Source organism: Phoxinus phoxinus (assembly GCF_949152265.1).
Source record: "Phoxinus phoxinus genome assembly, chromosome: 8".
Taxonomy (NCBI): domain Eukaryota; kingdom Metazoa; phylum Chordata; class Actinopteri; order Cypriniformes; family Leuciscidae; genus Phoxinus; species Phoxinus phoxinus.
This window is the reverse complement of record NC_136883.1, coordinates 13850808-13994986: the sequence shown is the minus strand read 5'-3', so window position 1 is coordinate 13994986 and position 144179 is coordinate 13850808. Positions and strand designations below refer to the sequence as shown.

Here is a 144179-nt window from a genome sequence, read left to right as displayed (position 1 = left end):
AATCATCATAAGGAGTCTATGAGCATGTATAAAAAGTTCAAAATCGAGAACTGTTTTACCAGAAATATTTTCAGCGGGTCAATTATAGCCTGTCTTGCTACTATAACATCGCAAGAAGTCAATCTGGATATATGGAAGTTAAAGTTCAAGAACTCTTAAGTCAGAAATATGTTCATCTGTTCAAAAAGGGACCTCTGTAGTACCGATTTAACATCAAATTGATCGCAAGTTTATATCGCTTAAAACCTTTTGAGGACCCTTTGACCAGAAATAAGTTCAATAGGTCAGATATGAACTTCTATACGGCTTATGGAGCATCAGGAGGAGTCTATATAGAAAGTTCAAGATTGAGGACTCTTTGGCCAGAAATATATTCCTTGGGTCAATTATGGACTTCTTTATGGGTGACATAACCTTAAAAGGAGTCAACGAGTATGTATAGAAAGTTCAAGTTCAAGATCTCTTTGGCCAATAATATTTTCAGTAGGTCGATTCTGGTATGGAAAGTTCAAGTTCATGGACTCTTGGACCAGAAATATATTCCTTGGGTCAAATATGGACTTCTTTATGGCTGACATAACCTCAAAAGGAGTCAACGAGTATGTATAGAAAGTTCAAGTTCATAGACTCTTATGCCAGAAATATGTTCAGTCGTTCAAAAAGGGGCCTCTGTATTACTGATTTAACATCAGAATAAGTCTATGAGTTTATATCGCTTAAAACCTTTTGAGGACCCATTGACCACAAATAAGTTCAATAGGTCAGATTTGGACTTTTAAAGGGCTTATGAAGCATCAGAAGGAGTCTATAAGTAAAAAGTTCAAGATCGAGGACTCTTTGGCCAGTAATATTTTCAGTAGGTCGATTCTGGTATGGAAAGTTCAAGTTCATGGACTCTTGGACAAGAAATATGTTCAATAGTGAAATATGGACAATTGTCTGGCTGATGTACTACTACCTGAAAGAGTCTATAATCATTAATAGAGAGTTCAAGATCAATCATGCTTCAGTCAGAAATATGTTCAATAAGTCAAATCTGAAATACTGCATGGCTGAAGAAACATCAGATTCTAGAGTCTATGAGTGTGTTTTGATTGTTCAAGATCGAGGACTCTTTTGCTAGAAAAATGTTCAGTAGATAATTTATGGGCTGCTGTGTGGCTGATGAATCATCATAAGGAGTCTATGAGCATGTATAAAAAGTTCAAAATCGAGGACTGTTTTACCAGAAATTTTTTCAGCGGGTAAATTATAGCCTGCCTGGCTACTATAACATCGCAAGAAGTCAATCTGTATATATGGAAGTTAAAGTTCAAGAACTCTTAAGTCAGAAATATGTTCATCTGTTCAAAAAGGGACCTCTGTATTACCGATTTAACATCAGAATGATCGCAAGCTTATATCGCTTAAAACCTTTTGAGGACCCTTTGATCAGAAATAAGTTCAATATGGACTTCTATACGGCTTATGGAGCATCAGGAGGAGTCTATATAGAAAAATCAAGATTGAGGACTCTTTGGCCAGAAATATATTCCTTGGGTCAATTATGGACTTCTTTATGGCTAACATAACCTCAAAAGGAGTCAACAAGTATGTATAGAAAGTTCAAGAACTCTTAGGCCAGAAATATGTTCAGTAGTTAGAAAAGGGGCCTCTTTATTACTGATTTCACATCAGAATAAGTCTATGAGTTTATATCGCTTAAAACCTTTTGAGGACCCATTGACCAGAAATAAGTTCAATAGGTCAGATTTGGAATTTTAAAGGGCTTATGAAGCATCAGAAGGAGTCTATAAGTAGAAAGTTCAAGATCGAGGACTCTTTGGCCAGTAATATTTTCAGTAGGTCGATTCTGGTATGGAAAGGTCAAGTTCATGGACTCTTGGACCAGAAATATGTTCAATAATGAAATATGGACAATTGTCTGGCTGATGTACTACTACCTGAAAGAGTCTATAATCATTAATAGAGAGTTCAAGATCAATCACGCTTCAGTCAGAAATATGTTTAATATGTCAAATCTGAAATATTGCATGGCAATGTCAATGAGTATGTATAGAAAGTTCAAAATCGAGGACTGTTTTACCAGAAATATTTTCAGTTATGGACTCCTCTCTGGCTAATATAACATCGCAAGAAGTCAATCAGTATATATTATAGTAAGTTAAAGTTCAAGAACTCTTAGGTCAGAAATATGTTCATCAGTTCAAAAAGGGGCCTCTGTATAACCGATTTAACATCAGAATTAGTCTATAAGTTTATTTCGCTTCAAACCTTTAGAGGACCCTTTGACCAGAAATATGTTCAATAGGTCAGATATGGACTTCTATATGGCTTATGGAACATCAGGAGGAGTCTATATATAAAGTTCAAGATTGAGGACTCTTTGGCCAGAAATATATCCCTTGGGTCAAATATGGACTTCTTTATGGCTGACATTACCTCACAAGGAGTCAACGAGAATGTATAGAAAGTTCAAGTTCAAGAACTATTAGGCCAGAAATATGTTCATCAGTTCAAAAAGGGGCCTCTGTATAACCGATTTAACATCAGAATGAGTCTATGGGCCCTATCTTGCACCCAGCGCAATTGACTTTGAACACCGACGCATGTATCATTCCTATTTTGCACCCGTGCACAGCGGACTTTTCCCTCCACAGACGCACGTCGGTAAATTAGTGAATGAACTTGCGCTCGCGGGGGCGGTTCAGCGCAAAGAGGAGGCGTGTTCCGGCGCAAAACTGTCCTGGTGCTATTTTCCAGTTTTAGAAAGCAATTGCGCCACTGATCAGGATAAAAACAGTCTAAAGACAGTGGCGCGTTGCGCGTTAGTGATGTGGTATTTTAAGGGCGCGTGCTTGGCCATAATGTAGTGTGTTAACGCGCATCCACTTTGATTCTCTAATAATTATAAACAGACGCAGCAGTTTTAATTTTTGCAAATCATACATTATTACAAGGAAAAATATTAACACACGAGGGAGGTTGTGTCCGTGAAGATGTGAAAAAGATCTATCTAGATAAAAAAAAAAAAAATCTAGATTAGGCTACACATTTACCCAAATTATACGCCTGTTTAACCGAAGCTAATTTGGGTGGGTTTCTCCCATCATCCCCAATGTCACTTCTCTGTGTTTTACGGCCCTGACGAGAACATCGGTCTCTTTGGCTGTGAACCGCTCCTGGCGTGCGCCGGCAAATCCGCCGTTAATAGCAATCCGCCGTGGAACAAGCGCGTCTGCTCTTAAAGGGAATGTGAGAGGACGCTCTGATTGGTTTATTTCACGTTACGCCCAAACCACACCTATGAATAATGAAGCTACTTCAGACCAACCCCTTTTAGATTTGCGTCGGGCGCAAGAGTCGTTTATCCGCCGGGAAAATAGCAACAGCGCCGGGATCCGCCCACAAAGTTACTTGCGCTTTGCACTTTGACACTTGCGTTTCAGATCGTTAAAATAGGGCCCTATAAGTTTATCTCGCTTAAAACCTTTTGAGGACCCTTTGACCAGAAATAAGTTCAATATGGACTTCTATACGGCTTATGGAGCATCAGGAGGAGTCTATATAGAAAGTTCAAGATTGAGGACTCTTTGGCCAGAAATATATTCCTAGGGTCAAATATGGACGTCTTTATGGCTGACGTAACCTCAAAAGGAGTCAACGAGTATGTATAGAAAGTTCAAGTTCAAGAACTCTTAGGCCAGAAATATGTTCAGTAGTTTAAAAAGGGGCCTCTGTATTACTGATTAAACATCAGAATAAGTCTATGAGTTTATATCGCTTAAAACCTTTTGAGGACCCATTGACCAGATGTACTACTACCTGAAAAAGTCTATAATCATTAATAGAGAGTTCAAGATCAATCACGCTTCTATAAGTTCAATAGGTCAGATTTGGACTTTTAAAGTGCTTATGAAGCATCAGAAGGAGTCTATAAGTAGAAAGTTCAAGATCGAGGACTCTTTGGCCAGTAATATTTTCAGTAGGTCGATTCTGGTATGGAAAGTTCAAGTTCATGGACTCTTGGACCAGAAATATGTTCAATAGTTAAATATGGACAATTGTCTGGCTGATGTACTACTACCTGAAAGAGTCGATAATCATTAATAGAGAGTTTAAGATCAATCACGATTCAGTCAGAAATATGTTCAATAAGTCAAATCTGAAATACTGCATGGCTGAAGAAACATCAGAATCTAGAGTCTATGAGTGTGTTTTGATTGTTCAAGATCAAGGACTCTTTTGCCAGAAAAATGTTCAGTAGGTAATTTATGGGCTGCTGTGTGGCTGATGAATCATCATAAGGAGTCTATGAGCATGTATAAAAAGTTCAAAATCGAGAACTGTTTTACCAGAAATATTTTCAGCAGGTCAATTATAGCCTGTCTTGCTACTATAACATCGCAAGAAGTCAATCTGGATATATGGAAGTTAAAGTTCAAGAACTCTTAAGTCAGAAATATGTTCATCTGTTCAAAAAGGGACCTCTGTAGTACCGATTTAACATCAAATTGATCGCAAGTTTATATCGCTTAAAACCTTTTGAGGACCCTTTGACCAGAAATAAGTTCAATAGGACAGATATGAACTTCTATACGGCTTATGGAGCATCAGGAGGAGTCTATATAGAAAGTTCAAGATTGAGGACTCTTTGGCCAGAAATATATTCCTTGGGTCAATTATGGACTTCTTTATGGGTGACATAACCTTAAAAGGAGTCAACGAGTATGTATAGAAAGTTCAAGTTCAAGATCTCTTTGGCCAACAATATTTTCAGTAGGTCGATTCTGGTATGGAAAGTTCAAGTTCATGGACTCTTGGACCAGAAATATATTCCTTGGGTCAAATGGACTTCTTTATGGCTGACATAACCTCAAAAGGAGTCAACGAGTATGTATAGAAAGTTCAAGTTCATTGACTCTTATGCCAGAAATATGTTCAGTAGTTCAAAAAGGGGCCTCTGTATTACTGATTTAACATCAGAATAAGTCTATGTTTATATCGCTTAAAACCTTTTGAGGACCCATTGACCACAAATAAGTTCAATAGGTCAGATTTGGACTTTTAAAGGGCTTATGAAGCATCAAAAGGAGTCTATAAGTAGAAAGTTCAAGATCGAGGACTCTTTGGCCTAAATATTTTCAGTAGGTCGATTCTGGTATGGAAAGTTCAAGTTCATGGACTCTTGGACCAGAAATATGTTCAATAGTGAAATATGGACAATTGTCTGGCTGATGTACTACTACCTGAAAGAGTCTATAATCATTAATAGAGAGTTCAAGATCAATCACGCTTCAGTCAGAAATATGTTCAATAAGTCAAATCTGAAATACTGCATGGCTGAAGAAACATCAGATTCTAGAGTCTATGAGTGTGTTTTGATTGTTCAAGATCGAGGACTCTTTTGCTAGAAAAATGTTCAGTAGATAATTTATGGGCTGCTGTGTGGCTGATGAATCATCATAAGGAGTCTATGAGCATGTATAAAAAGTTCAAAATCGAGGACTGTTTTACCAGAAATTTTTTCAGCGGGTAAATTATAGCTTGTCTGGCTACTATAACATCGCAAGAAGTCAATCTGTATATATGGAAGTTAAAGTTCAAGAACTCTTAAGTCAGAAATATGTTCATCTGTTCAAAAAGGGACCTCTGTATTACCGATTTAACATCAGAATGATCGCAAGCTTATATCAGTTAAAACCTTTTGAGGACCCTTTGATCAGAAATAAGTTCAATATGGACTTCTATACGGCTTATGGAGCATCAGGAGGAGTCTATATAGAAAAATCAAGATTGAGGACTCTTTGGCCAGAAATATATTCCTTGGGTCAATTATGGACTTCTTTATGGCTAACAAAACCTCAAAAGGAGTCAACGAGTATGTATAGAAAGTTCAAGAACTCTTAGGCCAGAAATATGTTCAGTAGTTAGAAAAGGGGCCTCTGTATTACTGATTTAACATCAGAATAAGTCTATGAGTTTATATCGCTTAAAACCTTTTGAGGACCCATTGACCAGAAATAAGTTCAATAGGTCAGATTTGGACTTTTAAAGGGCTTATGAAGCATCAGAAGGAGTCTATAAGTAGAAAGTTCAAGATCGAGGACTCTTTGGCCAGTAATATTTTCAGTAGGTCGATTCTGGTATGGAAAGTTCAAGTTCATGGACTCTTGGACCAGAAATATGTTCAATAGTGAAATATGGACAATTGTCTGGCTGATGTACTACTACCTGAAAAAGTCTATAATCATTAATAGAGAGTTCAAGATCAATCACGCTTCAGTCAGAAATATGTTCAATATGTCAAATCTGAAATACTGCATTGCACTGTCAATGAGTATGTATAGAAAGTTCAAGTTCATAGACTCTTAGGCCAGAAATTCAAAGTGTCTTGAAATATGTTCAAAATATAACATTTGAACTACTGTATGGCTGAAGATACATCGGAAGCAGTCAACGAGCATGTACAGAAAGTTCAAGATCATGGTCTCTTTGACCAGAATATGTTCAGTTGGTCAAATATGGACTTTTGTATGGCTAATGTATTATCAAGAGGAGTCCATATGCATTGAAAGTTAATGTTCAAAGACTCTTTGGACAAAAATATGTTGAGTAGTTCAGATATGGACTATGGACTTCTAAATGGCTTATGAAGCATCAGAAGGAGTCAGAACTCTTTTTCCAGTAATTAGTAGGTCAAAAATTTGTCAACTTTCTGCCTGATTTAATATTGAGAGAAGTCAGTTAGTAAGTTAATATTCAAGGTTTGTGGCCAGAAATATGTTCAGTTGGTAAAACATTTATGGCTGATATAACATCCGAACGAGTCAACAAGAATATTTAGAAAGTTCAAGTTCGAATACTCTTTGGCCAGAAATATGTTGAGTAGGTAAAAAATGGACCTCTGTATGCTTGATTTAACATCAGAAGTAGTCTGTGAGTGTATATATTTTAAAACCTTTTGAGGACCCATTGACCAGAAATATGTCAGATAAGGAATTCGAAATGGCTTATGAACCATCAGAAGGAGTCTATGAGTGTGTTTAGAAAGTTCAAGATCGAGAAATCTTTTTCCAGTAATATGTTCAGTAGTTGAAATATGGACTTCTCTGTGGCTGATTTAACATCAGAAGGAGTCTAAAAGTTTATAATAGTAAAAACATTTTGAGGACTGTTTGGCCAAAATAGTGTTCAATAGGTCAAATATGGACTGTATTTGAGTATATTTGAGTAAGTTAATATTCATGGTCTCTCGGCAGAAACATGTTTAGTAGGTCAAAAATTGAGTTTTGTATGGGTAATGTAACATCAGTAGGATTCTATAGCCTATGTCCTTCTGAGGTTTAAAACCAGGGTCCTCTGTCCAAAGAACTCTTTGGACAGAAATATGTTCAGTAGGTCAAAGAGGGACCTCTGTATACCTGCTATGACACATATAACTATACAACAACAACTAACTTATTCATTTTTGCATTGACGGGAAATTGCATTAGCTTCTGCGTTACAAATAACATACCTCATGTGCAAGGAAAAGATAACACGATCTAATAATGATGCGTTCAATAATAATGTATTGTTATATCTAACTATATAATTTAGATCTTTTATGCAATGGAATGTTACTCCAAAAATGGTATCTCTTCAATGCACAATCGGAACGAGTTAGTTACTGTATGTATGCAATGCACTCATAGCTTATATGTTAATCTCTTTAATGGACATGGGAATGTTTTTTGTCAATGCACAAAGTTAGATTGTTTGTGCAATGCAATTCAACAACATATGTTGTCTCTTTAATGCACATGGGAATGAGTTAGTTCTGGTATGCAATGAGTGGATTGTATTTTATTTTTCAATGCACAAAGTTAGATCGTTTGTGCAATGCAACAACAGATGTTAATTTCTTTAATTCAAGTGCATAGCTTATATTTTTCAATGCACAATTTTAGATCGTTTATTGCAACGCAAAGACACATATGTCATCTCCTTAATGCACATGGGAATGAGTTAGTTCTGGTATGCAATGAAACAAGTGCATAGCTTATATGTTATTTTTCAATGCGCAAAGTTAGATCGTTTGTACAATTGCAATGCAACAAACATATGTTATCCTTTAATGCACATGGGAATGAGTTAGTTCTGGTATGCAATGCAATGCAATGCAATGCAATGCAATGCAAGTGCATAGCTTATATTTTTCAATGCACAATTTTAGATCGTTCATTGCAATGCAAAAACACATATGTCATCTCTTTAATGCACATGGGAATGAGTTAGTTCTGGTATGCAATGCATTGCAATGCAAGTGCATAGCTTATATTTTTCAATGCACAATTTTAGATTGTTTATTGCAATGCAAAAACACATATGTCATCTCTTTAATGCACATAGGAATTAGTTAGTTCTGGTATGCAATTACAATATGTTATTTTTCAATGCACAAAGTTTGATTGTTTGTGCAATTGAAATGCAACAAACATATGTCATCTCTTTAATGCACACGGGAATGAGTTAGTTCTGGTATGCAATGCAATGCAATGCAATAAAATGCAATGCAATGCAATGCAATGCAATGCAATGCAATGCAATGCAATGCAATAAAATGCAATGCAATGCAATGCAATAAAATGCAATGCAATAAAATGCAATGCAATGCAATGCAATGCAATGCAATAAAATGCAATGCAATGCAATGCAATGCAATGCAATGCAATGCAATAAAATGCAATGCAATGCAATGCAATAAAATGCAATGCAATAAAATGCAATGCAATGCAATAAAATGCAATGCAATGCAATGCAATGCAATGCAATAAAATGCAATGCAATGCAATAAAATGCAATGCAATGCAATGAAATGCAAGTGCATAACTTATATTTTTCAATTCACAATTTTAGATCGTTTATTGCAATGCAAAAACACATATGTCATCTCTTTAATGCACATGGGAATGAGTTAGTTCTGGTATGCAATGCTATGCAATGCAATAAAATGCAATGCAATGCAATGCAATGCAATGCAATGCAATGCAATGCAATGCAATGAAATGCAAGTGCATAACTTATATTTTTCAATTCACAATTTTAGATCGTTTATTGCAATGCAAAAACACATATGTCATCTCTTTAATGCACATGGGAATGAGTTAGTTCTGGTATGCAATGCTATGCAATGCTATGCAATGCTATGCAATGCTATGCAATGCAATGCTATGCTATGCAATGCTATGCAATGCTATGCAATGCTATGCAATGCTATGCAATTCTATGCAATGCTATGCAATGCTATGCAATGCTATGCAATGCTATGCAATGCAATGCTATGCAATGCTATGCAATGCTATGCAATGCTATGCAATGCTATGCAATGCAATGCAATGCAATGCAATGCAATGCAATGCAATGCTATGCAATAAAATGCAATGCAATGCAATGCAATAAAATGCAATGCAATGCAATGCAATGCAATGCAATAAAATGCAATGCAATGCAAGTGCATAACTTATATTTTTCAATTCACAATTTTAGATCGTTTATTGCAATGCAAAAACACATATGTCATCTCTTTAATGCACATGGGAATGAGTTAGTTCTGGTATGCAATGCTATGCAATGCTATGCAATGCTATGCAATGCTATGCAATGCTATGCAATGCTATGCAATGCTATGCAATGCTATGCAATGCAATAAAATGCAATGCAATGCAATGCAATGCAATGCAATAAAATGTAATGCAATGCAATAAAATGCAATGCAATGCAATGCAATGCAATGCAATGCAATAAAATGCAATGCAATGCAATGCAATGCAATGCAATGCAATGCAATAAAATGCAATGCAATGCAAGTGCATAACTTATATTTTTCAATTCACAATTTTAGATCGTTTATTGCAATGCAAAAACACATATGTCATCTCTTTAATGCACATGGGAATGAGTTAGTTCTGGTATGCAATGCATTGCAATGCAAGTCCATAGCTTATATTTTTCAATGCACAATTTTAGATCGTTTATTGCAATGCAAAAACACATATGTCATCTCTTTAATGCACATGGGAATGAGTTAGTTCTGGTATGCAATGCTATGCAATGCTATGCTATGCAATGCTATGCAATGCTATGCAATGCTATGCAATGCTATGCAATGCTATGCAATGCTATGCAATGCTATGCAATGCTATGCAATGCTATGCAATGCTATGCAATGCTATGCAATGCTATGCAATGCTATGCAATGCAATGCAATGCAATGCAATGCAATGCAATGCAATGCTATGCAATAAAATGCAATGCAATGCAATAAAATGCAATGCAATGCAATGCAATGCAATGCAATGCAATGCAATGCAATAAAATGCAATGCAATGCAATGCAATAAAATGCAATGCAATGCAATGCAATGCAATGCAATAAAATGCAATGCAATGCAATGCAATGAAATACAAGTGCATAACTTATATTTTTCAATTCACAATTTTAGATCGTTTATTGCAATGCAAAAACACATATGTCATCTCTTTAATGCACATGGGAATGAGTTAGTTCTGGTATGCAATGCTATGCAATGCTATGCAATGCTATGCAATGCTATGCAATGCTATGCAATGCTATGCAATGCTATGCAATGCTATGCAATAATATGCAATGCAATAATATGCAATGCAATGCAATGCAATAAAATGCAATGCAATGCAAGTGCATAGCTTATATTTTTCAATGCACAATTTTAGATCGTTCATTGCAATGCAAAAACACATATGTCATCTCTTTAATGCACATGGGAATGAGTTAGTTCTGGTATGCAATGCATTGCAATGCAAGTCCATAGCTTATATTTTTCAATGCACAATTTTAGATCGTTTATTGCAATGCAAAAACACATATGTCATCTATTTAATGCACATGGGAATGAGTTAGTTCTGGTATGCAATGCAATGCAATAAAATGCAATGCAATGCAATGCAATGCAAGTGCATAGCTTATATTTTTCAATGCACAATTTTAGATCGTTTATTGCAATGCAAAAACACATATGTCATCTCTTTAATGCACATAGGAATTAGTTAGTTCTGGTATGCAATTACAATATGTTATTTTTCAATGCACAAAGTTTGATTGTTTGTGCAATTGAAATGCAACAAACATATGTCATCTCTTTAATGCACACGGGAATGAGTTAGTTCTGGTATGCAATGCAATGCAATGCAATGCAATGCAATGCAATGCAATGCAATAAAATGCAATGCAATGCAATGCAATGCAATAAAATGCAATGCAATGCAATGCAATGCAATAAAATGCAATGCAATGCAATGCAATGCAATGCAATGCAATGCAATGAAATGCAAGTGCATAACTTATATTTTTCAATTCACAATTTTAGATCGTTTATTGCAATGCAAAAACACATATGTCATCTCTTTAATGCACATGGGAATGAGTTAGTTCTGGTATGCAATGCTATGCAATGCAATAAAATGCAATGCTATGCAATGCAATAAAATGCAATGCAATGCAATAAAATGCAATGCAATGCAATAAAATGCAATGCAATGCAATGCAATGCAATAAAATGCAATGCAATGCAATGCAATGCAATAAAATGCAATGCAATGCAATGCAATGCAATGCAATGCAATGCAATGAAATGCAAGTGCATAGCTTATATTTTTCAATGCACAATTTTAGATCGTTTATTGCAATGCAAAAACACATATGTCATCTCTTTAATGCACATAGGAATTAGTTAGTTCTGGTATGCAATTACAATATGTTATTTTTCAATGCACAAAGTTTGATTGTTTGTGCAATTGAAATGCAACAAACATATGTCATCTCTTTAATGCACACGGGAATGAGTTAGTTCTGGTATGCAATGCAATGCAATGCAATAAAATGCAATGCAATAAAATGCAATGCAATGCAATGCAATGCAATAAAATGCAATGCAATGCAATGCAATGCAATAAAATGCAATGCAATGCAATAAAATGCAATGCAATGCAATGCAATGCAATGCAATGCAATAAAATGCAATGCAATGCAATGCAATAAAATGCAAGTGCATAACTTATATTTTTCAATTCACAATTTTAGATCGTTTATTGCAATGCAAAAACACATATGTCATCTCTTTAATGCACAAGGGAATGAGTTAGTTCTGGTATGCAATGCTATGCAATGCTATGCAACGCTATGCAATGCTATGCAATGCTATGCAATGCTATGCAATGCTATGCAATGCTATGCAATGCTATGCAATGCTATGCAATGCTATGCAATGCTATGCAATGCTATGCAATGCTATGCAATGCAATGCAATGCTATGCAATGCAATGCAATGCAATGCAATGCAATGCAATGCTATGCAATAAAATGCAATGCAATGCAATGCAATGCAATGCAATGCAATAAAATGCAATAAAATGCAATGCAATGCAATGCAATGCAAATGCAATGCAATGCAATGCAATGCAATGCAATAAAATGCAATGCAATGCAATGCAATAAAATGCAATGCAATGCAAGTGCATAACTTATATTTTTCAATTCACAATTTTAGATCGTTTATTGCAATGCAAAAACACATATGTCATCTCTTTAATGCACATGGGAATGAGTTAGTTCTGGTATGCAATGCTATGCAATGCTATGCAATGCTATGCAATGCTATGCAATGCAATGCAATGCTATGCAATGCTATGCAATGCTATGCAATGCTATGCTATGCAATGCAATGCAATGCTATGCAATGCAATGCAATGCAATGCAATGCAATAAAATGCAATGCAATGCAATGCAATGCAATGCAAGTGCATAGCTTATATTTTTCAATGCACAATATTAGATCGTTTATTGCAATGCAAAAACACAAATGTAATCTCTTTAATGCACATGGGAATGAGTTAGTTCTGGTATGCAATGCAATGCAATAAAATGCAATGCAATGCAATACAATGCAAGTGCATAGCATATTTTTCAATGCACAATTTTAGATCATTTATTGCAATGCAAAACCACATATGTCATCTCTTTAATGCACATGGGAATGAGTTAGTTCTGGTATGCAATGAAACAAGTGCATAGTTAATATGATATCTTTCAATACACAAAATTAGATCGTTTGTGCAATTGCAATGCAACAAACATATATTATCCTTTAATGTACATGGGAATGAGTTAGTTCTCCTATGCAATGCAACAACATATGTTATCTCTTTAATGCACATGGGGTTGAGTTAGTTCTGGTATGCAATGCAATGCAAGTGCATAGCTTATATTTTTAAATGCACAATTTTAGATCGTTTATTGCAATGCAAATGCAACAAACATATGTTATCCTTTAATGCACATGGGAACGAGTTAGTTCTGGTATGCAATGCAATGCAATGCAATGCAATAAAATGCAATAAAATGCAATGCAAGTGCATAGCTTATATTTTTCAATGCACAATTTTAGATCGTTTATTGCAATGCAAAAACACATATGTCATCTCTTTAATGCACATAGGAATTAGTTAGTTCTGGTATGCAATGCAATGCAATAAAATGCAATGCAATGCAATAATATGCAATGCAATGCAATGCAATGCAATACAATGCAAGTGCATAGCATATTTTTCAATGCATAATTTTAGATCATTTATTGCAATGCAAAAACACATATGTCATCTCTTTAATGCACATGGGAATGAGTTATTTCTGGTATGCAATGAAACAAGTGCATAGTTAATATGATATCTTTCAATACACAAAATTAGATCGTTTGTGCAATTGCAATGCAACAAACATATGTTATCTCTTTAATGCACATGGGAATGAGTTAGTTCTCCTATGCAATGAAACAAGTGCATAGCTTATATGTTATTTTTCAATGCACAAAGTTAGATCGTTTGTGCAATTGCAATTGCAATGCAACAAACATATGTTATCCTTTAATGCACATGGGAACGTGTTAGTTCTGGTATGCAATGCAACAACATATGTTATCTCTTTAATGCACATGGGAATGAGTTAGTTCTGGTATGCAATGAAACAAGTGCATAGCTTTATATGTTATTTTTCAATGCACAAAGTTAGATCGTTTGTGCAATTGAAATGCAACAAACATATGTTATCCTTTAATGCACATGGGAACGAGTTAGATCTGTGCAATGCAACAAAATATGTTATCTCTTTAATGCACATGGGAATGAGTTAGTTCTGGTATGCAATGCAATGCAATGCTATGCAAAACAATGCAATGCAATGCAATGCAATGCAATCCAATGCTATGCTATGCAATGCTATGCAATGCAATGCAATGCTATGCAATGCAATGCAATGCAATGCAATAAAATGCAATGATATGCAATGCAATGCAAGTGCATAGCTTACATTTTTCAATGCACAATTTTAGATCGTTTATTGCAATGCAAAAACACATGTCATCTCTTTAATGCACATGGGAATGAGTTAGTTCTGATGCAATGCAATGCAATGCAATGCAATAAAATGCAATGCAAGTGCATAGCTTATATTTTTCAATGCACAATTTTAGATTGTTTATTGCAATGCAAAAACACAAATGTCATCTCTTTAATGCACATGGGAATGAGTTAGTTCTGGCATGCAATGCAATGCAATGCAATGCAATGCAATGCAATGCAATGCAATGCAATACAATGCAAGTGCATAGCATATTTTTCAATGCACAATTTTAGATCATTTATTGCAATGCAAAACCACATATGTCATCTCTTTAATGCACATGGGAATGAGTTAGTTCTGGTATGCAATGAAACAAGTGCATAGTTAATATGATATCTTTCAATACACAAAATTAGATCGTTTGTGCAATTGCAATGCAACAAACATATGTTATCCATTAATGTACATGGGAATGAGTTAGTTCTCCTATGCAATGCAACAACATATGTTATCTCTTTAATGCACATGGGATTGAGTTAGTTCTGGTATGCAATGCAATGCAAGTGCATAGCTTATATTTTTAAATGCACAATTTTAGATCGTTTATTGCAATGCAAATGCAACAAACATGTTATCCTTTAATGCACATGGGAACGAGTTAGTTCTGGTATGCAATGCAATGCAATGCAATGCAATAAAATGCAATGCAATGCAATGCAATGCAATGCAATGCAATGCAAGTGCATAGCTTATATTTTTCAATGCACAATTTTAGATCGTTTATTGCAATGCAAAAACACGTCATCTCTTTAATGCACATGGGAATGAGTTAGTTCTGGTATGCAATGCAATGCAATAAAATGCAATGCAATGCAAGTCCACAGCTTATATTTTTCAATGCACAATTTTAGATCGTTAATTGCAATGCAAATACACATATGTCATCTCTTGAATGCACATGGGAATGAGTTAGTTCTGTTATGCAATGAAACAAGTGCATAACATATGTTATTTTTCAATGCACAAAGTTAGATCGTTTGTGCAATTGCAATGCAACAAACATATGTTATCCTTTAATGCACATGTGAATGAGTTAGTTCTGGTATGTAATGCAAAAAATGGATAGCTTGTATGTAATTTTTTAATGCACAAAGTTAGATCGTTTGTGCAATGCAATGCAACAACACATGTTATCTATTTAATGAACATGGGAATGAGTTAGTTCTTGTATGCAATGCAATGCAACAAGTTTATAGCGTATAAGTAATTTTTCAAGGCACAACGTTAGATCGTCTGTGAAATGCAATGCAACAGCGTACAGTTTATCTCCTCAGAGCACAACGCAATGAGTATGTTATCTCTTTAATGCACATGGGAATGAGTTAGTTTGGTATGCAAGGCAATGCAACAAGTGCAAAGCTTATACGTCAGCCATACAGATGTCCATATTTGACCCAAGGAAAATCTTTCTTGCCAAAGAGTCCTCGATAGACTCCTTTTAATGTTAAATCAGCCATGCAGAAGTCCATATTTGACCTACTGGACATATTGCTGGAAAAAGCCTCCTCAATCTTGAACCTTCTCTACATACTCATAGACTACTACTACTTATTTCTGGTCAAAGTTTCTACAAAAATTCTTAAACTAAATAAACGAATAGACTCTTTCTGATGTTAAATCAGCTTTACAGAGCTTCCTTTATGAACTGCTGAAAATTTTGTTGACCAAAGTGTCTTTGAACTTTCTCCACAATATAACTTTCTATACATGTTGACTCCTTTTGATGTTCAATCTTGAACATTAGCCATACAATAGTCCATATTTGACCTACTGAACATATTTCTGACCAGAGACCTTGAACATTAACTTACTATGAATACTTCTCGTACTATAAAGACTTCTCGTGATGTTTTACCAGCCAGACAGTAGTCCATATTTGATCGATTGAACATATGTTTGGCCAAAGACTCCTCAAAATGTTTTTTACTATTGTCCATATTTGACATTCTGAATTTTTTTCTGGCCAAATGTACTCGATCTTGGACTATCTATACATACTCATAGACTCCTTCTGATGCTTCATAAGCCATTTAGATGTCAATATCTGAACTATTGAACTTATTTCTGCTCAAAGGGTTCTCAAAAGTTTATAAACTATATAAAGTTATAGACTCATTCTGATGATAAATCATCAGGTCCCCTTTTTGACCTAATGAACATCTGGCCAAAGAGTTCTTGAACATTATCTTGCTATACATACAGATTGACTTCTTGTTATGTTATATTAACCAGCCAGTAGTCCATATTTGACCCAAGGAAAATATTTCTGGTAAAACAGTCCTCAATCTTGGACTTTCTATACATATTCATAGACTCCTTCTGATGCTTCATAAGCCATATAGATGTCAATATCTGACCTATCGAATTTATTTCTGGTCAAAGGGTCCTCAAGAGGTTTTAAACTAAATAAACTTATAGACTCCTTCTGATGATAAATCAGCTATACAGTGGTCCCTTTTTGACATAATGAACATATTTCTGGCCAAAGAGTTCTTGAACATTATCTTACTATACATACAGATTGACTTTTTGCGATGTTATATTAACCATCCAGTAGTCCATTTTTGACCTACTCAACTTATTTCTGGCCCTAGAGTACTCAATTATTGAAATTTGTATACATTCTTGCAGACTCCTTTTGATGTTACATCCGCCATACAAAAGTAATTTTTTGACCAACTTAACATATTTCTTGCCAGAGTCCTTGAACATTATCTCACTATACATACAGACTGACTTCTCGTAATGTTATATCAGGCAGAGAGTAGTCCCAAATTTGACCGATTGAAACATTTTTAGTCCAAAGAATTTTCTTTACTATTATAAACTTATCAACTCCTTCTAATGTTACATTTTTAACATTAACTTTCTATACTTATAGACTCCTTTTGACCTGCTGAACACATTTCTGGCCAAAGATTAACTTACCATAAATTCAGATCAGCCAGACGCCAGTCAAAATTTTAACTACTAAAAATATTTCTGGCCAAGGAGTACTCGAAACTTTAACTTTCTACACATACTTGTTGACTCCTGATGTAAAGCCATACTGAAGTTCATATTTGACCCAACGAACATTTTTCTGGCCAATGAATCCTCGATCTCAAACTTTCTATACAAGACCCCTTTTGATGCTTTATAAGCCATATAGATGTTCTTATTGAAGTCCATATCTGACTGATTAAACATATTTCTGGTCAAAGGGTCCTCAAATGCTTTTAAATTATATACGCTTTGAGACTCCTTCTGATGATAAATCAGGCAGACAGAATTCCATATTTGACCTACTGCAGATTTGACCTAATTTGATATTACTGAGATTTTTATTGTGTTTACAGGGGCAATGCACATTAATAAACATAAATGTAAATGTGCAGAATTACCCTAAAAGGCTATTTTACATCTGTAGACCCTTGACAGAATGTTAAGAAAAAGTCCCCCTAAAAACAGAGACAAAACATCACACATATACACATCATATGACCATATATACATATACACATAAATACACACATATATACGCATATACATATATCAGCCTGAAAAATTTAATATTTGGCCTACTTAAATTTTTTCTGGCCAAAGAATACTCGAAACTTGAAATTTCTATACATACTCATTGACTTCTTCTTATGTTATATCAGCCATACAGAAGTCCACTGTTGGCCCAAAGAACATATTTCTGGCCAGAGTTCTCAATCTTGAACTTTCTCAATCTGAACTTTCATAGACTCTTTCTGATTCGTCATAAGCCATATAGGTGTCCATATCTGGCGAATTGAAAATGTTTTTGGCAAAAAGGGTCCTCACAAGTTAGCTAACTGAATACTGATAGACTTATTCTGATGATAAATCACTTAAATCACTATGTGACCCTCTGAATGTATTTTTAGCCAAAGAACCATAGAACATTAACTTCATATACATATTGATTCAAGAGTCAAAATTTGACCTCTGTATGGCTGATTTATTATCAGAAGGAGTCTATGATTTTACATAGTTTAAAAACGTTTAAGGAACCTTTGACCAGAAATAATAATAGGCCATTTATGGACATATATATGGCTTATGAAAAATCAGAAGGAGACTATGAGTATGTATAGAAAGTTCAAGATTGAGGACACTTTGGCCAGAAAAATGTTCCTTGGGTCGATTATGGACTTCTGTATAGCTGACCTAACATCAGATGGAGTCACAGAGTATGTATAAAAAAGGTCAAGTTTCGAGTACTCTTTGGCAAGAAACATTTTCAGTAGGTCAAATATGAATATGTAGTAAGTTAATGTTCAAAAAATCTTAGGCCAGAAATATGTCCAGTAGTTCAAAAAGGGGCCTCTGTCTGGCTGATTTAACATCAGAAGGAGTCTATGAGTTTAAATAGTTTAAAACCATTTGAGGACCCATTGACCAGAAATGACTCTTTGGCCAGTAATATTGTCAGTAGGTCGATTCTGGTATGGAAAGGACAAGTTCATGGACTCTTGGACCAGAAATATGTTCAATAGTGAAATATGGACAATTGTCTGGCTGATGTACTACTAACTGAAAGAGTCTATAATCATTAATAGAGAGTTCAAGATCAATCACGCTTCAGTCAGAAATATGTTCAATATGTCAAATCTGAAATACTGCATAGCAATGTCAATGAGTATGTATAGAAAGTTCAAAATCGAGGACTGTTTTACCAGAAATATTTTCAGTTATGGACTCCTGTCTGGCTAATATAACATCGCAAGAAGTCAATCTGTATATATTATAGTAAGTTAAAGTTCAAGAACTATTAGGTCTGAAATATGTTCATCAGTTCAAAAAGGGGCCTCTGTATAACCGATTTAACCTCAGAATGAGTCTATAAGTTTATCTCGCTTAAAACCTTTTGAGGAACCTTTGACCAGAAATAAATTCAATAGGTCAGATATGGACTTCTATATGCCTTATGGAGCATCAGGAGGAGTCTATATATAAAGTTCAAGATTGAGGACTCTTTGGCCAGAAATATATTCCTTGGGTCAAATATGGACTTCTTTATGGCTGACATAACCTTAAAAGGAGTCAACGAGTATGTATAGAAAGTTCAAGTTCAAGATCTCTTGGCCAATAATATTTTCAGTAGGTCGATTCTGGTATGGAAAGTTCAAGTTCATGGACTCTTGGACCAGAAATATATTCCTTGGGTCAAATATGGACTTCTTTATTAACCTCAAAAGGAGTCAACGAGTATGTATAGAAAGTTCAAGTTCATAGACTCTTATGCCAGAAATATGTTCAGTAGTTCAAAAAGGGGCCTCTGTATTACTGATTTAACATCAGAATAAGTCTATGAGTTTATATCGCTTAAAACCTTTTGAGGACCCATTGACCACAAATAAGTTCAATAGGTCAGATTGGGACTTTTAAAGGGCTTATGAAGCATCAGAAGGAGTCTATAAGTAGAAATTTCAAGATCGAGGACTCTTTGGCCTAAATATTTTCAGTAGGTCGATTCTGGTATGGAAAGTTCAAGTACATGGACTCTTGGACCAGAAATATGTTCAATAGTGAAATATGGACAATTGTCTGGCTGATGTACTACTACCTGAAAGAGTCTATAATCATTAATAGAGAGTTGAAGATCAATCACGCTTCAGTCAGAAATATGTTCAATAAGTGAAATCTGAAATACTGCATGGCTGAAGAAACATCAGATTCTAGAGTCTATGAGTGTGTTTTGATTGTTCAAGATCGAGGACTTTTTTGCTAGAAAAATGTTCAGTAGATAATTTATGGGCTGCTGTGTGGCTGATGAATCATCATAAGGAGTCTATGAGCATGTATAAAAAGTTCAAAATCGAGGACTGTTTTACCAGAAATTTTTTCAGCGGGTAAATTATAGCCTGTCTGGCTACTATAACATCGCAAGAAGTCAATCTGTATATATGGAAGTTAAAGTTCAAGAACTCTTAAGTCAGAAATATGTTCATCTGTTCAAAAAGGGACCTCTGTATTACCGATTTAACATCAGAATGATCGCAAGCTTATATCGCTTAAAACCTTTTGAGGACGCTTTGATCAGATGTACTACTACCTGAAAAAGTCTATAATCATTAATAGAGAGTTCAAGATCAATCACGCTTCTATAAGTTCAATAGGTCAGATTTGGACTTTTAAAGTGCTTATGAAGCATCAGAAGGAGTCTATAAGTAGAAAGTTCAAGATCGAGGACTCTTTGGCCAGTAATATTTTCAGTAGGTCGATTCTGGTATGGAAAGTTCAAGTTCATGGACTCTTGGACCAGAAATATGTTCAATAGTTAAATATGGACAATTGTCTGGCTGATGTACTACTACCTGAAAGAGTCGATAATCATTAATAGAGAGTTTAAGATCAATCACGCTTCAGTCAGAAATATGTACAAATAAGTCAAATCTGAAATACTGCATGGCTGAAGAAACATCAGAATCTAGAGTCTATGAGTGTGTTTTGATTTTTCAAGATCGAGGACTCTTTTGCCAGAAAATTTTTCAGTAGGTAATTTATGGGCTGCTGTGTGGCTGATGAATCATCATAAGGAGTCTATGAGCATGTATAAAAAGTTCAAAATCGAGAACTGTTTTACCAGAAATATTTTCAGCGGGTCAATTATAGCCTGTCTTGCTACTATAACATCGCAAGAAGTCAATCTGGATATATGGAAGTTAAAGTTCAAGAACTCTTAAGTCAGAAATATGTTCATCTGTTCAAAAAGGGACCTCTGTAGTACCGATTTAACATCAAATTGATCGCAAGTTTATATCGCTTAAAACCTTTTGAGGACCCTTTGACCAGAAATAAGTTCAATAGGTCAGATATGAACTTCTATACGGCTTATGGAGCATCAGGAGGAGTTTATATAGAAAGTTCAAGATTGAGGACTCTTTGGCCAGAAATATATTCCTTGGGTCAATTATGGACTTCTTTATGGGTGACATAACCTTAAAAGGAGTCAACGAGTATGTATAGAAAGTTCAAGTTCAAGATCTCTTTGGCCAATAATATTTTCAGTAGGTCGATTCTGGTATGGAAAGTTCAAGCTCAATGGACTCTTGGACCAGAAATATATTCCTTGGGTCAAATATGGACTTCTTTATGGCTGACATAACCTCAAAAGGAGTCAACGAGTATGTATAGAAAGTTCAAGTTCATAGACTCTTATGCCAGAAATATGTTCAGTCGTTCAAAAAGGGGCCTCTGTATTACTGATTTAACATCAGAATAAGTCTATGAGTTTATATCGCTTAAAACCTTTTGAGGACCCATTGACCACAAATAAGTTCAATAGGTCAGATTTGGACTTTTAAAGGGCTTATGAAGCATCAAAAGGAGTCTATAAGTAAAAAGTTCAAGATCGAGGACTCTTTGGCCAGTAATATTTTCAGTAGGTCGATTCTGGTATGGAAAGTTCAAGTTCATGGACTCTTGGACCAGAAATATGTTCAATAATGAAATATGGACAATTGTCTGGCTGATGTACTACTACCTGAAAGAGTCTATAATCATTAATAGAGAGTTCAAGATCAATCACGCTTCAGTCAGAAATATGTTCAATATGTCAAATCTGAAATATTGCATGGCAATGTCAATGAGTATGTATAGAAAGTTCAAAATCGAGGACTGTTTTAGCAGAAATATTGTCAGTTATGGACTCCTCTCTGGCTAATATAACATCGCAAGAAGTCAATCAGTATATATTATAGTAAGTTAAAGTTCAAGAACTCTTAGGTCAGAAATATGTTCATCAGTTCAAAAAGGGGCCTCTGTATAACCGATTTAACATCAGAATTAGTCTATAAGTTTATTTCGCTTCAAACCTTTAGAGGACCCTTTGACCAGAAATATGTTCAATAGGTCAGATATGGACTTCTATATGGCTTATGGAACATCAGGAGGAGTCTATATATAAAGTTCAAGATTGAGGACTCTTTGGCCAGAAATATATCCCTTGGGTCAAATATGGACTTCTTTATGGCTGACATTACCTCACAAGGAGTCAACGAGAATGTATAGAAAGTTCAAGTTCAAGAACTATTAGGCCAGAAATATGTTCATCAGTTCAAAAAGGGGCCTCTGTATAACTGATTTAACATCAGAATGAGTCTATAAGTTTATCTCGCTTAAAACCTTTTGAGGACCCATTGACCAGAAATAAGTTCAATAGGTCAGATTTGGACTTTTAAAGGGATTATGAAGCATCAGAAGGAGTCTATAAGTAGAAAGTTCAAGATCAAGGACTCTTTGGCCAGTAATATTTTCAGTAGGTCGATTCTGGTATGGAAAGTTAAAGTTCATGGACTCTTGGACCAGAAATATGTTCAATAGTGAAATATGGACAATTGTCTGGCTGATGTACTACTACCTGAAAGAGTCTATAATCATTAATAGAGAGTTCAAGATCAATCTTGTCTTTATTTCTTCTTTATTCTTTATTCTTATTTCTTCTTATTTCAGTCAGAAATATGTTCAGTATGTCAAATCTGAAATACTGCATGGCAATGTCAATGAGTATGTATAGAAAGTTCAAAATCGAGGACTGTTTTACCAGAAATATTTTCAGTTATGGACTCCTGTCTGGCTAATATAACATCGCAAGAAGTCAATCTGTATATATTATAGTAAGTTAAAGTTCAAGAACTCTTAGGTCAGAAATATGTTCATCAGTTCAAAAAGGGGCCTCTGTATAACCGATTTAACATCAGAATGAGTCTATAAGTTTATCTCGCTTAAAACCTTTTGAGGACCCTTTGACCAGAAATAAGTTCAATAGGTCAGATATGAACTTCTATACGGCTTATGGAGCATCAGGAGGAGTCTATATAGAAAGTTCAAGATTGAGGACTCTTTGGCCAGAAATATATTCCTTGGGTCAATTTTGGACTTCTTTATTGCTGACATAACCTTAAAAGGAGTCAACGAGTATGTATAGAAAGTTCAAGTTCAAGATCTCTTTGGCCAGTAATATTTTCAGTAGGTCGATTCTGGTATGGAAAGTTAAAGTTCATGGACTCTTGGACCAGAAATATGTTCAATAGTGAAATGTGGACAATTGTCTGGCTGATGTACTACTACCTGAAAGAGTCTATAATCATTAATAGAGAGTTCAAGATCAATCACGCTTCAGTCAGAAATATATTCAGTATGTCAAATCTGAAATACTGCATGGCAATGTCAATGAGGATGTATAGAAAGTTCAAAATCAAGGACTGTTTTACCAGAAATATTTTCAGTTATGGACTCCTGTCTGGCTAATATAACATCGCAAGAAGTCAATCTGTATATATTATAGTAAGTTAAAGTTCATAAACTCTTAGGCCAGAAATATGTTCAGTAGTTCAAAAAGGGGCCTCTGTAGTACTGATTTAACATCAGAATAAGTCTATGAGTTTATATCGCTTAAAACCTTTTGAGGACCCATTGACCAGAAATAAGTTCAATAGGTCAGATTTGGACTTTTATAGGGCTTATGAAGCATCAGAAGGAGTCTATAAGTAGAAAGTTCAAGATCAAGGACTCCTTTGGCCAGTAATATTTTCAGAAGGTCGATTCTGGTATGGAAAGTACAAGTTCATGGACTCTTGGACCAGAAATATGTTCAATAGTGAAATATGGACAATTGTCTGGCTAATGTACTACTACCTGAAAAAGTCTATAATCATTAATAGAGAGTTCAAGATCAATCACGCTTCAGTCAGAAATATGTTCAATAAGTCAAATCTGAAATACTGCATGGCTGAAGAAACATCAGATTCTAGATTCTATGAGTGTGTTTTGATTGTTCAAGATCGAGGACTCTTTTGCCAGAAAAATGTTCAGTAGGTAATTTATGGGCTGCTGTGTGGCTGATGAATCATCATAAGGAGTCTATGAGCATGTATAAAAAGTTCAAAATCGAGGACTGTTTTACCAGAAATATTTTCAGCGGGTCAATTATCGCCTGTCTGGCTACTATAACATCGCAAGAAGTCAATCTGTATATATGGAAGTTAAAGTTCAAGAACTCTTAAGTCAGAAATATGTTCATCTGTTCAAAAAGGGACCTCTGTAGTACCAATTTAACATCAGAATGATCGCAAGTTTATATCGCTTAAAACCTTTTGAGGACCCTTTGACCAGAAATAAGTTCAATATGGACTTCTATACGGCTTATGGAGCATCAGGAGGAGTCTATATAGAAAGTTCAAGATTGAGGACTCTTTGGCCAGAAATATATTCCTTGGGTCAATTATGGACTTCTTTATGGCTGACATAACCTTAAAAGGAGTCAACGAGTATGTATAGAAAGTTCAAGTTCAAGATCTCTTTGGCCAGTAATATTTTCAGGGGGTCGATTCTGGTATGGAAAGTTAAAGTTAATGGACTCTTGGACCAGAAATATGTTCAATAGTGAAATATTGACAATTGTCTGGCTGATGTACTACTACCTGAAAGAGTCTATAATCATTAATAGAGAGTTCAAGATCAATCACGCTTCAGTCAGAAATATGTTCAGTATGTCAAATCTGAAATACTGCATGGCAATGTCAATGAGTATGTATAGAAAGTTCAAAATCGACGACTGTTTTACCAGAAATATTTTCAGTTATGGACTCCTGTCTGGCTAATATAACATCGCAAGAAGTCAATCTGTATATATTATAGTAAGTTAAAGTTCAAGAACTCTTAGGTCAGAAATATGTTCATCAGTCCAAAAAGGGGCCTCTGTATAACCGATTTAACATCAGAATGAGTCTATAAGTTTATCTCGCTTAAAACCTTTTGAGGACCCTTTGACCAGAAATAAGTTCAATAGGTCAGATATGAACTTCTATACGGCTTATGGAACATCAGGAGTCTATATATAAAGTTCAAGATTGAGGAATCTTTGGCCAGAAATATATTCCTTGGGTCAAATATGGACTTCTTTATGGCTGACATAACCTCAAAAGGAGTCAACGAGTATGTATAGAAAGTTCAAGTTAATAAACTCTTAGGCCAGAAATATGTTCAGTAGTTCAAAAAGGGGCCTCTGTATTACTGATTTAACATCAGAATAAGTCTATGAGTTTATATCGCTTAAAACCTTTTGAGGACCCATTGACCAGAAATAAGTTCAATAGGTCAGATTTGGACTTTTAAAGGGCTTATGAAGCATCAGAAGGAGTCTATAAGTAGAAAGTTCAAGATCAAGGACTCTTTGGCCAGTAATATTTTCAGAAGGTCGATTCTGGTATGGAAAGTACAAGTTCATGGACTCTTGGACCAGAAATATGTTCAATAGTGAAATATGGACAATTGTCTGGCTGATGTACTACTACCTGAAAAAGTCTATAATCATTAATAGAGAGTTCAAGATCAATGACGCTTCAGTCAGAAATATGTTCAATAAGTCAAATCTGAAATACTGCATGGCTGAAGAAACATCAGATTCTAGAGTCTATGAGTGTGTTTTGATTGTTCAAGATCGAGGACTCTTTTGCCAGAAAAAATTTCAGTAGGTAATTTATGGGCTGCTGTGTGGCTGATGAATCATCATAAGGAGTCTATGAGCATGTATAAAAAGTTCAAAATCGAGGACTGTTTTACCAGAAATTTTTTCAGCGGGTAAATTATAGCCTGTCTGGCTACTATAACATCGCAAGAAGTCAATCTGTATATATGGAAGTTAAAGTTCAAGAACTCTTAAGTCAGAAATATGTTAATCTGTTCAAAAAGGGACCTCTGTAGTACCAATTTAACATCAGAATGATCGCAAGTTTATATCGCTTAAAACCTTTTGAGGACCCTTTGACCAGAAATAAGTTCAATATGGACTTCTATACGGCTTATGGAGCATCAGGAGGAGTCTATATAGAAAGTTCAATATTGAGGACTCTTTGGCCTGAAATATATTCCTAGGGTCAAATATGGACATCTTTATGGCTGACGTAACCTCAAAAGGAGTCAACGAGTATGTATAGAAAGTTCAAGTTCAAGAACTCTTAGGCCAGAAATATGTTCAGTAGTTTAAAAAGGGGCCTCTGTATTACTGATTAAACATCAGAATAAGTCTATGAGTTTATATCGCTTAAAACCTTTTGAGGACCCATTGACCAGATGTACTACTACCTGAAAAAGTCTATAATCATTAATAGAGAGTTCAAGATCAATCACGCTTCTTTAAGTTCAATAGGTCAGATTTGGACTTTTAAAGTGCTTATGAAGCATCAGAAGGAGTCTATAAGTAGAAAGTTCAAGATCGAGGACTCTTTGGCCAGTAATATTTTCAGTAGGTCGATTCTGGTATGGAAAGTTCAAGTTCATGGACTCTTGGACCAGAAATATGTTCAATAGTTAAATATGGACAATTGTCTGGCTGATGTACTACTACCTGAAAGAGTCGATAATCATTAATAGAGAGTTTAAGATCAATCACGATTCAGTCAGAAATATGTTCAATAAGTCAAATCTGAAATACTGCATGGCTGAAGAAACATCAGAATCTAGAGTCTATGAGTGTGTTTTGATTGTTCAAGATCAAGGACTCTTTTGCCAGAAAAATGTTCAGTAGGTAATTTATGGGCTGCTGTGTGGCTGATGAATCATCATAAGGAGTCTATGAGCATGTATAAAAAGTTCAAAATCGAGAACTGTTTTACCAGAAATATTTTCAGCAGGTCAATTATAGCCTGTCTTGCTACTATAACATCGCAAGAAGTCAATCTGGATATATGGAAGTTAAAGTTCAAGAACTCTTAAGTCAGAAATATGTTCATCTGTTCAAAAAGGGACCTCTGTAGTACCGATTTAACATCAAATTGATCGCAAGTTTATATCGCTTAAAACCTTTTGAGGACCCTTTGACCAGAAATAAGTTCAATAGGTCAGATATGAACTTCTATACGGCTTATGGAGCATCAGGAGGAGTCTATATAGAAAGTTCAAGATTGAGGACTCTTTGGCCAGAAATATATTCCTTGGGTCAATTATGGACTTCTTTATGGGTGACATAACCTTAAAAGGAGTCAACGAGTATGTATAGAAAGTTCAAGTTCAAGATCTCTTTGGCCAATAATATTTTCAATAGGTCGATTCTGGTATGGAAAGTTCAAGTTCATGGACTCTTGGACCAGAAATATATTCCTTGGGTCAAATATGAAGAGTTTCGTTGCAAAATGAGATATATCCATTTTGAGAAATGTTGGTTATTTGACATTATTATTTAAGACATCAACAGTCAAGTTCATTCACAATTTTTTGTACATTAAACTATTACTTGAGCTCAGTGAAGGCCAGGGACACAATATTCTTCAAATCCAGGATATTTTTTATTTAATTTTATGTCCATAAATAAGTCAAAAACCATGCCAAAATGCAACCTATTTATCTTAACATTGTCAAACATCTTAAATTGGTTAAAAAAACAATACATCATAAATATATGGAATAGTATATACAAAGATTGATTAATAATAATAAGATTCTGAGTTAGTTTTGGCCAGAACATAGGCTACACAACATATTTTTTTTTTTTTTTTTTTTTTTGCAAAACGCTATATATCCACCTTAGGCTATATTCTACTACTGTAATGCCATTAAGAAAAGCTAGTGAATCAATGTTTTGTGTGTGCGTGCGCGCGTGCGTGCGTGTGTGTGTCGCACGATGACCACAATTAATCTTTGGATGTTTTCCCTCCCCTGAATGCCTTGCCCGTTTGGTCTTCTCCCTTTGATGATTTTCTTTAAATTATGCCTTCCTCTTTCTCCCAACAGCAGCTGGAATGACCGGCTCCAATCGAAATCCATAACGTTAGCTTGACTCTGAAGCTTTGATTCTCTGACTGACAGGCAGCTGTTGATCAGTGACGTAGCCTACGTGACTGACAGCTCGCCTACAGTATAAACAATTAAATGGTAAACGTTTCTTAGTTAGCCTATTAAATCCTCTTTTTAAAAATATGTTTTTGTTTAGATATTATCGTTAAATCACTGAGCAAACTCGGAGCACTTCACCGGCGGTGACTCTCTCCTCGCGTGACAGCCTAAGGTCGCGCAGCAGCCTAACCGCCTATATCGCACTTTGTAAAGAAACTGGGCTGGCGGATATCGCGTTTTGTGAAAAAATAAATTTTGTAGTAGCCTTAAAATGTACATTTTTAAATCATATTAATGGCAGCAATTCACACATAGGTTAAGGTACATCTGAACAGTGATTTCCAATAATAAATTCCAAATGTCAAAAAATGGTGTTTATCGCGTTTTGCAACCAAACTCTTCATATAGAAGTCCATATCTGACCAATGGAACCTTGAACTTTCTATACATTCTCATAGACTCCTTGTGATGTTACATCAGCCATACAAATGTCAATTTTTGACCTATTGAACATATTTCTGGCCAGAGTCCATGAACATTAACTCACAATACATACAGACTGACTTCTCGTTATGTTATATCAGGAAGACAGTAGTCCATATCTGACCTTTTGAACTAATTTCTGGTCAAAGGGTCTTCAAATGGATTTTAACTATATACATTTAGAGACTCCTTCTGATGTTAAATCAGCCATAAAGAGGTCCCCTTTGACCTGCTCAACTTAAATATGGCTCTCGATCTTGAAATTTCAATACTTTCTCTTAGACTCCTTGTGATGTTACATCAGCTATACAGAAGTCCATATTTGACCCATGGAAAATATTTTTGGCCAAATAATAGTCAATTTGAACATTCTAGACATACTCAAAGACTCTTTTTGATGCTTTCATAAGCCATATAGATGTTCTTAGAGAAGTCCATATCTTGACCAATTGAACGTATTTCTGGCCAAAGGGTCCTCAAATGGTTTTTAACTATATATACACTTATAAACTCCTTCTGATGTTAAATCAGACTTACAGAGGTTCCTTTTTGAAATACTGAACATGTTTTTGGCCAAAGCTTCTTTAAAGATTAACTTATACATTCAGATTGATTTCTTCTGATGTCAGGAAGCCATCATTCGAAATATGAATTACTAAACATATTTCTGACCAAAGAGTTCTCGAAACGAACTTTCTATACATACTCAAAGACTCCTTCTGATGTTACGTCAGCCAAAAAAAGATGTCCATATTTGACCCAAGGAACATATTTTTGGCCAAATAATAGTCAATCTTGAGCTTTCCATACATACTCAAAGACTCCTTCTGATGTTACGTCAGCCAAAAAAGAAGTCCATATTTGACCCAAGGAACATATTTTTGGCTAAATAATAGTCAACCTTGAACATTCTATACATACTCAAAGACTCCTTCTGATGTTACGTCAGCCAAAAAAGAAGTCCATATTTGACCCAAGCATCATATTTTTGGCCAAATAATAGTCAATCTTGAGCTTTCTATACATACTCAAAGACTCTTTCTGATGCTTTCATAAGCCATATAGATGTTCTTAGAGAAGTCCATATCTGACCAATTGATCTAATTTCTGATCAAGATTAAGATATTTCTGACCAAAGAGTTCTCGAAACGAACTTTCTATACAATGACTCCTTCTGATGTTACGTCAGCCAAAAAAGAAGTCCATATTTGACCCAAGGAACATATTTTTGGCCAAATAATAGTCAATCTTGAGCTTTTTATACATACTCAAAGACTCTTTCTGATGCTTTCATAAGCCATATAGATGTTCTTAGAGAAGTCCATATCTGACCAATTGAACTAATTTCTGGTCAAGATTAAGATTAAGATATTTCTGACCAAAGAGTTCTCAAAACGCACTTTCTATACAATGACTCCTTCTGATGTTACGTCAGCCAAAAAAGAAGTCCATATTTGACCCAAGCAACATATTTTTGGCCAGATGATAGTCAATCTTGAGCTTTCTATACATACTCAAAGACTCTTTCTGATGCTTTCATAAGCCATATAGATGTTCTTAGAGAAGTCCAAATCTGACCAATTGAACTAATTTCTGGTCAAGATTAAGATTAAGATATTTCTGACCAAAGAGTTCTCGAAACGAACTTTCTATACAATGACTCCTTATGATGTTTTGTCAGCCAAAAAAGAAGTCCATATTTGACCCAAGGAACATATTTTTGGCCAAATAATAGTCAATCTTGAACTTTCTATACATACTCAAAGACTACTTCTGATGTTACCGTCAGCCAAAAAAGAAGTCCATATTTAACCTAACGAACATATTTTTGGCCAGATAATAGTCAATCTTGAGCTTTCTATACATACTCAAAGACTCCTTCTGATTTTACGTCAGCCAAAAAAGATGTCCATATTTGACCCAAGAACATATTTTTGGCCAAATAATAGTCAATCTTGAGCTTTCTATACATACTCAAAGACTCTTTCTGATGCTTTCATAAGCCATATAGATTTCCATGTAGAAGTCAATTTCTGACCAATTGAACTAATTTCTGGTCAAAGGGTTTTCAAATGGATTTAAACTATATACATTTATAGACTATAAATCTAAATCGATGTCTATATAGAAGTCCATATCTGACCAATGGAACCTTGAACTTTCTATACATTCTCATAGACTCCTTGTGATGTTACATCAGCCATACAAATGTAAATTTTTGACCTATTGAACATATTTCTGGCCAGAGTCCATGAACATTAACTCACAATACATACAGACTGACTTCTCGTTATGTTATATCAGGAAGACAGTAGTCCATATCTGACCTTTTGAACTAATTTCTGGTCAAAGGGTCTTCAAATGGATTTTAACTATATACATTTAGAGACTCCTTCTGATGTTAAATCAGCCATAAAGAGGTCCCTTTTGACCTACTCAACTTAAACCAGATTGAGTGATATGTTGTGTAGATTCTATATCAGTGCTTTATAGTATTCAAAATATGAAATCTAATAGAGAAGATTTAATGCTAGAAATACAACAAAGTTTATTCAGATTACGGAGATTACAAATAGATGTGAGATTCTGCTGGGTACCTGCTCATATAGGTATAAAAGGGAATGAGGGAGCAGACAAAATTGCAAAAAGATCAACAAGGACAAACAATATCTTCTCCGGTTACTTAACTGTAACCTTGTTCCCTGAGAAAGCGGAACGAGATGCTGCGCTGCTTAGCGCATTGGGAACGTCTTTAATCGTGACCTGCTGTGAATATAGTGTGTAAACACGTCGATGAAATCGACCGGAAGTAATATAGCCTCGGTCGGTGACGTCAACGGCGCGCACCCGCGACGCGAGGCTATAATTAGATGAGCCGCAGGTGCATCGTCAGGATATTTTGTCTGAAGAGCAGTCCTGGGACATCATCAGCACGGCAAAGTAGCGCAGCATCTCGTTCCGCTTTCTCAGGGAACAAGGTTACAGTTAAGTAACCGGAGAAGTTCCCTTTCGAAAGCTACAATCGATGCTGCGCTGCTTAGCGCATTGGGAACGAGAATACCCACGCCGCCGTGCTTGAAGGTGTCTGGACTCCCTACGGCTGTGTAGGTGTGCTCACAAGAAACGTAGGAAAGCCCTAGACATTAGCTTGCGATGTCGACTCAAGGACGTGAGAGCCCGGAGTGGTATGAACATCCAAACTATAAAATCTTATGAATGTGTGCGGAGAGGACCAGCCTGCCGCATCACAAACAAACTGCAAGGGGGCACCTCTTGCCAAGGCAGCAGAGGAGGCGACCCCTCTGGTGGAGTGAGCCCTTAGACCCGTTGGCGAAGCTTGGCCGCGCGCCTCATAGGCAAGAGCAATAGCATCCCTGACCCAATGTGACATGGTCTGTTTAGTGGCGGCAGCACCTCTGTTGCTGCCCCCATAACAAACGAATAGTTGCTCTGACTTACGCCACTGGCTAGTGCGGTGGACGTAGGCCTGAAGGGCACGGACTGGACACAGTCTGTGAGATCTCTCCCGCTCCAGCGTTGTGAACGGTGGAAGGCAGAAGGCCTCTAGAGTGACCGGATGTACAGCCGAGAATGGTACCTTAGGCAGGTAATCAGGATGAGGATGCAAAATCACTTTCACCATTCCTGGGGCAAAGTCTAAGCAGGGTGGCGATATTGACAGAGCCTGCATGTGCCCGATTCTTTTTAGAGAGGTTATAGCCATAAGAAAAAAACATCTTTATGGTCAGAAGTTTATCAGACGCTGACTCTAGAGGTTAAAAAGGGGGTCTCAACCAGACCCTCTAGGACTATTGCTAAGTCCCACGAAGGGATCTTTGGTTCTTACGGGAGGCCTCAGTCATCTGGCCCCAATATTGAAGCGAGCGAGCAGAGGATGTCTCCCGAGTGGCACCCCGTCAACCAAGGCGTGGCAAGCCAAAGAGCGACCACATAAACCTTGAGAGTGGCGGGGCATGTACCTGTTGATAATTTTTCCTGCAGGAAATCCAGAACTGAAGCAATCTGGCAGTTGACCGGATCTGCATTATGTACAACACACCACCTTTCAAAGACACCCCATTTGTTGGCATAACTCTTTCTAGTGGAGGGAGTCCTAACACTTAGAATGGTCCCAATAACGGCAGGCGAAAGCCCAGTGTCCCTCAGTTGGTACCCATCAGGGGCCAAACATGAAGATTCCACAGGTTGGGCCTGGGATGGAATATCGTACCCTCCGCCTGAGAAGATCCCTCCTCTCCAGAATCGCCCATGGCGAGCCGTTGAGGAGAGAAATATCTCCAAGAACCATACTCTGTTCGGCCAACGCAGCGCTATCAGTAAGAGGCAAGACCCTTGCTGGCGAACTCTGGCTAGAACTCCTGGGAGCAGAGCCACTGGAGGAAACGCATACAGGCGCATTTTGGGCCATGTGTGCGCAATCGCATCCAGACCCAGGGGGCTGGGTGACTCAGAGAGAAGAGGAGACATTGCGCTGTCCGCTGGGCGGCGAAGAGGTCCACCTCCGCTTCATAAAATCTGATCCAGATCTGTTTTACTACATCTGGGTGGAATTTCCACTCCCCCATTGGTAATTTCTGTCCGGACAGTAAATTTGCTCCCACATTCAGATGCCCTGGAAATGTACACTGCCCTGAGTGACAGGAACTTTTCCTGGGCCCAGAGAAAATCTGCCTCACTATTCTGTACAGATTGCGTGAGTGTAGACCTCCCTGGTGATTTTAAGTAAGAGGCTGCTGCTCTAGCACTAGGACATGACAGCCTAGGACATGACAGCCTCTCAACTGAGGGAGAAAGTATTTCAGGGCCAGAAATACATATTTCATCAACTTGAGGCAATTGATTTGCTAGTCAAGATGATGCCTCCCCAAACCCTTGGGCTGGACGATCACTTAAGACCGCTACCCAGCCCGACAGGCAGGCGTCTGTCGTTAGCATTATGCGACGAGAAGACGCACCAAGAGTGGGACCCAAGGTGAGGAACCGGGGTCTGAACCACGTAGAAAGGGAACGAAGCTACAGCGCGTAACCCTTACCATAAACATGGATTTTAGAAAGTACACGAAGCGTTCAGCGCGTGACTTACCATAACATGGATTTTTAGAAAGGACACAAAGCACCCAATGCGTGCTCTTGCCTCTATTTGCCCTTGGGGAATTTGAGCCACAAATGAAGTGGTCTCATGTGCAAAAGGCCCAGAGGGATCCCTGTGGACGCAGCTGCCATGAGACCTATCCTGACCTAGCCAGATGTTGCTTTAGGGTGTTAAAAAATGGTCTTGACAAGCGGGGGACAGTTGTGCCCCCGATGGTGACAGAGTCCCATTTAAACCCCAAGCACGTTGGAGAGTGAACGCTCTTCTTAGCGTTGCAACTCAACCCCATAGAGAGAAGCGTGGATCGGTATTGATGTCGAAAGCGCAAGCTCCTGAGACTGTGCCAGTATCAGTCAATCGTCTATGTAACATGGCTAGGTCGAATGGAAGAACCCGATATTGGTAGGCTTCGCCCCCAAAAGCAAACCTCGGGAACTTCCTGTGTTGTGGCAATATTTCTATGTGAAAATATGCGTCTTTAAGATCGACCGTGAAGATCCAATCATGATGTTGAATTTGCAACACGATCTACTTGATAGTTAGCATCTTGAACTTGAGCGTTCTGACGGAACGGTTCAAGCCTCAAAGATCTAAAAACAGACGCAGTCCCCCATTTCTTTCTTGTGACAGCAGATGCGCCTACTTCTGTTTTATGGTAGTGGGAACACACCGTTAAAACGAGGAGGGCAACATATTCCTTTTACTGTCTTTAGGACACAAAAAGAGATACTCGGCAGTAGCTTTCACACTGCCAAAGTCTCTTAAAGGGTACCAAATTTAATACTTCGAATTGGGGGAATGTTAAATGTTCTGTGTCCTGGGCGATAACAGGAAACAACAGAACCTTCAACATTTCGCTGGACACCGCTACCCCCTGAATCACCAAAGGTGGCAGGGATGTAACAGTGGTTTCGTGAGGGTGTCAGGTAGGAGCTGATTGATGTATTTTACATGCCCTATCCCGGAGGGGCACACCCCCACAGACCTGGGACAAAAAACTCAGGATTTCTGTCTCTGGTATATTATGAGGCTGCTGAGCGCGACAAACCGGTCCCCAGTCATTACGAGGGGGAACGCAACTCGCCACACTCTGCTTTTGAGCCCTCTTTTTTTAAATCAGATCAGCCTGGTACGTCTGCAACACTGCCATAGTGTGCAGAGCAGCACCAGTCTGACCCCCACCAGCGTGGATGACATTATACACGGCTTGGTGGGGAGTGCTGACTCCTTAAATGACGATGAGCCACAGAGAAGAGATAGCCAGCGAGCGTCTCTTCGGACTGGCGCATCATCGTATGCACATGCCCCCATGATAGTCTAATAAATTGACGTCAAGGGCACAAAGAATAAGGTTTTCCCCATGCACAAGTTAACGTCATGGAGATCCTCAAGGAGGACAGTCTAGCTGTAATCTGGCCACTGCACGAGTCACCAACTCGAGTAACCTCTCACACGCTTTATCATAACGAGAGAAGTGCTCGGAGTCGGTACTCTCAAAGTCCATCATAATATATATATTTTTTAGATGGCTTTTACAATATTTAATCCCTCAGAATTAAATGTGGCCAAAGAACAGCCAGACAATAAATTATTACAAGCATTTGATATATTGCATTGAATATCTGATTTCTCATCATCATTCAATTCATCAGCAATAAATACAGCCAAATATCAATCAGACACGGTCTGGATGACAGGCTGTATTTAAATCTTTCATAAGATCAGCCTGGTATGCCTGTAGTGTACCAGCCTGACCCGCTGAAAATGCATGTGATAATACGATCCCAGGGGAGAGAAAGCTCGCGCGCGTCTCTCCAATCTGAGACAGCATCATATAATCGCGTGCCTTTGCACCTGCGATAGTCGAATTGGTCGACGTCGAGGGCACAAAGACACGTCATGTATAAATATATATATTATATTTACATCTTTATTTATAATCTTTGAGTGTCTTTTTGTTGTGATCAGTGTAGTCTGGCCACTGCACGAACGATCGCCCCGAGCAGTTCTCCTTTTATTATCACGGGAGGAACGCTCGTAGGCGGCAAACTCACGAGATTAAATGTCCTCTGCCCGAGCCGAAGAAGCGCCGAGGCACGCTTCGGTAGTCAGGCAAAAGGACATCGCGATCTGGAGAGAGAGCGAGCGAAAAGGACGCACCCGTCTCTCGCTTCTCAGCCAGATCGACACGCGAGCCCCACAATCGCATTGTGGGTGCCACCCCTTTGAAATAAGCAAAGCGAACGCGAAGCACTTTAACTGTGAACATTCCACTGTGCTCGAATTCACCATGCTCAAACGCAAGGGCAGCATGCTCTTTTCCAAACAAACAAAGCAGTAAGCTTGTGTATCCAGTTCTGACATAGGACGAGAACATGGAGGGACACAGCGCTTACTCCGTCGACACATTTCTCTTTCTCCTTTTTAGATCGTAGAGAGATGAGAAAGAGAAAATCTGCACACTGTCAGTGATAAACTAAATAACTCCTAACAAAGATCTGTAGTAGATAGAGAGGAGATAAATGCTTGCACACCAAACACAGAGAGATCTCTGAAGACAAAAGACCTGACGATGCACCTGCGGCTCATCTAATTATAGCCTCGCGTCGCGGGTGCGCGCCGTTGACGTCACCGACCGAGGCTATATTACTTCCGGTCGATTTCATCGACGTGTTTACACACTATATTCACAGCAGGTCACGATTAAAGACGTTCCCAATGCGCTAAGCAGCGCAGCATCGATTGTAGCTTTCGAAAGGGAACATAAGTATACCCTTTGGAAAAGGGGAGGTTAAGGCAATAATTAAAAAAGAAATGACGAAGAAATGGCAGGGTAGGTGGGATGTGGATAAAAGTGGAAGAAATTATTACAGATTGCAAAAATCTGTTAATGCACAGGGTGTAATTAGAAATAATAGAAGAGAAGAGTGCGTTTTAACCAGGCTGAGGTTTGATCACACAGGGTTAAATAAAACAATGTTTTTAATAGGCAAAAGTCAAACAGAGGACTGTTATGACTGTGGGTCCAAAGAAGATGTTGAACATGTACTACTACACTGTAAGAAATATAGGGAGGAGAGAAGGAGTCTAAAATTAAAAATGAGACAGGCAGGAAGAGAATGGAATATTGATGGTTTGATAGGAACAATAGGAGATGGGGTTAATGATACTCAGGAAGCAGTGGTACAATATCTTCAAAATATAAGGTTATATAGTAGGATTTAGTTTTTTTTTTTTTTTTTTTTTTTTGATATAGTCACAATATAGCTCATGTTACATACTCCTGTACAGTAGGTGGCGGTATGCACCTTATAGTCATGGTTGCAATCTGCCATTAATCGAAAAGAAGAAGAAGAAGAAGAAGACAAGCTCATAATCCGGTTGAATGGAGGAAGAGCAACTGTTGTCCCGCGTCATTCATACCTGTTCAATATTTCCAATATTTCCAGGTTAGTTTTACATCTTTTATGTGTCTGAAAATGGTTATCAGCTTATATGAGTCCCCGGTGATGTGTGTTTGATTTGCTAAAGGTATATTAAGTGTGTAAATAGTCGAGTCTAATGATAACTGTGTGAAGTTGAGGCGGCCGACGCCCGCACTAATGTTTATTTTATTTATTCCTAACGGCTCGGGGATATTTCTGAGTTTATTACTGTGTGTGTGTAAAGTAACTGAGTGTGTAAGAGTGTGCATTATGGGTAATAAATAACGCTAATGTACAGAGTAAAAGCAGTTTACAGATGTAGCTTTGGGTGAAACGCACGTGGTAGTATTAAACGCACGTGGTAATATTAGACTATAACACAGTTCAGTTCATAGGAATTAAGTGAAAAAGTTATGAGGCAAATAAGTTTACTATTGAAGTTTGTACTCATATAATGTAAATATAATTCAACTTATCTGCAAATGGGATTTATTCTGTTGTATAAAGTAAACACACTTACAAAATTTATAATGAATACAGAAATACTCGTTTAATGAGAGGTAACAGAGAATATGGTTTAGAGAGAAAATGTGTTTAATGGTTTCAGATAAAACTGATAAGTTAATATTGAGGAAATATGTGAGATACATTTATGTGGAAATGTACTTTTGAAGAATATGTGACTTCATGTTATCCAATTGTGTATATAACCTGTTTCAATACAGAGCAACCAAAGATAACAGTAATAATTCATGATTGCAGATATAAAGTTGAAATGAAGTTGGATTAATAAAGATAATCCGGTTGAATGGAGGAAGAGCAACTGTTGTCCCGCGTCATTCATACCTGTTCAATATTTCCAATATTTCCAGAGCACTCCGACCAGGATCATCAATATATATCTGCTAACGGACCCCTAGCCGGGACCCGTTACAGTTTCACGGTAGAAATGACAAAACGGGAGGGGGGCGGGAGATGGGTGTGAAATACGGGAGAGTCCCGGTGAAAACGGGAGTGTTGACAGGTATGCTTTAGCCCACTAATTCCATTAGAGTATTGCTCTATATCAGGATCGATTGCTCCTGTCTGCCTCGCTGTGACTGCTGCTGCTGCTGTGAGTTTGTTTGCTGCGTCTAAGCCTCGTATTAGCTTCGTGTTTCTTTCTGTTTTGAACCATCATTTATTATAAATTCTAGTTGTTTATACTACTAAATACAGCTTACTCAACATCTCAGATTAACCTGACATTGCTAGCTTCCGTTATTGTCAGCACAACACGCTAACTCGCTAGCCTTTTAACGCACCACCCGTGCGCTCAGTTATTTATTTTTCTCTCGCGCGCCTGAGTTCATAAAAGCCCAGGTGAGTAAGAATCAGTCAACAAACACGGTGAGTAGGGTTGCCAACCGTTCCGTATAATACGGAATCGTCCCGTATTTGACACATAAAAGTCTTGTTCCGTATTGAACCGATACGGAACGCACTTTGTTCCGTATTTTTGAGAATCAATTCAGTGCAAATCCGTGACAGACACACACATAGCTTCTAATATATGTCAGACTATGAACGAAGACATTTGTAGGCTATGATAAGAAAAAAAACAGACGGTGCGTGCGGTAGATACTAATTTCTCCCCGTTTGTCTATGATCAGTGTCGCGTTTTTAACATCTTGGAACATCATCAGAGAATGCCCTTTTAATTGGTCGTTTCAGTCATTGTGAGTCATGTATCGTAGCAACGATGATGACAAGTGACAACAGCGGGAAATGTAAAAATGACTAACGTTACTTCCAAGCAGCCGGCGAAAAAGAGCACAAAAATATAGAATTGAATGGGAAATAGCTGCACAATGTGCTTAGTCTGGAGGTTTATTTGTTTCTGTGAGATTTTCCTTGTGCATATATATAATATTTGCTTCTCTTGAACCCTTCAACCTGCATCATTTCAACTTAATTGTGTTTAACAGCAGAATTTGTGGTGAAAAACTACATTAGCCATTTTCCTTGTGCATATATACAGGTGTTGTATTGCTTGAATGCATTATTTAAGTGCAATATTTCCTTTCCAGTGCAAAACAATAATACATAAAAAAACAGGTAATATATATAAAATATATATTTTATATTTTCTTTATTAACGTTAGCTGTTTTTTTTATGTAGGCCTACTATTGTTTTGCACTGGAAAGAAAGTTAACTAAAATGGAAGTATAATTATATAATATAGAGATATTTGCTCTACACATCCTTAAAATGTTGTAAAATTATATGTCACATGTCACCAACCCCCCCCCCGTTCCTTATTTCAATTTCAGAAAGTTGGCAACCCTAACGGTGAGTAATGTCTTCTCCTGTTATTGTCACCTGCACTTCATGTCACATGTTTACCATAGCCTTCTCTGTCGGCAATATAGGATTTATATGTGATAAATGCAAGGAGACAGTCAGGCTGACGGAGAAGATTTCAGAACTAGAGACACGCATCCAAACTTTAATCGAGAATAGTTAGAAGAGTGCTAGAGCTTTAGATACTATTTTGGATGCGCCTAGCCTAGTTAATTCTTTACATGAGTCGGTTCCGGCTGAAGTAGAGCCCGTGCAGCAGGGCAGATGGGTGACAGTGAGAGATCGCTCTAGTCGCGGATCAAAAAACCACTTTTCCGTTCCGATAACAAATCGATTTGCCCCGCTCAGTGAAACACCCACTGATAATTATTCTGATTGTGCCCTAGTTATTGGCGATTCTATTACACGGAACGTGAAAATAGAGACACCAGCCACCATAGTCACATGTTTGCCGGGAGCCAGAGCGCCTGACATCAAAGCAAATTTGAAAGTGCTGGCTAATGCTAAACGTAAATTCTCTAAGATTATTATTCACGTCGGCACTAATGATGTTTGACTCCGCCAGTCGGAGATCACCAAAATTAATATTAAAGAGGTGTGTGAACTTGCAAGTACGATGTCAAGCACTGTAATTTGCTCTGGCCCCCTTCCTGTTCGCCGGAGTGATGAGATAGTTAGTAGATTGTGTTCACTCAATGGCTGGCTGTCTGGGTGGTGTCCACGAAATAATATAGAATTCATAGACAATTGGAAAAGTTTTTGGGGCAAACCTGACCTGTTGAAAAGAGATGGTATTCATCCCTCCTGGGATGGTGCTGCTCTTCTCTCTAGTAATTTGGCTCATAGTCTTAGAGATAAAACATGACAATCTGGGCCTCAGGTCAGGAAGCAGACAGACTGGCTTAACCGACCGTCTGCTAGCGGCCTCACATCACCAACGTCAGATAAATCCCATCACATAGAGCCTCTTTCACCTAGATATCATCATATAGAGACTGTGTCTGTTCCCCGAACTTGGAAATCCAAAATACGTTCAAACCCATCTAAGGTTAAAAATTTAATTGATCTTCAACAAATAAAAAACAGATATAATACAAATGAGCAAATGATAAAGCTTGGGTTGCTGAATATTCAATCTCTTACTTCAAAAGCGCTAATAGTTAATGATATGATTACAGATTATAACCTAGATGTACTGTGTTTAAAAGAAACCTGGCTAAAACCAAACGATTACATTGCTTTAAATGAGTCAACCCCACAAGATTATGGTTATAAACATGAACCTCGTCTGAAACGCAAAGGAGGAGGTGTTGCTGTAATTTATAGTAATATTTTCAAAACCACTAAGAAATCTAGTTGTAAATATAATTCTTTTGAAGTGTTGGTGCTTAATGTAAAAATATATAGTGTAAACGATAAATCACGTTTGAAAATTCTGCTGGCTACTGTATACAGGCCACCAGGGCACCATACAGACTTTATAAAAGAATTTGCGGACTTTCTATCAGAATTAATATTGGCTGCAGATAAATTACTAATTGTTGGTGACTTTAATATACACATAGATAATGAAAAAGATGCATTGGGATTGGCATTTAAAGACATTATAAACTCAATAGCTTAGAAGAACTTGATATTGCAACAGAAACTTTTAACTCTCTCTTTTCCAGCACTTTAGACACAGTTGCTCCGCTGCGCTTAAAGAAGATTAAAGAACATAGTCCAACGCCGTGGCACAACGAGCACACTCAGGCCCTTAAGAGAGCAGCCAGAAAAATGGAGCGCAACTGGAAGAAAACAAAACTAGAGGTGTTTCGGATTTCATGGAAGGAGAGCTCGATTCCTTACAGAGAGGCTTTAAAAGCTGCTAGATCTGCTTATTTTTCAACCCTATTAGAAGAAAATAAACATAATCCTAGGTATTTATTTGAAACAGTGGCTAAACTAACGAAAAAGAAAGCTTCAAGCCCAGAAGTTTCCAAGCAACACAGCAGTAATGACTTATTGAACTTCTTCACTTATAAGATCGATAATATCAGGGACAAAATTATAACTATGCAACCGTCTAATACAGTATCGCATCAGGAAGTGCATTGTAGTCTCCCTGAGGGAAAATTTGATTCATTCATTGCTATAGGAGAGGAAGAATTTTGCAAACTCGTCAAATCATCTAAATCGACAACGTGTATGTTAGACCCTATACCGACTAAGCTGCTGAAAGAGATGCTTCCAGATGTCATAGATCCTCTTCTTAATATCATTAATTCATCTTTGTCTCTAGGATACGTACCAAAAACCTTTAAGCTAGCTATGATTAAACCGCTTGTTAAAAAACAGCAACTTGATCCTACAAAACTAGTCAATTACAGGCCGATCTCTAATCTGCCATTTCTGTCAAAGATATTAGAAAAAGCAGTATCCTCACAACTGTGTTCCTTTCTTGAAAGAAATGATATCTGCGAGGATTTTCAGTCCGGATTTAGACCGTATCATAGTACCGAGACGGCTCTCGTTAGAGTCACAAATGATTTGCTCTTATCATCCGATCGTGGTTGTATCTCTCTATTAGTATTACTTGATCTTAGTGCTGCATTTGACACCATTGACCAAAACATCCTTTTAAATAGACTCGAACATTATGTTGGCATTAGTGGAATTGCACTAGCATGGTTTATATCATACTTATCTGACCGTTATCAGTTTGTAGCAGTAAATGAAGAGATGTCTTATCAATCACAAGTTCAGTATGGCGTACCACAAGGCTCAGTACTAGGACCGCTGCTGTTCACTCTGTATATGCTACCATTAGGAGATATCATCAGGAAACATGGAATTAGTTTTCACTGTTATGCTGACGATACTCAGCTGTATATTTCTTCAAAACCTAACGAAACCTACCAATTCACAAAATTAACGGAATGCATAGCTGATATAAAAAATTGGATGACTAGTAATTTCCTACTACTAAATTCAGAAAAAACAGAGATTCTAATTATTGGACAAAAAACTTCCACACGTAATAACCTAGAGTACTGTCTAACACTTGATGGCTGCTCTGTTAAGTCTTCGTCGTCGGTTAGGAACCTGGGTGTGCTCTTTGATACCAATCTTTCATTTGAAAGTCATGTGTCTAGTAAAACCGCTTTCTTCCATCTTAAAAATATATCTAAATTACGTCATATGCTCTCAATGAATAATGCAGAACAATTAGTTCATGCGTTTATGACCTCAAGGCTAGATTATTGTAATGCTCTACTGGGTGGTTGCCCTTCACGCTTAATAAACAAACTACAGCTAGTTCAAAACGCAGCAGCTCGAGTTCTTACTAGAACCAGGAAGTATGACCATATTAGCCCCGTTCTGTCAACACTGCATCGGCTGCCTATTAAACATCGTATAAATTTAAAAATATTGCTGATCACTTATGTTACGTGTTACTGTTTTTAATTTTCTATACAGGTCACGTGAGCTCCCGCCGGCTGTGATTATGGGCGGGCCAACTGCCTTAAAGACGCCCAGTCTGGAGACCGTGGCTCTCTCTCACTTCCCATCCGCTCCTGGTGGCAGACGGAGCACTCTAGCTCCGCTGCGTGCTGGGCCTTTGTTTTCCGTTTGGAATTTGTTAGAGCTTGATTTAATGTTGGTTCCACAAGCACGATCCCGATATGGGATTTATGTTTGTTACTTTTAGTTTATTACATTTATTTAGAGCTGGTGGTAACTGGTGATGGGTTTGTGCATATTATTTAGTAGAGATTAGTGAAGAGCAGGAGAAAGAGGACCCGGAAGACTCACACAAACTCTGTCTTTTGTTTTGAACGGGAGGCAGGCAAGTTTCATCTGCTTTGAAGAATAGTGTGGGTCAGGGTTTTCTTTTGTTTATGTTTTGCTTATTTTTGCCACCATGCTCTGCCTACGTCAAGACGTATTACTTGATTAAAATAATTTATTAACACTGTCACCGAATCTCTGTGGTCTTTTATATGTTATGTTGATCCATAATTCATTTGATGGGTTCGTAACAACTTACAAAGCACTAAATGGTTTAGCTCCGCAGTACTTGAGCGGGCTCTTAACGCATTATAGTCCTTCACGTCTACTGCGATCTCAAAATTCCGGCCAGTTAATAATACCTAGAATATCAAAATCGACTGCTGGCGGTAGATCCTTTTCCTATTTAGCACCAAAATTTTGGAACAGTCTTCCTAACATTGTCCGGGAAGCAGACACACTCTGTCAGTTCAAATCTAGACTAAAAACACATCTCTTCGGCCTAGCATACACAACACATTATAGACTTCTATATTTCAATGTTAGGCTGCATGGTTTAGAACAGCCGGGACCGGGAACACTTCCCGTAAATCCTGATGTACTTGGTACATCATAAGAAGGATGGCGTCTACGCTAATATTAGTCTCTCTGTCTATCCCGAGGTTTACCGCTGTCCACCGGAACCAGGCCGTATCCAGATCTGATGAAGGACCAGCGCCAGGACACGACGACGCCGCTGACCTGAAGTGTCAACCAGTCTCTCCTCCTCTCCACTCCGACTTCAACAAACAGGAACTGGACAAATACTCTGATTCATTCTGAACTTCTGACCTGTAATGCTCCTGAATCACAATCATAATCATACACTGTTCGCTCGTTGGCCAGAGGAGAACTGGCCCCCGACTGAGCCTGGGTTCTCCCAAGGTTTTTTTCTCCCTTCTGTCAACTGATGGAGTTTTGGTTCCTTGCCACTGTTGCCTTACCTTCTGGCTTGCTTAGTTGGGGACATTTAATATTCAACAATATTATAGATCTGCCTTAAAGGTGGACGATGATGAAATTGTTTTTTGTGTTATTTTCATGTTATCACTGTGAAGCTGCTTTGATACAATCTGTATTGTAAAAAGCGCTATATAAATAAAGGTGACTTGACTTGACTATACCAGGGGTCTCCAACTTTTTTTTATTTGAGCTACTTTTTGAAAATGACTTTGCATATTATGCTGTAAATACATATAATTATAGTTGATTTTAGTTGATCATAGCTAGAGATGAAATGGCATGAACATTTTATTTCATGATTATAGTGACAAAATTGATCACGGTTTTCACAGAATCCTTTTCAAAAAGTACTACTACACAATTAAATAAATTCAACAAGTTTTATGTCGAAAACTATAGCAAATAATGCCGGGCGTACACCAAAGGATTTTCACAGTCCCAGACTAAAGACCGGCAGTCTTTAGGAATCTTACTGGAGTCTCGGCGCGCTCCCGTCGTCTCGATCGTTAAATGTGGGGATAATCTGCAGTCGGCGACCCGATTTATGCCAGTCTTTCTCTAGTCTTTCATATCAAACATGTTTGATATTATCGCAAGTCCTAGCGTAGTCATAGTGACGTAAAACAATCAACAACCAATAAATTCGTTCTCCAGAAAACCGGAAACAGGAAGCCATCAGTCACAACAAAGAAACATGGTGACGGACGTGGAAACGCAACGAGCGTCAAGTAGGCGAAAATGGACAGTAGACAAAGAGGAGCGCCTTGCAGGGGCGGAGGCAGATGATGTAAACATTCGGGGCTTAGCCCAAACCTAGGGGGGTCCGGGGGTCTACTCCCCCGGGGAGATTTTTTTACCATTTACGTCAGCTAAATGCACTATTTTTCAGGCTGTTTGAGATAATAGACTGCTTAAAAAACTATACACTATCTGGGAAAATGATGATAGTTAGGCCTACTCAGTAAAAAAAAAAAAAAAACTGGACGCGCGAATGAGGTGAATTCGCGTCTACCGCGCCGTGCTAAACGCCTCATTCGCGTTTCGACTTAAACATTGAAATCACTCGCGCCAGACGCTCTATTCGCATTCGGTGTGAACGCAACATAGCCTACACTTGTCCGCAGTTCGTCCGACGCTGCTTCTGAATCTCTCTCCGGCCGGTGAGGTTTACTGTTAGTGTTCCATTATAAAAAACTTTGTTATGTCCATATTAACTTCAGCCGGTTAGCCAGTAAGCTCGCTACGACGTAGGTGAAAACACACAGTAGCCCGCCAGCCCCTGATGACAACGACGAAGAAGAAGATTTATATTCTTCGTTCGTTTTTATTGGCAGTTGGCAAACAAGCTGAGTGATGCGTGATGCATTACCGTCCGCCACCACGCACGGTAATAGAGCTTTTGTTTCATTTTTTGCCACTCCAGTCAGAAAGACTGAGAAGGAATGGAACAAAGTTGAAGTTATTTTAAAAAACCTAAAAGATTCGGGGCTTTTCAATTCAATTCAATTCAATTCAATTCAATTCAATTCAATTCAACTTTATTTCGCCATGTATACAGATACTAGGAATTTGGATTGGTCTTCTCCATGCAGGCAACACACAGTAAAACAGAAAGACAAAGAAAAACAAAGACAAAAACACAAAAACAGGACAGACAGCGACATTATGAGCAATAGGTTAATATGAGTGTAGAATCTAAATAGTGTTGTGTTAAAAATAAAAGATAAAGTGCAATGAATTCCAGATTTAAGAGTCATTCAGAAGGACTATTGCTTTGGGAAAAAAAACTGTTGCGGTGGCGTGATGTTTTGGCCAGAAAGGCCCTGTACCGTTTTCCAGAGGGGAGAAGATTAAACAGACTGTTGGCAGGATGAGAGGGGTCGGCCGCAATCTTCACAGCTCTGGTAATGGACCTGGAGCTGTACAGGACCATGATGGGGGGCAGGGGGCAGCCGATGATCCGCTCTGCTGCCCGGACAACTCTTTGTAGCCTGGCCTTTGCACGGGCTGACGCAGAGGCAAACCAGACCGTGATGGAGGATGTTAGCACACTCTCAATGACCGCTCTGTAAAATTGTACCATGATGGGGGGACTGAGCAGTAGTCCTTTCAGGCGGCGGAGGAAGAATAGGCGCTGCTGGCCTTTCTTCACTATTTGGGAGATGTTTTTGTCCCATTTGAGTGTGTTGGTGATGGTTGTGCCCAGGAACTTAAAGTGCTCTACCCCAGTCACGGATGAATTGTTAATGACCAGAGGAGGATGAATCGGGGGCTTTTTGCGGAAGTCCACTATCATCTCCACCGTTTTATTGACATTAAGCTCCAAGTTACTGACTGCACACCAGGACTCTAGGAGACCGACCTCTCTGCGGTAGGCTGACTCGTCGTTGTTGGAGATGAGGCCTATTATGGTGGTGTCGTCCGCATATTTGATGGTTTTGACAGAAGGATCTCCAGAGGTGCAGTCATTGGTGTACAATGAGAAGAGCAGGGGGGACAGCACACAACCCTGGGGGGCACCGATGTTGACTGTGAGAGATGTGGGCCCAGCCTGACATACTGAGTCCTGTTGGTGAGAAAGTCTGTAATCCATGAGCAGAGGAGAGGGTGAATGTTCAGATGGGACAGTTTGCTGTGGAGGAGGTCGGGGAGGATGGTGTTAAAGGCAGAGCTGTAATCCACAAACAGGAGTCTTGCGTATGTGTTCCGATTGTCCAGGTGTTGTAAAATAAAATGAAGTGCAATGTTGATTGCATCATCAACTGAGCGGTTGGGTCTATATGCAAATTGAAGGGGGTCCATGAGGTTGTCGGTGGATACTTTGAGATAAGAGAGGACCAAGCGTTCAAATACTTTCATGATTACAGAGGTGAGGGCGATCGGTCTGTAGTCATTCAAGCAGGAGATCTTGGGCTTTTTCGGCACCGGAATAATGATAGCAGATTTGAAGCAGGCAGGTACTCGGCATAGTTCTAATGACTGATTAAAAATGTCCGTAAACACTGGGGTCAGCTCGCTGGCACAGTGCTTGAGAGAAGCAGGTGACACCATGTCTGGTCCACACGCTTTCCTGATGTTCTGACCTTTGAGGAGCCTCCGAACCTCATGCTCCGTGATGACCAATGGAGCAGATGAGGTGGAGGCAGGGGTGGCATGGGGGATGGACTGGGGGGGCCCACGCGGTGCTTCGAACCTAGTGCAAAACACATTGAACTTGTCTGGTAGATTTGGGTCGGTGGAGGCTGGTGGGGGGGGCTTTTTATAGCCCGTGGCAGATTGTAGGCCCTTCCAGACAGCTCTGATGTTCTTATCCCCGACCTGTTGTTCAATCCTGGCCTTATACAACCTCTTAGCATGCTGGATGGCTTTGCTGAGTGCGTATTTGGCCCTGGTGTAGGCAGCCTTGTCTCTGCTCCTGTGGGCCACCTCCTTCTCTCTCCTCCGTAGCCTTACTTCCTTATTGAACCATGGCTTACTATTCCCATAAATGACAATATTTTGTGTGGGAATGCAAAGTTCCTCACAGAAGTAGATGTAGGACGAGCATGTGTCTACATACTCATCAAAGTTATTGCATACCAATTTAATAGTTTCCCAGTCTGTAATGTCAAAACAGGCTTGTAGTGTTTCAATTGCAGCGGGTGTCCATTTCTGTACAACCCTTTTGAACGTTTTTTGTCTTTTGAGTAGAGACCGGTATGTGGGGATGAGTTTAATCACAGCATGATCGCCATTGCCAAGTGGTGCGCGCGCACAAGCACGATATGCCTCTTTGATGGAAGAATAGCAATGATCAAGAGTCCGTTCACCCCTGGTGGCACAGCGCACCAACTGATGGTATTTCGGAAGTTCAGATCTCAGATCAGTGTGGTTGAAATCACCCATGACAAATACAGTGGAGTTAGGGAACTTATTCTCAATTTCCGTGATATGATCAGCTAAAAGCTGCTGCGCTGTGTCAGCGTGCGCCTGTGGCTGAACGTAGACACACGCAAGGATAATGGATGATATTTCCCTAGGCGAGTAGAAAGGTTTGCAGTGTATGGCCAGCAGTTCCAGATCGGGGGAACATAATTCAGCAATAACTGTTAAATCGCTGCACCACTCGTTACTCACATAAAAGCAGACACCTCCGCCTTTTGTTTTCCCGGTGGCTGTCGCATCACGGTCCGCTCTAAAGAGCTGATAGCCGGGCAGGTTCACCGCCGTATCAGGAATATTGGAGTGAAGCCAAGTTTCCGTAAAACAGAACGCAGCAATATGGGAATAGTCCTTGTCCGTCTCCAACCTGAGTTGGAGCTCATCCAGCTTGTTGCTGAGTGATCTCACGTTAGCCAGTACTAGTCCAGGTAAAGGTGCACGGAACCCTTTCCTCTCCAAGCGGCGTTGACAGCCAGCTCGATTACCCCTCGCTCTGCTGCGGGGAAGTAGCCTCCATGGACGAACTCTCGAGTGTTTGTATGGGCTACAATCCGTGGAGTTTCTGAGGATATCCGAATGAAGGCCCTGCAAAGCAGGGTGGTAACTAAGGGATGATGATGCGCTGATGTTTAGTAGTTCATCTCGGGTGTAGGTGATTTTCATAATGGCATCGCACGATAGACAAACACGGACATAAACACGGACAAACTTTTCCTCCTGCACGAGATCTCCACGGCCGCCACACAAGCGCCGCACTAATAACAAAACTAATGACAAAACATTCGGGGCTTAAGCCCAATTAGCCACCCCCCCGCTCCGCCCCTGGCGCCTTGTCGAGCTGTGGGCAGAGCAGCCGTGTCTTTTTAATGTAAACAGCCATTTATACCACGACAGAGTGGAAAAGGAAAAGAAGTGGACCGATATTGCCGAAGCCATTGACATGCCTGGTATGTGCTAACATGCTAACCCTACCACTCTATTGAATGCCATAACGTGCTAATGTTTTCTGGTATGTGCTAACTCTACCACTCTATTGAATGGCATTATGTGCTAATGTTTGATATTGACATTACTGTACAAGAGCACGACTGAATGAGAAAGAGAGGAAATCTAGCTTTGCACAAACGGGGAAAATGCATAAAATGCATATGCATAAAAATGCCTATTTTAATGGAGGAAAAAATTAGGACCCCCTAATAACTAGTGATACCCCCCAATAAGTGAGACCCCCCTTTGTTGAAATTACTTCAGTGAGGTAAAATGGTGGAATGGCTGATGTCAAAGTCCTTTGATATCTTTTTAAATCCTTTTCCACACTCATAAGCAGTGTGGGGGAAATATATGGGGGGTGTCCTAATTTATTCCTCCTCAAATTGCATTCTTTTAAAATTACATTTCACAGAGTCTTAAAAAGGCCTTATTTTTAAATAGTTTAGTTAAATAACTGGGTCCTTCAGTATTCAATTCAATTCAAGTTTATTTGTATAGCGCTTTTCACAATACATATTGTTTCAAAGCAGCTTTACAGAAAATGCATTTCAAAAATATACATACAAAAATACAGTTAGTTAATCATAAAATTTAGGGCATAACATATCGCCGGCGTTGGGTCGTCTCTTCACAGGCGTCGAGTCGTCTCATCACAGGCGTTGGGGCATCTGAAGTCTCCATGAGAGGCTGGATACATAACTGGAGCTGACAAACTTTATTTGAGTTATCTCGGGACGCCAACAAAAAAGGCAGATGGGAAATAATTAGCGTAGCTGCTGTTCATAATATGAATGCATTTGATCTGATTTAACTGTAGTATAAAAGGTATGAGATGCATCATGTGAATGCTTGGCTAAAGAGATGCGTCTTTAATCTAGTTTTAAACTGGGAGAGCGAGTCTGAACCTCGGACAATATCAGGAAGGCTATTCCAGAGTTTAGGAGCTAGATGTGAAAACGCCCTCCCTCCTTTAGTGGACTTAGTTATCCTAGGTACGACCAGAAGCCTCGAATTTAGCGATCTTAAAGAGCGCGATGGATTATATGGCGATAGAAGATCTCTTAAATACACAGGAGCTAAACCATTTAGGGCTTTATAGGTCAGTAACAATACTTTGTAATTGATACGGAACTTAATAGGTAACCAGTGTAGAGATGATAAAATTGGTGTTATATGATCATATTTTCTTGACCTAGTAAGAACTCTAGCAGCTGCATTTTGGACTAACTGTAGCTTGTTTACGGAGGATGCAGGACAACCAGCTAATAAAGCATTACAGTAATCTAGTCTCGAGGTCATGAATGCATGAACTAACTTTTCTGCATCAGAAACTGATAGCATATTACTATTAGTAGCTTAGCAATGTTTCTAAGGTGGAAAAAGGCTGTTCTTGTGACATTTGAAATATGATTTTCAAAAGACAAGTTGCGGTCTAGTATAACACCCAGGTCTTTTACTGTAGAGGATAAAGTAACAGGACGTCCATCTAGATTAAGGTTGTATTGTAAGAGGTTTTGTGGGCAGTTTTTTGGACCAATCAGTAATACCTCCGTTTTATCTGAATTTAATAGAAGAAAATTACACGTCATCCAATATTTTATATCTTTAACACACTCTGTCATTTTAGATAATTTAGTGTTATCATCTGGTCTTGATGAAATATATAATTGAGTGTCATCAGCATAACAGTGGAAACTTATTCCATGTTTTCTTATAATATTACCAAGTGGCAGCATATAAATTGAGAATAGCAGGGGGCCTAATACAGATCCCTGCGGCACTCCATAATTTACTGACGTTATCTTTGATTTTTCCCCATTTAAATGGACAAAATGGTAACGGTCTGATAGGTACGATCTAAACCAGCTTAATGCCTGGTATTGTTAAAGGGTTAGTTCACCCAAAAATGAAAATAATGTCATTAATGACTCACCCTCATGTCGTTCTAAGCCCGTAAGACCTCCGTTCATCTTCGGAACACAGTTTAAGATATTTTAGATTTAGTCCGAGAGATTTCTGTCCCTCCATTGAAGCTGTATATACAGTATACTGTCCATGTCCATAAAGGTAATATAAATATCATCAAAGTAGTCCATGTGACATCAGTGGGTTAGTTAGAAGTTTTTGAAGCATCGAAAATACTTTTTGGTCCAAAAATAACACAAAATAAGACTTTATTCAGCATTGTATTCTCTCCCGGGTCTGTTGTGAATCCTTCACAGTTACACTGCTGGCGTAAGACGCTGATGACGTGTTATCTGGTGCGCCCGAGCTTCATTTATAGACTGAGGGAAACGCACGCTGTAAAAGTGTCTCATCCGCGACATGCACATTTACGCACCATTAAAAAAATATCCACGCAAACAATGTAGAATAGCTTGAATATAGCGTGCGTCTTCCTCAGACTGTAAACGAAGCTCGGGCGCACCAGATAACACGTCATCAGCGTCTTACGTCAGCAGCGTCACTGCGGAGTCCTGAACGCAGATTGACAACAGACCCGAGAGAGAATACAATGCTGAATAAAGTCTTATTTTGTGTTATTTTTGGACCAAAAAGTATTTTCGATGCTTCAAAAACTTCTAACTAACCCACTGATGTCACATGGACTACTTTGATGATGTTTATATTACCTTTATGGACATGGACAGTATACTGTATATACAGCTTCAATGGAGGGACAGAAATCTCTCGGACTAAATCTAAAATATCTTAAACTGTGTTCCGAAGATGAACGGAGGTCTTACGGGCTTAGAACGACATGAGGGTGAGTCATTAATGACATTATTTTCATTTTTGGGTGAACTAACCCTTTAAACTTATTACATGTCCGTATGTTGAAAAATAGACAGGCTTTCATGGTGTCCTATTTTTTTTCACATGACTGTATAGTTGCCTTAATGCCTTTATATAATTTAATAATAATGATAATTTATTATTATAATTTTTTTATTTATTATTTAATGATGATAATCACATAATTTGGACAGTGACTCCCACCCCCTGTAGAACACCATCACTGCACTGAGCAGCTCCCTTTAGCGATAGACTCCTTTACCCCAAATGTGTGAAGGAGAGATATCGCAGGTCCTTCCTTCCTGCTGCAGTCAGACTGTTTCACACTATCACTGCTCCTTGCAGACCACACACACACACCAAGGACTCAGTTTAATATTGTTCATATATTGTTTATTTATTGTATATATTGTTTATATTATTATTATAATTATTTTTTCTTTTTTTAACTATCCACTGTGCTGCTGCAACACTGAGAATGTCCCCATTGTGGGGGAATGTAAGGTCTATCTTATCTTATATATCAACACTGTAGGCCTACCTTCAGAAATATTTTGGATCATACAACATAATGTGATACATGTTGATATCTTGCTCAACAGATTGACGACAATGACACAGACACGCAGGGGACAGTGGCTGATGACGAAGTGTCCTCTCCTGGGGAATTCTTTGGAGATTGCGCCTAGGGCATCTACACCAGGACCATCAAGGTCCTCAAGCCCACCATCATCTGCGCCCAGAGGCCGCTGGCAAATTAAACAAAAAGGCAAGACGTCCCAATGACAGTGACATTGAGCTTGAGAAGCTTGAAGTCCTGAGAGAAATGTCCAACACTGTGAAATTTGGTTTAAACCCGGCAAAGCAAGATAGAATAGAAGATGAGTCTGGCTTTGGACGACAAGTTGCAGTCGAGGTCAGTCACATCAAGGACCCAATTTTGAAAACAAGGGCCAAAAAGAGAATTATGACCATACTGTATGATGTCACAGGTCGAGGTGGGCCAAGCCAGACTGCACCCACCCCTAGACCAGGATCACCCTGAGGAGCGTGTCAAAGGAGGAGGCAGGAGACAGGAATAAAAAGAATGACAGGCTTTATTAAATATAAAAACAATTTGAAAATCCTAATCTAAAATTCCTCTTCCTTCCTCTTCCCAGGAATCCAAGGCAAGTGGGGGGGGGTCAGGCTCACTTCCTTCTGGCGCTGGTGCCAACTCGCAGTGGTAGGTACTGAACAGGTGGGTATCGCAGGTGAGTAAAGGAGTCGGGCTTACTTCCTTCTGGCGCTGGTGCCAACTCACAGTGGTAGGTACTGAACAGGTGGGTATCACAGGTGAGTGGGGGGTCAGACTTACTTCCTTCTGGCGCTGGTGCCAACTCACTGAACAGGTGAGTATCACAGGTGAGTATCGCAGGTGAGTAGGTGGATCAGGGCTCACAGGAGTTGTAAAGGGCGGGCACTTCGCACCATACAGGTGGGTTTCAGGGCTACAGCAGACTCAAGTAGCAAGCGGAGCGGGGCTTTGGCTGGCCCAGACAGAATCAACACTTCAATTAGAGGTGAATAGCTCTCACCTGGGTGGCAGGAGACAGAGTCAATAGCTGAACAGGGCTTTCACTGGGACAGACAGCATTCAAACTTCAAGCAGAGGTAAACAGTTCTCACGTGTGTTGCAGGGGACAAAGTCACAAGCTGAGCGACGTTCGCTGGAACAGACGGAATCAACACTTCAAAGTAGAGGTGAACAGCTCTCACATTGGTGGTAGGAGACAGAGTCATAAGCTGAGCAGGGCCTTCACTGGGGCAGACAGCACACAAACTTCAAGCAGAGGTAACCAGTTCTCACGTGTGTTGCAGGGGACACAGTCACAAGCTGAGCGACGTTCACTGGAACAGACGGAATCAACACTTCGAATAGAGGTGAACAGCTCTCACATTGGTGGTAGGAGACAGAGTCATAAGCTGAGCAGGGCCTTCACTGGGGCAGACAGCACACAAACTTCAAGCAGAGGTAAACAGTTCTCACGTGTGTGGCAGGGGACACAGTCACAAGCTGAGCGACGTTCACTGGAACAGACGGAATCAACACTTCGAATGGAGGTGAACAGCTCTCACAAGGGTGGCAGGAGACAGAGTCATAAGCTGAGCCGGGCTCTCACTGGGACAGGCAGCATAAACTTCAAACAGAGGTAAACAGTTCTCACGTGTAGTGTGCGCACGGGGGCTTTTCCTTCTGACATCCAACAGGTGACTGCAATCGATCTTGCTAGACTCTTATGATGGACGGTAGACCAGCATAACACATGGGGAGTGCACGGCGATAAAAGGTAAATCTTCCACACACACACGACAGTCCAATTCCAAACATGCAACGTGATGGGAAACGTCAATTTCAGCACTACAAATCCACTCTTCAAGTGCAAAGTAAGGCCAACACTCACCCAGAGGTCTCGATCTGAAGAGCCGATGATAGTCAGAGTTGGGACAGATGCGGTGAATAATTTCCTCACCACTACAAGCGGCTTCACTTCACTGGTTTCAATGGCCGAGGGGGAGGCTAGAGATCGACAAGGAATCAGTCTATTTCACTCAGTGCGATGTATACAACGTGATCCAAGCACTTCAAACCAGTATCCAATTTAGTGTAGAAAACATGCGTTTATGAGATTCAATTTGTCAATCACTCATCTCACTCTTTCCCAGTCCAGACGACGAATTCCACTCTTCAAAACTGCCCTCGGATCCCACAAGCAACACTCCGCTTCTTTCACGATGGTCCTTCAGCTGCAACACTCCACAAACATTTCCCAACAGGAGAGAACCACACCAGATCGCCGGGGGAAGACAAAGAAACAACCACACAACGCGGAGGGAGAACACACAGCCTTCTCTTCCTCTTGTGTTTTATCCTCTCCAAACACTGGCGCCACCTCAATCAGGCACTCAAAGTGAAGTCCCCGCACCTGTTGCCAATCTGCCATTTAGTTGTCATGACGACAGACACACACACAAGCCCGGGGACAGTGTTACACTAAAAGTGTCCCGGCGGGAACACTTCTCTGATGGGATTAGTTCCGGGGATTATTTGTCACCCCGTGACATACCCCCCTGCCAAACCGTTCTAGTCCCGAGAACGGTCTCCAGTCACCCAGTCTCCGTACCTGGCTGGAGGCTGACCCCGATTCTCTCGCTGAGAACGTCGTGGTGGGGAGATGGGTGCTTCAGGTCGTGGTTCTAGGCCTAGGCCCCTCGGGATCACTGCCCATCCTACCAGCGGGGGCATCCAAGGCGTCTCGGCCGGTGGGTCCTCTACCACTGGCTTTGGGTAATTCGGGCAAGGGCGGATCAGGTTACGGTGTAACACCCGTTCGGGGCCCGTCTTCCCTTCGGGCCGTAGGGCATATACAGGTTGGTCCGGATGGGGTTGTCGCTGAACGACATATGGCTGGGCCTCCCATCGGTTGCTCAATTTTCCCTTCCCTTGTCGACGATTATCCCGTAGCAGCACCCTCTCCCCGGGCAGTAGCGGGGCTTCTCGGGCCGTCCTATCATACAATCTCTTGTTCTTTACCGCCGCCTGATTAATCCGGCCAGCGACCTGTTCGTATGCGGACTGGAGGCGTCGGTGATGGTTCGCTACCCAGTCGGACAGACTACTTCCCTCTTCTCCCCCAGTGGTTCCCATAAGCATATCCATTGGGAGCCTCACATGTCGGCCGAACATCAGGTAGGTAGGGGCATAACCGGTGGTACTGTGTATGCTATTGTTGTACGCCTGCATCACGGCTGGGAGCCGATCAGCCCAGTGGCCCTGCTGCTCTTCCTCCAAGGTTCCCAACAAGCCCAGCAAGGTTTGATTGAATCGTTCACACCCCCCATTCCCTTGAGGATGATAAGGGGTCGTATGGGTCTTCTTACATCCATACAGTTGGCATAATTCATGAATCACCTTTGACTCGAAGTTGGCCCCTTGGTCCGAATGGAGGATTTCAGGGCATCCGAATGGCTGGATCACGTACTTCCAGAGGGCGTTAGCAGTGGTCAGGGCAGTTTGGTCCATAGTGGGGATGGCCCAAGCATGTTTGGTGAACAGATCGGTGACAACGAGAATATTCTGGATCTGGTCCACCGGCCGTCCCAGGGTGAGGAAGTCCATTGCCACCATATGCAGAGGTGCCCTGGCCTGAATCGGGACCAGCGGTGCCCGTTTCTCCCTCCTGGACTTGAACAAGGTGCAACGTGGGCATCTCTGAAGGTAAGTCCTGGTGGTACCCTCCATCCCAGGCCAGTAGAAATGTCGTCTCAACAACGCCAATGTCCTCTCCTGCCCTTGATGTCCCATCCTAGCATGGTACGCCTCCAGTAACGCCTGCCAACGACCTGCAGGGACCACGATCTGACAAACCTCCTCTCCTTGGCCGGGGTCCTGGAGCGTCCTACAGAGCACCCCATCCCTCAAGTAAAGCCTTTCCCTCTGTCCCAGCAGGCCTCGCACACTTCGGGTCTGAGTTCGACGTTCCGCCCCCTCGGGCCAGGTCTTCTGTTCCAACCATGTCCGTACCCGCAACACATCTCCATCTTCGCCCTGCCACAGTCTCCATCGTTGTGGGTCCCACCCCCAACACGGAGGGGGGTCCTCAGGCGTCTGCCCTGGGGCCTCTACAACTCCCACCATTAATCCCTCGTCGGACCCCAGTCCTGAGGCCGGTGTATGGCCTGCCGATCCTTCACCCGGTAACCTGGATAGCACGTCAGCGTTGGTGTGCTCTCTCCCTGGCCGGTACTGGATCTGATAGTCAAAGTTGGCCAGTTGCGCCACCCAGCGTTGCTCCACTGCCCCTAGTTTGGCCGTTTGTAGATGCACCAGCGGGTTATTGTCCGTGACAACTCGTACCTTGGCTCCCCACAAGTAATCTTTAAATTTTTCACCCAGCGCCCACTTCATGGCCAGTAGCTCGAGTTTAAAGGAGCTGTAGTTCGAGTCATTCTTCTCTGCGGGGTGTAAGCTCCGGCTTGCATAGGCGATGACTTTCTCCTCTCCTTGTTGTTTCTGCGCCAACACGGCTCCCAACCCCAGTTGACTAGCATCGGTGTACAGGATGAATGGTTGGGTAAAGTCGGCATAGGCCAGTATCGGGGCCTGCAAGAGTTCCTGCTTGAGCTGCTGGAAAGCGGCTTCGCAGGCGGGGTCCCATTGAATGGAAGGGGACCCTCGACCCCGTGCTCGACCCGTGCCTCCCAACAGCTGGTTAATGGGTTTGGCAATTTTGGAGAAGCCCTTAATGAATCGCCTATAGTAGCCCACGAAGCCCAGGAATGACCGAACTTGGCGCACTGTCTGGGGAGCTGTCCACTCTTGCACCGCCCTCACTTTTTCTGGGTCGACGGAGATCCCCGCCGCACTGACCACGTGCCCCAGAAACTTAACCTCCTTTCGGAAGAGCTGACACTTGTCCGGCTGTAACTTCAGCCCATAGCGCTCTAGGGAGCTGAAGACTTGCCCAAGATGTTCCAGATGGGACTTGAAATCGGGAGAGTAAGTGATGATGTCATCCAGATAGACGAGGGTGGTATCCATCACTTGGCTGCCCAAACAACGCTGCATCAGCCGCTGGAATGTGGCTGGAGCGTTGCAGAGGCCGAACGGCATACGGTCCCACTCATAGAGACCGAAAGGGGTGGTAAAGGCCGTCTTCTCCCGGTCACGCTCGTCCATTTGTACCTGCCAATAACCGCTGGCCAAATCGAGGGTGGAGTACCAGGCAGCTTGAGTGAGGCTCGTAAGCGAGTCTTCAACCCGCGGCAACGGGAAAGCATCCTTCTTGGTTACCTGGTTCAACCGGCGGTAATCTACACAAAACCTCCAGGAACCCGTCTTCTTACGGACCAACACTATTGGTGCGGCCCAAGGGCTGCTGCTCTCACGGATAATCCCTCTGTCAAGCATTCCTCGCAACAGGGTACGGACCTCCGTGTACAAGGTCGGGGGTACAGGTCGGTAGCGCTCTCGGCTCGGTGCAGCGTCCCCAGTGGGAATCTGGTGTTTTACCACATCCGTGCGGCCATAGTCCTCTTCGTGAGTAGAGAACAGGTGTTGCCATCCCCTCAAGAATTCTTGCAGTTGTCCCACTTGTTCTTCCTCCAGCCCGTCACCCCGTAAAGACTCTCCCTTCAAGTGAGCAGGCAATCCTCCTTCTATCTCCTCCACTCCTGGACCGGCCCGCGCTAAAGCCACTTCGACCACTGTAGGACTCACCCGCTTAAAGTTGACTTCGCCCTGCTCACGAACCTGCTGCGGTCTTACTGAGGTCACCCGGGCCAAACATTGGTGATGATACAGGTGGACAAGGAAGGGGTTCGTGTTCCTCACCCTTACTGAGACTCGGCCTCCCTGAACAGTTGCCAGTCCTCGAGCTATCTCCACCTTGGGACCCTCTTCGTGGGGCTCCACCATCACCCACTCTTGCGGATGGTAACGTCGAGGGGGCAGCCTGGCCCAGACTACAGCCTCACTTCGAGCTGGGATAGACAGGGCGTAGCGGCAGGCCACTCTTCCCGTGCTCTCCCGGTCATGCTGTTTTTCAGCCAGACATATCCGGCGGCAATCGGCCCTGATACGGTCCCACTCCTGTCCGGCCGGGGTTACAGCTGTTCGCGCCGGTCTACCTCGGAATAGCTCCTCCCAGCAATCCGAGATGACATTCATCCCAATCAGGGCACGATGGGACCCTAGACACGGGTCTCGGACAACTACCACCCCCTTCTGAGGCACTACAACTCCATGGATCTCCAAATCGGTCACAAGGTATCCTACGTATGGTATGTCCAGTCCATTTGCCCCACGCAGCGTCAACCAGGGAGCATCCACAGGCGATCTACCGTTGGTGCCAAACAGCTCATGGGCCAAACTCTCAGAGAATAAGGTCACTTGGGAGCCTGTATCCAAGAGACAATGTATCTCCTGACCATTAACTTGGGCCACCACCACTGGGCAGCGGCCTATCAAGCGACCCTGAGGGGATGTGGAAGAAGAGGGGTCTAATACGGGGGTCCCGACCACTTGACCCACAGTGGCCGGAGACTCTAAAAACCCCCTTGTGATGCCCGTCGGGCAGAGCATTGGCGAAAGTAATGCCCCGAATCTCCACAGCCATTACAAATGGGCCGCCCATGTTCGTCCCACTGGAATCGGGAGCCCGCTGGCCGGGGAGGACGGCGTTCGGAAGGGCGATTCCCGTCGGAGTAAGCCCGTTCCCGAGAGTGAAAAGGTGGCTGCAGGCGCTCCCGACGAAGCTCTTCCATGACAGACTTGGACAACTCGGACATTTGTTCCTGAACATCTCGCCCCAGTTCTTCCCGGAGGGCCTGCTTCCAGTCGGGTGCCGCAATGGCCAAGGGGGATTCGACGACATTGGTAGCCAAACAGCTGGGGGTTTCCACATGCTCCGCCTGGTCGCGCTCAAGAGCCAGGGCTTCTTGCCTCAGCTCTTCGAAAGTCATGTCTGGCCCTCTCCGAAGCTGCACCCGCAGGCTCTGTCGTACGGGACCCTCTCGCAGCCCCAACAGGAATTGATCTCGCAACAACACCTCTCCTTCCCCCAAGCCATGGTCCGGCCTTCCCGTGAGCCTGGAAAACTGCTCCCGCAGTTGCAAGGCGAATGCCCGAACGGATTGTCGGGGACCCTGGCGAGAATTGAAAAACTTCGTCCTCAGAGCAGCTACCGGAGTGGTATCTCCATACTGCCCCGTAAGAAACTCAAAGATAGCCTGGACCGTCGCACGGTTGGCTTCTGGTGCTGCCTGAACTTCTCTTCTCGCCTCCCCCTCCAGAGAGTTCAAAACGAACTGGACCTTCTGCAGAGCACTCAGACCTTGAAGCCCCGCCAGGTATTCCACCTGGGTCTTCCACAGGGACAGACTTACTTCGGACCCCGGGCCTCCGTACCTCGAGGCCCATGGGGCACCCATGAAAATCGGCATGACAGGTTGCCGATCCCCAGGCTCTTCCTCCTCCGCCATCTCAATCTCTGATCGCTCAACTCAAGGTGAATCCTGCCGACTACGCCAAAATATGTCACAGGTCGAGGTGGGCCAAGCCAGACTGCACCCACCCCTAGACCAGGATCACCCTGAGGAGCGTGTCAAAGGAGGAGGCAGGAGACCGGAATAAAAAGAATGACAGGCTTTATTAAATATAAAAACAATTTGAAAATCCTAATCTAAAATTCCTCTTCCTTCCTCTTCCCAGGAATCCAAGGCAAGTGGGGGGGGTCAGGCTCACTTCCTTCTGGCGCTGGTGCCAACTCGCAGTGGTAGGTACTGAACAGGTGGGTATCGCAGGTGAGTAAAGGAGTCGGGCTTACTTCCTTCTGGCGCTGGTGCCAACTCACAGTGGTAGGTACTGAACAGGTGGGTATCACAGGTGAGTGGGGGGTCAGACTTACTTCCTTCTGGCGCTGGTGCCAACTCACTGAACAGGTGAGTATCACAGGTGAGTATCGCAGGTGAGTAGGTGGATCAGGGCTCACAGGAGTTGTAAAGGGCGGGCACTTCGCACCATACAGGTGGGTTTCAGGGCTACAGCAGACTCAAGTAGCAAGCGGAGCGGGGCTTTGGCTGGCCCAGACAGAATCAACACTTCAATTAGAGGTGAATAGCTCTCACCTGGGTGGCAGGAGACAGAGTCAATAGCTGAACAGGGCTTTCACTGGGACAGACAGCATTCAAACTTCAAGCAGAGGTAAACAGTTCTCACGTGTGTTGCAGGGGACAAAGTCACAAGCTGAGCGACGTTCGCTGGAACAGACGGAATCAACACTTCAAAGTAGAGGTGAACAGCTCTCACATTGGTGGTAGGAGACAGAGTCATAAGCTGAGCAGGGCCTTCACTGGGGCAGACAGCACACAAACTTCAAGCAGAGGTAACCAGTTCTCACGTGTGTTGCAGGGGACACAGTCACAAGCTGAGCGACGTTCACTGGAACAGACGGAATCAACACTTCGAATAGAGGTGAACAGCTCTCACATTGGTGGTAGGAGACAGAGTCATAAGCTGAGCAGGGCCTTCACTGGGGCAGACAGCACACAAACTTCAAGCAGAGGTAAACAGTTCTCACGTGTGTGGCAGGGGACACAGTCACAAGCTGAGCGACGTTCACTGGAACAGACGGAATCAACACTTCGAATGGAGGTGAACAGCTCTCACAAGGGTGGCAGGAGACAGAGTCATAAGCTGAGCCGGGCTCTCACTGGGACAGGCAGCATAAACTTCAAACAGAGGTAAACAGTTCTCACGTGTGAGGCAGGGGACAAAGTCACAAGCTGAGCAGGGTTCTCACTGGGACAGACAGCATAAACTTCAAGCAGAGGAAAACAGTTCTCACGTGTAGTGTGCGCACGGGGGCTTTTCCTTCTGACATCCAACAGGTGACTGCAATCGATCTTGCTAGACTCTTATGATGGACGGTAGACCAGCATAACACATGGGGAGTGCACGGCGATAAAAGGTAAATCTTCCACACACACACGACAGTCCAATTCCAAACATGCAACGTGATGGGAAACGTCAATTTTAGCACTACAAATCCACTCTTCAAGTGCAAAGTAAGGCCAACACTCACCCAGAGGTCTCGATCTGAAGAGCCGATGATAGTCAGAGTTGGGACAGATGCGGTGAATAATTTCCTCACCACTACAAGCGGCTTCACTTCGCTGGTTTCAATGGCCGAGGGGGAGGCTAGAGATCGACAAGGAATCAGTCTATTTCACTCAGTGCGATGTATACAACGTGATCCAAGCACTTCAAACCAGTATCCAATTTAGTGTAGAAAACATGCGTTTATGAGATTCAATTTGTCAATCACTCATCTCACTCTTTCCCAGTCCAGACGACGAATTCCACTCTTCAAAACTGCCCTCGGATCCCACAAGCAACACTCCGCTTCTTTCACGATGGTCCTTCAGCTGCAACACTCCACAAACATTTCCCAACAGGAGAGAACCACACCAGATCGCCGGGGGAAGACAAAGAAACAACCACACAACGCGGAGGGAGAACACACAGCCTTCTCTTCCTCTTGTGTTTTATCCTCTCCAAACACTGGCGCCACCTCAATCAGGCACTCAAAGTGAAGTCCCCGCACCTGTTGCCAATCTGCCATTTAGTTGTCATGACGACAGACACACACACAAGCCCGGGGACAGTGTTACACTAAAAGTGTCCCGGCGGGAACACTTCTCTGATGGGATTAGTTCCGGGGATTATTTGTCACCCCGTGACATATGACACTCAAGAAGCAGATCAGGATTTGACAGGCAGGGCACAACAGTGGCCAAAATCTAATGATCAGTTTAACATTTGGTCACAGCAAACACCACCACAATACATACCCAGAGAGCTACAACATAATCAAATACAGCCTCACATTCAGCCTCAGACCTCACACCCAACATCTCAACATCACGCATACACTCTTCCCCACGGGCAACCAAGTTACGTGCAACTCCTTGAAGACAGTGAGGATAATTAAAATAGTTTGAGTGTCACATTGTTAGTATTGTTAACATTTAACATTGGGGCGGTAGGTCTATCATTTGGTAATTTGTTAGGTCCGTGAATTACAGTGTACTGAAACATGTTTAAATGTTGCTGCTGTTCAAGCACTTTCATATTGAAACGCATTGAGTTTCCAGTTTGTTTGTTTTTGTTTTTACTTTTTGCACTTTTCTCAGCTCTTGTGGCTGAATTAGCTGATATTTGCAGGTTAATATGCTTTTGTAAAAATATGAGGATGTCATATTGTTTTGATTTTAAGGGGTGTTTGCCTGTTAGCCCAAGCACTTTCATATTGAAACGCATTGAGTTTCCACTTCATTTTTTGTTTTTTATTTGCAATTTACCTCAACTCTTGTGGCTGAATTAGCTAGTATTTACAGCTAATGAATGACATTGTTTAGATTTTAAAGGGTGTTGCCTGTTAGCCCATTTTTGGCTACAATGTGGAAGTGTTTTTTGTACTTGGAATAAAAGAAGAGTACACACTGTTTTGAATGTATTTCTTTATTTATTCAATTGATTTAACCAGTACAGTAGTACAGTTTTCGCCAGTAAAACAGAAATGTTCCTTGTTTAAATTAAAATGCAGACTTGAACACGATTTACATTTATATATATATATCATACATACATGTGGTGTAAGGGAAAGTGCACACATTAAATGTGGTGCTCCTGCCATGGTACTTGGCCCTCCGGTGAGTTGAAGTACTTCTTCATCAGGTCCCTCAGGTCTTTAGCCCTTTGTGTAGGATTGCGTGCGTGGCCGGTTGGCAGATCATGGAATGCTCCCTGGCCTTCTTGTCTCCAGGATCCAGGGATCCATTCATGGTCATCAGTCTCCTGGTCTGTCAAGGTTGGTGGCACATACTCTGATCTGCGTTCTCGCAAGAAATTGTGGATCAAACATGAGGCTAGTGTTATTTTCACAACCTTGTCAGGATGTAGACAGATGGTTGTTCTGAAGACCCGAAGCCTGTTGGCGAGAATGCCAAAGGCATTCTCCACGACCCGTCTTGCTCTCGACAACCTGTAATTGTAGATTCTTTGGTCATGGTCTAGCTGTCGGTGGGGAAATGGCTTCTGCAGGTCCGTGCGAAGGGGGAATGCATCGTCAGCAACAAACATATATGGCACGACAGTGGTGGTGTTAGGCAGGGGTTCTGGTGGGGGAAAATTCAGGCGGCCTGTTTCCATTGCTCTGTGGAGGTCACTGTGGGCAAATAAACCACCATCTGACAGTCTGCCCTGGGCTCCTACATTTACATAAACAAATTTGTAATTGGCATCTACTACTGCCATTAAAACAACAGAGAAGTGGCCTTTATAGTTCCGGAATGTGCTGCCTGAGTGACCGGGGGGCTGAATGGAGATATGTTTTCCGTCAAGCGCACCCAGGCAATTTGGGTACTGCCACTTGTCCTTGAAGTCTGCGGCGACAGCTCTCCAGGCAGCCTCTGATGTTGGTGTCTACAATAAAATGGCAAACAAACACATCCAGATAGCAATAAGTGATCATGTTTGACTTTAACTTGCTATGGGCACAACATAATGTAAGATTACAGATAGACCCCTATTCTGTTAAAATGTTAGTTTTTCCACCTTGAGGTAATCCTCCTTCATAACTTCATACAGAGCCTCACACGTTGAGATGACGATCTGTGAAACCGTTGTGCTCCCCATGCGGTATTGGAATCCCAGGGATTTAAAGGTCTCACCTTGAATGGAAGCAGAAAGAAATAGAACTATCACCATCTAACTGTAACAGAACAGGTGGAAACTTGCACAATTACAATGGAATTTATGCACAGCTGCACTACTTCCTGAACTTTAGCCAGGTCCTTTGTTTCCTGTCAGCCCTTATTGGACAAACTGATTAATCCAGGTGTGCCTGACCAACAACAATAATCAGACACACCTGGATTAATCAGCTTGTCCAATAATGGCAGACAGGAAACAAAGGAGCTGGCTAAAGTTCAGAAAGTAGTGCAGCTGTGCATAAAGTCCATTGTGTGTGACAGATTGTACCCTTTAAAAACAGCTACGGTCAACTTTTTATGGAAAAGACGAGTATGTCTCTTGCAGATAAAGAATAGTAGTGTACAGTTACATTTAATTTAATAAATGGAACATACAAAAAAAATAGAAAGATCATTTTGGCATTTGAAAAAGTTTATGCATCCTAAGATGAGATGAATTATTTTTTTGTTTTTGTTTAATTCATGAAAAAGGTAACAGTAACTATGCATGTGTAATGGAGGTTAGCGTGTCCGCCTCTCACACCAGAGACACAAGTTCGAGACCCACTCGTGGGAGCTGTCTCAGGGAGCCGGCTGGATGTGATGGTGATTACACATTGTTTCCTGATATTGACTTTTTTCCTTACCAGAAAAAGGTTTTATATCTACTAGGGCTGGGCGATATGGGGCAAAAAATATAGTTCGATATATTTTGCTATATCTCGATATATATCTTGATATCTTTACAGGAAAAATAACCCCCCAAAAACTACTGCAAAAACAAGTTCATGTAGGAACAAGGTGCTTCTGCAATGTAAAAAAAAAAAAAATGTCCAGTATACTAAAATAATAATTTAACTGTAAAATAAAGGAATAAATAATACATATTGCACTATTTTTAATAAACCAAATATCATTACCAGATCAAATATCATTACTAATTTTGGCAAATAAATTTAAAAAATGCCATATATCCCCCCAAAACGGCACAACTGTAGAGTAAAACATTAATAAAAAAATCTGACTGTCTAAAAACAGACATGATTGTTAAAAAAAAAAATCACATTGTCTGGGGCCTCTGGAGAACTCAGACAACACGCGAGGAGGCGGAGGCGGGTGGGAGCGAGCACAGCAAAGAGAAGGCAAACAAGCAAAGTGAAAATTTCAGAATTTAATATAAACAATATCTCGATATATACGACATGTCAAAATCCACATCGTGTTTAAAAAATATATTGATATATTTTAAATATCGAGATATCGCCCACCCCTAATATCTACCAAGTAAATTTCTATAATTTCATCACCAGGCCAACATGAGTTGTTTGGGAGGATGGGGTACAACTAGGAAGGTGTTTCTACAACAGCAGTGATAATGTCCCTCATACAAACCTGTGGCCAAAAATCTCAGTGTCACTGAGAGTCGATCTTTTGCACTGATGGCCATTCGAAACTTTGTGTTTGCTTTCCAGATGAGTGGCTCCACTTTTTGTAATATATATTCGAAGTCCTCAGAGGTCATCCGGAGTAACTCTCTGAATCCACTTCTGTCTGTTATCTGGTTAAAAAAGGGTGGTTTTACCTGGGTGGTCAAGCTAGCACAAGGTATTCCGCATAGCATTAGCGATTTTAATAGTAGGCTATAGCAGTATTGACATAACTCACCTCCAGTTCCCTTTGAAGGACAGACAGACCTTGCGGTCCACGTCCATGCAGCCAAAGCCGTGCCCATATCCTCTGACGCTTTCTCTTCTTTTTTTCACTGCAAATGACTGCAATGGCAAAAGCCACAGTAGCTAACTGTAGCTTCTTCTCCTCCATTTTTGTTAAATCACTGCTGAGCATGATGGGAGGAATTTGGTGGGAATAAAGAGCTAAAATAATCTAGTTGTAGTCTTGTAAATAGTGTCACTACAAGATTCAGTGTTTGTAAAATCTTTAGTCTGAGACTGTGAGTCTGTGAAACCAAGTCTTTAGATGTGAGCTGATCATCTTATAAAGTCTTTTCTAAATCTTTTCAAAGTCTTTAGGTGTACGCCCGGCATAACAAATAAAATTAGCACCAATATGCACTTTTTGTTTACATAAACATTTAAATAATAACATTAAAAATGATGGCCATATTTTAAAGGAGTGTCTTGCAACATGTTATCTACTAACATGTACAAGTTCAAATAACGTTTTGACAAAAAAGGTTTTATAAAAAGATAAACCTCACATATTTTAGCCTTTAAATCATTTTTTATAAAAAGAATGGGTCAAACAAGATAAATTACTGACATTTACAATGCACATTAGCTTATCTTTTATTATTAATAGTAAAATTCGGTCCAATTTTCCTGGCGCCTGTCGTTGCTATGCAACCATGCCGGTGCTCTCCACAATGACAAAGAAGTTTTAGTAGCTAATGGATTTCCACCACTGAAAAACGCTTGCTGTAGCTCTGCTACAAAATTTATTTACGGAGAAGAGAAAAACACCCGTAGTGTTTGGGTGCACCCCCATCCTTCATGTTGACTGAGCTTTCAATGTTGTTACGGAAAGGGTGACGCTGATTGGTTGGTTCTTGTCACATGACCTGCGGTGCATTTGCGGCATTCTGGAAAGTTGAGACTTTTTCATCTCGCTGCGACACAATATGCACGGCACCTTCTCAGCAAGCAGGGGCGCCTGCACCTGCAGGGGGCACCAATTTGTCAATTCCCGACACAGTGAAAGGATAGATAATAGAAAACCACTTAGCGGCGCAGAGAATTTTTTTTTAACTGCTCGTGCCGCCCCCCATGTGTCATGAAATAATGCCGCCCTGGGCGGCTGCCCGGTTCGCCCGTGCCAAAAACCACTACTGACTAGAAGATAACTACACATAAGCTACCTAAATTAATCAACTAACCATTCAGAAATGTCATAGAATGTTGCATTCTACATGTTGTCACTTCGAGTCTTTCCATCATTGTCTGACTCCGTTTTGAACATAAAAGGCTAAAAGATTTTGAAATTTTACAGTGCATGTCCGTGTGAGGTAAAAGGACACGAGCTGTTATAGCCGGGAGCAGCAGCTTATTTACATTTAAAGGGACAGACACAAAAACGGTGCGTTTTTGCTCACCCTCAAAAAGTGACAATTTTAACATGCTATATAAAAATATTATATTGAGCTCAAACTTTACATACACATTCTGGGGACATCAAAGACTTATTTTACATCTTGTGAAAAGGGCATTATACCACCCCTTTAATTAACTACATGTACTTACTATTAGAGTTAGGGTTAGGATAAGGGTTTGGTTTAGAGTTTAATTATGCTATTACTATTATGCTATTATGTAACATAAATAACAAGGATACAGTAATATAAAGTGTTACCAAAAAGAAAATCCTACACACAATTTGATCTGAATAACATTTGATAATTTTATTTTATCAAGATAAAATATTTTTTTTTCCTTTCTTGCTAATTTGGAGCTGAAACGAGGGCAGCAGGGCCCTGACCAAGAGTCTGTCCAGCAACACTGCTTTCGAGTGGCTTAAAGCCGAGTTCTTCCACAGGGATCCCAAATGCCCGCAGCTTTGATTCAGAAGTCTTCAGCAAGTCATTATAGGCCTGTGGACAGAAACAGACAACTACACTTAAAACTACAGATATTTTTAAACTAGGTAGTTTGTCTTTGTCACAATCAACATCTAGTCAGATTTCAGTGATTAAACTTTAATTTCAATATCCATTCTCGTAGACAAATTAGGTTCCCGTCTTGTTATTCTAACATCTTTATTACAGTTTGAGACCAATTCACACACACACATTGATTGTGAGTTAATTGTGAATTTCCTGTCAACAGATCTGATAAAGCAGCAAATGGAAGTGTCAAAAAGTGTCAAACTGTTTCATTTTCTGTCACTGCATTGGACAGGAACATTTGAGGCACCATATTATGGGATTAATATCCTGCCATGATTCAAAACTGAAAATAAAGTTCTGAAAGGTTGAAACTAAGTGTTCAAAAACTCAAAATCTTAAAAAAAAAAGTTTTGCAAGATCGAAAAATAAGATTTACAAGCTTGCAAAATGTAAAAAAATAAGAATATCTCTGCAAACATTGTTGTTTTTGAGATTTCCTTCTTCAGAACTGCAAAACATTTTTTACGATGTTGCGCAATTTTTTTTCCAGAGTTTCAAATTTGTCAGTGTTCTCCCACTGTATAGTTTGTTTTCCAGATTTGAAACCTTGAAACCCGTGATCTGAAAACGGGTGTGCGAATAGGTAAAAAAAAGTTCTGAAACTCTGAAAACTGAGGTTCGAAAGGACGAAACTTATTACATTACATTAAATTTGCACTCCTTTGCAGACTATTTTTTCAGAGCTGAGTTTACAACACCCACTTTGCGGAGATACGCGCACACAGTTGCGAGCTTGCGACTCGCGTGATTGTTGGCAGAGTTGTCACACAGCTCTGCTCTGAAACTCAGACTGAGCGAAAATGAAGCTTCGCAACCTCGCAACTTAAAAAAAAAGCCTGGAGGGAGGGCCTTTCTGCTCTTGGCCAATGCTTTGCTGTCTGCTGACGTACAGTCCAATCACAAGTCGTATTTACTGGAAAGGTGGCTTCTGCACTGGTTCTTTGCATGCGTCCGGCAGATTGACCGTGACGATTGCTTCTGTAAAGAGTGCAAATCCTTCCTCTCATTACCATGATTTACCTTTTTCTAGGATGATTTATCATGATTTACCATGACTTACCATGTTCCAGTATGATTTACCATGATTCTAGTATGATTTACCATGTACTAGGATGGTTTACCATGATTTACCACGTTCTAGTACAATTTACCACAGTTAACCATACATTTAGCATGATTTACCATAGTTTACCATTATTTATCAAAGTTTACCATGATTTACCCTGTTCTAGGATGATGTATAATTATTTACTATGTTCTAGTATGTGATTCACCATGATTCACCATGGCACACTGAAGAAGGCACGCGCCGAAACGCGTTTGTGCAAATAAAAAGATAATTTATGCATAGTGCGGCCTCTCTCCTGTTCTTAATAATTTACCATGATTTACCATGAATCTAGCATGATTTACCATAGTTTACCATGATATACCAAGTTCTAGTATGATTCAGCATGTTACAAGTCTTGATTTTTACCAGTATTTTTTTGCACTAAAGCAAACCGGTTTCTCCATGTTAACTCCATTATGCATGCTTACACACATATTACACATATGTCATAATAACAAATATTTAGCTTTAAGCTAGAACAGGGTAAATCATGGTAAACTTTGATAAAGAATGGTAAACTATGGTAAATCATGCTAAATGTATGGTCAACTGTGGTAAATTGTGTCACATAGAGAAATGGGAATCCTGAAAATGAAAGTAAAAAAAAAAATCCATTTACGAGCAGCAGGATTATATTTGTAATCTTTTTATCAGCTTTCAGCATTGATAAAAAGATTACAAATATAATCCTGCTGCTCTTAAATGGATTTTTTTTTTTTACTTTCATTTTCAGGATTCCCATTTCTCAATGTGACACAATTGTCAATAGTAATACTCCAATAGATGAATTTTGACAAAATGTGATTGTAAATGTTAAAATAATGATTTTATAAAGTCTAAATATGAATTATATAACAATATTAGGGAGTAGTATGATGAAGAGACAGCAGGGGGCAGTAGAAGACCACTTAAAATACTGGTAAAAATCAAGACTTGTAAATTGAAAGTGAGCCAATAAGTGGTCTTCTACTGCCCTCTGCTGGACAATCTACAATTTAATAGTCTTTTCACATGTGCTTTTGCATTCATATATTTAGACACTAAAAATTCCTTACATAACAATTACTATTATAACACAATCATATTTTGTCAGAGTTTATCACTTCATTTGTTCTAATGCTTCACATAATTGCTAGCAATGTGGTAAATCATGGTAAACAACGCTAGAAACATGGTAAATCATAGTAAATAAGGTGAATCATGCTAGAATCCTGGTAAATCATTCTAGAATGTGGTATATCATGGTAAATCATCCTGTAACATGGTAAATCAAGGTAAACTAAGATAAATCATGGTAAACTATGGTAAATCATGCTAGAATCATATGAAATTATACTAGAATGTGTTCAATTGTTGTAAACCATGCTAGAACAGGGTAAAGCATGCTGAATCATACTAGAACTTGGTATGTCATGGTAAACTATGGTAAATCATGCTAGATTCATGGTAAATCATACTGGAACATGGTAAGTCATGGTAAATCATGGTGAATCATATACTAGAACATAGTAAATAATTATACATCATCCTAGAAAAAGGTAAATCATGGTAATGAGAGGAAGGATTTGCACTCTTTACAGAAGCAATCGTCACGGTCAATCTGCCGGACGCATGCAAAGAACCAGTGCAGAAGCCACCTTTCCAGTAAATACGACTTGTGATTGGACTGTACCTCAGCAGACAGCAAAGCATTGGCCAAGAGCAGAAAGGCCCTCCCTCCAGGCTTTTTTTTTAAGTTGCGAGGTTGCGAAGCTTCATTTTCGCTCAGTCTGAGTTTCAGAGTTTCAGAGCAGAGCTGCGTGACAACGCTGCCAACAATCACGTGAGTCGCAAGCTCGCAACTGTGTGCGCGTATCTCCGCAAAGTGGGTGTTGTAAACTCAGCTCTGAAAAAATAGTCTGCAAAGGAGTGCAAATTTAATGTAATGTAATAAGTTTCGTCCTTTCGAACCTCAGTTTTCAGAGTTTCAAAACTTTTTTTCACCTATTCGCACACCCGTTTTCAGACCGGGTTTCAAGGTTTCAAATCTGGAAAACAAACTATACAGTGGGAGAACACTGACAAATTCGATCAAATTCAAACTCTGAAAAAAAAATTGCGCAACATCGTAAAAAATGTTTTGCAGTTCTGAAGAAGGAAATCTCAAAAACAACATAATGTTTGCAGAGATATTCTTATTTTTTTACATTTTGCAAGCTTGTAAATCTTATTTTTCGATCTTGCAAAACTTTTTTTTTTAAGATTTTGAGTTTTCGAACACTTAGTTTCAACCTTTCAGAACTTTATTTTCAGTTTTGAATCATGGCAGGATATTAATCCCATACCATATAGGGTCTAAAGGCCCGTTCACACTAAGAATGATAACTAAAGATAACTTCTGTATATCATCGTCCACACCAGTGCACAACTGATTGTATCGTTGTTTATTCTATGCACGTGCTGCAGTTTTGTCGTCTGCCACTTTAAATGCTTGAGTTCTTTAAAGCAGGATGGATTCTGATTGACTGCCAACATTTTTATCAGCTGGAAAAAACACATTCCAAAAGTGATTCCAACGATATTGTTTGCCTGTGCCGATATCGTTATAGTTGTGGTGTGAACTCTGCTAATCTTTTATATTTTATATAACCTTGGTTGCCTGAGATGAAGCAACGAGACATTACGTGAGAGGTGATGCTATTGTGAAAAGTCTGATTGGAATAAAGCCCTCGCACTGAGTTTATGAAAATGTACAATGTTAAAAATGTAATTATTCATATTTTATATCAAATATATATTTTCAAACCCTGGAGGAAAAAAAATCAAAGCCAACAATCTAAAAAAATCCAAAAATCTTTAATTAAAAAATTAAAGCCAAAGCCATAATAAATATAGCTGCAGGCAGCAATTGTCAGGGCCAAGCGCAAGAAGACGACAAGACATGCCAACATGGCTAGGAGTGTCAGAACAACTGCTGCATGGAGCAATTAAAAACATTTTAAGAGGATTTTGGGCAAACGGCTGAAAAAAAATCATATATACAGTAACTTATAAGATGATTTAATGGTTTAACTTTTGACCAATAGGTGGCACAGTTACGAAATTGATGTGATGTTGTCAGAGTGAAGTGGCAATGACACATACATAGTTTGGTGTCAATATGTCAAGGCATTGCAGATACAGTATAAAGCCTGAATAGTCATTTTGGCATCATGCCTCAATTTTGCTGCTGCGGTATACGAAAACGGTTTCATCAATCGACAAGAATTATACACACCCAGAGTTATAAGCATTTAAAAAAATTATTTTACCACTAGGTGGTGCTGGTTTCTCAGGCTCCTTCAGGGCATTGTACTGATGATCCGTAACGATACGATCATGCGTTCATAAAATACAGCATTTTGGTACAAAATTCAAAATGGCCGACGCCTAAAATGGTCAATATGGAAATTGGATATCAGTCGACTCAGCATGACGTCCTGAATCTTTTATGATTTTTGGACAAACCGTTCAGAAGTTATGATGAATGTGTATTTAAATTGGGTCATTTATGTAGTAGAAATGTGAAATTATTTTAGAAGTTGGTGCCTTCTAGACTGAGAAAAGCCAGAAAATGTAATTTTGGCTCATGTGGATGAAAGACAACAACTCCCAGGTGCTTTGCTGCCCTAACGAGGCTACTCCCAAGCCACGCCTACCGGTTACAGAGGGCAGTATCGTAAGACATTATACAACTAGGCTACTAGTTGACTCGAAACTGAAAAGACACCGTTTTATCATGAGTCTCCGTGACGAGTCTGCCCGGGATTTCGAGATCGCCCAAAATGTCCGGGATTCGGCTTTTGCATTCTACAGTCGCCATTAATTATGTTTACTGTGGCGAGCAGGACGAGGCTGAGGGCCGTGGGAGAACGGCGCGAGGCCAGTGGCGTGATTACTGATGAGCAACACCTGTGAGACGCACCGGTCTCTCACGGAGGAGCGGAAGCATAAAAAGAGGAGGCTCAGGCTGCTGTCTTTTACTTTCGCTTTGTATTTGTTTTATTTTATGTCATTAAAGTCTTTAAATGTTGCCCGTTCTCGCCTCCTCCTTCCGATAACAATGAACCTCGTTACATATACATTATTTGAGGATGTATGATAACCCCTACTACTCAGCTTTCTCCACAGAGCAAGAGCCTGTTAGCTTAGCTTCCAAAAAAAGATGGCTGACACTATTTTTTCATTCTGTGAGTGAGATCCCAGCCTCTATGGGCGGGTTGAAAACATGCGGAACTAGCTTCTACTACTGGATGTAGTCTTTAGTCTCTGGCCAAAAAATCCTCTGATTACGAAAAATGACGCTGTCCTGTACATTTCCTTGCCCTGTGCTCTGTGAAGAACAAACCAAAGAAACATTTCTACACTTGAAATAAGAAGCTAATAAACAGACGAATAAGATGGTTGATGGTTTGTGTGTGATTTTTTGATATTTTAGTATTTTCATATGAATAAATAATGTTTACATTATACATTCTAAACAGGTGTAGCAATTAACCGCACACTGTAAAACCCAACAAGTTCAGCTAACTCAAAACATTTGAGGACACCGATTACCTCAAATAAATGAATTTGATAAAAAACAATAGTTACGAGTACTTATTTTAATTGAGTCCACTAAAACAAGGATATTTCTTAATACACAATTAAACTTCACTGCATTAAAATACTTTATATAACTGAAACTTTATATTTTTTATATATATTTATATATAAACACTATATTGAGTAAAACCACAAAGTCACATACAAAGTCAAATCCAATAACTTAAAGGGATACTTCACCGATTAGCATTAAGCTTTGTATCAGTAGATTTCCGGTAGTATTTTCGAATGACCATGCTTCCCTCCCTCATGTCCTCCTGAGATTTCTGTATTGTGTCTGGAAAAAAGCTTTAGATGACGCAAAAATAATAATTTAGCGTCATCGGAGGCTTTTTTGGCCAGAGGCTAGAGACTACATCCAGTAGTAGGAGCTAGTTCTGCATATTTTCAACCCGCCCATAGGGGGTGGGATCTCACTTACAGAATGTACAAATAGTGTTATCAACTAAATTGTCACGGAGACTCACGATAAAACAGCGTCTTTTCAGTTTCGAGTCATCTAGTAGCCTATTTGCATCATCACTTCCGATACTGCCTCTATAACCGGTAGGCGTGGTTTGGGAGTGGCCTCATAGTGCAGAGAAGCAAGTGCATATTCTGGGAGTTGTTGTCTTTCATCCACATGAGCCAAAAATTAATTTTCTGGCTTTTCTCAGTCTAGAAGGCACCAACTTCTAAAATAATTTCACATTTCTACTACATAAATTACCCAATTTAAATACACATCCATCTTTCCAGCGGTGAATTATCCCTTTAAGCTAACTCATAACATTTAAGGACACCGATTACCTTAATTCATTAATTTTAGAAACCAATAGTTATGAGTACTCTGACGTTATTTCAGTTGAGGTCACTAAAAGAAGATATACATTGCAGTCAAGACATTAAGTGATTAAAGTGATTCATTAAGTGATGATTGAGCATTAGTGAAGAACACCTGCTGCTAACAAGCAAATTAAACGAAAGAGAAACACAGAAAATACAACTGACTTAATCCTTAGATGAAATCAACTGAAGATAAAAGAAGACGTTAAATCTCTCAAGATCTCAGCAGAAGAGGATTAAACAACTCCACAAACAGCATTACCAGCTTCACTTATTATTACTAACCAGTTTGACTTTATTTCTCTCACACGTCTACAGAAGTTGTTATTGAGAATTAACATTAATATGTTGATGATTTATTGTTTCATGTCTATGGAGCAAATTACATGAATATTGTATGTATGTGTGAAAAATAACGTGATTACAGAGGCAAAAAAATTGTTAGGGCCAACTAGGGGACGATTTCTTTCAAAATTCTTACTGAACTCTAGAGCCATGAGTTGAACATGCTCACTGAGTTTCGTTCTGATCAGCATTTGGTAACCTTGTCTGATAGATGGAGAATGCTGCATCACGGGAAAATTAACAATAACATATACATTTATATAGCGCTTTTCTGGGTACTAAAAGCACTTTACATAGAAGGGGGGAATCTCCTCAACCACCACCAATGCACAGCATCCACCTGGATGATGCGACAGCAGCCATATTGCACCAGAATGCCCACCACACACCAGCTTATTGGTGGAGAGGAGACAGAGTGATGAAGCCAATGAGTATATATATATATATATATATATATATATATATATATATATATATATTAGTGCTGTCAAAGTTAACACGTTAATAATAATAATAATATATATATATATATATATATATATATATATATATGGGGATGATTAGGAATGTAGTGTGTAACATAGCTCTAAGTGAATGAAAAGATCCTGCAAAGTTTTAAATCTAAAAGTGCACCGTATATAAAGTTATTGTCTTTCAAAAGTATGAGTAGATTCTGAGTCAATTAAATGAATCGTTTTTCAAACGAGTCAAAAGCCGTTTCGTTGTGACGCCAAGACGAAACATTAGCATATTATTGCGCCCACTTATTGCGTAGAGCTGCGCTCTACAATGTGACGTCATTAAAATTCCTCTGTACCAAGATACCACAGCAGTATAATCCTAAACCTTTGCTGTGTTCCCTTTATTTTACTGACGACTGCTTTTCAAATCTCGGAGTTCAATGCAGGATTCGCAAACCGCATGCACTAGAAAGATGGTGTTCAAAATACTTAGTTTTGAGTTTTATATTGTGTTGGTCTCCTGTTAACTGGCTAACTCACATTATCACTGTCTTACTAAAATACTTATGCTAATCAGTTGTGGACCACTATTACCTAAAACTGTCTATTAATGCAGATTGTCTGTCGTTCTCACTAGTTTGAGGAAAGATTAAGCATGGATCAAGATTTGTTTTACCAACGTTTATGTTAGATCAGTCATTCACGCTAGAGCTTGGCTAATGTATGCACTGTTATTGATAGTTTCCACATGTTCACCGCATTAAATGAGAAAAATACTCTGTAAATAAATAAGTACAAGTAAAATAATTGGTTTGTTGATGGACATGCACTTGTTAATGCTGATGGTGAGGAATTACAGTTGCAACATCTCATAATGTACCTCAAACTGAGTAGCGCATCACTGAGAAACGTCCTGCTCGAGTCGTCCTTGCGATGGAGGTTCGGGTTGAATAACTAGTTCTTCCAATGTTTCATTATCACACTCGCGGTCGGATTGATATGGTAAAATCGACGTTATTGTTTGTTACTGTCTTTAGTTTATGATGTAGGAAGCCTCAAGACAAGCAGAGCTGACGTTGTTATGGCAATGGGCGTTTTTGTTTTCGACACGCGCAATGTACACGGTAGAACAATCACAACAGACATAGCTGTCTGGCTAATCAGAGCAGAGTAGCTAGCGGAAAGGAGGGATTTAGAGAGATTGATTAATCTGACGAGTCGTTTGAGAATCATTGAAAATGTGGTGATGTGCAAATGTTATGAGAAAATGAAACAGTTTTTTGACCTTTGATGCATGTAAACCTGTTATAGGAGACTCCAAAACAACATTAGGAAACTTTAAAATAGCATAATATGGGCACTATACTATATAATACAGCGCATTATACAGGAACAGTTTCTCACCTTGCAAACTCGTGCCACTTCATACTGTAAGTCTGTGATAGTATGGTTTTTGGACTCCAAAACTTCCTAAACAAAAATAAAAGTCACAACTGTAGACACACATTAACAAACAGTTCTGTAACCCTGATTTATTTATTTCTAAATCAGTAATATATAACTGGAATTGTGGAGGTCCTTTGCATATGCGTATATATATTGTAACTATATACTAGGGCTGTCACAGACTAGAGATTTTTCTAGTTGACAGGTAGTCATTTAACTAGTCTCATGTTTATGATATTCATTTAAATACTTGTGTGTATAATATAAAAAAATAATAATTATATATATATATAATTATATAATTATAATTATATATATATGAGGCTACATTTACACTAATGCGTTTTCGTTTTAAAACACATAGCTTTTGTTATGTTTACACCTGCCGTCCACACTATTCCGGAGTTTTCGACCCTCAAAGACTGAGACTTTTGCAAACGCTGCAGACCCCATTTAGTTTGAAAACTCCGGGGTTGCATTTCAGTATAGACTGTAGATGGATCAAAATGTAGACTTTTGAAAACAAAGACGTGGCTGCCTAAATTCACTTCGTGATTGGGTCTTCTGGCTCATTGCGTATCTTTCCCTTATTCATCAAGCCCATACCATATGACCATTACGCTACCGGAAAGACGACAATAACAGACCAGCCCAATGACTATGTAAACAATAACATGGAGACGGTACTGCAAGTTTAGCTGACTTTGTGGTCCTTTTTAGCAGCCAGTTAATGCAGTTAAAATCTGCATTTTATAATACTGCAGCTGCCTACATGCGCAAGAGGCAAGCTATTATTAGAGCAATCGACAACAATCTGCAACTGTTTACAATTGTATGCGCATGCCCAGTGTGCATGGATGGTCATGTGACATGCGTTTTCGGTCGTGTAGTGTGGACTGAGATCTTTTCTGAAACGTAGTGGAAACGCCAGTATGGTGGATGATTGTTTTCATTTTAAAACGCTGTGTTAAAACAAAAACACACAAGTGTGGACATAGCCAGAGAATGAGTTTTGGTTCATTTTATGACGTGCTCCAGAAAGAAGTTCACACCGAGACCAAGATGGCTAAAGCGCATTCTGTTTGTTTTCTTTATTTTACAAAAGCACAAATGTTGTTGTTATTGTGAGTGTACACAAATAAAAGTAAAATGTATTACTCTTATCTGTATGACCAAAAAAATTATTATTTTAAGTTATCTCTGCATGAACACTTGGATATGCGTCAAATAATAGCCCATTTATCCAGGTTAACATTAGAGCTAATGGTGGTTAATGTTAGGCTACTACTTAAATGTTTCACATGATAGGCCGTATTTGAGGCCGGTGAATAAAAGTGGAAAATTTGGATTTGTGAGCGCGTCAAAAAGCTGGCCGATGCCCATCTTTATACAAATGAATTCCGTTGAATAACAGACCGGCTATCCAATAGAAACAAGCACATGGAGACGGGGGGAAGTCTCTCGCGGGTCCATTGTTCTAGACTGGCCGCTGGCTCAAAACCATGCCCATAGCGGTAAACTAGAGGAACGCCCATCAACGTACAAATGTGGGGAGGCATCGCAACACCACGCGACAGTTGTGTCGGACAAGTGGATCAGTACCGTAAGCCTCTTCTTGTTGACTATCGTTTAATCAGCTATTAGGGGGCAGCTATATATATATATATATGCTCATAAATGTACCTCCAGTTTATGGGTGACCACACTGAGGGTAGTAGGGTCCAGGTTGGAAACAGACAGCACCTCACTGAGCTGGGCTTCCTTCTTTTCCAGCGTGTCATTGAGTGCACTCAGTTTGCACTCCAGCAGCAGGTTTTTGAAGCCACTTTTCTGCTGAACCTCCAGGATGGCTTTAGTGAACTTCATGTACAATTCGTCTCGCTCCAACTGAACCTGCACAACAATCAAACAATCTTTAGCTCTTACACATGCAGCAGTCCTAATGAATCACTATGAACAGATACAAACTTTAAGAGACAACTGTTATCAGTATAGTAATGTTGTAGAAAAATACAACAAAAACAAAAAATACAATTAATAATGAGTTGGCTGATATGTATTACAGTGTGTACACCAAACAGAGATTCTTGTTATGTCATGGCAGACGTTATCAAGATGAAGAGGAAACCTGTTTTTTCCCCCTTGTAAGTTGTCATAAAACCATTAATGTTGATAGTTCAGTGTGTTTTAAAGGTCTGATGCTGTTCCTCCAATCACCTTAGTAAATCTCTGCTCCAACACTTCATGCTCCCACTTAAGCTCCTTCAATTCTCTGTCAAATATTTTGAGACGAGCTCTCGTTCTCTGACAGCAGAACACAAAGAACAAGATTTATATGCATTACTAAAATGAATTAAAACTTTTTTTATAATTAACATTTAACATTATGCCACAGGTCAGTGTCAGTACAATCCACTAGAATTACTAAATACAAGACCCTGAACATACAGTTAGAGCACCCTTGTCCTTCTCATAGTTGGCAAGCTGTTTCTGAAGCTCTGCGACTTCCTCTTTGGCCTTTTGTGGAGACTCTCTAAGCTCCTTATTCTGCTCAAGCACTTCCGCCATCTCTTTATTTCTTTTCTCCTCCTTCCTTTTCATGTCCTTTAACTCTTCCTGCACACATTCCACCAGAAGAGAAAATAAATAAGAACTGACAAATAATCACTTCCTGTACCTCAGCTGGTAGCATGACACCAATTAACAAACATACATACACTGTAGTATTATACTTTTTTTATAGCTTGATTGCCGTAAATGTAGATTTAATAAATGTGAAGATTTAATGATAACTCTGAATAAAGTTACTAAAAACAGATCTATGAGAGACACTGTTATTGGATTTATAATTAATACCAAATGAGAAAACAAATGTCTGTATGTGTTCACGTGTGCGTTTTCACCTTGAGCGAAGTGATCAAATCCAGATTTTTGTAGACTATGTCATTGAAGTAGTTTCTGATGTCTCTGAAAGCTTTCTCATGATTCTTCATAAGCATGTTGATGTGGCTGTTCTTTCGTTCCTCAATCTCATGAATCTCCGTCTTGCGTCTTAGTTCTTCCTCCTGACGCAGCTTCTGCATCCTTTTCTCATATTTAGATCCAATTTCTGTGACAATATTTTCACTCTCATGTTAAATCATTAAAGCAAACCTATAAAACTCTTCACATTCCATTCCCTTTTATTTTATGACACAATATACTATGTTATACAGGCAGTATGTATTTAATTAAGAATGTGCTACTCATCAACAAAGTACTTCATAATGTGAAAGTGAAAAAAATCCAGAAATTGTATTGAATTAATAACAAAAAACAAAACAAAAATAAAGATAAGGATAATAAAGTATTTCCTGGTTACTTTTTTTTACATCAATCAACCATGAAGACCAAAGAAGTTCCATGAAGAGACAGAGTTCTTCAAACAAATGAGCCAATGATGAAAAATAACTTGCAGGGTACTGAATATTATCTACAGTAGAGAAAATCCACACTGAAATTGAATTTACCATGTGAAGCTTCAAGCCACTTGTCCTCCAAAATAAGAGTGTTCAGGCACAAAAGTATTTGGTATTTACAAAAAAAAAAAAAAAGCTCTGTATATACCTTATGCATCAGTTCAGTTCAGTTCTTTTATTTATAAAGCACAATTAAAACAGCCACAAGACTGACCAAAGTGCTGTACAAGCACAAAGCTAAGGATCGAAGAGGAAACAGCTAAGAAACTACATACAGTTTTAAAACAGAAAACAAAAAATCAAATAGACAAAATAAAAAATTTAAACATACAAAGGAGAGAAATTAACAAGTTTTAAAAGCTAAGGAAAACAAATGGGTTTTTAGCAGAGATTTAAAAACTGATAGAGAAGGAGCAACTCTAAGTTGTGCCGGCAAGCTGTTCAACAATCTACAGGTGGTGGTAATATAATTAGAATATCATGAAAAAGTTGATTTAATTCAGTAATTCCATTCAGTCTGTGGCACAGCTCAGGTGTTATGAGAGCCCCGGTTACTCTGATAGTGGCCTTCAGCTCTTCTGCATTGTTGGGTCTGGCGTATCACATCTTCCTCTTCACAATACCCCAGAGATTTTCTATAGGGTTAAGGTCAGGCGAGTTTGCTGGCCAATTAAGAACAGGGATACCATCAGTGGCGTCATATGCCCATTCAAAGTGCCCCCTCAGATTTTTCCTCCCTGATAATTTTTTTGTCACAACTTTATTCCTATTATGCTCCATAATACACCAGAGCTATTATTTCATCCGCAACAGCATCACAAAACTCATCATCCATCCGCACCAACATTTTTGACCAATTTTCAAAACCGCACCCGCCCGCCATCCGCTGTTTGGGCGATGGACGGCGCTGCTGATGACAGCCGCGAGTTAACGTTACCTCAGAATGTCAGCAGTGAACTCCGTCTCCGATCGGTGCACAGGGACAAAAATAAATAAATTGCCTAAATTAAACGCACTTCGGCAAACCTGACCTTATCTGATAGGCTACTGCACAATATTTTCATTGTAAGTTAGCCTGATAGAAAACGTATTTTGGCACATCATTTCAACATGGTGCTTTTAGCCTACTATGAATGCCTATTTCACTTTATTTTTTAGCAATTAGATAGAAAGCTCGAATAAAATAACAAGTCATTTACATTATAGGCAAACTCTACGCACTGTCATGTGGCGAGCTGAGGGGGCACCAAAAAAATAGCCTAATGAAAAATCAATAATTATAATTCCGATATTATTTCAGTATAGAAATGTAGACATCCCAAGTCTCCCGGATGTTCCGCAAATTAGTTAAAATCTCCCGGAATCTAGAGCGAGCGCGCCAGCGAGACGAGACTGTGCTCCAAACCGCGTAGCGCGTGCACGGCAGAGAGGGAGAGAGCAAGAGACCGCGCGCCTCATGATTAATGAAGCACATGTAATATAATTCCTTATTTTCTTTTTTTGGATTTAGGTATAGTCGGATAACAATATTTAACAAATGTATATTTTTCATTTGATTGGTTCAACCGGCCGCCACCCGCCCTGAATTTAATTAAAATATTATTTTTCGTCACGTCATCCGCCCAATCCGCGGCTGTAACCGCCAACCGCGCAACTGTGTATGTTCAAGCAACTCACTCTCGCACGTTGAGCTGGCAATGAAGTGGTAAGTGGGCAAAGCAACAAATCAGCATTGAATTAGTTATCGGATGATATTAAAAGGTAGCGGGATTATTTGTGGTTGACCTGGAAATTTTTACTTGATCAAAAAGTTATGGGTTTGATATTAGCTGCGAATTCAGAGCATTAACTTAAGTTGTGTCAGTGTAACGTTGCTGCAACGGAGGGTTGCTGCTAGCTCCGTTAAAGGTATTTCTGTCCCTCCCAAACTGCATTGAAATGGTATGTTTAGCAGCCAGAATTTAAAAAATTTCAGGGGGAGAAACCCCCTGACCCCTCCTAACATGATCCATATCACCCGTTAGAAAACAATTGCAACGACGGTCTCAGATTGTGCCCCCCCAGAATTTTGGCTTGCATGACGCCCCAGGATACCATGGTCCTTAAACCAGGTACTGGTAGCTTTGGCACTGTGTGCAGGTGCCAAGTCCTGTTGGAAAATGAAATCTGCATCTCCATAAAGTTGGTCAGCTGCAGGAAGCATGAAGTGCTCTAAAACTTCCTGGTAGACGGCTGCGTTGACCTTGGACCTCAGAAAACACAGTGGACCAACACCAAGAGATAACATGGCACCCCAAACCATCACTGACTGTGGAAACTTTACACTGGACTTAAAGCAACGTGGATTCTGTGCCTCTCCTCTCTTCCTCCAGACTCTGGGACCTTGATTTCCAAATTAGATGCAAAATTAGCTCTCATCAGAAAAGAGGACTTTGGTCCACTGTGCTTTAATAAATCCAGAGTCAACGCAGCTGTCTACCAGGACATTTTCAGAACACTTCATGGTTCCTTCATTTTCCAGCAGGATTTGCACCTGCCCACACTGCAAAAAGCACCAAAACCTGGTTCAATGACCATGGTATTACTGTGTGATTTCATGTAATATTCTAATTTTCTGGGATTTTGATTTCGTGGCTTTCGTAAGCTGTAAGCCATAATCATCAAAATTATAACAAATAAAGGCTTGAAATATCTCACTTTGCATGTAATGAGTCTATATAATATATTAGTTTCACCTGTTAAGTTGAATTCTTGAAATAAATAAACTTTTTGATGATATTCTAATTATATGACCAGCACCTGTAGGCCCCACCACCGAAAAGGCTCTGTCTCCTCTGCGTTTGAGCCTAGTACAAGGAACAGTGAGTATATTTAGATTAGCAGATCTTAGGTCACGGGACGGGCTGTAGGAATGCAGAAGATCAGACAGATAACTTGGAGCAAGTTGATGCAGGCATTTGTACACAATTAGGAGAATTTTATAGTCAATCCTAAATTGGACTGGAAGCCAATGGAGAGCTCGCAGGATGGGAGTGGCAAGATCAAATTTACATATTTTCTTAAGAAATTTGGCCACGGCATTTTGGACCAATTGAAGACGAACGAGCTGGAACTTTGAAATGCTGCAGTACAGAGAATTACAGTAATCCAAGCGGGATGTTATAAAAGCAGGAATAGCTGTCTCAAGGGAGCTATTCTGTTTCTGTGTCTTGTCATGTGATTCCCTGTTTGTCATGTGATCCTGCCATGTGTCTTGTCATTTGTTAATCGTCTGATTATTGTTCACAGGTGTTCCTTGTCTTGCCATTTAGTCTGTGTATTTAAGCCCTCATGTTTGCCCTGTGTCTTTGTCTAGTATTGAATGTTTCATGTCAAGGTTCTTGTCTTTGTTTTGAGTTTCCAGCCTTTGCTTTATGTTTGATCTTGTTTTATAATTAAATATTGCATTTGGGTTCTCTACATCTTGTCTCCAGTCGAATGAATCATAACAGTTATAAACATGAACCTCGTCTGAAAGGCAAAGGGGGAGGTGTTGCTGTAATTTATAGTAACATCTTCAGAATTACTAAGAAGTCTAGTTTCAAACATAATTATTTTGAAGTGATGGTGCTTAATGTAACAATATATAGTGTAAATGATAAATCACATTTGAGATTTGTGCTGGCTACTGTATACAGGCCACCAGAGTACCATACAGACTTTATCAAATAATTTGCTGATTTTCTGAGTTAGTACTGGCTGCAGATAAATCCATAATTGTTGGTGATTTTAATATACATGTAGATAACGAAAAAGATGCATTGGGATTGGCATTTAAAGATATTCTTAACTCTATTGGAGTTAGACAACACATGTCAGGACCTACTCATTGTCGTAATCATACTCTAGATCTAATATTATCACATGGAATCAATGTTGATGCTATTGAAATTCTGCAGCAGAGCGATGACATCTCAGATCATTATCTAGTCTCAAGTAAATTACATTTAGCCAAGGCTGCAAAGCCGACTCTGTGTTATAAATATGCTAGACCTATCACTTCTGCCACTAAAGATTGCTTTATCAATAATCTTCCTAATCAGTTTCATCATCTCAGCATCCCAGATAGCTTAGAAGAACTTGATATTGCAACAGAAACTTTCAACTCTCTCTTTTCCAGCACTTTAGACACAGTTGCTCCGTTGCGCTTAAAGAAGATTAAAGAAAATAGTCCAACGCCGTGGTACAACGAGCACACTCAGGCCCTTAGGAGAGCAGCCAGAAAAATGGAGCGCAACTGGAAGATAACAAAACTAGAGGTATTTTGCATTTCATGGAAAGAGCTCAATTGCATATAGAGGCCTTAAAAGCTGCTAGATCTGCTTATTTTTTAACCCTATTAGAAGAAAATAAACAAAACCCTAGGTATTTATTTGAAATGGTGACGAAAAATAAAGCATCAAACCCAGATGTTTCCAAGCAGCACAGCAGTAATGACTTTATGAACTTCTTTACTTACAAGATTGATAATATTAGGGAGAAAATTATAACAATGCAACCGTCTACTACAGTAATGCACCAGGCAGTGCATTGAAGTCGCCCTGACAAAAAAATTTATTCATTCATTGCTATAGGAGAAGAAGAATTTTCTAAACTCGTTAAATCATCTAAATCTTCCAGAGTTCATAGAACCTCTTCTTAATATCATTAATTCATCTTTATCCTTAGGATACGTACCAAAACGTTTTAAGCTGGCTATGATTAAACCGCTTGTTAAAAACACACAACTTGATCCTATAGAATTAGTCAATTACAGGCCGATCTTGAATCTACCTTTTCTGTCAAAGATACTAGAAAAGGCAGTATCATTACAACTATGTTATGTAAAGAAATTATATCTGCGAGGATTTTCAATCAGGATTTAGACCATACCATAGTACTGACACAGCTCTCATTAGAGTAACAAATTATTTGTTTTTATCATCCGATCGTAGTTGCATCTCTCTATTAGTGTTACTCGATCTTAGTGCTGCATTTGATACCATTGACCACAACATTCTTTTAAAGGAGTCATGACCTGTAATTTCCACTTTTCCACGAGAATCAATGTATGTTATGATTGCCTAACGATTATACACTGGCCGGGAAGCCGATATTTAAAAGTGAAGCGTTTGTTTACTCCAGGGTTCGTAAACCAGCCCACGTGCACGCGCACTCAAATACGAGATTTTAATTTCTGCCCCGACTTGACGTCAAGACGGGGCAGGATATACCATATATGGACACCGCAGACATATGCTGCAGGAAGCCGGCCCTGCCCCTCTCCCCCTCATATTCAGTCGAGAAAGATGCAGAAACGTAGTGCACACGTGAGTTGCTCTGTGGTTGACTGCCAGAATCAACATGTAAATGTGTTTTCTCTACCAAAAACAGACCAAACTATCAGGGACCAGTGGATGAAATTAATTTTTAATGGCGCTGTTCCAACAACCCTTTCAACTGGCTTAACGTTAGGTGTCTGCGGTAAACATTTTACACAGGAATCATTTACAAATTTGGGGCAATATCAGGCGAAGTTGGCCTCGAAGCTCCGTTTGGAAAAAGGTGCCATTCCAACAATCAGGGACTTGCCTGAAATTGAAACGGTAAGACTGTGTTTTTATTGCTCTACTGTGTGTAACAAACAGCAGCTAACTGCTAATGCGGCTATTGTATGTAACGTTAGCTTTGAGGTAAACACGGGGAATGGACTCTACGAATGCTCGTCTTTACACTTTGTTTTACACTACAGTAGTGACAGTACAGGAGTCCATGCTCAGTGCCTAAAACTGTTGCTCATTTGCATTATTAAAATGACCGTCCACGACAGCCAAAATATCGCATCAGATCTCGCGAGACAATAATGCATTCAGAAATAAGGGTCAGAGGAGCTCTGTGTTTATTTTTTTTGCACTTTTCTTTTTTAGAAGGCCCTGAAAGACTATAATAGAGCGTGGGTATCCAAGGTAATACTAGGTTATGACTCCTTTAAATAGACTCGAAAATTATGTTGGCATTAGTGGAAACGCATTAGCATGGTTTAAATCATACTTGTCTGACCGTTATCAGTTTGTAGCAGTAAATGATGTATTATCGATCACAACTTCAGTATGGAGTACCACAAGGCTCAGTATTAGGACCGTTGCTGTTCACTCTGTACATACTACCCTTGGGAGATATCATTAGGAAGCATGGCATTAGTTTTCACTGTTATGCTGAAGATACGCAGCTCTATATTTCCTCACACCGACGAAACTTACCAATTCACAAAATTAATGGAATGCATAGCTGATATAAAAAAACTGGATGACTAGCAACTTCCTACTACTTAATGGGCTTTATGCACAGCTGCACTACTTCCTGAACTTCAGGCAGCTCCTTTGTTTCCTGTCTTCCATTATTGGACAAGCTGATTAATCCAGGTGTGCGAGACCAATAAAAATAATCAGACACACCTGGATTAATCAGCTTGTCCAATAATGGCAGACAGGAAACAAAGGAGCTGCCTGAAGTTCAGGAAGTAGTGCAGCTGTGCTAAAGCCAATTTTGAAAAAAAACAGAGATTCTAATTATTGGACAAAAAACTTCCTCACGTATCTAAAATACTGTCTAACACTTGATGGCTGCTCTGTCAAGTCTTCGTCGTTGGTTAGGAACCTGGGTGTGCTCTTTGATACCAATCTTTCATTTGAAAGTCACGTGTCTAGCATCTGTAAAACCACATTTTTTCATCTTAAAAATATATCTCTAAATTGCGTCATATGCTCTCAATGAAAAATAGGCGCAAAAGTTCCATGGTGCTATTTTCCAGTTTTAGAAAGCAATTCCGCCACTGACCATGAAAAACCCAGTCTAAAGACAGTGGCGCGTTGCGCGTTAGTCAAATGGTATTTTAAGGGCGCGTGCTTGGCCATAATGTAGCGTGTTAACGCGCATACACTTTGATTCTCTAATATAAACAGACGCAGCAGTTTTCATTTTTGCAAATCAAACATTATTACAAGGAAAAATATTAAAACACGAGGGAAATCATTGTTGTGTCCGTGAAGATGTGAAAAAAATCTATCTAGATGAAAAAAAAAAATCTAGATTAGGACATTTACACACATTTACCCAAATTATACGCCTGTTTAACCGAAGCTAATTTGGGTGGGTTTCTCCCATCATCCCCAATGTCACTTCTCTGTGTTTTACGGTCCTGACGAGAACTTCGGTCTCCTCGGCTGTGAATCGCTCCTGGCATGCGCTGGCAAATCCGCCGTTATAATAGCAATCCGTGTTGGAACAAGCGCGCCTGCTCTTAAAGGGAATGTGAGAGGACGCTCTGATTGGTTTATTTCACGTTACGCCCAAACCACACCTATGAATAATGAAGCTACTTCAGACCAACCCCTTTTAGATTTGCGCCGGGCGCAAGAGGCATTTATCCCGCCGGGAAAATAGCAACAGCGCCGGGACCCACCCACAAAGTTACTTGCGCTTTGACACTTGCGTTTCAGATCGTTAAAATAGGGCCCCTAGAATATCAAAATCGACTGCTGGCGGTAGATCCTTTTCCTATTTAGCACAAAAACTTTGGAACAATCTTCCTACCATTGTCCGGGAGACACACTCTGTCAGTTCTAATCTAGACTAAAAACACATCTCTTTGGCCTAGCATACACATAACACATTATAGACTTATATAATTCAATTTAGGCTGCATAGTTTAGGTCAGCCGGAACTGGGAACACTCCCCATAAATCCTGATGTACTTGTTACATCATAAGAAGGATGGCGTCTACACTAATATTAGACTCTCTGTTTATCCGAGGTTTACCGCAGTCCGCCGTATTCAGGCCGCATCCAGATCTGATGAAGGGCCTGTGCATGGACACGATGACCACGCAGTCCTGAAGTGTCAACCAGTCCCTTCCCTGGTACTGAAGTCAGCCAGATCCCAACCGTATCCAGAACAGATGGTGGACCTTGCACCTGGACCCATCCATGACCTATCCCTGAAGTAACAGCCTCATTAACCCAGTGAAGGTCTCATCGACACGACAGCCATCAGCACTGATCCTTTACAAACTCTTAACAAACTAGTCTCCGGCGTGATGACTCCGACCTCCAACCAGATGGAACTGGATTAATATTCTGAATGTTCTGAACCAATCTGACTTCTGACCTGTAATGCTGCCTGGATCATAATAATACACTGTTCGCTTGTTGGCTAGAGTAGAACTGGCCCCCGACTGAGCCTGGGTTCTCCCAAGGTTTTTTTCTCCATTCTGTCACCTGATGGAGTTTTGGTTCCTTGCCGCTGTTGCCTTGGATTTCGGCTTGCTTAGTTTGGGACATTTAATATTCAACAATATTATTGATGATCTGCCTTACTTACGATGACGCAATTTTCTTTTGCAATTCAATTTGCATTTGAGTTTGTTGAAAGTTATAATGTTATTCTATGTGTTAGTTTGTTGGCAGGGCTCTACAGTGCGAGTATTTCACTTGCATTTGCGCCTAAAAATAGATATGTGCGAACTTGAAAAATAATTTACGAGCACAGTGCGCGAGTGACGGGCTGTTCTCAATACACAGAACAACAGCGCGATTAAGCGGAGCATACCATTGATTTCACATGGAAAGCAAGCAAGAAGACGTGACGGGGTCGCGACTGCGCGATGTGAACCTATGATATGAACATAGCATGATGACGCGGTTAACTTTATGCAAATGAGAGCGACGACTCACAATCAATGAGCCAATCACTGAAATAGTGTGGGAATAGTGTGCTGGATTTTTAAGTGAGAGTCAAGTGAGGTAAACACTGGAAAAAAGTATTGGTACAATAGTGCAGACATCGTTAAAAATGAAGAACATACATTTTTATTTTAAGCGAAAAATGGACAAGTGTAAATGCATCTGGTTGTTGAAAATAAAATTGAAAATTAAAATTGACTCCTCCCAACAGTGCTAAAAATAAACGTGTGAGAGCATCACCGCAGATGAGTAGCTGAGCGATCTATTCATTCAAATGAAAGTGAAAGCACAGGTGAAACGCAATTTTTTTTTATAAAAGTTAATTTATTTCAGTTAATTTATTTCAGTAATTCAACTTAAAAGGTGAAACTAATAAGTTATATAGACTAATTACATCCAAATTGAGATATTTCAAGCCTTTATTTGTTATATTTTTGATGATTATGGCTTACAGCTTATGAAAACCCCAAATTCAAAATTAGAATATTGTGAAAAGGTTTTCATAGCTGTAAGCCATAATCATCAAAAGTATAACAAATAAAGGCTTGAAATATCTCACTTTGCATGTGGGCTATAATATATTAGTTTAACCTTTTAAGTTGAATTACTGAAATAAATGAATTTTATTTCAGTATATATTCTAAATTTCGATATTCTAAATTTTCGAGTTTCACCTGTAAGTCGTAGACGCTCAACACACAATCATCTTCATTATTAGTAAAGAAACTAAATTATATTACCAGTGCTGTTGTCACTCTCTCCTGTCGCTGATTTTGAAATGAGTACATTTACATTTATTCATTTAGCAGACGCTTTTATCCAAAGCAACGTACAAATGAGAACAATAGAAGCAATTAAACTAGCAGTAGTACAACAGTATGTAAGTGCTATGACCCTTCACAGTTCAATCTAATGTAGTAAAAAATTTTTTTTTTTTAGATAGAATAGAGGAAAAAGTGTTAGTATTACACTGTTTAGTAGTGTTAGCAGTTTCTTAAAAATGGCTACGGACTCTGCAGCTCTGGTTGAGTTAGCCAGATCATTCCACCAGCAGGGAACAGTCATGGTAAAGGTCAGAGAAAGAGATTGTGTGCCTCTTTGAGATGGCACCACAAGACGCCGCTCACTTGCAGAGCGCAAGTTTCTGGATGGCACATAAGTCTGAAGTAATGAGTTAAGGTACAAGGGAGCAGTGCCAGTGGTTGTTCTGTAGGCAAACGTCAGTGACTTGAATTTAATGCGAGCGGCAACCGGCAACCAGTGCAATTTTGTGAGGAGAGGAGTGGTCATCAGGCTGGAATGAGAGGTAGAGTTGTGTGTCATCAGCGTAGCAGTGATAGGAAAAGCCATGTTTCTGAATCACAGACCCTAGTGATGTCATATAGATGGATAAGAGAAGTGGTCCAAGCACTGAGCCCTGAGGCACACCAGTAGCTAGATGTTGGGTCTTAGACACCTCACCAGAGAGATAAGACTTGAGCCACAGGAGTGCAGTTCCCGAGATGCCCTTCATCTTTAGGATTGACAGGAGGATCTGGTGGTTAACTGTGTCAAAGGCAGCAGACAAATCTACCAGGATGAGAACTGAGGACTTGGAAGCTGCTCTTGCCAGTCTCAGAGCTTCAATTACTGAGAGCAGAGCAGTCTCAGTTGAGTGTCGCGCTTTTGAATCCAGACTGATTGTTGTCCAAGAGGTTGTTCTGCGTAAGAAATTAGGAGATCTGGTTGAAAACAACTCGTTCAAGTGTTTTTGCGACGAATGGAAGAAGGCATACCGGTCTGTAATTTTCTAGCAAGTGTGTAAATAATTCACAATTATGCCAATCTCCAGGTATGGTAAAGGGTGTGTGATGATGTGGGGCTATTTTAATTCCAAAGGCCAAGGGAACTTTATCAGGATGCAGAGTATCCTGGATCCATGAAGTAACTGGCCTTTAAAAATAAAAATCTGCCTGCCTCTATGGGAATTTAACATAGGGGTGTCCAAACTTATGCACCCTGTATTTTAAGGAAGAACATTTATTTATTTACGATACATTATTCATTCACAAAGAAAATTGGTGTCCTTAAAGGTTGGATTTTTCCTATTTTTTTAAATTAAGGCATTAAGTTCAATTTCCAAAAGATGATTTTTTATTCCTCTTTTTAGTCAACTTTAGCATGGGTGTCTAAACTTATGCATAGCACTGTACATACACACACACACATATATATATAACTACAGAATTGGTTCAGAGTTGGAAACATCTTGAAAAAAGTGTATTTTTCCACAAACTGTGTATGCTTGCAAATTGTATAATATCCAAGGTAAACATTTCTAGTAATTGTACAGTTAATTCTCATTCGTATTTTCAGAAAGTTTTGGATGTAGGCTATCCTCTCCCCAAATTTGTCACTAATAAAACACAAAAATAATTTTAAGAGAAGGCTTATATTGATCTTTTAAGATTTTGTTTGCACCTTATAAATTAGGTTTTGATGTGGCAGTAAAAACTTTATAATCTATCCAAAACGAAATGTTGTCTTTCATATTTCGCCTGTAACATGTCGTCTTTTATAGGCTAATATATATTAGCCTAGGGCATAAATGTTAATTTGCAGTTTAATATGTTGCTTATACAAAGACATTTTATTTCAACGTATTCAGTCGATTTTTACTCATCTCAGTTGGCAATATAGATAGTTTGCTAAAAGCTAAATTCATTCACAATTATCACAATATAATTATTCCTCACAGCGCCTCAACGTAAAGTAGGCTGTTATTATCCAGCTGTTGTTTGCGTTGACTGGCTTGCATGTGTTGCTTCAGATCATCTCATTGAATAGCGCGCGCTCTCCATGGGCGTGTCAAATTAGCAGAGTAATGAGCTGCCAGAACGATAATGAGAACGGCTGATCCCTCTCTCTTTTTATATAGATTGCATAAACAGAGAATATTTGTTTTAGTTTTGAATTAGATCATTTAAAACTACACACTTAAATGATTATAGAGATATATAGCTCATGTCTGAGTGAATAGTATTCGCTGAGTTTTGTTTATGTTTAGAGACGTGGTCTTGAAAAAAAGTTCACGGAGACGGAGAGGTAGAAAGCACACCCTGTTTACTTTCTTTATTTTACAAAAGCACAATGTTTTATTTCGATTTTAAGTGAACCCATAAAAAAGAAGACATATAACAGTTTATTTTTTCATATTTCTTAAGCCTGTATGACAAAAAATGACGGGAGTATTTTAAGTCTATTATGCTGCTATGTGAAAAAAAACGAGGCAAACGCGCCGGCGCGTTTTTGGTCCCCAGAGGGTTAAGCAGTGGGGTTACCCGAGCCTGCTTGAATGCTGTGGGAAATGTACCAGTGTGAAGAGAGGCGTTCATGATGTGTGTGAGTGCGGGTATAACAGAGGAAGAAATAGCTTTAAGTAGGTTAGTGGGAATAGGATCAAGCGGACAGGTAGTAGGGCGATTGGAAAGGAGGAGTTTTGAGGGTGATGATCAATAAATGATGCAGCTCATATCTGTTGCTTTCGGTGACGTGAACTCTGCATAGGCCTATGCTACAATAAATCTGCATATAGCGTGGGAATTGAAGATCGGATTTATATCCGTTTGGCGAAAACACACTTATGTGAGGTGTAAATGGAATCGTTTTGATCAGTAAAGACGCATGAAGTGACCAGGTGTAAACAGGCCCCTAGACACCATAAAAAAAGTAAAGTATACACGCAGTGAGCTAGATACGCAACACAGTATGAACCCTATATAGTCATTATTTCAAAAGACCAAGTGCAAAAAAACTAAACAAAAAAAACTAAACAAGGAACTCCCGCACACTATCAATACTTGCAAATAAGTATAAACATTTTATTAGCAATGTTTCAGTCTCACCAAAAGACCAAGTGCAGAAACTGAAGTTATGACCGAAACAGTCGACACTGGATAGGAAGATGACAAAAATTCATTTTTGAGGACAATTAGTGTATTGCAAGTACTGCAAAGGACAGAAGCAAGCGGGCATTTGGTTTGTTTTTAGCACTTAATAGCCTAGGCTACCTTACTTAAATGTTCATTCCTTTTATACATTTTGAAGTAAAAATAATAATTACATAATTATTAAAGGGATAGTTCACCCAAAAATTTGAATTCTGTCATTTATTACTCTCTCTAATGTCGTTCCAAACCTGTAAGACTTTCACTCATCTTCAGAACACAAATGAATATATTTTTTATGAAATCTGAGAGATTTCTTTTCCTCCATTGACAGCCTACACAACTGACACTTTAAATCTTCAAAAAGTTCATAAAGAGATCATAAAACTAATCCATATGAATTGAGCAGTTTAATAATTAAAAAAATTCACTGTGCTCCTACATTTTTTCCTTTAGGAGCACATGTACTCCTTGGGAAAAAAATTAGCGTAGAGCCCTGGTTGACTGACCAGCAGTAAGCTAGATAACATACTGATCATATTCTAACATTTCATCATGGTGAGCAGTAGCGTGTTTACCCACCACGCAAAGCACGCAATTGCGTGGGGCCCCGCAGGCTTGGGGGCCCCCTACTGGCCACAAGCGGTTAACTCGTTTAATGATTGCTTTTGACATAATTCATTAACGTGCAGCCCAGATACATAGAAAGAAACAGCCCAGTGTGACCTGGGGGTGAGTAGTTCTAGCGTTTCATTTAAATTTGCTGGTTCTGACATGCACACGGCATGCACTCCCCTTAGCATAAAGGGAACGTCTCAGGTTACGACTGTAACCTCTGTTCCCTGAGAACAGGGAACGAGACACTGCGTCTCCTTGCCATGCCTCGGGGCTTGCCTACCAAACAGTCCCTTCAGACGAAAAGATGAATGTCATGTTTCCAAGGCGCATGTTTCCAAGTCCGTTTTATACTTCCGGGTCGCACGATGATGACATCATGGGCTGTCGCAGGTTAATAAGATTGCAGTTTCAGACACCTGTCACGCCTGAGGTGTTCCCCAAAGCCTCATTCGACGCAGTGTCTTGTTCCCTGTTCTCAGTGAACTGAGGTTACAGTCTGAGTAACCTGAGATGATTTCGGGTCAAAATTAAAGGGTCGAGTGCCTGTCCATATAAACTTTGGAAGATGATGGGAAATGTAGTGAGGAGGTGGTGACTAGCTGGTGATCGTGACAGAATAAGTATAGATACACAATGTCCATTCTGTCTACTGTACATCCACTTCCCCTATGAGAACACGTGAGGTGCTTAAAGGAACACTCCGACTTTTTGGGACTTTAGCCTATTCACCTTATCCCCCAGAGTTAGATAAGTCCATACATACCTTTTTCATCTCCGTGCGTGCTATAAGTCTGTTTGACGCACCCACCGCTAGCCTAGTTTAGCACAAAGACTGGATGTAAATGGTTGCAGCTAGCATACTAATCCAAATAAGTGACAAAATAACGCAAACATTTTCCTATTTACATGTTGTGATTTGTATAGTCACAGAGTGTACAAAAAACAAAGTCACATGAGACACAGACATATTTTAACCGTATAAATACTGGGAACTATATTCTCTGAAGGCGAAGCACTGCTACTTGGGCGGAGTGATAACCGCAGCACCTGAGACGCGTCGTTGTTTCTTCTGTCAACAAAACCAACGTGACTTAAGGGTGTAGTCACACTAGGCATGGTAGCCATGAACTGGGCCCGAGTACGATTGTCCCCCCCTCCCCCTCTGGCCTGCACTCACATTTCAGCATTCGTGCCGGAGCACGCTTACGTCATTATGGTGCGACGGTTTCGGGATAAACTGGAAGAGCGGCGCTCTCTGAACACAATGGAGTCCAACGTTTTCTTTGTGGATAATTTTGTGTCGTTTGGTCCACGGAGGTCCACAGCCCTCTCACAGCCTGTTGTTAAACAGATGTGTCGCCTTAGTGGCGCGAAAATTTTCACGTAATCATGCTGCTCGTATGAGGAGGTTTGCAAGGTACCAGCTGAAGTGCAGCAAGGACTTTTGCAGCTTTGATTACGGACTACAGTTCCCGTACACGCGTCCTGTTCCGTGCTCCAGCACGATTAGCGCTCACACTGCATGTGAACCGCGCCCGAGTCCAACTGAACCGTGCTCTGGCCCACCTCTTCCAAGTGGGCCAGGGCCGGCTAATCGAGCCGCGCCCGGGCACGGTTCGGAGCACTCACACTAGTCAAACGAACCACACTTTGGTGGTCAAACGCACTCGGGCACGGTTCAAACTGGCTAGTGTGAGTACATCCTAACTATCTATTAGCGGACGTGAATGGTGATCATGGCTGATTTTGAGGAAATTTCAGATGATTTTTACTTGGTCAATATCCAGAGCAAGTAGCCATTTATTAATCCGGTCAGCGTTTTTAGTTGGAATTCTATGAAACATCATGGTATTACCTGGTCTCCCCTGTTTATTGTCACAGCTCTTTACAATACAGCGAAAAAACAATGATTGTAAACTACACTTTTACTATTTATAAATTGCTGACTCTGTTATCCAAACTCTGAACGAACTCTCTGCTCCTCACCTCGGCGCGTCTCAGGTGCTGCGGTTATCAATCCGCCCAAGTAGCAGTGCTTCGCCTTCAGAGAATATAGTTCCCAGTATTTATACGGTTAAAATATGTCTGTGTCTCATGTGACTTTGTTTTTTGTACACTCTGTGACTATACAAATCACAACATGTAAATAGGAAAATGTTTGCGTTATTTTGTCACTTATTTGGATTAGTATGCTAGCTGCAACCATTTACATCCAGTCTTTGTGCTAAGCTAGGCTAGCGGTGGGTGCGTCAAACAGACTTATAGCACGCACGGAGATGAAAAAGGTATGTATGGACTTATCTAACTCTGGGGGATAAGGTGAATAGGCTAAAGTCCCAAAAAGTCGGAGTGTTCCTTTAATATGGCGTGATAATCTTATCTTGTAGTGTGTGATGCACAAGCTCACTGAATTCTGGACTCTCACGAAAACACCTGTTAAAATAAAAAAAATATTCTTAATTGTACAATGAATCTCTTATTCAGATTGCTTTTACACTGTTGGTTATAAATAAAAAATTTGCAAGCGTGTGGCTTGCATTAAACGTCCATTTTCAGTGGTGTTAAAGGGATAGTTGATTATGATTTCACTTTTCTAACTTTAGTTAGTGTGTAATGTTGCTGTTTGAGCATAAACAACAACGCTCAAAGTTCAAAGCAAAGTGATATATTTTCTTTTACAGAAATCGCTTTTTAAAGGAGAACTCCGGTCAATTTTAACATTGAGCTCAATTTTTAGTAAATTTGGAGTGCTGTCAATACAGAGAACAACGACAAAAATCGGTGTTGCCTACACCGTGTTATCCTATTTTTAAAATTTACACCCTATTGACTTGAATGGGGCAAGTTTTAAACTTAACCAGTTCTTAGTCTTATCATCCTTGATGTGTCATTACAAGTGCCCAGCCATGTTGAGTGATTCCTTCAGAGTGAACACGAGTGAATCTGACTGCAGTAGATGTGAAAGATATGAATAAAAATGATGTTATATCAGCCAGCGCACAGACCTGTATTTAGTTCCTGTTTTCGGTCGAAGTCCAAAGTAGTCGATTGTCGAGTTCACGCGCATAGGTTTAGTTACTATGATCACGCGCGTGAACTCGACAATCGACTACTTTAGACTTCCACCGAAAACAGGAACTAAATACAGGTATTTGCGCTGGCTGAATTAACATCATTTTTATTCATATCTTTCACATCTACTGCAGTCATATTCACTCGTGTTCACTCTGAAGGAATCACTCACATGGCTGGGCACTTGTAATGACACATCAAAGATGTTAAGAGGATAAAAGCAGGTTTAAAACTTGCCCCATTCAAGTCAATAGGGTGCAAATTTTAAAAATAGGATAACACGGTGTAGGCAACACCGATTTTTGTCGTTGTTCTCTGTATTGACAGCACTCCAAATTTACTAAAAATTGAGCTCAATGTTAAAATTGACCGGAGTTCTCCTTTAAGGACTACAACAAACGGCTGGTAGGGACTACACAACATTCCTCCCGGGTTAGTGACATTGCAAACCCTAAAATTTACATAAACCCTGGGAACACGATTTATAGATTACCATGACAGAATATGCTAATCAATGACTAGAAGATAACTAACACATAAGCTACAAATATTAACTAACCATTCAGAAATGTCCTATTGCATTCTACATGTTTTCACTTCTTCTTGAGTCTGTCCATCTTTGTCTGACTCCGGTTTGAACATAAAAGGCTAAAAGTTTTTGAAAATTTCAGTGTGTGTCTGTGTGAGGTAATCGAAGCTGCTAAGGACAAAAGTTGTTGTAGCTCCGCCCCCTGTGCCGGGAGCAGCAGCTCATTTGCATTTAAAGGGACAGACACAAAAACTATGTGTTTATGCTCACCCTCAAAAAGTGACAATTTTAACATGCTATATAAAAATATCTGTGGGGTATTTTGAGCTAAAACTTCACATACACACTCTGGGAACATCAACGACTTATTTTACAAATATCCTTTACAAAAAAGGGTATTATACCACCCCTTTAAGAAGATTCTGACTAACTTACTGACTAGGACATCTAATAGGCCATTGTGTTCACATGCACAACGATTGTGATTGGCTACAATGCTTAACGCTTGTAAAAACACGCTGTAAACAGAAACCTTTGATGTTCAGAGAGCGCTCAAACAAACACAAACAAGAACATTTGAAAACAGCGTCTATCAGCCGACTGGTACTGGCAGTATCGATGCCTTTGACAACCCTACTTGACACACACTTCAAAAGGGACGTTTAGGGACGTTCGCATTATGTGTCTAAGAGCGAAGCGACACAGAGCCCCACAGCCTGGGTATTGGGACAACCATTAAAAACAATTCAAAAGTACTATTTCCACGACAATTCCAAAGTCTGTAGCCCACCTGTGTAGAAAAATCCAGATCTGAACCTGAAAGTTTTATCTGAAGTAAACATCATGAAGACCTTTATCCACTTGACAAGATAAATGTGCAAAAATCCCAGTGTCAAGTAACGCAAGACTGAGAGACAGTCTCTGGACACAGATTATCTGCAGTGCACAGTACTAGCGCAGCGTTGAGCTTGAGTGTTTTGATTGGTGGATTAGAAGTTCACCGCGATTGGCTAAAAAGAACATCCTCCAAAAAATATTTTTATGAATCTTAACCTGTCAGGGTGGTCTCAAAAATACAGCACACAAATTCAAAGCAGTCCACGCACGTGTGACGATAATGCAGATTGAACGATCCATAAATACATGTAACATCATTCATAAATGTGAGATGGGAATTTAATTCAAGAACTTAATATATACATATTTGTGCATTTGTGTGAGGATTTGGGGAAATATTTATGCTTTTACTTGTGTATTTATGAATTGTGTTTTAAATTTACGAATCGGATTTTGTAAATGTGAATTGTGCTGTGCATTTATGAATTTTGTTTTGTAAATGTATTATTTGTTAGGCTGATCTGGCTCCATACAGGGCTTTGCAAAATCTTCTTCTTTATATGCTCATGCACACAAAAAAAAGAACAAAATGGGTACATGAAACACTCCTGAACCAGGAAGAGCAGGGAGACTGTCATCATTTGGTACAAGAACTTTATAATGATCCGTCAGGTTCAAAACCTATTAATAACCTGTTCGATGATTGGTTAAAGCAGACGCAAACATTTTATCTTTGGCGGTGCCTGCCGCGAAGAGCCGTGCTCATGAAAGTGGCAGGATTTTTGGTGCACGAGCACCACTAGTCCTCTGTCTCCATGCCGCCAGCGAAACTGCCCACACATCTCCTGTTGAAAATGAACTAGACACTGCTGCGTCCTCTGTGAAAGGGCCTTTACAAAAAATAGCTTCAAGTTGTTCAATTGTATATAAAGTATAAAAGAGGCAAATTAAATATAAATGTAAAATTGATGATGCATATAAATATAAATGATAAATATAAAATTGCACACAGAATCTTGAAGCCTGAGACTGAAAACCTAAGTATTCATGTATTTACATCATGTATTATTTACTTCTCAAAAGTAGTTCTATACAACAAAAAAACTTTTGTTAAAATCCAGCCCATTCAAATGTATAAAGAAAGTGAGTTCACCTCGTACTTGTCTGGCAAAATCATTTCGCAGATCAGTAATTTCCTCATCGTGTTTCTGTTGAAAGACAATTTTGTTTATTGTCATGAGAGATCTAAATCAGAAATGTAACTTTCATTGTCATTGTAATCATTATATACAGGGTGCGAATTGGCTTGGGGGGAGGGGGTGAGGTGTTGGGGTGCCGACCAGCTTAGAAAACAGTGTTCATTCAATGACGTACATAGACGGAGCAAGAACAATGTAAGTGTTCAAAATAAATTTGCGCATTTAAGTTGAATGATAAAGTTTGTCTTCTTTAATGCTGTTAAACAATGTACAAACCTAACTGTTTGCTGAAATATACAAAACATTAACAACACTGAAATAAAAGGGCACTTTTCTGTAAATCAGATATGTATGAAAGTTGCATTTTTGTTTCTTTCAGAATCATCATTGGCTGTCAGGAAGAAAATGGTAGCATTGTATTTAAACTGAGAATAATAAAGACTTTTACACACAGGGTGTGTTATAAAATGTTTGATATGAATAAATATAGTTAATTAATAATGATCTAAGATTTCAATCCCCAGTGAAGACACCATGAGCCAGAGAAATAGAACAAAGAGGGCACAGTTTTACTTAGGATTTACACTTGCAAACAAAATTATTCAACAGAGACTGCAACAATTTACGAATGTAAGCTTTTCTAAATATCCAGAGTTTAATATAGTATTTTTTAATTGTTTCACAATACACTGTATATGTCAATATGTCATAGTTACTCAACCTCTATTCAACATTGCTGTTTTTTTAATCACTTACTAGTAAGGTAGGGTAAAAAACGGTGTTAGAACATAATAAAGCTTTTGGAAACTCTATAACGACAATTAGCTTAAGATGTGACACATGCATACATAAAGCCCATGCATTTGCTGATGTTGAGTAGCAAATATGGGCAAGACAAAAGAGATCTCACGGAAGATAAAAAAAGAAGGCTATAGATACAAGAACATTTCCACGGCACTAAAGGTTCCGGAAAAGTTCGCTACGGCTGGTAAACACCTTTGTGCTACTATTGGCCTGTGGCGATTACGTAACAGGTGGGTGCGCTGAGGGTGGAGCCGTCACACGTGGAAATCTTTTCCACTTAATTTCTCCTGTTCAGTCTGTCGAGGTCAGACATCAGCGAGTGAAAATGGTGGGACTGAAAAATCCAAAATGACTGCCAAAGACTTGCAAGATGGCTGGATGAAAGAAGTAAAAAACATTTCAATGCAGACTATAAGAACTAGGGATGCACGATATATCGGCCGCCGATATAATATCGGCCGATATGGTCATTGTTTTACACATCGGTATCGTTCCGATGTCAAAATATGGCCGATGTGAACAGGCCGATTATCATTCCTGTGTATTTGACGTGCGTGTGGGGGCGGGGATGTTTGTTTTTGCACAAGCGCATTTCAGCTGTGAACAGCGCTGGTGTGTAGGGGCGCGCGCTTTACAGAGGGTGCACCCTTTATCACGTCTCGTCAGAGCGAGGGGAATAACTGATACTGTGGGAACCGTTTTTATGTGTAGTGGAGCGTACTTTATGGTGGGCATACGATCAACATTTGTTATATCTCCCGTGCTGGACGGGGCGAGGTTTGAACCCGGGTTTGTGTGTAGGCACGCGCACTTCATTGTGGGCGCGCAAACTAGTCATTACACCGTGTCCTAACTACACGCGATGCCGCGACACGCGATAAAAGGTATATTTTCAATGTTAATCAGAGCTTTATGTCCTAACCAGCCGCGACGGCGACACGCGACGATTCTATTTTAGAAACTGTTTCTATTTTTCTGCGACGTCGCGCTGGAACAATAAACACAACGTGTGGCAATGATAATCTCAGGCACTGTTTATGTGCTTTATTTAATGTTAAAAGCGTGTAATGTGACTTTGAATATCATTTAGTGCTCCAGCTTTGTAGCTGTAAAAGCAACAATGGATAATTCACCTCAGATCTTGAAATTAAACAAATGGAAACAAGAACGTTCAAACTGAAGAAACAAATGTATTATTTGACAAAGATTGTTTAAGTAACTCAGTAGCCTATGTATTTGAATACTGTTTAAATGGTGTAATATTTGTGAATTTGATTATGTAGCTACTTATCCATTTTCTTGCGATTGCCGTCAAGATTACTCTCTGGTGCTGTGCACTTGACGCGACAGCCTGCCCACACGCCGTTCTGATTGGCTCTGGGTTTTGATTGATTTGTATGCAACTCGCAGTCGCGTCGCGTCTAGAGTGGACATACAAATTATTAATGACTGATATTGGTACACACAGGTAAAGGTGCCCAATATCAGTAATTTCTGAAAATAAATTACAAAAGTAAAAAAAAAAAAAAATAGCGTTAAAAATAATGTTTTGGAAAATAGCTCTTTATTTGATTATCATAAAAATGTGTTTTCTATACAGAGATATCGACATCGGTAAATATCGGTATCGGCCATAACAGCAATATTAATATCGGTTATCGGTATCGGCCACAATATTCACATCGGTGCATCCCTAATAAGAACACTAAACAAACATTAACCCTCTGGGGTCGGCAATCACGCTGGCGTGGTCAGCTCGCTTTTTTTCTTATCAGTGCAAAAGAGACTCAAAATACTCTGTTGATATTGATCTTACATACAAGTGTTATACATCATTCAAAACAATTCAATTCATCATTCAAAAGAATTCTGATTCTTCTTTTATTTGTGTACACTCATAATAAAAACAAAATGTTGTGTTTTTCGTAAAATAAAGAAAATAAACATGATGCGCGTTCTGTCGTCTCTCTCAGTGTGAAGTTCATTCTGAAACGCGACAGAAAATGATCTGTAACTCAGCGGGCCCTATCTTGCACCCAGCGCAATTGACTTTGTACACCGACGCATGTATCATTCCTATTTTGCACCCGCGCACAGCGGACTTTTCCCTCCACAGACACACGTCGGTAAATTAGAGAATGAACTTGTTCCATGGTGCTATTTTGCAGTTTTAGAAAACAATTCCGCCACTGACCAGGAAAAACCTAGTCTAAAGACAGTGGCTCGTTGGGCGTTAGTCATATGCTATTTTAAGGGCGCATGCTTGGCCATTATGTAGCATGTGAACACCGCGCATACACTTTGATTCTCTCATCTAAATAGACGCAGCAGTTTTCATTTTTGCAAATCATACATTATTACAAGGAAAAATATTAACACACAAGGGAAATCATTGTTGTGTCCATGAAGATGTGAAAAAAATAGGCATAAATCTAGCTTACACATTTACCCAAATTATTATACGCCTGTTTAACCGAAGCTTATTTAGGTGGGTTTCTCCCATCATCCTCATACAATGTCACTTCTCTGTCTTTTACGGCCCTGACGAGAACGTCGGTCTCCTCGGCTGTGAACCGCGCCTGGCGTGCGCCTGGCAAATCCGCCGTTATAAGCAATCTGCCATGGAACAAGCGCGTCTACTCTTAAAGGGAATGCTCTGATTAGTTTATTTCGTTACACCCAAACCACACCTATGAATAATGAAGCTACTTTAGACCAACCCATTTTAGATTTGCGCTGGGCGCAAGAGTCATTTATCCCGTCCGGTATAATAGCAACAGTGCCCGGGATCCGCCCACAAAGTTATTTGCATTTCGCGTTTGATACTGAAGAATAACAAATTTTAGGAATCCATTTCAGATATGCTTTCCTACATAAACATCACGGTGAAGAATACTGATTTGAGCATTTTTAGGCATAGATGAAGATTAAGTCAAGCAATTCAGGAGTCTGACATTAGCTTTTGTCTTTAAGCACTTCCTGACCATTAAGCTCAAGGTACAGCGGTGCCTTTGTCTCTATGATAATGTTAAGGTTTGAGCAATCAAGTCAGGATGATTGGATTAGCAATACAATAGCTGATTTGCTCGGTTTCTCTTGAGTAATCTAGATAACCTGATATACAGGTTTTTCACTGGATAGAATCAACTCCTCCCTACTTTCCAGTCCCAGAAGTCCCTCCCCCATTAGAAGGTATATACATTTCAATGTAATCTGCTTTAGATTTAGACTGATTTTGGAACTTGCAGCCGCGCTCAATAAAGAAGAACTTCTAATTTGAACGTGATCCAAAAGTCTCCTGGTTTCTGCTTCGATCAAAGAAAACTTTACAACAATACTTGCGTTTCAGATAGTTAAAATAGGGTCCAGCGAATGTTTGTCACACAGACTTGAAACGTATGTCTTTACAACGCTTGGAGTCTTTGTTTTTAAATTATGTAATTCATATTGAAAACAAATATTCTCTGTTTAAGTAATCCGTATGAAAGCAACGAGAGGTACAGTTTCTCAAACAAGTCCTAATTATCTCTAATGTGACGCGCGCAAAGGCATTTGACATGCAAATCGTCCACACGGACATGTAAACGCACTCGTCACCTCTAAACAAAGCATGAAGAGAGAAGAGAAACTTCATAACTGTTCTGCTTTTCATCGAGTTTGAAAGACACGCTGTGAGTTTACACTGTATTTACCTCAGAAGAAGAAGAACGCGATTTTTAAGGTAAGACATGTAGGCAGAGATGTATAGTAACGAAGTAGAACTACTTCACTACTGTACTTAAGTACTAAAAGGCTGTATCTGTACTCTACTAGAGTATTATTTTTTTCTCATACTTCCACTTTTACTTCAGTACATATTTTCGATGAGTTTAACTTTTACTTCGATAAATTTTTTATGTGCTGCATCGTTACTCGTTACAATTATAAAAATGTTATGAATCATTCCAAACCCACATTATCACTGCCAGAGCGGTAGATGGCTCTGTCACCAGGTTTGATGAAGCTGGCTCATCAGTGCCCGAATCAAACGATCGAGAAGAATGCACGAGCTCCTGTTCTGCCTTTCGCTGTGCTGCCTGCCTCCATTTAGAACAATTGAGCTTTCTTATTTTGTTTCGAGATGGAATAACCAGAAGCACCACCTTCAACTTTGAGTGATCGTGGCGGTGAGTGCGAGTAAGGAGACCACTCCTGGCCCAACTTAGAGTCCACGTTTTAATTTGTCGGAGTGAAAGAAATTCATATAGAATGAAGTGTGTAACTGTTAGCCTTCATGAGGACGCCGACGCACTGAATCGTTCTTTGTTTAAATAGTTTAAAGTTACTATTATATGTAATGTTAAAGTTTCAGTATTTGACCACTATTTTATTCTGAGAAACTTATAGTGTTATGTCTTAATTTGGGTCAGGAGTAAAAAAATGAGTCGATACATTTAATATGAATTATGAGCGCCAGCTGCTTCCATTCAGAAAAAAAACTCCTGTGCTGTCGTCATGAGAACGCTTGACCAAACAACGTCCCTCAGGGCTTTTAGCTTAAAAATGTGCAGATTTTGACAAATATTGATAGATTTCATAGACATACTTGATCTGTTTTTGTTTACAAAGAGTTAAGCTCAGTGTTTTAAGGTGATCTTGTACATTCCTGTCCTTGTACTGCTGCTTCAGCCAAATTAATTGTAAGTGTCCTAAACATTTGAAATAATATAAACAATATGATGTTCAAACTTTTGACTGCTTTCTTTAATAACTACATAACACAATACTTGTACTTTTACTTTCAGTACTTGAGTAGTACATTTTAAAATAGACTACTTGCAATACTTAAGTACAAAAAATGTTGAATACTTTAGTACTTCTACTTAAGTGTGGTGCTTTAAGAGCACTTCAACTTCTACTCAAAGCACTTTTTTGAAAGAGCACTTGTACTTTTACTCAAGTCTGGGTCTCTGGTACTTTATAAATCTCTGCATGTAGGCCTATTCCCATTTATAATAGTTAGCATGTTATTGGTGCATAAACTTCACATTGTACTAGTTGAACTGGTGCCAGACTAAAATGTATGAAATCAATGGAAACATGTTGAAATATGAACTATAGACAGATAGGCAACCTTTCAATGATAAATAAATATAGCCTATGTACAACACAAGGATCTTTTTATGTTAATATAAAAACACAGTATGATTTAAAAGTAGGCTAGTATGAAATTTATGATGCATATTATAATGTTTAGACCAGTGTCTACTGTTAAATGCTGTGCTCGTTGATATCTGCTCAAACTTGGATGTTTATAATGTGCTAACAATAATGTTTCATAGTTTGGAGCTGCTCGATTGCTTCAATAATGTTCTCTGCACGCGCTTTTTTAACCAGAAAATCGGAAAAATGTATTCCCACAATCGTGCAGCCCTATAGTTTATCCTGATATCAGCATGTTCACCATTTTTTTTTACAGGGACCAGATGCCACTGATGGAGTCCTGCTGACTTAAAACTTGAGTCTCTGTACATGAACATTTTTGATTGTTAAAAAAATCAAACAACATGGAAATGACAAGTATGTTCAGGAATGGCACAAAGGTGTGATCAGTATGTTCAAGAATGTGCTTTTTTTTCCTTTGTTGTGTATCTTTGGATTATGTTGTGTTGTAAATAAATCAAAAAGTCATTCTTTTTTAAATTCACTCCTTATTCTTTGTGCAAGGTTCCTCATAATGACAGGGCCTGATAGCATGATATTCATGAATGTTTCACGCTTCCTCGCATACAGCTTTCTTACACAAAACATGTATACACATTCACATAGTTTTGAAGCAAATATTCTAGGCTACATGATACAATTTTAAATTTTTGTTGTTTTCACAAACCACGCATAAACGTCATTATCTCAAAACTACAAACTTTTACATACATGCTGCTGACATAATATTGTAGCAGAGTTTGTTCTGAATACAGTGTAATAAGACTTTAGCCATGAAAATGTCACAAGTAACAGAAATACGCGCAAATGTCAGAGCATGTTAGAACACCTCCAGTACCCAGAAAACACCTCAGACCCCAGAGGGTTAACTTCATGCCCAGACACATTGGTGAATGCCACTTGTAAACAAGCGAAAAGGCTGACATGAAAATGCCAAATGAAAGGCCTGTGAAGTTCTGTGAAGTTCTAAAAAAAGAGTGACGAGACCAAACGGAAATTCGTTGGACACATGGATCCGCAGTATGTCTGGCACAAAAAAAGGCAAGACTTATAACCATAAGAACACCATCCCCATGGTCAAACATTGAGGTGGGTCAGTCTTGTTATAGGTGCTTTGCTGCTGCAGTAAGTGAAAATCTTGACCATATGAACAGCGTTCTGATTCTTTGAAGTATCAGACCCTTTTAGCAAAAAGTTGCAGGACAATGATCCCAAGAATACAACCAAATAAGCTTGGTTCAGGGATTGGTCCTGGATTTTTCTTGAGTGGCCTAGGATGCGGTTCCCGATAACGTTGTCTCTTAGCACGCTACGAAGACTCTTAAGGTATAACTTAACTAAAGGTATACCATTTTTAGGTGTGTTCCCTGAACCATAGCTTAGGAAGCTGCTTAAGATATACCTTCTTACGTGTGACGCTACCAGGTGCTGTCCGTGTAGATGGTGCTGAATTTGTTGATATCGATGGCTTGAGAATCAATTATTCTCTTGTGCAGGGGCTAATTCACTGTATTATGTGAGAAAGCGGTGTTCTTGATAAAAGAAGCAATTCAGAAATAGTTGAAATTGGATTTATTATGACTCGTTGGGGTATTATAAAAAAGAATCCAAACTATAGCCTATAATTACAGAGCCCCTAAAGGGACCTTTGCAAAAATTAAAATATAAAGACTTTTGCGTGCTCACGAGAAACTTACCATAGTATTAGTAATATTGAGTGATATTGTATATGGTCTAAAGCAGGGGTGGGGAACCTTTTTCCTATCAAGGGCCATTTACAATTTTTTAACATTATTTAAGGGCCATTGTAATGAGGTTCAGTGATTGGAAGGAAGAAGACAGGGTCGGTGTGACTGGGACTCGTACGTTTTATTGGAAACTCAAAACTATAAACAAAACAAAAGGTGTGCAGGCAGTGCATTCACCATAGCCTCGTTACAGCAAAAAAAAAAAACAGTCACACAATAATACTCTTTCCACAGCTTGGGCTCAACTCTTTCCACTAAATCAGCACTCATTCCTCTTTTAGTCGGCCACTCATTCCACTTACTGTCGACCACTAAAATCCACTTTTAGTCGGCCACACATTCTACTTGCTGTCGGCCACTCATTCCACTTTGCTGTCGGCCACTAATTTTTATTTTTTCAGATTTACCTTTTTCATCACTGCAAGTGCATCCCCACAAACTAGGCAGACTGGCTTGCCTTTCACTTCAACAAAAACATTTCTTGAAAAGCGCGACATTCTGAATCTACCTTTCTTTTTTTGACAGTCGCCATGATGCATATCAGCGATGACAACCGCTACGTGTCTGTTGCGTTCATTCTGACTGTGACCAGGACACAGTCGGAAGCGACCACCCGGAAACCTGACTCTATTATGTCATTTTATAATATTATTGTATATTATCTAATATTATCTAATATTATCTATTATATTAAATGTAACGTGGTTAGTTAGTTAGTTAGTTCAGGGAAGGAGGAGGCGGGAACCGGCAAACGTTTAAACCACTTTAATACATTAATACGCAAATGACAAAACGAAAGTAAAAACAGTAGCTCCTCGTGGACGACTACCACACACTGTACATAAAGTAAAGTCCATGCCTGGTCCTCCGCTGTCTTCGTTCCGATCCTTTTATGCGCCCCGAAACTGATCAGTGAGAAACAAACCGGTGCGGTGCGCTGTGAGAAACTTGAAACCGGTGCGGTGCGCCGTGAGAAACTTGAAACCGGTGCGGTGCGCGTGCCTCCGAAGATCATCCGTGAGAAACTTGAAACTCATGCTGCTTGCCACTTTGCCTATTTTGTGTTTTCTATCACAGGAAAAGTAATTGCTGAGATTTTTGGTTCTGAATTATTTTTGTTTTGTTTTGTTTTTTTCGGGAGGAATTGACTTTCGGGAGGAATTGGTTTCGGGAGGAAACCGCATCAAACTGGTTTACGGGCCGGTTACGGCCCGGGGGCCGGACGTTCCCCACCCCTGGTCTAAAGTAAGTAGCCTATAAAATACAGATGTTTTCTTTCTTTGACTTTCAGGTTTTTTACCAGGTATGATCAGACTTGAATTGTAACTGCATGTATGACGCTGATATTATGCATTTTAATGAATAAAGACAACATGAATTTAATTATGAATATTTGCTTGTTGTTTAATTAAAATAAAACACTGTGTTGTGACAACTTCTGTGTGCTTAATGATGATGATGATGTAACGCTTTGTCATGAATGATGGTATAAAACATTTTGAATGAATTAAATCTGTATTAAATTACAATTAAGTTTTTAGTGTAATCTTAAATGTAGGTTTTTGCGGCCTGCAATGACTAGTACTTTGCAGCTAATAGAGATATTCATGCTTTTTTCCCCCACAGTAAAGCACAGTCCACATACAATGCAGTCCTACTGTACCTTTACTAGCGATATAACACCAAATATAGAACATTTATTCACAAGACCAACGCGCTAATATTTCACAAGAAATTGACTGTCATAAAACTTTGAACTGCGTGCACTGACGTCACTGCCATTACATATAGGCTGCGGTGCCTCCAAGTAAGCAGTTACAGTATGCTTTCTCCGATGGTAAGAGACACAGACCCTCTTCATCTCCCTATAATAAGACACATCTTTGGAGGCATGCTCCAAGCACACTCTCATCTCATCCCTATTCCCACATTTAGTAATGACACTATAACGCAAACCGGAAATTGTAACGCGTGAGCATGCAAAAGTTTCTCGTGAGCATGCGATAGTTTTCTATGCAAAGATCCTTTCAGGGGCTCCGTATATAATAGCCTATCCTGCATGCGATGAAATATTTTTCTTGTAAATACTTTCCAGCATTTCAGTAATAAAAGTGTACATCTTACGTAAGGTGCTCGGCAGTGATCAAAAAGGATTTAAACAGTGAGTTTTGAATATCTTCTTGTAAACTCAGAGTTGTGGTTTCAGATGGCAATTAAAACATCTCAGGTTACGTATGTAACCCTGGTTCCCTGAGAGGGAACGAGACGCTGCGTTGAGACGCGGTGGGAACGCCTTGCGTGATTGCGTCGTGAAGCACATGTAAAATCAGTCCAATGGAAACGGGAGACGTCATGGGCGGGTGACGTCAACCACCAGGAAGCTATAAAGCACTCCCGCGATCAGAAAACACTAGCTTTGAAAAAGCCTGAAGCAAGATGATCACAGGTATGCAGGGAGTATGGCAAAGCAATGCAGCGTCTCGTTCCCTCTCAGGGAACCAGGGTTACATACGTAACCTGAGACGTTCCCTTTCAAGGGAACTCGAGCTGCGTTGAGACGCGGTGGGAACCCTATACCCACGATGCCATATGACAAATGCCTGTACTGTATGAAGACCATGCGCACACTAAGAAACAAGCCCCCTAGACCCAAGAGTGGAGTCTAGGTCCAAGTCATAAAAATAGACAACTGTATGCAGTAAGGAACAGCCTGCCGCATTACAGATGTCGTGGAGAGAAACTCCTGAATTTAAAGCCATACTCCTAGTAGAGTGGGCCCGGACAGCCAAAGGGGAAGGCTGTCCAGCCACTACATAAGCAAGTGAGATAGCCTCAACTACTCGCTTGCTCAATATCTGTCTTTAGCTTTTCCTGATTAAGGTGGAGGACAGAATGAGCACAAATGACCCGCAAATTGAGTAGGGACCTAGGAATACAACCCGGCCTGGGGTGAAGAAAGACTACCACCATACCAGGTGCATATCCAAGTACGTGCAGACCTCAGCCTCAAGTACCACGGAGAAGACGACATACGGATCTCTCCTCAGAGATAACCCAGCAAAGAAACATTCATTGCAGAAATCAAGTACTGTACCATAGGGCAGATAGCAAGATTCAGAAGGTGTTCTCCACACCAGGCAGAGAACAGTTTACATTTCAATGCATATTCAGTCTTCTCGTGGAGGGAGCTCTAGACTGGAGTATGGTCTCCACGACCTCAGTCGAGAGACCTGAATCTATGAGCTGGGCCCCCTCAGAGGCCGAGCCCACAGTATCCATGACTCCAGATGAGGGTAACTCCCGGGAGCAAAGATATCGGGAAATGCGTACAGGTGTAGCCTCGACCACACCTAATACATCGCATCCAGTCCAAGCGGAGCTGGATGCGTCAGGGATAACCACAAAGGCAAAGTTTTAACCGAAGTTCTCCCAAAGAAGCTCCACCACCTCGGGGTGAAGTCTCCATTCCCCGGGCCTCAGCCCCTGCCTCAAAAGGATATCTGCTCTGATATACGAGACCATCAGTGTGCTGTCCAGAAGGACAGGCACATGGTGACCTCTCGGTTCTGACAGGAAGTATTGAGATTCTCGGAATACCGCCATCACTTCTAGCCAATTATGTGCCAAAAGGAGATGGTCCTGCCAAAGACCCTTCGCTGAGTGACCACTCATGATCACCCCCCACTTGTGAGGGAAGCATCCATCGATAGCATAAGCGTCGACAAGAAGCCCCCAACACTGGGCCTGGGCGAGGAACCAAGGTCCTTTCACATGACTGAGGCACGTAGGCATAGCCGCGTGACCTTGATCATGCGAAAATGGATTTCCCCTCGGAGAAAACCCCTTGGTCCTGAGCCACCACTGCAGGGGTTTCATGTACAGAAGGCCAAAAGTAATTACGTTGGACGCAGCTGCCATGAGACCCAACAGTCTGAAACTGTTCCACAGTGAGTGACTGGCCTAGTTTTACCCCATTTACAGCGAATCATTTATAACACCTGGAAAAGTGGTCCTCTGATCTGGGAGGAGCACACTCTTCTTGGCGTTGAGTCGCAACCCCAACATCTTTAAATGAGACAGAACGACATCTCGATGCCGAACTGCCATCTGCTCAAATTGAGCTAGGATCAACCAATCGTCGATAGCATAATACGCAAATGCGCTGGAGTCTCAGAGGAGCCAGAGCTGCATCCACGCATATTGTAAAGGTGTGGGGTGATAAACCTAGGCCGAATAGAAGAACCCGATCCTGGTATGCTTTGCCCCCGAAAGCAAACCTCAGGAACCTCCTGTGATGAGGATGGATAGATAAGCGTCCTTCAAGTCTATTGTGACAGACTAGTCCTCGGGCTGAATCTGTGACACAATCATATTAACGTAAGCACACTATGAACATGAGATTCTGAAACCTGCCGTTTAATTGACGCAGGTCTAGAATAGGACGCAACCCCTCATCCTCTTTCGGAACAATGAAGTAGCGACTGTAAAACCCTGACTGTCTGCTGGGAGGAGGAACCCCTTCTATAGCTCCTTTTTGCAAAAGTGTCAGCACTTCCTGCTCCATAACCAGAGCCTGCTCGAGGTCCACCACTGTGGGGAGGACCCCTAGAAATCTGGGCGGACGAGAACCGAACTGAATTCTGAACCCTTTTCTATAGTGTGCAGGACCCACTGAGAAATATGTGGCAGTAGTTTCCACGCTGCCAGAAATTCTGCTAAGGGCACCAGTCTCTCGAGACTGGCCTCTGGATTTGGTTGAACAGTCACTTCAGTGCCCTGAAGCGGCGAACCGGCAGGGAACAACCGAACTGACCGTTCTACGACCCTCCTCGGAGGATCGTTTGGGGACGCTGACACCTCGGTGCCCTGAACGGAGGACCGGCAGGGAACAACCGAACTGGCAGCGCTGCGACCCTCCTCAAAGAGTCGCACCCCAGAGGGCGCCGAGGAGAAACGATTTCTCAAAACCGTCCCTGCCCCGGAGGAACCTTCAGAAGCCTGATAGCCTCAGCGTCAGGACTTCTTGTCTAAGTTTCATTAGAGATAACGACAGTCCTCAGATCTTGCCTACCCCTCTAACTATCTTAGCTCCAACGACCCTCCTCGGAGGATCGTTGGAAAGAGCAGGCACCTCGGCACCCTTAAACGGCGAACCGGCAGGGAAACCGAACTGACCGCTCTACGACCCTCCTCGGAGGATCGTTTGGGGACGCTAACACCTCGGTGCCCTGAACGGAGGACCGGCAAGGAACAACCGAACTGGCAGCGTTGCGACCCTCCTCAGAGAGTCGCACCCCAGAGGGCGCAGAGGAGAAACGATTTCTCAAAACCGTCCCTACCCCGAAGGGGACCACCCTCAGAAGCCTACAGCCTCGCCGTCAGGGCTTCTTCTTCCAAGCTATATTAGAGATAAAACAGTTCTCAGATCTTGCATATCTCTAACTGGCTAGACAGCGACCGCCACCCAGACATATATATATATTTTTTTCTTTATTTTTCTTTACATCAGAAAAACTTATTTATATCACTCCGTGGCCACCAGCAGGAAAACAACCGAACAGGCAGCGCTGCGACCCTCCTCAGAGAGTCGCCCCTCACATACATCCATGTCCTTATATAGTTTACCCACCAATGCTGCCTAATAATATTTATCTATTATTTATGATGGCTGGTGGATAACGTCGGGGTAATGATGACGCCAACTCGGGAGAGAGATAGCTAGTAAGCGTCTTTAACCCGAGGCACTGTCATGACATTTAATACTCAAAACATTACTTTAGTAGAAGTTTTGGGGATAAACACATAAAATAGAAACCGGTTTATTCCACAATCTCAACTCCTTAGTGTGGAGATAGGAAAAAACGGCAATCCCCGACGAGGAGACTGAGATATAGAGATTTAATTATATTCTCACTCTCATAATGTTCAGCTGGCCAGAAACATTTAACTTGGCAATCAGCACAAAATAAAACCTCCCTTTATAAGTTCCTCTTTATACAACAGAGTAATGAGCTGACTTATTTATTTATTCATTGAAAACTCACACACATCTGCTTTATTCATATATATATATATATATATATATATATATATATATATATATATATAGGCTATACACATATATCCTTTTTAAACACTAACGATCACCAATCCCGGGGAAAAGAAACCGCAGCGCGTGCTTCTCCCCGAGATAAGCCACTGGATTTAACACGTGAAGGCAGAGATAGGGCGCGCCCGTCTCAAACCTCGCTGTAAGATCCATTTGCGCTCCCCCAAGATGCGCGTCGCCGCTGTGCCTCGGCAGCAGCGGGACTCGCGCCTCGGGAATCGTCCTCCTCGAAGAACGCCCGGCGGGAGCGAGGTGAAACAGACAACCTCTCGCAACTCAGTCAGCCCCCTTGAGAATTGACTGGGTATGATGCGCGTCCCCACCCGATAAAAAACGAGGGTAGGGAACAACACAACGTTTTGAATTCTTGTTTCTCCATAATATATATCTAGATACTGAGACAGACAACAATAAATAGACATGGACAGACAGAGAGCACTTGCTGAAGGCAACAAAGCTAGTGTTTTCTGATCGCGGGAGTGCTTTATAGCTTCCTGGTCGGTGACGTCACCCGCCCATGACGTCTCCCGTTTCCATTGGACTGATTTTACATGTGCTTCACGACGCAATCACGCAAGGCGTTCCCACCGCGTCTCAACGCAGCTCGAGTTCCCTTGAAAGGGAACAGTAGGTAATTTGGCCAGGGATTTTTACACGGGTTGGGTGAGAAAACAACACTGACATTATGGATTCGGACGGCAATAAAATCACCGACTTACCCCTGTACATGTTTAAAATACCATACAAGCCCATGAGAAACAATTAGCGTCCAAATAGGACTTAACTGACAGCTTTCACTGGCCTTTGAAAGCGCTCCGCAGAAGGCGCCGTCTTTTAGCACAACAGTATTCGCTGTATCGCTGCCATAGTTTGAGCAAACTCCCCACCACAATCATTCCCTTTAAATAGACTATTAAGACTTTAAAGCTACAGTATGTAAGATTGTAAGCCACAAGAGGGCACTGTTTCCAACAATAACAAAGGCGAAGCTTGATGACGCTATGAAGGAGAGTGGAACGATGGGAGATGTCGTTTTCAACATCCAGAGACGTATGGAATTAATGAATCATGATCACGGATGAGGTCATTTATTAGTTTTTGTATTACCTGTACGTCTGAACACGAAATTTGATGTCATGATAATGAATTAACTACAAGGAACGTGAAATGTTACGCTATATTATCCTGTTACAGCTATTTGTCAAATGATTTGTTAGGTTAATGCTGTTGAAAGATAACAAATTTATTAAATGTTTAATTTAGGTTCCACTGCAGATGATTATTGAGTCTCCAGCAAGAGTCTCATTTCCTGCCAGTCCTGTTTTTCTCTATTGTATTTTAAATGAGTCGCATCACTGAGACTCTCACCTTTCAGCCTAGCTGTTGGGGAGACTTTCACCTTTTGTCTTTAATGGCCCTGGGATGGCCATTGGAACCGGAGTTCCTGGCCAGAATCAGCATGTGAATAGTTATGCTGATTCCTAGCTCAGACGTTGAAGCATCAAGATGATTGGATTAGCAATACAATAGAGTGTTATACTCTGATTGGTTCTGGAGCAATCCAGATGCAATACAGGTTTTTCACTGGATAGAATCAACTCCTCCTTACTTTCCAGTCCCAGAAGTCCCTCCCCCTTAGAATGTATAAATTTCAATGTAAACTGCTTTACATTTAGACTGATTTTGGACGAACCCGCAGCGGTGCGCAATAAATAACAACTTCTGAACGCGATCCCAACTGTCTCACTGGTCCTTGCTTCGATGAAAGAAAAACTTTACAACACTGTGTAGTTTTAGGATGTTTGTAGTTAATGAAGTGTTTTTTTTACGTGTTCAAACCAATCGTAGTCAAATTAAATTTGAATGGACATTTGCAAGTAATGGCTTAATATTTTTTTAACAACAGATATCCAATTGTATTTAATTGCACTGCCATAATCTCGGTCACGGACTGGCCGGCCAATGTGGGCCGGCCCACCTGGTACACAAATATATTAAAATAATGGCGGATATCATAATAGGCTATTACATGCGTGGGTGCGGGGACGCGGCCGACAATTTTGTATAATTTATAATGTTGATATATCGCATCACGATAGTGTCGTGGGCAAGTGTGCCATCATATAACGTGGGAGATCCGAGTTTGTGTCCTAGCTAGAGGAACTTTACTGATTTTGTCCCCCTTCTCTCTCTCTCACTTCACTTTTTGTGACTTTTCATTTTTCACGCCACACCGATATTTATCCTTGTTTTATTCCTCCGTTTGTCACAAATTCTGTGTGTATCCCCATATGGACGCTTATGTTTTGTTGGCACCGCACTTCAATACTCGCCAAAGAGTAATCGTGATCCATGATGTACACAACAGCTATAACCACCACTTCCGCATTTGTCCACGTGATATTGCGGAAACCAAGGATAGAGCGGATATTGTGTCACTGACAGGCAACATTTTTTTCCGGGACGGACAATTATTTAAAATTGGAATTTCTCTGAAATAAAAAATCTTTGGAGACTTTTGGGATATTGTAAGTACATAACTGAGGAAATATATCACACTGTCCAAGTGATTTTTGGATCTTTTATTACAAATTTGTTACATATTGTATCTTTAATGGTTTGCCAGCTGATGTACCTTTGGATAATATAATTCATTAAATTATAATATTATAATTAAAAATCTAACAACAGTGTAATGACAATTTTATTCTTTGCATGAAAACACTTGAATTAGCCCAATTGAACACTGTCTGGGTATATTAAAACTAGAATTATATTCGTATAGACCTGCAACAGTGATAAGGTAAAGCTAAGAGTGGTCCAGACCAACCTTCCGAACGTATGACTTACAGAAGGTATACTTAACTAAGAACGTTTTGGGAAACACATATTAACGATAAGGTACAACTTAAGGTGTAACTTAAAGGGGTGGTTGATTATGATTTCACTTTTCACTTTTGTTGTGAAGCACTTCTGTGCACTTCACTACTTGTGACATTCTGATTTTTATCTGTGAAATGTGCTATACAAATAAACTTTACTTACTTAATGTTGCTGTTTGAGCATAAACAACATCTGCAAAATGATGACGCTCCAAATTCAAAGCAAAGGGAGATATTTGCTTTTAAAGAAATAGTGACATCACCAACCCTAAGATTTACATAAACCCCGCCCCCGGGAACACAAAGTCCATGTTGAGAAGAGGGAGAGTTGTTGTAGTCGAGCACATTTGTGAGTCAGCTCAAACTTTAGCATCCATCTTTTCACATGCAATAGAAAGTCACTCTGTGTGCATCTCACAACAGTTCCTATACGAGCGATTTATAGATTACCATGACAGAATATCCTAATTGAAGATAGTTAACGCCACATCAGCAACATAAATTCATCAACTAACCATTCAGAAATGTCTTGTTGCTTCTACATGTTGTCACTTCTTCTTGAGTCTCTCCATCTTTGTCTGACTCCGTTTAAACATAAAGGGCAGAACAGGGCATTTTACCACCCCTTTAAGAACGACGTAGCGTTAAGAAGGATTCGGGAAACGTAGCCCTGATCAGTCTCCAGACTTGGTCGACTGAAGTCCTGAAATTTTCGACTAAAAATTACGTTAAATTAATTAGCTGCGCACTGTGTGCAGTACTTGGTAGCCTTGTTGTCCGTCTAAATGAATTATAAAAAAACATAAAAAAATAGTAGGCTGCCCATTTGCAATATATTAAAGGGGTCATGACATGAGAAACCAAATTTGCCTTGATCTTTTGGTATATAAGAGGTCTTTGTACCATTAAAACGCAAGTTTCATAGCTTAAGACTTCCTCCCCATTATAAACGAATCATTTATTTAATCAAGCTCTAAATACAGCTCGTTCTGGATCCATGGTAAGAAGTGACGTCACGGTACGAAGTGACGTACCAGCGTTTGCATATGACCGCCTCCAGCCCAAGACAACTACGCTTAAAGCGCAAGGCAACTATGCTCATTTCGTATCATTGTCGCGCCCGCGCGCTGCGCGCCTCACAAGTGTTCAGTCGACGGACAGCGAGTGGGTCTGTGTACAGGGAAATTACGATGCCACGCAGATGTGCTGTTCCTGGCTGTGGACAAACAACATCTTTGAATACGCTGCGAAAGATCCAGTCGTCAGGGAAAAATGGATGCACTTTATTTTTTGCGGACGTCTCAGTCACGGCAGTGTTAGTTTAAGCGTTTGTTCTATACATTTGAAGGATGACTGTTTTGAGAACAAATCCCATAATGATGCTGGCTTTGCCAGAAAACTGTTGCTCAAAGATAAGTCCGTGCCGACTATTCTGGGCTCAACAACGACGACGCAAACTGTAAGTAATGTATTTAAAACTTTAAACTACTTTTTAAATACGCTGAATCCGCAAATGTTCTGGCTGGGGGCGTTAATAATTGATGCATAGGCACTGACGTTAGCCAATCATAACAGTGGGCGTTAACACTGAACTCTTAAAGGGGAAACACCCCCAAAACATACTGTTTGAATCAGAGGATGAGAAACAGGGTGGGAAAAGGTCATAAATCACTACATTTTAAAAGTTTTTTGTAAAAAAAACTATAGTAATACTATAATTGCACCTAAGGGAACATGATAATAAAATTAAAAAAAACATGTCATGACCCCTTTAAATATTTGTTTACCTAATTATTTTGCACTGAAATGAGCCTAACACACGAGTCTGTCGGATCTGACAGCGTCTGACAGCGTTGCATCACGTGCACCTGCGCAATATCATAGCCTATGATTTCCGAAAATAGTACTATGTTGTCAACTAGTGATATCATCACAAGAACTTTTGAGGAATATGCAACATGATTTAGACAATTGTTTTTGTCATTAGTATTATAATAACTGACAGACACTATAATTTCAGAGGCTGAACCGGCTGAATATAGGAGAGCAGCTTCGCTGAGACAAGAATAGACTTAAAGTTTTTACTCTTAAACACAAAAGGCATGTCCATTTTAATAAAAAAAGAATATTTAATTAAACAAACCAGATCAAGAGCAAAAACGAAATAAAGTGCATAACTGAAAAATAAAGCATAGGCTCAAAACTAATATAAACAGTGGGCACAGCGCATTGCGCATTAGGCTCCAATAATTTTTTTCCCGTTTTCTATTTAAACAAAATGCTGCCACACTGCCGAGATGCTGCCACACTGCCGTAGGAAACTGAAAAGTTTCCTACACTACTTTCCTTAATCTGTCTCTCTTCTCCGGTGGGTTGGGCTAATCCAAAAGAAGTGAAAACAAGGGGGGTGTTCTGAAGACAGACTGTTACCTGTGAAACAGGGGTGCTCTAAAAACACTCCCATTAGCAATTAGTGATTTCCACCTGATGAAATGAACGCAGCAAAACTGATGAAATGATTGGTTCACGAGCAGCTTTAACGGAGGATCTACATCGATCTGTCAGACACATTAAAGAGCCACAAAAGGGTATTTATTGTTTAAATTTCTTTTAAAAAATGACCAAATTTGAAAGGTGAGACTTAGTTTAATATCAAAAGTAACCTGGTCTGTCCTGTCTGTCAGCGCGTTGTCGGACAAAGCAACAGTAACTAAAGTCTTTGCGAACGGTCAATTAGATTGTTTTTATTTGAACTCAGTAATTCAACTTTACATTCTAAGAATCACTCAAATGTTTATTAATAAACTTTCTATGATGCTTTAGTTGAAGTGTTTTCATGAAACCAGTATGTCTTGTAGGTCAGGGAGGTTCAATAATTTTGATTGCAAGTGTGTGTATATTAGTGGTGTAACGATACACAACTGACGGTTCGGTACAGCAGGGGGGAGTGCAGTGCCAAGTTTGATGTTGTTTGGATTAGAAATACAAAAGATATCGGTAAATATATTGGTAAAAGAAGCACTTGACTTAAGTAGGGGTGGGCGCTATACCGGTATGAACGTGACAACCGGTATTATGTTGTGCCATGATATGGATTTTGCGATACCGAGGATACCGTTTGATATTCATAAATTACAAATTTGCAGTTATATTGTTTTGTTCAATTTGGTGCTCTTTTACAACTTTTAACACTACTAATGACGATACAGAATCGAGGCTTTTAACCTTTAACCTAAACGTTTAACCTTATCCTCTAATGGGATGCACAGGCATTAATAATCAAACACAGAGAGCATGGTAACAGTCCAAGTTAATAGAGCACTAGTCTCAGCCTCAGACATCACGTCACGCCCACGGAACGTTGGCTAAACGTCTGATGCATATGGTACAGTTAACTGGAAAGACTTCAGGAATGTCGAAGTCGTCATCTGATTGGTTGAATTTTATCGGATTTCTGGGGGGCGCGAGTGGCGCGTTTATTTTCGGTCCGCCGGGAAACAAAGCGCAGACGTGTGATTGTGGAAGAAAAACTGTTGTGTTTACATGAGTGACAATGAGCATTTATCAAGATCAGCTAAACGTAGGATTCTCAAAAGTATGCGAGGTTCACGGCATAGACTCTTTAAGAGATGTCCAGGAGTTTTGTTTGAGGCACTTAGTGGAGACTTGTTGCACGCCGGTCTGTTGTTGTGGGGACATTTCCACCCCGAAACGTGACGCTGAACGAAACAAACTGTAATTGGTTGTTTGACATGTCGGTCAAACGGCCATATGGGCGGGCCTTGGCCAAAGAAAGCTGCTATGAATTCCAGACCTTCAGCCGTCAGTCTGAAGGTCTGGCTACGCGAGACTAATAGAGCACAAACCCGCCTCTTTAAACACAAAAGCAAAAAAGTGTGCATATGTAACTGCAGTTTGCGAACGCGTGAGATTTAACAGAGCTGCCAACGCATTCAGCATGACACTTTTACACGCCAAACATCCATTTTCTCACGCACAGAAAAATTGCGAAGCAAAGAGGACACAGAGACCGACAGACAAGACAGAGCAGGTTACTTATGATATAAAAAGTCTCAGCTCTCAGATTGTGTCAATTTTATTACGAAATTCAAACTTTTTTAAATTTTCCGCTTGTAAATGTGACGTGACAGATCCTATAGCGCATCAGTCTCTACTAGTAAATAAACACGAATTAACAATGTTGAGAGATACAGTACAACTTACCGAAATGTATATTCCTCATACTCATACATAATATCGATCAATAAGTGTTTTTCAACTGCGAAGAGGTCAATAAAACAGCTGGAGAACAATTATATCACATAACATTTACCTCCGAAAAGCCATTTAATGACCATATGTAGAACGTTAGTTGGCTAGAAAAAAGAGCTATATAGAGTATTTTGCTAAATACGTGCACTATATATATATATATATATATATATATATATATTTTACTTCATTAAATAAAGTTGTTATAATAAACACATTATATTTACTACTTTAGCTACTAAAGGACTGATATAAGGCTCTCTTACAGCATTAGGTGAGGGGTTTTTTTCTTGAGAAAATTAACACCCATCTTGTACTAATATTTATCCAAATGAGTCAATATTATCAAATCATAAGAATTTAATTTAATTGAAATCGTGAATTTGAAATTGAAATTCTACCCCCATTAAATTGTAAAAGATTTTTCATTTCTATGTCCAATGAAACCCCTCACCTTTTTTCTAGTTATAGGATTTAAATGCATATTTTGCCTGTCATTTAACTAAGGTTTTTTTCTCATATCGCAATATAATATCGATATCGTCCGGACATTGAAAAATATCATGATATGTATTTTTGCTCATATCGCCCACCCCTACTTAGAAGGTTATGGTTTAAAAATAAACATTTTGACAAACACTGTCAGCTAAACATTAAGTCAGAGTGTTTATTTTTAAACCACAACCCTCTAATGTCAGAAAGTTGTGGTTTAAAAATAAACATTCTGTCATAAACACTCTGTCAGCTAAACATTAAGTCAGCTACACTGTTTACTTCTGAATATTATATTTTATTCACGACCATCATTTGTAGTAGCCTATTTACTTCTGAATATTATATTTTATTCACGGCCATCATTTGTAGTAGCCTGGGTTTCCCCATACTGCCTTTGCGCAGCGCGATTTTATTCACGCTGAAAGGCAGTCTGGATACCATGGACCAGATTTTCGCCTCATCTAGGGAACCAATCACAGAACGGGGAGGGAGCAGCAAGACGATGACGACATATATGCGACACAACTAAGCAGTTTGTTTATATCCATATATACCTTCGACCCTCATGTTTATCTTGCACAAACGGCAATAGTCGCTGAACGCCATTGTTTACACAAAAATATCTTACCCATCGTCTTCTTCCTTGTCTAATTTCTGTCACTCTACATACGTCATCTGGTATAATGGAAACGATTGGCTATGAGCTACGTACAGGCGCTTTTGATAGACATTCTTAGCACCCAATAAACGGCGCCGGGCATTCGGGCATGCACATGTGGTTCCCAGACCCAAGTCTCAACGAGAATTTGTACATTTGTAGTAGCCTATTCACAAACTTTTTGCTCAAGCGTATAGCGTTAGAAAACCCTTTACACGATTCGGTTCCGGCTGAATTAGAGCCCGTGCAGCAAGGCGACGGAGAGGCGCTGTAGTCGTGGATCAAAAAAACGCTCTTCCGTTCCGATTACCATAACAAATCGATTTGCCCCCCTCAGTGAAACACCCACTGAGAATTCTGTTGAATATGCCCTAGTTATTGGTGATTCTATTACACGGAACGTGACGAGATTAATCTAGATGAAAATGGCTTATTTGAATTCTGCCGAAGGCATTCAGAATATATGTGTGCTACCCAAATAATGACTAAAAGTAAGTCTTTGAGAACGGGTTTCTCAAGCCAGGTGGCACATTAGACCAGGGGCTCATCTCCTGTTTCCAAAATGCTTCACAAACTGCTTGAGAAAGCTGTTCTACTATGATAATTGGTGATGAAAACGGTCGCACACCGAACGAGAAGCGCAGCGCCACATTTTTTAAATTCGAACACATTATTCTCTATAAGTGTACACACCGGCGGCGCCATTCGGCGTCTGTCCACGGCGCCCAGCAACGGCTCAGGACCGTGTTTAAAATCCTGCCGCGCCTCAGAGCGCCATTTACATAGTTTTATATTAAATTTGCATTTATTTGTCTCAAATCGTCGTTAATGTATATACTGACTTAACTCTGTGCTGCAATATACCTTTAGTTTTACATTCATTCACAGAAATCAGCTGCTTGAATGAAAATTGCTGATGTTATCGGATTTTCAGGTGATATTTTCAATTCATTCAGTTAACGTTAACGGACGCTCTGAGGTAAAGGGCCCTATCTTGCACCCAGCGCAATTGACTTTGAACACCGACGCATGTATCATTCCTATTTTGCACCCGCGCACAGCGGACTTTTTCCTCCACAGACGCACGTCGGTAAATTAGGGAATGAACTTGCGCTCGCGGGGGCGGTTCAGCGCAAAGAGGAGGTGTGTTCCGGCGCAAAACTCCCCTGGTGCTATTTTCCAGTTTTAGAAAGCAATTCCGCCACTGACCAGGAAAAAAACAGTCTAAAGACAGTGGCGCGTTGCGCGTTAGTGATATGGTATTTTAAGGGCGCGTGCTTGGCCATAATGTTAACGCGCATCCACTTTGATTCTCTAATATAAACAGATGCAGCAGTTTTCATTTTTGCAAATCATACATTATTACAAGGAAAAATATTAGCACACGAGGGAAATCATTTTTGTGTCCGTGAAGATGTGAAAAAGATCTATCTAGATTTAAAAAAAAAAAAAAAATCTAGATTAGGCTACACATTTACCCAAATTATACGCCTGTTTAACCGAAGCTAATTTGGGTGGGTTTCTCCCATCATCCCAAATGTCACTTCTCTGTGTTTTACGGCCCTGATGAGAACGTCGGTTTCCTCGGCTGTGAACCGCTCCTGGTGTGCGTCTGGCAAATCGCCATTATAATAGCAATCCGCCATGGAACAAGCGCGCCTGCTCTTAAAGGGAATGTGAGAGGACGCTCTGATTGGTTTATTTCACGTTACGCCCAAACCACACCTATGAATAATGAAGCTACTTCAGACCAACCCCTTTTAGATTTGCGTCGGGCGCAAGAGGCATTTATACTGCCGGGAAAATAGCAACAGCGCCGGGATCCGCCCACAAAGTTACTTGCGCTTTGACACTTGCGTTTCAGATCGTTAAAATAGGGCCTAAAGTGTTCAGATTGCAGACTTAGCAACGATTGTATTGAATTGTACAGTACAATCATAACATAGTACAGACATTATCTTAATTCCATAATGTCCTTAAACATAACAATTTTGCTGGCCATAAACTGAGAAAGTGCCCGTTCGGTGTTTGATATCTCGAGTTGTCCTAGACGCGACGTGGCACTGTGCTTCTCGTCCGGTGTGCAACCCCCTAATCTTGTCGAGGTTTCCATTGGGAAGCTTCTTAAAAATAAAATTTCCCTAAAGCAAACCTGGCGGCTTCATAGCTGCATCCATTTTAGCACGTCACGTTTGATGTGGTACTTTCACAGTAGGCATTACACACAGGTTCGAAGACTCGTTCTCGCCCCCAGTGCAATCGGCTAGGTATACATCCGTGCTAAAATATCAAGGTGAAAGTCATCATAGCTTGCGTAGTATAGACCCAGCTCCCAACACAACTTTGAGAATAGATTAACGGCAATTTTTTTTTTTATCGCCCGATAAGAGTCTCACGTTAACGCTGCACGTTAATGCCGATAATGGCCCACCACTAGTCTAAACCCATCTAAGGTTAAAAATTGAATTGATGTTCAACAAATAAAAAACAGATATAATACAGATGAGCAAATGACAAAGCTTGGGTTGCTGAATATTCGATCCCTTAATCCAAAAGCACTAATAGTTAATGATATGATTTCAGATTATAACCGAGATGTTCTGTGTCTGACAGAAACCTGACTAAAACCAAACGATTACATTACTTTAAATGAGTCCACCCCACAAGATTACGGTTATAAACATGAACCTCATCAAAAACGCAAAGTAGGAGGTGTTGCTGTAATTTATAGTAATATTTTCAAAACCACTAAGAAATCTAGTTTTAAATATACTTATTTTGAAGTGTTGGTGCTTAATGCAAAAATATATAGTGTAAACAATAAATCACGTTTGAGAATTCTGCTGGCTACTGTATACAGGCCACCAGGGCACCATAAAGATTTTATCAAAGAATTTGCTGACTTTCTATCAGAATTAGTATTGGCTGCAGATAAAGTACTAATTGTTGGTGATTTTAATATACACATAGATAATTAAAAAGACGCATTGTGATTGCCATTTAAAGACATTATAAACTCAATTGGAGTTAGACAACACGTGTCAGGACCTACTCATTGTCGTAATCATACTCTAGATCTAATACTATCACATGGAACCCTATTAGAAGAAAATAAACACAATCCTAGGTATTTTTTTGAAACAGTGGCTAAACTAACGAAAAAGAAAGCTTCAAGCCCAGAAGTTTCCAAGCAACACAGCAGTAATGACTTTATGAACTTCTCCACTTATAAGATCGATAATATCAGGGACACAATTATAACTATGCAACCGTCTACTACAGTATCGCATCAGGAAGTGTATTGTAGTCTCCCTGAGGAAAAATTTGATTCATTTGTTGCTATAGTAGAGGAGGAATTTTGCAAACTCGTTAAATCCTCTAAATCAATAATGTTAGACCCTACACCGACAAAGCTACTGAAAGAGATGCTTCCAGATGTCATAGATCCTCTTCTTAATATAATTAATTTGTCTTTGTCTCTAGAATACGTACCAAAAACCTTTATGATTAAACCGCTTGTAAAAAAAACGCAACTTGATCATACAAAATTAGTCAATTACAGGCCGATCTCAAATCTGCCTTTTCTGTCAAAGATATTAGAAAAAGCAGTATCCTCACAACTGTGTTCCTTTCTTGAAAGAAATGATATCTGCGAGGATTTTCAGTCCGGATTTAGACCGTACCATAGTACCGAGACAGCTCTCGTTAGAGTCACAAATTATTTGCTCTTATCATCCAATCGTGGTTGTATCTCTTAGTGTTACTTGATCTTACTGCTGCATTTGACACCATTGACCACAACATCCTTTTATATAGACTAGAAAACTATGTTGGCATTAGTGGAATTGCACGAGCATGGTTTAAAGAGCATATTGCAGGTAAAAAAATAAATAAAAATTAATATATAACCGTGTATGAAAATACCATATGAAAAGATAATGCAGGATTTAAAATGTTTTAAAACGACATAAGGACACCAATTTAGTAGATAAAGTCAGCGTTTCTTTGACTGCTTGTAAAAAACGCTTTTTTTCAACATCGCGTCACTTTACGTCACAAGAGGTGCTGTGCTCTGCCGCAGCTTAGTGCAGAGTAGGTTGGTATTCAGTAAGAATGGTCGTGAGTCAGTGTGTTTTCAGTAGTTTTTTTATTTCAATGTATCATCGTCATGGTGAATTATTGTGTTTGTGGTGCTTGCAAAAACTCCAGCCTGTCAGGGCATCGAGTCCACCGGTTTCCTAACAAGAAAAAGGACGTTGCTATCTTTCGTGCCTGGGTGCGGTTTGTGCAGGTGAAGAGACGGGATTTCTCTTCCGCACCGGCTTTGGAAAACGCGGTCGTGTGTAGCGTTCACTTCACTTCAGTCCCGGCGATATGATGGAGTTCAACATGGGATACCGAAGTAAGAACCGGGTGAGACTCAGAGCTGCTGCGGTTCCTTCAGTGCACGCATCTTTGGGTTCTCCCGCCAGTGGGAAACATGATGGTCACGGATCCGTCAGAGATGCAACTCGACGAAAACGGAAAACTGTGCACCGTAAGTTTTTTTTTTTTTTTTTTACATTCACTAACTAACAAATCAGTCAACATAATGATTTAAATAATGAGAAGCAACGTGACGTGTATAAGTTGTTGTAAAGTACCGCTGCTAGCTTGTAAGGCATAATAACTAATGCTAGTTGCTAGCACAGCTAATTCGTAATTTATTGTCATGTTTGTTTATAAGGATTTAGCAGAAATTGCAAGTAATGAAGGGGGAGATACATCTTCAGCCAGTGCTGCTGACCAGGGGCGGAGGCAGATGATGTAAACATTCGGGGCTTAGCCCAAACCTAGGGGGGTCCGGGGGTCTACTCCCCCGGGGAGATTTTTTTACCATTTACGTCAGCTAAATGCACTATTTTTCAGGCTGTTTGAGATAATAGACTGCTTAAAAAACTATACACTATCTGGGAAAATGATGATAGTTAGGCCTACTCAGTAAAAAAAAAAAAAAAACTGGACGCGCGAATGAGGTGAATTCGCGTCTACCGCGCCGTGCTAAACGCCTCATTCGCGTTTCGACTTAAACATTGAAATCACTCGCGCCAGACGCTCTATTCGCATTCGGTGTGAACGCAACATAGCCTACACTTGTCCGCAGTTCGTCCGACGCTGCTTCTGAATCTCTCTCCGGCCGGTGAGGTTTACTGTTAGTGTTCCATTATAAAAAACTTTGTTATGTCCATATTAACTTCAGCCGGTTAGCCAGTAAGCTCGCTACGACGTAGGTGAAAACACACAGTAGCCCGCCAGCCCCTGATGACAACGACGAAGAAGAAGATTTATATTCTTCGTTCGTTTTTATTGGCAGTTGGCAAACAAGCTGAGTGATGCGTGATGCATTACCGTCCGCCACCACGCACGGTAATAGAGCTTTTGTTTCATTTTTTGCCGCTCCAGTCAGAAAGACTGAGAAGGAATGGAACAAAGTTGAAGTTATTTTAAAAAACCTAAAAGATTCGGGGCTTTTGACAAAACATTCGGGGCTTAAGCCCAATTAGCCACCCCCCCGCTCCGCCCCTGCTGCTGACCCAGAGCAAGAACCTTTCTCTCCACTGGCCCCTCAATCATCTGTGCATCACTTTGGCTCACGGTGTGACCTCAGACCTTCACATCGTTCATCAAGTGGATTAACATTTCTCATATCTAGAATTAATTGTACATGGCACCATCTGTTTACATAATGTATGTGGGCATGCAATCCTCTTTTATGATGCAGGCAAGCCCGGATTATCCAATGGGCATTATGCTACAAAACATTGTGCCCAGGGGCCTCTGAATTCTTAATCCAGCCCTGGATGAAGGCACCTAAGCAGTAGGGGTGTAACGATACACGTATTCGTATTTAACCTTTCGGTACGAGGCTTTAGGTTCGGTGTTACGCATTTTCAAACCGAACGGTTCGTTGGACCATTTTTCCTGCCGACCAAAATTTTGTTATTTCAAATGTAGGCGCAAGCACAACATCAACTGGCAAAAGCACCGAACCGTGACACAAGTGTATCGTATCGAACCATGAATTTTGTGAACCGTTACATCCCAGTGACATGCTGTTACACAATTGTATGACTGGACCTATTTTTATTCTAGCTGTCCAGGCACAGCCCAAGATGGTCAGTGTGGGGACTCAGACGGAAAGGTTTGAGAAATCAACGTCAACTCCACTGCCCAGTCCTGTGTATACCGATGATGAGTCATCCTCTGTTTTTATGGACAAACCTGGTGATACATCATGGATCCCAGAGGGGGAAATAACAACTGATTCATCTGATGAGGAACCACAGCAGGAATCTCACCCTGACCTCAAGTAAGACTTTTTTTATTTATTTAAGTTTTTATATGATCAAATTGTGTCAAGTCAAAAATATATATATATTTTTTTTTCAGTGCTGCTGATAAGTTCATTGTGTGCCAAAGCCAGTTATTGTCTCTCTTTACCATTTGCCCAGCCTGTTGTGGGGAAACCCAAGGCAATGTTGAGAAGCACATTTCTTTTGTAAGAAAGAATGGAAGGGAACTTTTGTAAAAATAAAGCAAGTAAGAAGCTATTTGTGTTTTCTGGTAGAAAATGAAATTGTAACTTAACTTGTATAGTTTGTTTTAATTATTATACTTTGTTGTTTGTATGTTATAGTCATTTTATGCCTTTCACATACATCTCTTGGGTCTGTTCAGCATGTGGGTATCAGCGTTTTTGCCAGAACCAGCCAAATATGCCAGCCTGCAACCTATTACTGAGTGGGGCCTCCACTTTTCAGGTTGCATGGCTACCCAGACCATCAGGATGTTGAAGCTATTTGCACTTCAGAGCATCAATGCCAGCACCTTCTTTGCCATCAGCACTTGTACACGATTCCAACCATCGTGCAGGCGTGGCAGAATGAGCAGGCAGGGATCATGAGAGATCTAAAAGAGATGAGGGGCGGACTGATCCTGTCTGGTGACTGCAGGTAGCACACTTCAGCTTATATCATTAAAATAGAAAACAAGTCTAAACTGGATAATATAGTTTAATGTATTAGTTTTTGTGCTTAACCATATGAATTCAACTGTTTTTGACATTCATAGGTCAGATTCTCCTGGCCATTGTGCAAAATATGGCACATACTCTTTGATTGAGGACAGAATCGACATGGTTTTAGATCTTCAACTTGTCCAGGTAAGTTAATATTATCAAACACACATATCACCTGTCTAATGTTACACAGTGAGATGACAGAATGTTTTTTACAGAGCTCCGAGGTCCCAAGTAGCACCTGGTGTGAGTTAGAGGGCCTAAAGCGGAGCATAAGTTTTCTGACTCAGCAACATATGCAAGTGTCAGCCCTCATCACAGACAGAAATCGGCAGGTAAAGAAACGCACATTAATCTTGCCGCTGACTATATTTACAGCTAACATCAAATGTTCTTATAATCAATGTGTTTTTTCAAACATTTCAGGTTGCCAAGTGGGTGCGGGAGGAGTTGTGTCCCAAAGGAACAAGCCATACAGCAGGTAAGTGTGTGATGTGAAAGAATGAGTACTTTCTGAAACTAATGCAGTCTAACACAGCAGTCCAAAATTCATAAAATGTGCAGTAAGCTTTTGTTTTTTTCTGTTGCTTTTACTTCTGGGTTTATTTACGTGCACAACTTGTAATGGGTAAAAATAACACTTTCTACAGACTTCTCTTGGCAGCCCTGCATTTCAACCACAATGGCAGCAGAGAACTTGCTCGAACCAGTGATGGTGAGGCGTGTTATGCGGTTTGCTACCCAAGGTTCCGCAAAGGTGGCTGGGTAGTCTGTCCTGTTAAGGAAAAGCCATCATATGGTGGGCAGTTTCAGTCAGTTCTTAAATATTAAGCAAGTCAGACCACGAGTTAGCAATGAATGTGATCTACACTTTTGCTTCCTTCTCCCAGCATATGCATTAGCCCTCATGGAGTCTCTGAGAGAGGAATACTCCAGGTCACCACGGGCTCTACGAGAACGCAGCACAGTTTTGTCTTCCACTACACCTGCTCCCCTTTCCAGATTCCTCCAGAGGATCAGCAAGGATGAGGCTGTTGGCGTGTATCTATCACAGCATTCACGATTTAACACGTTAATTACATCTTAGTGTGATACCCGAAAGATTGTTACATATATGATCATAAGTTTTATACGACAATTTGTGATTGTTTGTTTATTTTATATTGATTGTCAACTAAATTGGGCCATTCAAAACCTTTATAGAGTCCTCCTTCCTTTGGAAACTGTCTTCTAATGGCTAACACAACACATGCAGGTAAGGGCTTCCTGATGTGCCTGCCCAGAATGGCATAGGCCCAGCGGACAACCTGTCTGTATGCAGTGTAGCGGTATTGCCTTGAGACATGGAATAAATATCAATATTGATAGTCTTATACCAATGGCATCAAATAGTGTGATATAGGTAGTCAAACCCTAAATAGAGGCAACTTGTAATTAAAAAACAAAATTACTCAGATTGTTTAAATATTAAAATCTTTCATTTTAATTCTTTAATTGTCTGTTTATGTTATAACCCAGGTGCAAAATATGTAATACAATTTACTTGAGTATGTATTTAGTACAATACAAATATACTCAAGTATAGTTTTTATACATTTAAAGGTGCTCTAAGCGATCCCGGTTGGAGTAACCTCTTGTTGATGTTTGAATTATTATAAAGACCCTTTAAACTCATTAAGTGTCACGGGCCCACAAGTGGGCCCAAATTCATTACATATTTAAAATATTAATATCCTATACTAAACCTAAACTAATATTGACAAACTATATATCATTTGAAAGCTTACAATCTCTAGTTTTCATATTTGGTGACTGATTTTCAAAATAAATTACAGAGGAGCTGTAATTTATCAATTTGCAACAATAATATTTTCATACTCCTAAGGTGTTCAGTCCTTTATTTTGAAATAGTGATGAACATGATGTGATGATGAAATGGAGGCGCCCTTATATGGGCAGTAATGTCAACTAGTGAAAAAGTGTGGTACTGCGCCCAAACAAAATCTTACTGAAAGCTCATTTTTTTGAGATATCAACCTAAAATTTAAAACACAACTTGTTCAGATTTTTGGCTTTGATTTTTGTGCAGTTTTAGAGTCACCAGGGTTTTGAAAAAATATATTTTATATAAAATATGAATTTTATATTTTCATAAACTCAAACTTCTATAACTTTTTCTGTTACACTTTCTTCATTCATTTCACTTCTACAAATTTCTTCTTTAAAACAAGACCAATCTTATATCTATATTCCAAAGCATTCTTGAATTACAACCATTTAAGTTCGAAATGTGCATTTTCATGTATATTCAAAAAAAGGGGGGTGACACTTAAAGGGTTAAAGTAATAATTAATTAATAATAATTCGTTACATTTATATAGCGCTTTATCTGAGACATCAAAGCGCTTTACACGCAGAAGGATTTCCTCAACCACCACCAATGTGCAGCATCCACCTGGATGATGCGACGGCAGCCATATTGTGCCAGAACGCCCACCACACACCAGCTTACTGGTGGAGAGGAGACAGTGATGAAGCCAATCAGTGTATGGGGATGATTAGGAGGCCATGATGGACAGAGGCCAAGGGGCAAATTTGGACAGGATGCCGGGGTTACACCCCTACTCTTTTTCGAAGGACATCTTGGGATTTTTAATGACCACAGAGAGTCAGGACCTCGGTTTAACGTCTCATCCGAAGGATGGCGCTCTTTATCAGTATAGTGTCCCCGTCACTACACTGGGGTGTTAGGACCCACACAGACCACAGGGTGAGCGCCCCCTGCTGACCTCACTAACACCTCTACCAGCAGCAACCTTCTTTTCTCAGGAGGTCTCCCATCCAGGTACTAACCAGGCTCAGCCCCGCTTAGCTTCAGTGGGCAACCAGTCTTGGGCTACAGGGTGATATGGCTGCTGGCTGTATATCTTCATTATAAAGTATATCTTCATTATAAAGAATTATTGGCTAGACCCTCCCTCCTCCTCATCCGTGCAATAAAACGCGTGAGATCGCTTAGAACGTACTCGGTTACTAACGTAACCTCGGTTCTCTCTAGAGAGAGGAACGAGTACTGCGTTGTCGTAGCAACGCATTGGGGGAAAATCCTTTTCCACGAGAATACTGAAGCAAAAAATTATCCTTAATTTTGTATCAATGTAAAGCGCATTGGCTGCTTTTGGCTGCTGTGCGGCAAATGCTTAAGCCAATCGAGCGAGCCCTTGAGTGACATCACACCCAATGAGGGCGCTTCGCGTATGAGGGCGCTTCAGTTCAGCATAACAATGTCATAAACCGGTGACTGAAAATCTCAGTCTAATATAAACACGGTTAATTAAACCGATAAAATCCTGGCCTGTAAGGCGGGCACCTCGAGGTTGTAAAACCTGATAAATGTAGACGGTGAGGCCCAGCCTGCCGCCATACAAATATCCTGTAAGGCAATCCCACTCGACCAAGCCCACGAAGAAGCCATACTTCTCGTGGAGTGCGCTCTAACACCCAAAGGGCACTGAATGCCTTTGGATGCATACGCTAGCGCTATCGCGTCTACTATCCATCTGGATAGACTCTGCTTCGAAGTGGCCAGTCCCTTGAGACGGCCACTAAACGAAACAAAAAGCTGCTCCGTCTGTCTGAAAACAGACGAGCGCGACACGTAAGCTCTCAATGCCCTCACTGGGCAGAGAAAATTATCGTCCGTATTGTCCCCGGTGACCGGAAGGGCAGACAGGGAAATAACCTGCGCCCTAAACGGTGTGTTTAGGGATTTTGGAACGTAACCATGCTTAGGTTTGAGCACGACTCTGGAGTCATTAAGCCCAAATTCCATGCACGACGCGCTCACAGAGAGCGCGTGTAAGTCCCCAACGCGCTTCACTGAAGCGAGAGCCAGGAGAAACACCGTCTTGAGCGACAAGTGTTTCATATCAATCTCCTGAAGAGGCTCAAAAGGAGGACCCTTCATGGCGTCCAGCACCGTAGAAAGGTCCCAAATGGGAACAGTGGGAGGTCTGGGTGGATTAAGTCTCCTAGATCCTTTAAGGAACCGAATGACTAAATCGTTCCTTCCTATGGACTGGCCGTGTGCGGTTTCAGAAAAAGCCGCTATAGCCGCCACATATACTGTGAGCGTGGAAGGGGATCTCCCGTTATCCAACAGCTCTTGTAAGAAGGTCAAAACCTCTGTTACTCCGCAGTCTGGGGGTGACACGCCACGAGACGTGCACCAGCCAGAAAAAACAGACCATTTAGACCAGGGGTTCTCAAAGTTTTGATAGGTGAGGGCCAATTTAGGAACCCAACATTGAACTGAGGGCCGCCAAAGGGGCGGGGGAGAAAAAGAAAAAAAAAAACTGAAGAAAAAATCCCATTTGAAATAATTTTAATGACCAGGTTGCATCTCTACAGTTTAAATTTACTGCAATAAACACATTTTAATTTATAACTGAGGCTAAACCTGGCAAAACTTGTGAAAATCTTGAGAAAAATTGCAATTCAAACAAAATCCCTAGTGTTCTCTACCCTCAACAGACAAATTTTGGATATAACAGTCCTGTGTGCAGTCCATTTCAAGTATGAGAGAGAGAGAGAGAGAGAGAGAGCGCAGAGAGAGAGAGAGAGAGAGCGCAGAGAGAGAACAGAGAGACAGACAGAGAGAGAGAGAGAGAGAGAGAGAGAGAGAGAGAGAGAGAGAGAACAGAGAGACAGACAGAGAGAGAGAGAGAAACTTTTAAAATAGAAGCTTACCAAACAAGTCATCATCATCATGCATATCATCATATCATTGCCTGTCATGGTGCGTTCACACCGGACGCGAATAGCACGTCAGGCGCGAGTCATTTCAATGTTAAGTCAATGCAAAGACGCGTTATGCGCGTGTAACGCGTCTTTGCATTGACTTAACATTGAAATCACTCGCGCCTGACGCGCTATTCGCGTCCGGTGTGTGGGTGCAGTCAGTCGCGTTTCCATTATTACTGCACCCACACACCGGACGCGAATAGCGCGTCAGGCGCGAGTGATTTCCATGTTAAGTCAATGCAAAGACGCGTTACACGCGCATAACGCGTCTTTGCATTGACTTAACATTGAAATGACTCGCGCCTGACGCGCTATTCGCGTCCGGTGTGAACGCACCATTACAGATTTGCGCAAATGTTTTGCCCTATTATTAGCCTATCTATCTATTTTAATCCGTAATTGAAACATGAACGGTTGTTGTCTTTTTGAAACGAAACACTTCTCAAAACGTCTTTTTGAACACCAAAATTTTAATTTGAAACACCAACTGCTGCGCAAAAAAAGTAAATATCGACGAATTTTCAGATTTTTGTTTATGACTTTTTGACACTTTTTTAAACATTGTTGTATTTTATTTGACAAAAGCACAACGTTTTATTGTTATTATGAGTTCACATAAATAAAAGTAGTTGCGAATAATGTACCTATTATTATTTTATGTATGATCAGAAATTAGATAAAAAATTTAAGGTAATGGAAACGAGGCTATTAATAAGCTTGTCATTAAATCACACTGAATATTGATTACTTGGTCAACATACCCTTTTAAATTGCAATGGGATTTGAATTGCAATGGGATTTGTGGTGCTCTTTTCGGTTGGCCACGATTCCTCTGATGTTCCTCTGTTGCAATTACCTTCTTGCAGATCAGGCAAACGACTTTATCCGACCCGTGAGGTTCGACAAAGTAATCGTTTGTCCATTTATCTTGAAACTGCCTTTTCTCCTCGCTAACATGACGTTTTTTTCTCGAAGGGCCAGGCTCCCGCCCTGGCTCTCGCTCCATCATATCCATCTAACGTTACAGACAACGTTGATGCCTTCTGGGAGTGAGAGGTCAGGTGCGATCGGTCGTAATTACCGCCTATGCCTATAGATGCCGCTAAACACCACTAAACGAAAAAAATATTTTTTCAAAGCAATGTACAGTTTTAACAGTTTTACAAATGTTATCAGATGTTATCGCGGGCCGCCAGAAATGTTTCCGCGGGCCGCATTTTGAGAACCAATGTTTTAAAGGGTATTCACTTTTCTAATGAATTTTTTACTACTACAAAGGGTCTATTTTTATTACTACAAAAATTATTATCTGATTATTCAATTAACTGTCAAAATAATTTACTAATAACTCGATAACAAAAAAATTGTTAGTGACAGCCCTATATTAGTTACATGAGAAGTAAAATGCACCTGCATTGCTTTGCATTTTGTGACTTGTCGAATAAAAACTATTTTTCCAGTCATTTTTGTCATTGAATATATATATTTCTTAAATATAATGTTTCTTAGTTAAAAATGTCTTCTCTTGAAGCCAATATCATCTATCGTCTTGTTAGCTAAGCGCATCATCACACCCCTAATATAACCCTAGTTGCATTGTAAGGTAGTCAGTCAACCTTTTACTAGTCAGTTTTTACCCCCATGAAGGCCACTGTGTAATTCGCACCCTGATTATATCATATTATAATCATGCACATACCAGATGAATGCTCTTGAGCACATTCTCACTGGACAGCTCCTGTTCTTTTAAGTAAACTTTCAAGTTGCGCATGTCCTTCTCCAGATGATTCTCGAGGACAGCGTTCTCCTTCTGCAGCTGTTTGGTGCTGACAACACTTTCAGCCTTCAGCTCAGAAAGCATGTTCTGCTGTTCATACAGTAAGTGCTTCACCTTCTGCTTATAAACCTGAACAACAACAGATTCATGTCACACAAAGTGTTCACTATAAGCCTACATGCAATTAATTGAGGGGGAAATTACTTTGACATCACCACAGGACTCTTCTCAATACCTTAATTTCCACTTGATGGCGCTCCTCAGCCTCCTCCAGATCACGCTCTCTGTTTCTCAGCTCGCACTTATTCTCTTCCAGATGTCTTCTGGTGATTTCCCAAAATGTGTGGATTTTGTCCCTCTCTAGCTGGAAATAGTTGCGTTCCTCTCGTTCTCTGTCCAGCTCCTCTCGCAGACGCACAATGTGCTCCTCCAACTGCAAAACACCCATGAGTTTTGTAGATTGGGGTTCCAGGCAGATTGGTAAAAACAAAACAAAACAAAAAAAAGAACATGGCTGTCATCAACAAAGTGTGCTTGTTTTCTTAATTTTCTTATTGCCTGACCAACTAGGACATTATATATATATATATATATATATATATATCAGGGATGTTCAACTTCAGTCCTGGAGGGCCACTGTCCTGCAGAGTTTAGCTCCAACCCTAATTAAACACACCTGAACAAGCTAATCAATGTGTTCAGGATTACTAGAAAAGAGCTTTTGTCAGGGTTGAAGCTAAACTCTGTAGGACAGTGGCCCTCCAGGACCGAAGTTGAACATCCCTGATATATATATATATATATATATATATATATATATATATATATATATATATATATATATATATATATATGTGTGTGTGTGTGTGTGTGTGTATATAATAACAACTCTAAATATGAGAAAATCACACCTGCTCTTTGGACATCTCCTCTGTGGACAAGCCATCCACTACTGTTGGAGTTCTGCCCTTTGGGGACTTGTTGGAAGATTTTTTCTTTGGCGGCTGGAATATGAACAGATAAACGGGTAACATTAAGTTAAAGCTCAAAAAAGGGGACTTTAACAACTTATTTATATACTATTAATGGGTTGACGTCTCAAAATCAATATATTGCAAAGGATACATTTTAATTTGCGGAAATTCCATTTGCACTAAACACATTAGCTATCAGACTTTGGTTTCTGTATTAACTTAACGTTAGCCGATGAGCTAACGTTAGCGTCTCACCCTTGGAAAAACAACAACAGCGATACAAAGCTTTATTTATCCCCGGTTAAATTTCTTCTGACAATAGAAGAACGATTTCATAAGTCCAAATTCATTATTATTTAATACTTGCTTACCATTATTTGTGAACGCGTTATCACCAACTAAAGTGAAAATAAAGTGTCTTGTTGCTTCACATGCTGCTGCTGCTACTCCTCAACAACGGTTTCCTAGCAACATGAGAGCTAGGCTCATAGGGGTATATACATAGAAACCTCATTAATGGTTGTTTCTATGGGCCGCTGCCGTCCGCCATATTGGAACGGTCAAAGCATGTCTGTGAACACTCGAGAACAAGTTGACTGTGCAGCTGCAACCGCAGTTAGACGAATATCTATATCTGCAATAGACTTCAGCAGATGATTTTTGATAAACTAACACGACATTAAAAAGTTACCATGGTAAAAGTAAAAACATGAAAAAGTACAATAGCAAAACTGTAATATTTAGTTCATATAAAAACACAAACCAATATTCTCACCGGTGAAAGGTTATCACATTTCTTCGGGAATTTAAATATTGGCGGTTTCACAACCAAATACTGCGCAATGATTATTTTCAAAGTCCCGTAAAGTCTTTGTTCTTACTGTGAATGACGAGACACTGACCGTTCCAAGAGGGCGGCTGCGTCAACGTGTCTGGAGCAGTCGAATGTTGTCCTATGTGTACATTTCTATAGCTCGGCTTCGCAAATGTCTTCTTCTTTCGGGGCTGGTTTGGCGTTTTCCTCAGCTTAGACACATAACGCCACCTACTGTTCCTTTTCTAACATGGATAAACAATAAAACAAAATAACTATAGATTAAAAATAAAATTAAAATAAAAACACACACACACAAAAAAAACTTAAAAATACTTATCCAGAAGTGAAGTATCCAGAAGTACATATCTAGGTAAGTGGACTGTTTAAGCTTTATTGAAGTGTGCTCAATGAGTGTTCATTTTCCAAGAACAACAATGGTCTTTAATTAAAGTGACTTTTTTTCCCTTCCTTTTCTTTAGAATTCAACTTACAAACATTCAGTCATCACAGTCCATAAACAAAGAGTATACATCAAATAAAAAATAAATAAATAAATAAACAGACTTACAAACTTCATTAATTATAAGCATAACAGGGATTTTTTATTTTAATTTAATAGTTTTGTGTATAGGCTATATCAATTATTAACATAGCTTTCTTCTTTTTTTTTAACCAATTTAAGAGACTCAAAATATATGTCAGTTTCAATTTGGAATAATTTAAAGCATGGTCTTGATTTGGAAAATGTTGCTTTATGAATATGGAACTTACCTAGTAAAATAAAGAGATTTACAATATTACATACATTTCTATCTTTACAATCAAAATAGGTAATAATCTGTTTCCCTTCAAGTGTTATTGTATGTTTTGTTTTAGAAGCCACATAATTTTCAACACCTTTCCAGAATGTAATACAAAATGAACAACCATAAAAGAGATGAGTTAACGATTCTTGTTCTCTTACAAAAACTTAAAAAATCATCAACTCCCTAATGGTGAGAGATAGAAAACCCATCTAATTTATCACTAAATGTAAACATATTATTGTGACAGTTCCTGTTTGGTTTGTTACTACAGTTAATAGGGAATAAAATTGAAAGAATAACATTTAAAAACAATGTTATTTGCCTTGTAAGGTGGTGTTTAAATATTGCTGACCCTTTGGCAGGGCCGGTTCTAGACATTTGGAGGCCCTAGGCAAAATTTATGTTGGAGGCCCCCCGCCACACCCTCCTCACCTCCACCTTTCAGAATTCACAAGTGAATTTTTGCCCCCAGTTTGTGATAGAAATAATCTAGAATTAGATTTCATTGTATTTTGGATTGTGTTATTTACATCCAATAAGAGATTATTAAAATCAAAGTGAGGAGATGGGGTGGTGGAGGGATGCTGATAAACTGTCAATGAACAGAGGTAAGTTGCAGTATATATATATATACCTCTTTATCTTGTTGATTGGGTTGATTAACTGAATGTGCTCCACTCGTGTTTAATATGGTTTAATTATCTGAACGTGCTCTTCCCGAACTTTGTTAATAAAACATAATTAAATAAAAAGCACTTGAAACAAATATGATTCCTAACCATTTTATTTATACAAAACCTGTCATTAACCATATTTAAATGTGCATATTCATTTAACTTTAATTAAGATAAACACAAAAAATATATATATCTGAAAAGTCATCTGGACTAGCACTTATTCTTATTCCATGGCCACCAACAGAGGCACTCTTCTGCTTTTTTTTTTAAAGCAAACTCATCAATAACTAGGCTACTTCAAAAAGATCTGCTGTGCGAGTTCTCTGTTAATGCTGATTAAAGCAAGTCCACTAAGCCGTTCCTGAGTCATTGTGGAGCGGAGGTAATTTTTTACAAGCTTCAGTTTTGAGAAACTTCTTTCGGCAGCTGCTACTGTAACGAGGTGCGGCTGAAGCAGAGATGAGGCAGGATCCAAGTGCAGCACACGGCATGAAATAAAAATTGACCCTATTTACTTTGTTAGCGGATATTACTAGTCTTGTCGTGAACAATTAATCCGTGCAAGTTAATACATGGAAAAATGCTATGTTTTTCTGATGACATAGGCTTGACGGCTTGGGTTGGTTAAACGCTTAACCACTCCCCTCAAATCGTTAATCTGCTATGAGCGAGAGATGGAGAGGAGGAGCGCTAAAGTAAAACCCTGCCCCCTGTTCAATATTCTGTTTCACTCGGAAATGCGTCACAACACTTGAGAAAAGTCGTTTGCAACTTCCGGTTCACGCGGACTTTAACAGACTACAAACTAGAAACTAGACTGGATAATAGGACTCGGGACTCAGGAACAGGAACAACCAACATCAACGTTAACAATCTAACATTAAACAAGTACTCACAAAGACAGGGCAGAAACACAGGTCTTAAATAATCAGAGACAAACGAGCTAAACAGGATAACAAGGGGGTGTGGGAAATGAGAAACACCTGGAATAACTAATAGACAAGACAGGGAACCATTAAACATGACATAGCCCCCCCACAAAGGAGCGGCTTCCAGACGCTCCTAAGAGCTCCGGGGAGAGGTCAACGGGGGCTGGGATGGAGGGCCAGGCCCATGGAGAGGCAGGAGGCCAGGCCCATGGAGAGGCCTGGGGCCTGGAGACCAGAGCAGGGCAAGGGACCATGGGGAAGCACGCGTCGAAGGAGACCAGGGTTGAGCACACTCAGGTGGAGGCGAGGGCGGACCAGACTCAGACGGAGGCGAGGGCGGAGCAGACTCAGACGGAGGCGAGGATGGAGCAGACTCAGACGGAGGCGAGGACAGAGACTCAGACGGAGGCGAGGATGGAGCAGACTCAGACGGAGGCGAGGACAGAGACTCAGACGGAGGCGTGGATGGAGCAGACTCAGACGGAGGCAAGGACGGAGTAGACTCAGACGGAGGCAGACTCAGAACTGGACGTGACCAGTGGCATGGGAAGCACAGGTCCAGACGGGACTAGAGGCATAGGAGGCTCAGGTGGAGATAGCACAGACAAGGTCCATGTCAGCGCTCACTTGGCTTGATTCACTCACTTGGCTTGATTCACTCACTTGGCTTGATTCGACATTGGACTCACTTGACTCGGCACTTGCCTCACTTGACTCGTGGAGCGCGGGTTCGGCTGGGCAGACGTGAAGCGCGGGTTCGGCTGGGCAGACGTGAAGCGCGGGTTCGGCTGGGCAGACTTGAAGCGTGGGTTCGGCTGGGCAGACGTGAAATGCAGGCTCGTGGAGCGCAGTCTCGGCTGGGCTGACGTGAAGCGCGGGTTCGGCTAGGCAGACGTGAAACGCGGGCTCTCGCAGCTTCTTCTCCTCCACGCCCACAGTAAACGAAGAGCCGCTCGAAATTGTGTCAGGCCACAAGGCTGGATCAACAGGTTGAGCTTCGGGTAATGTGCTTCCTATTTCACTTTTTGTTGATGTTCCAGGTCTGGCTTTGTCTCCTCCAGACTCAATGACTTCCAGTCTCTCACTACTATTGCATTCAACCTCATGGCTCCTCTCTGGCCCTAAACTCTCTTTGCCGTCGATGCTCTTCCTCAAAATCACTCTCTGGATCTTCACTCTCTTTGCCCTGTCGATGCTCTTCCTCAAAATCACTCTCTGGATCTTCACTCTCTTTGCCCTGTCGATGCTCTTCCTCAAAATCACTCTCTGGATCTTCACTCTCTTTGCCCTGTCGATGGTCTTCCTCATGACTACTCTCTTGTTCCTCTCTCTCTTTGCCCTGGTGTTCTTCTGACTCACCGCTGGGTTTTAGAAACCTCATCAGTTATCCTACAACAGGTAATGTTTAAAACAAATAATGTCATTAGATAGGCTACATGTATTTTTCTACACTGTAAAAAATCATTTGTTTTGCTGTAAAATGCCCCCCACCCCCTCCCCTCATTGCTTAATGTTAATTTAATGGCTATTTTTTTTTCAGTCAGGATTTTTTTTGTTGCAGTAATTAGTTCAGTAATTTATTTATCGTAACACACTAACCCACTATCTGGAATAATGAACAGTTTTGTTTTTGATAGACTAAAAGGGGCAAAAGAGACACTGCACGCTGTAATGCCCATCCCAAATACAACCGAAGCCTATAGATAAACAATTTAGTCAATGCATTACCTGTCGATTTGCTGTGACTGCACCGCCGGACATGAAATGATTCAGAGCGGAAATGTGCGTCTGACAACAACAAGTCAGTCTCGAGGGGACCAACCCCCCTGCCTATAAAGCATGCCGTTAAATCCTGATTGGTCCAGAGAGAGTGTGTAGTTCACCTTTGGCTAAGCCCCGCCCCCCTTAGTTACTGTTGCTACCTCCGACAACTTCATCTGGGCTCTGGTTTGGTATCAACATGGCTTATGCTGTGACAGCTCTTCCTGCTGGAATTTTATCAAACTTTTATAAAGCAGCAAATAAAGTGTCCGATAGAAGTAGGCAAAAGGGGCTGCAGTATGCGTTCAAAGGCTATATTCAAGACATACAGGTGAAAGGCAAGCAACAACAAGGCATCCAAATAGAGGCAAAAGCATAACGGTCACAGTTAAAAAAATGAACCACCGCATAATATCCTAATCGAGACGGAGGCTGTGACTAACAATATCAAAGAGCAAAACTGTTCATGCAAAGCTGGGTAGGTCTCTATTCACTTCTATAATCGTTATTACAAAGCAAACGGACTACGCGAGTATAAAGTTGTATTTATTAGCAGCATGTGCTAGCGTATCAACAATTAGGGTAGAGAACCGAAATCATAACCTAAACAGCATAAAACTTTCTAACTAGTATAACTTCACAGTAAGGTTAAAAGCAAAAATAGAGCACACAAAAGTGTGCTTGTTGATCCTTGAGGGGTTTCGCTGACTGTGAGGACGTCCACACAGTTTAATCCAAAAACGACACTTGTCAGTATTTTACTTCGGTTTTGGGAAGGGAAAAAAACGGACACCCCCCTCCAACCTCTCTGGGAAACGCGTATCTGTGTTACAAATGCCCCAGGCACAACGTTTAATCATATTTTTGATAAAACTACGACGGTAATAGCCTGCCGAGACCAAAAATATGAGACGCATGTTAAAGTCAATGGAGCGCTGTGAAAAAGTGTCGGACCTCTGAGGGAGCTTGTTCTTGGCTGCGCTGTGATTGGTCAATCTACATTCTAGGGCGTGACTTAGCCAAAGGCGAATTAGACCCATTGCGACTAATTAACCTGCTACACTAGTATAGTGCGTTTTCTCTTTGACTGACAAACTTCTTCACTTTTTCTTTAGTATTTTTTTTGCTAGTTGACTAGGGCTAGAAATCGATTCCAAAATAATCGATTCCTTGATTCAGAGGCGTTAGGAATCAAGAGTTGATTCCACAGGTTGTAATCGATTCAATCGAGGGGAATCGACTCCTTTGTAAGATTCAGATCAACTGTTAATCATGAATTCGACCTCTTTTCAACAGTGACTGGAAGTCTGTATCATTTCCGCGGACAGATTCTTTCGGACGGTTCGTTTAGAACGTATTTCTATTTTCTAACAAAATTCTGCATTGTACGCTCGGATTCAAAGTGCCATAAGCGAAATCAGTCCATCAACGGTGCTCGCTCTCTTTTGAACTCAGAATAACCGTCAAATGATCTATCCCAAAATGCCACTGATCGTCAGGCTCAGTTAATTTTTTTACAATACATTGCAATCACTCCAAAATAGATGATACCTGCATCACGAGCTGCACTTTCTTTGCGTGCCTGCTTAGACTTACGCTTAGCAGCCCCTGAAGGATGCGTTCGTTTCGGCGCCATCATATCAGAAAAGTTGGATTTTATTCATCATCATCATTGTGACGGCCCGAGTGGGGGCCACACAAGAATGGTAATGTGGACGTATCAATACACACATACACTTACCCGGACATGCATTTATTTAAACTTTTCTCTTGTTCTTCACATTCATTTATTTTAGTACGATAACTCATAATAACCACACGAGACAACCAATATACATTAATTCTTTATTGTTAGGTTTTAGGTTTATAACACATTTGTATACATTGTTACTGATTTGAAGTGCACACAAATTAGTCACGTTGTAGGGATGGCTGACGCAAAACAGTCGTTCCGAAGCTTTGCGAGATCCCAAAGCGCAGATATTTCGAAACACTGATCCGAAGCGTGATTCAAAACACCCATGTCACGTGACTATGGCCAAACGAAGCCTCGAAGTGTTTCACTAAGTGTTTCATCGGGTGTGATCTGCCGAATAAGCATTTGATTGACACGGTCGGAAACAGACCACACAATCACACATCTGTATAAAAGTAAAATCAACGCATATTGACCTCGTGGGTTTTTGTGAGAGGAGTTTGATTTTGAGATAGCGGATTTTTGGTGATATAGTGACATTTATAGTGCGATTTGTTTAGTTATATTTAGGCTTACATTTAAATTTACACAACACATTGACTGATAGGCTAGAGACACAGAGTATACATATAGTGACACATTAATAGATACATAGATATAAATATATATAGACAGCTAGATTAATAGATAGATAGATACATATATACAGTGTTGGTCAAGTTACTTAAAAAAAGTAATTAGTTATAGTTACTAGTTACTTCTCACAAAAAGTAACTCAGTTAGTAACTGAGTTATATCATTACAAAAGTAACTAATTACCAGGCAAAGTAACTATTGAAAAAAAACTTAAAAAAAGAAAGAAAAATTTAAATATGTGAAATATCTTGGATACCCCCAATATTAAATATGTTAAATTAATGAAATGGACACTAGAACAAATTATTATTATAAAACATTGATGGTTTAGAACTTTTAATATTTATTGCACAGACCACAACTGGCCAACAAATCCAAAAATAAATTACCGGTATGCTTCTTAAGAAATGTACCAAAAATAAGTAATAAAAAATATACATACACATACACTCTTTGTAGTGCAAATTAAAATGATAAAACTTACAACTGGTAGACATTCTAGCCTACTTGAAGTATTTTCTTTCACACAAATGTAAACAGTTTAACTAAAAATTTTCTCAATATAATATTGAACAATGTACCAACATAAATAATAATAATAATAATAAAATCTAATATTTTGGGGGTTTATTTGTATAACCTACAGAGAACGTCATCATCAGAGGTTATTTAAGCCAAATTCTAGTCGTGTTTGCCGCACGTGTTCACAACCGGTCAAACAAAGATGTTTT

General features: G+C 40.2%; 2 protein-coding genes across 2 annotated transcripts; both read right to left on the bottom strand.

Moving 5' to 3' along the window:
* Positions 1–63217: 63217 nt before the first annotated feature.
* On the bottom strand, positions 63218–67695 carry LOC307003442 (uncharacterized protein). The gene is made up of 4 exons (XM_079621829.1): positions 66122–67695; positions 65849–66014; positions 64320–64435; positions 63218–64187 (listed from the first exon to the last, which is right to left on the bottom strand). The coding sequence occupies exons 1-4, from the start codon at positions 66299–66301 to the stop codon at positions 63378–63380; spliced, it is 1272 nt and encodes a 423-aa protein (XP_079477955.1). The 5' UTR covers positions 66302–67695; the 3' UTR covers positions 63218–63377.
* A 135-nt stretch (positions 67696–67830) lies between these two features.
* drc4 (dynein regulatory complex subunit 4) lies at positions 67831–137105 on the bottom strand. Its single transcript, XM_079621828.1, has 11 exons — positions 136498–137105; positions 136064–136156; positions 135388–135585; positions 135075–135281; positions 99300–99354; positions 79850–80055; positions 79395–79562; positions 79164–79250; positions 78630–78839; positions 76905–76970; positions 67831–68060 (listed from the first exon to the last, which is right to left on the bottom strand). The coding sequence occupies exons 1-11, from the start codon at positions 136498–136500 to the stop codon at positions 67911–67913; spliced, it is 1443 nt and encodes a 480-aa protein (XP_079477954.1). The 5' UTR covers positions 136501–137105; the 3' UTR covers positions 67831–67910.
* Between the last annotated feature and the right edge of the window lie 7074 nt (positions 137106–144179).

Excerpts from the sequence above, each read along its gene's own strand:
- LOC307003442 (XM_079621829.1), bottom strand. The coding sequence starts at position 66,301 with ATGCTCAGCAGTGATTTAACAAAAATGGAGGAGAAGAAGCTACAGTTA. Across the intron at positions 66,015-66,121 it reads TCCTTCAAAGGGAACTGGAG|ATAACAGACAGAAGTGGATT; the intron begins GTGAGTTATGTC and ends TTTTTTAACCAG. Across the intron at positions 64,188-64,319 it reads TGAAGGAGGATTACCTCAAG|ACACCAACATCAGAGGCTGC; the intron begins GTGGAAAAACTA and ends ATTTTATTGTAG.
- drc4 (XM_079621828.1), bottom strand. Across the intron at positions 80,056-99,299 it reads TTTTGCCAGACAAGTACGAG|AAATTGGATCTAAATATGAG; the intron begins GTGAACTCACTT and ends ATATTGTCACAG. Across the intron at positions 78,840-79,163 it reads TGGAGCAGAGATTTACTAAG|GTTCAGTTGGAGCGAGACGA; the intron begins GTGATTGGAGGA and ends ATTGTTGTGCAG.